The following is a 142,112-nucleotide window of genomic DNA, read 5'->3' on the forward strand; positions in this document are numbered from 1 at the left end:
CCCCCATTTCCTTAGCACCAACTGTTGCCAATAAAATGGGCAATGATTATTCTGAATGGGATGCTGCCACGCGACCCTGTTCCGGTGATTCTACGGGAACTGTAAGAAACCAAGGCAAAGAGATACTTAAAGGTACCTGAAGACCTGGGCCTTCAAGGTAGAGCATGTGAAGACCTCTCCTATGAACCAGGAGGTAGAATCCATTTTTTATTTTGCCAATTCTTCTCTACATACTGGTTTATGATTGAAAGAACTCAAAAATGTTCAAACAATTACTATTAAGTGCTGAAGTAAATGATGTGATAAGAATAAAATGCTGAATGCAAAATACATAGTTTCTGCCTTCCATCACTTATTCTGAGAAGGGCCCAGGAAGGAGGGCATCATCATCCTTTCCTGGGCTGTGTAGATAAATGACAAGAGGAATAGTTCCCTGTGCCCCCATCCCTGCCCTGCAATGCTCAAAAAAGCCAAAGGAAATAATGGAAGCAACTATAAGCTCCCCCCCACCTCTTACCACAGTTCAGTAACAGAAAAACGTACGAAGAAGCTGGCTTTCTGCTTTTATTTTCCAATGCCATGATTTACCCCAGAAAACTACCATATTTCCCCATCTCTACATGGCAGCCAATCAATACAACTACTAATAGAAGTCAGATGTCCCCCCCGATGCATTAGTGTCAAGGCCTGGTCAGCACTAAGTTGCCCCCCTGGGATCCATAGCAGGAGGGTGGGCCGGCTCCTTCTCACTCATTCTTGATTCTCCTTTTAATGATCCTTCATGATTTCACCTAGTGAAACCTTCTATTTTTCACCTTCAAGTAGTACACGAAATACTTAATTTTTAAAACATTTTCTCATTATACTACCAAAAATCATTTTATTTTTTTAAAGATTTTATTTGAGAGAGAGAGAGAGAGAGAGAGCGCAGGAACATGGGGGGCGGGGGGGCAGGAGAGAGAGAATCTCAAGCAGACTCCCCACTGAGCGCAGAGCCGGAAGCAGAGCTTGATTTCAAAATCCTGAGATCATGGGGCGCCTGGGTGGCTCAGTTGTTAAGCATCTGCCTTCGGCTCAGGTCATGATCCCAGGGTCCTGGGATCGAGCCCCGCATCGGGCTCCCTGCTCAGCGGGAAGCCTGCTTCTCCCTCTCCCACTCCCCCTGCCTGTGTTCCCTCTCTCGCTGTGTCTGTCTGTCAAATAAATAAATAAAAATCTTTAAAAAAAGAAAGAAAGAAAGAAAGAAAAAGATCCTGAGATCATGACATGAGCCAAAATCAAGTCAGACGCTTAACCAACTGATGGACTCAGGTGCCCCACCAAAAATCATTTTATTTTATTTTTTTTAAGATTTTATTTATTCATTCATGAGAGACAGAGAGATAGAGGCAGAGGGAGAAGCAGGCTCCCAAGGAGCAGGGGATCCCAGGACCCTGGGATCATGACCTGAGCCGAAGGCAGACGCTTAACCATCTGAGCCACCCAGGCGCCCCCAAAATCATTTTAAATACCCCCAATAGTTCACACATACCACATGTGGTAAACTGTAAAATGCCCCCTCCGCCTAAAATGTCCATAGCCTAATCCCCAGAACCCATGAAAAAGTTACTTTATGCGGTAAAGGAGATTTTGCAGATGTGATTGAGGATTTTGAGATGGGGAAATTATCCTGGATTATCCAGATGCCCCCACTGTTATCACAGTCTTTATAAGAGGGAAGCAGGAGGGTGGGAGAGAAAAATGTCATAACAGAAGGAGAGGATGAGAGAAAGAGTTTGAAAGATGCTCGGCTGCTGGCTTTGAAAATGGGAGGACGGGGCTACAAGCCAAGGAATGCAAGCAACCTCTAGAAGCTAAGAACAGGTAAGGAAACAGATGCTCTCTTAGAACCTCCAGGACGAACACAGTACTGCAACTTTGTTGGCTTCATGAAAAATGACCTACTGGGCAGCCCATCACTCTTTCTCCTTCTCTATAACACTTTGCATTCATGTTTTATGCCTTAAAGCAATGATTCTCAAAGTAGAACCAGTGGCATCAGCAGCACCTAGAATTTGTTATAAATGCAATTAATTCTCAGGTCCTACTTCAGACCTACTGAATCAGAAACTCTGGGGATGAGGCCCAGCAGTGTTTTAATTAGCACTCTTGATGAGGCAGAGAACCACTGATTTAGAGCTGCACATTACTTAATGAAAATTAATGCCATCTAAAATCGTCTCACAAGAAAATGGATTGTTTTTACCTCAATTTTTTTAAAAGAATGTATAGAGCCTATAAATACCACAAGGGATTATTTGTAGCTTTTGGAGAAAGGACAGACAGTGCTAAAGAAAATGCAGTAGCTTTGTCTAACTGAGGCCCTCTCTCATCTGTCAAAGCCTCTTCTACCTACCTGGCATGCAAGAGAGACTTTCTTTCACCCACCCAAAAGGACACTCTCCAGAGGCACCATACTTATTTCTAAAGAATCACTTGTGAGAGAATTTGTTACCCTCCCCATCTTAACATAGGATCTACTACACAACTAAAAAAAAAAAAAAAAAGCATTATTCTCTTAAAGGAACTCTCAATCTCCCTCACAAACAGGTGTTAGGTGAGAAAAAATGGATAATTTTGTTAATCCTCTCTATGACACCTTGACTTCTGTTTCTTTAAATACTGCTTATTATTTCTTCCTTTCCCGAGTTTACCCACTTCATTTATATTCAGACTTTCCTATTTTCCTTTATAAACTGCCTTAGCTATATCCTGAAAGTCTTAATGTTTTATCATTCAGGTTTTTTTTAAAGATTTATTTATTTGAGAGAGTGAGAATGAGAGAGAGAGAGAGTACATGAGAGGGGGGAGGGTCAGAGGGAGAAGCAGGCTCCTTGCTGAGCAGGGAGCCCGATGCGGGACTCCATCCAGGGACTCCAGGATCATGACCTGAGCCAAAGGCAGTCGCTCAACCAACTGAGCCACCCAGGCGCCCCTTATCATTCAGTTCTAAACATTTTCTGCTTGCCATTATATTTTCTTTAGTCCATGAATTAGAGATTTTTTTTTAACAACTGATTTCTAACACAGTGATGAGAAACATGATTTGTATCAAGGATTAGCAAACATTTTCCATAAAGAGCCAGTTAGTAAATATTTTAGGCTTTGCTTGCTTAATGGTCTCCACTCTAAGTACTAATCTCTGCCTTCATTGCCCTAAAGCAACCAAAGACAATTTATAAATAAATGATAGTGACTATTCCAACAAAACTTTACTTAAAAAGGCAGGCAACGGGCCTGATCCAGCCAAGAGTCATAGTTTCCAACCCCTGGTCTATATAGTACAGATTCTTTGGTCATTGTTAAGACTTGCTGTTACCTAATACTGCTTTGTAATGTTCAGTGCATGCCGGAAACCCAACAATCATCTTATCCTCCGCCTGCTACTCTTTAAGGTTCAGGCCTGGTCCACGTAAGCACTTGCTTTTGTTAAATTATCATAGTGCTTCAGATACTAGGTTTTTGGAATGAGAGAGGCCCCAGTTGCCAGCTTTGCTACTTGCCATTGGGTTGTTTGGGGCAAATTACTTAACATCTCTAATCCTCTGGTTCCTCACTTACAAAATAGAGAAAATAATAGTACCTACCTCGTGGGGTTGGCATAAGGAAGGATTTAATGAGATAATCCATCTACAGCACATAGCAGAATGCCAGGCAGATTTCAATCATTATTAGTAACATTAACATCATCATGCCATTGAACCACTACTCTGTGAGGCAGGTACCATTCAACCCATTTTACAAAGAAATTACGGCTCAGAGATGTTTAGAGAACTTGCCCAAAATCTGATGGCCAGTGACAAAGCACCGATTCCCACCCAGAATTTCTATTTCCAAATCCAAAGTGTCCAGACTCAGACTCTGATTAGTATGTGAGGAATTTACTGTATGCCATCCCTAGGCCAGGCTGCATTTTCAGACACGCGGAGAAAGGAGTTGCGAAATGCACAGGAATTAATTCTTCACGGTTGAAGTTTAGTTCTTACGGGAAAAGAGAGAGTGCCGTGAGCTCAATGGGCCGAAAGGGCCTGGGCGGTGCCAGCACAGGTGGCGAACCATCAGAGTCCTGGAACCAGGGTGCGGAGGCTTATAACCAGGACAAACTCTTTCCTGGGCGCGGTCCGCTTGGGAGGTGGTGTCCCCCAGCGGCGCAGCCGTGGTGGCGCTCCGCGGCCTCGATGACCTTGCTGCCCACGGCCGCGCTGCCCTTTCTGGCTCCCGGGCGCCACGTGCCCGGAGCGCCTGGCGCCTAAAAATATCACCCTGGTTGAACCTCCCGGAACAAGCCTCCGCTTTTTATAAAAACCAGGCGCCGTCATCACCTCGAGACACATAAATCACAGCCCCGACCTGCTGTGGATTCAGCGGGTGACGTGCGGCTCAAAGTGGCGACGAATTCAGCCCCTTTCGATGAGCTGCATCTGTCGGGCTTTTCCCCCTCTACTCCGTGCACAGGGTGTATCGCGAGGACAGCAGGGCCCCCCGAAGACCGTGCTGGTCGCTGGAAAAACAGCCCAGGAACCTCCATTTCTCCCAGCCCGGGCTCAGCCTCGGTCTCCCCAAAGCCATATCCTGTGACAATCACAGGGGTTTTCTCCGCCCCGTCGGTGACGGAAAACTCGTGACTCGGACCTGAGCGCGGGGCGGGCGCAAAGAAGCCAGGGGGCGGAGCTGCGAGTCCGGCTCGCGAGGAAGCCCCCGACGGGCGGCGCGTGCGCAGTCTCTCTCCACGGGACCTCCTTCCCGCCGCTGAGACTAGGAAGCGGGACGCGAAATCTGTCCCCGCGCAGCCGCCGCTCAGGGCGCGGAGCGGGGCTGCCGCCCTCCCCGAGGCGCGCCTGTGCACGTTCCCACGCACGCTCCGGCGTACGGCGGCGGCCAGGGGTCGCGAGCCGGTGGAGGACCCGCGAGCGGAGGACCGGGGAGTCAGCGCTTCTTCCCTCCCTCCCCCACTCCCCTCCCCGCTCCCTCCCCCCTTCCCCAAGAATGTTCCGCTACGAGGTGAGCTCTTGCGACCGGAAGTGACCCCTCCCTCCCTCCCGCGCCCCCTTTCCTCTCTCACCCCCCGCGCGTCCGTCCCGCGCCCCTGGGGAAGGAGGGGCTGGCAGCGGGACCCCGGGGACCGAGTAGAACGCGTGGGGCCTGGGGTCGCGGGTTTAATCCGAAGGCGGTGAGCCGGCTCCAGTCCCGACAGGGGCGGGACTGTCCTATCAGTTACCGCTGGGGAGAGTTGGCCTCTGTTTTGAGGTGGGGAGCGTCCGTTAAGTGCTGTAACAAGACCATCCCCCACCCCCACCCCGGGAGGAGCAGTGAAGGGGAGAGCGTTGCACCCACCCCCTGGCTCTTGAGGGAGAGTCTCCCAGGAAAGCCTAGAGACAACGTTTCCCGCCCTGGACCCGGAACCAGCTCCCCTCCGATTACACACACACCCGTCCGCACGGGCACCCAGCGGGTTGGGCGGGGGGGGCGGGGGGGGGCTGGACTTGCCCTTTACTGGGGCCTGAGACTGTTTACCAAAGAGGGCTCAGAGTTGGGAGGGGGCGTGTCCCGCGGAAGTTCTGGGCGAGTGGAGAGAGACGTGGGTTTGGTGACCATCCCGGGAATGTAGCAATAGTCCAGAGTCCTGACCCTGCCACTAACTCACTGTATGACCTTGAGCTACTCTTAGTCTCCTGATATAAAGTTTCTACATTTGTAGACTGAAACGGCTGCTCTGGGTGATCCCTAAGAGTCTTTATAATTTAAAAAAGCAGTGATTTGGCTAAGTAGATCTTTGTGATTTGGAAAGGAGTGCAGCTGGAAGTTGCCTCTGCTGTGGAGACAGTTGTATGCCTGCTTTGTGGAAGTTTGGAAGGGCTTAAGACGGGTAGAATGGCCTTTCGGCCTAACCTTGCTTTTGGGAAAGCCTATTTAAAGGAAGTTGCCTGGCAAGGTGTATCACAGACCTGCCTGTTGATACGTGGTATTGTGATTCTGAGTCTTTGAAAACTTGGGACACATGTACTTGATAGGAACGGTTCAAGACCAAACTGACTTGATGTAAACATGGAGATGATGAGGTGCAGTAGGCAGAGTAGCCAAAAGAAAAGAGAACTTGGAAAATAAGAAATTAGTTGAAAACTGAAGTGGAGCGGAGTAATATTTAAAATAGAATAGACCTAAATTATTGTGGTGATAACTAGCATTGTTTAGCAATCTATAATCTTTGCCAAACCTTTGCCTCATTTAATCCTCACAACTCTCAAAGGTATTGTCCCTTTGTTACCACTCAGAGCCTAACACAGAGCTGGAGACACAGTAGGTACTTAAGAGGTATTTAATGAGTTAACCAGAATATGACTTAATCAAGTTTGCACCACTTGTAAGAATGGGGCCAAAACTTGAACTCACCATATCACAGCTTTTCCAGAGTTCACTTAATTGGGGTTGAAAATTTAGCTTTCTGTTTCATCACCAGAGTTTGGGCCTACAGAAAATGGGGGGGGGGGGGATGAAGAGAAAGCTTTAAAAGGACATAATAGTTGAAATTTTGACATGAAAATGAGGAACACGATACTTTTGTTGAAAAATATACATAAAACTCAAAATAATGATAAAGTGTGCATTTTGAGTTGTCATTACTATTCTAACCAGTGATGTCAAGAAAGTTGGGGGCCTAATTCCTTGGTTGCATGAAGAAATACTATTATTAGGGGCGCCTGGGTGGCTCAGTTGTTAAGCGTTGAGCGTCTGCCTTCGGCTCAGGTCATGATCCCAGGGTCCTGGGATCGAGCCCCGCATCAGGCTCCCTGCTCCATGGGAAGCCTGCTTCTCCCTCTCCCACTCCCCCTGCTTGTGTTCCCTCTCTCGCTGTGTCTCTCTTCTGTCAAATAAATAGAATCTTAAAAAAAAAAAAAAAAAGAAAAATACTGTTATTAGATTCTTGATAGAGAAATGGAGTGTTTGGGAAAAGAAACTGAAAGAAGATACTGCCATTTTCCAATGTCAGTGAAATTGGGGGTAGAAAAAATGCTGTCTTTATAAGAGGTCATAAGCTATTCTGATGATTGGGAAGATAAAATGAACATTTTTTAAATGAAGGTGTGAACTTCATGAAAAGCTAATCTCTTTTCTCTTTTTTTAGTCTTTAGAGGATTGTCCTCTGGATGAAGATGAAGATGCATTTCAGGGCTTGGGAGAAGAAGATGAAGAGATTGATCAATTCAATGATGATACATTTGGGTCAGGTGCCGTTGGTAAGTGACATCTTTCTCTTATAATGTCATCTTGGTCTCTTGCTCTTCAAATCTTCTTTTTTGTAAGCGCTTTGTCTTAGTAGGAGTAACTACATTCACAAATTGAGCAAACTGTTCTATTCTTGGTCTCAGAATAGTTCAGTCTTCACTGGAAGCATCTATCTCAATCCCCTGGGCCCCTTTTTTGCCTCATTTATATATAAAACCAGATGTTCTCTGAGCCCTGTGCCTTCCAGCTATATTATCTATGGCTCTAGGTTGATGCTATAAGGCATGCAAATGGTTAGACAAGTAGACATCTTATAAAGATTTTAAAATAATCCTAGAAGAAGGAAATTTTTTTTTGTGGAACATGTAACTTTTGGAAAACTAGTAGACTAAAAGAAAACTTGGACTTGGGTGTGTATGTTTTAAAACTCAGTTAACCATTGGTGTATTGCATGACCCCACTGTTGCCTTACATAGTATCATCAATAAAATAAAAAGAATTTTATTCTAAGAATTGTGGTATAGGAAGTCTTCTTAAGTTAGAAAAGTGTTGTGCACAGATGAAATTTTCCCATCCCAAGATGTAGATAAATATTTTAGGAGTTGTTAAAGGGTAAAAAAATTAAAGAGCCAGACTAAACTTAACATGGCTCAGAGTTGTAGTACTCTAAAATGGGAAACTTAGGCAACAATTTTATATGATAAAGTTGGAGAATTAGACCTCCTAGAGCAAATATACTAATAAAATGTATTTTCAAAAAAAGTAGGTAAGAGTTAATGCAAATATTTTTGCTTTAACCATTGGTGTTGAAAAGTGGCAATAACTGTTTCTGTTGGAATGTGTAAATATATGTGATTTCTTTGGAATCAGCATTTCTGTCTATGCAGCAAATATTCAAAGTTAAGTAGCAAGAGGAAATTTCACAATAGTGACTGATCTTAAGATGTTGAATATCAAAAGCAAATAAAAGGTCTTAAAGGTGTGATAATGGTTACTCATTTTGCAATGATGTGAATAGTTTGAATTTATTAAAACTTAGACTGAGCTGAATTAACTGGAAAAAATGATAAAGCATAGTATTGTTAGTCAAGGTTTACAAAATTCAGTAGAGATTAAAACTGCCACTATTCAGGAGCAGCAAGAGAAGCACTTAAGGTAGAAGCGAGACTGACTACAGAAGGAAACCAAAGACCTTTTGGATCATAGCCATAGTTTAGGAGATGAGAGCCTCCAAGAGGATGACATGATCTAAGATGCTGTTCTCTCTCCGTGGAGATCACTGGGAAAGAGATGTAGAATAGAATTGCAAATGCAAGGAACTGATGCGAATTGCAAATTGTTTTTGGAAGTTAGTTTAGTAATAACCTATAGGATACAATAGAAGTTACAAACATTGCTTGTTTCTAGAACTCCTTTTCTTTTAAAAGGAATCTGAATATTATTTGAATAATACTGAATATTATTTTTTTAGCACATTCCTCAGGATTAAATAAAGTTGATGGAATTGATCTATAGATACTATATTAAAATGAGATGGCATACTAAGATGTCCTCAGTTTTGAACCTGGACAGAAGAGAAATAGTCTCATCTCTTCTCATTGACTTCCAACATGCTATGGACAATCTTTTTCTGCTTCTGTGTTCCTCACAAGTTGGGGAAAATATTGCCTTAAAAGGACATTAGAGTGTACAAAACCGTATGCGATATGGTGGGAAAAAGAAAAGTTCACACACGTTGAAAAAGCCCCTAGGGTTACACGGTACAAGAACAGGTAGTAAAAAGTAAAGGCAGTGAAGTAGCATATGGTTAGTCCACTTTGTACCCTAGGGCGTAAGTGATTAAGGAAGACTTTTCTTGGTCAACAAAGTTTATAATGGAGAAAAAATTTCCAAATATGAATCCTTATATATGAATTATAAAGTTAAAATCTTTCTTAGGGGGAGAGAGAGAGAGTGAGCGTATGCACATGAGTGGGGCGGGTAAAGGGAGAGAGAGAATCTTAAGCAGGCTCCATGCTCAGTGCGGAGCCCAGTGCGGGGCTCGCTCTCAGGACCCTGAGCCAAAATCAAGAGTTGGACACTTAACTGACTGAGCCACCCAAGTGCCCCTAAAGTTAAAATCTTAATTCTTCAGGGGCGCCTGGGTGGCTCAGTCGGTTGAGTGTCTGACTCCGGCACAGGTCGTGATCTCCGGGTCCTGGAACCAAGTCCCATGGCTGGCTCCCTGCTCAGTGGAGAGTCTGCTTGGTCTGCTTGTCCCTCTTCCTCTACCCTCCCCCAACTCCACACCCACACCCCACACCCCCCCCGCACTCATGCTCTCATGCACTTGTGCATGTGCGTGAGCTCGCTCGCTCTCTCAAATAAGTAAAATCTTTTTTAAAAAAAACAATTCTTCATAATATCTGGATATAAATATTGTACATATTTATTTACTAAAAAAAAATTGCTAAGTCAGCCTGTGATTTCTTTAATGCACCATACAGGTAGATAGACAGCTGGTGTAAAGAATTTATTTTTTTTTTTAAAGATTTATTTATTTGAGGGCGCCTGGGTGGCTCAGTTGGTTAAGCGACTGCCTTCGGCTCAGGTCATGATCCTGGAGTCCCAGGATCGAGTCCTGCACCGGGCTCCCTGCTCGGCGGGGAGTCTGCTTCTCCCTCTGACCCTATCCCCTCTGATGTGCTCTCTCTCTCTCATTCTTATTTATTTGAGAGAGCGAGAATGAGAGAGAGAGAGCACATCAGAGGGGATAGGGTCAGAGGGAGAAGCAGACTCCCCGCCGAGCAGGGAGCCCGGTGCGGGACTCGATCCTGGGACTCCAGGATCATGACCTGAGCCGAAGGCAGTCGCTTAACCAACTGAGCCACCCAGGCGCCCCTGGTGTAAAGAATTTAAACCAGGAGGTAAAATGTCAGACCTTTGACATATGTTATGGTTTGATAGTTTTTAACTCAAAGAGTGGGTGTTTTGAATGATACTTGTTAGTAGTTATTTTAAGTCACTGGCTACTAATGCTCTGATGTCAATCTTTCCTTAAGAAACTAGTCCTTGGCGTGGATGGAACTGGAGGGTGTTACGCTGAGTGAAATAAGTCAATCAGAGAAAGACATGTATCATATGACCTCACTGATATGAGGAGTTCTTAATCTCAGGAAACAAACTGAGGGTTGCTGGAGTGGTGGGGGGTGGGAGGAATGGGGTGGCTGGGTGATAGACATTGGGGAGGGTGTGTGCTGTGGCGAGTGCTGTGAATTGTGCAAGACTGTTGAATCACAGATCTGTACCTCTGAAACAAATAATGCAATATATGTTAAGAAAAAAAAAAGAAGAAAGGAGGGGAAGAATGAAGGGGGGAAATCGGAGGGGGAGACGAACCATGAGAGACGATGGACTCTGAAAAACAAACTGAGGGTTCTAGAGGGGAGGGGGGTGGGGGGATGGGTTAGCCTGGTGATGGGTATTAAAGAGGGCACGCTCTGCGTGGAGCACTGGATGTTATACACAAACGATGAATCATGGAACACTACATCAAAAACTAATGATGTAATGTATGGTGATTAACATAACAATAAAAAATTTTTTAAAAATTGTCCTTGGGTGCCTGGGTGGCTCAGTTGGTTAAGCGACTGCCTTTGGCTCAGGTCATGATCCTGGAGTCCCAGGATCGAGTCCCGCGTCGGGCTCCCTGCTCAGCAGGGAGTCTGCTTCTCTCTCTGACCCTCCCCACTCTCATGTGCTCTCTCTCTCTCATTCTCTCTGAAATAAATAAATAAAATCTTTAAAAAAAAACAAAAAAGAAACTAGTCCGTGTCTTCTCCATGGAAAAATGTTTACATCTTAGAGCAGTAAATGGCCACGGTAATCTCAACTCATTCTCTAAAAATAAAAGTTTACACTTACAGAGTGCTTATTATCTGCCAGGCACCATTCTAAATGTTTTATATTTATTATTAATCCTCACAAGAACCCAGTGAGGTAGGTACTATTACTATCTTCATTTTAACAAATGTGGAAGGAAAGTATGAGAGAGGTGAAGTAACTATAAATACAATCAGGGTAAACTACCTTGAGGAATCAGTCCTCAAAACAGTCCTTGAGGAATCTCTGGGATCTCCTGCCTCTGCTTGGAAGGGCTCCCCATTCTTTCCACTTCCCTTTTATTGATAGCTGCTATAATCTTTAGGGAGTTAGGTTGCCTTAAAATTAAATCACCTGTACTTCCTTTTCATGTTGTGTGTATTCAGAAATATTCCTGAGATAGACAGCAGCTGGTGGGGGTGTGTGTGTGGGTGGATTCAGTAACCTGTCACATCAGGGTATAGATTAATTAGTTGAAGGAAAACAAATACTTCTTTTTCTTCATTTCTCTGGTATTCCTTTGCCTACCCTTTATCATTCTGACCATTGTGGACTGAGGTCAAGCGTTGGCATATCTAAGTAACTTTATTTTTAGGTCATTTGAGAAAGATACAAATGAAATATCCTCTAATAGTAAGCACGTGTGATCTCTTGGCATATTGCTTCACATGAGTTTTCACAAGAGCAAGGAAAACCTAAAATGGTAATGATGGGATTCTGTGGCATAGAATCCTTTGCTTACATTTTTGAAACAGAGCCATTCTCACAGAATATGGCTATTTAACCAGTGTTTTTAAATTAAGGACAAACTATTCATTTTTGGTAGGATCTGATAAACTTAGTAAGCATGAGTATGGGACGTGGTGAATGAAGACAACGCAAGTTTAAGAACTCTTCTGCCTTAGAGCAAACCACTAACAAATTAACTTCTTAAATTGGGGAAATAAATGTAAAAAAAAAAATCCCCTCATTCAGGATTATAGAGTCCCCATTTTTTTTGGCATCACTGAGTTAGTAAAATTGCAACAAACAATCTGTCCTGTAAAAACGTGCTCAGCTTACTCTTCCTTAGCAAAGATGACACAAATGTTAATGTCACGATTTATTTTTTTAATTTAAATTCAACTAGCTGACATATAGTACATCATTAGTTTTTGATGTAGTGTTCAGTGATTCATTAGTTGCATATAACACCCAGTACAATTGATTTTTAATAACACTAATCTTTAAGAATATTTTTCCAGATAACTGATAAATTAATACTGTAATTTTCATCTAAAGTGAGTTTTTTTCTTTACCACAAATAGTACATTCAAATATACCGCAGTGCCCAAAGACTAGACAGTGGTTCTCATCATACCAAATTATACATTTGGAAGTCTCATGGGGTTTTTGTGAATTTGAAAGTCTTGCATGTTTAGATGAGGTGAAGATGGCATTAAAATGAAAAGATTATTTAGGGAAAGCTTCCATGAGGAGGGAAAGATATCTGAATTTGAATGCCAAAAGGAGCAAAATAGTGCGTAGAGCTTTTCCAGTGGAAGCAGAATGGAGCGGTGAGATGAAGGAGCACTGGAATGACAGAGTGATGGAAATAAGGTCTAGTTCTAGAGAAGCTGATGGAGGGTTGTGAAGATTTTTACCTATGCTGTAGCAGGACTCAAAAATAAAGCTGCATTGGCATACAAAGTGAGAAAACAAGCGAGTGCCAGTGCTACAGACTGTATAGGAGTGTACAGGGATAGCCAGAGTGTTGTTAACATGGAAGAGGACCAGACACAGGTCCAGGTCACCATCACCTTTGCCCCGGCGTTGCTACAGTAGCCACCTGGCAGGCCTCCATGCTTCCAGTGTTTCTGCTCCTTTCCCCGCTCACCGCCCACATCCCGAATCTGTTCTCAATAAAGCAGCCAGACTGTTTCTTTCAAAAAGTCAAGCCATATCAAAACCTCCAGTAGCCCCCCATTTCAGTCAGAGTGACCCAAAAGACCCAGAAGGAGCTCCTTCCTACTACCTACTTGGCCTCATTTTTTTCCTGCTCTTCCTCCTTGATCATTCCAATCCAGACGCAGTCCTTGCTGTCTCTCAAAATCATCACTCATCTTTAAGTCCTTTCTACAGACTGTCACTCTGTGTGGAACACTTTTCTCGCAGATAATCCACATGGCTAACTATCTTACCCTTGAATCTTTGCTCAGATGTCACCCTCACGATGAGGTGTACCTCTGACCCATCCCATTTAAAGTTTTCAACCTGCTTTTCCTCCATATGCCTATAGCATTTCATTTCCTGATAGAGTATCTAATTTATTTATTTGTTACATTTATTGTCTATTATCCGTCTCTTCCCTGCTTGAAGGAAAGTTGCAAGAGGCCAGGGATCTTTATGTCTTTTGTACACTGATCTATCCCATGTCCCTAAAATGTTAACACATAATAGGTGCTCAACACATATTAATTGAATGAATGAAATGGATTTGAGAGCTTGTAAAGAAGATGGAGGTATAATCTAAAAGAACGTGTATGCTAATGCAGTGAGTTTTAACTTTTTTGCCTGATATGTCATAGACTCTCAAAATCAGGGATGCCTGGGTGACTCATCAGTTAAGCGTCTGCCTTCGGCTCAGGTCATGATCCCAGGATCCTGGGATTGAGTCCCTCATCAGGCTCCTTGCTCAGTGGGGAGCCTGCTTCCTCTGCCTGCCGCTCCCCCTGCTTGTGCGCTCGCACACACTCTCTTTCTCTCTCTCACAAATAAATAAAATCCTCAAAAAAAAAAAAAGTATCTCAAAACCAACAGGTTGTTGTGTACATACCTATCACCAGTTTAGAAATTGTTTTCAGAATACAGTTTGGATACCACTGATAACATATTAAGCTTTATCACTCTAAGTGCTTGAGTTATATTCCTGGTGTGATGTTATTAGTCCTTAATAGTGAAAAGCCCACTTTCCTATGCCCCTTAGTTTAAATCTTATTTCATGTCTCTAAGTGGAAATTTACTATCTTCTAAAGTTAGAATCATTCATTTGGTTAACAAAAGAATTTCATAAAACTTCTAGTCTCAGTATGAACTATATTTCTTATGATTTCCTTACAGATGATGATTGGCAGGAAGCACATGAGCGCCTGGCTGAATTGGAAGAGAAGCTGCCAGTGGCAGTTAATGAACAAACAGGCAATGGAGAAAGGGATGAGATGGACTTGTTGGGTGACCATGAGGAGAATCTGGCAGAAAGGCTCAGTAAGATGGTGATTGAAAATGAGCTAGAAGATCCAGCTATCATGAGGGCAGTGCAGACCAGGCCAGTTCTGCAAGTGAGTAAGTTACTCTGATTTGAGAACTATCGCAGACTAGTAATTAAGGTGAAGTATTGAGCTGTGCCATTTTGTTTCATCTGCTACCCTGAGAAACTTGCATATACCATAGAAAACTGTTAATATAATTCCTGATCACAGCAGTTGAAGGTGGGGAATAATATATATTCTGGAACACTATAATTTCGTCTTCTCAAGCAGTTGAGACTCTTTCGGAGCCTTGTTCACCGAAAGCAGGTAAATCGTCCAGAAAGCTCTCACTGTTCCAGACTTTGTGTATGTGTTTTCCTGTTTTGTTAGCCCCAACCAGGAAGTCTCAATTCCAGCATCTGGGATGGATCTGAAGTTCTGAGACGAATCCGAGGGCCACTGCTTGCTCAGGTATTAAACATTTTCTCTTTATACAAATTCCTAGTATCCAAAAACTCCTGTCTTGATCCTTTCCTTACTGAAACAACGTGGAGATGTATGTCATTTGCTGTTACTGTGTTGATCACTTAACCTCCTGCTCATAGCTGTACGTGGTTTGTACAGAGATGTACAAACATCAACAATGGTTGACTGTACACTTGCTCAGCCTCCAGGCAATGCTCACTTGACTGTGCTTTATTTTGAAAGGTTGAAACGGAGCCATTAGAATTCAAATTTGTTAGCTTATAATTCAAATTTCTTAAGTCATTTCTAGGCGAAACCATAGGAATGGAGACCAGATCAGTATCTACCAATGGTTGGAGGTGGTGGGAGGGCTTGACTGCTAAGGGACACTACAATACGAGTTTGGGGAGTAACCAAACTGCTCTGTTCTTGATTGTGGCAGTAGATCCATGAATCTGTGTATTTATCAAAATTCAGAGGACTGTACACCAAAGAGAGGGAATGTTACTGGATGTGAAATAAAATTAAAATTTTAAAATAATCTCTCAAGATGATTTTGGAATCTGTACAGATTATTAAAACATTTTAAGGTGGCTGTGGGCTAATTTTCTCTCTCTCTCTCTTTTTTTTTTTTTTAACTATTTCCTCAATTAGGAAATGCCTACGGTGTCTGTATTAGAATATGCCCTGCCTCAGAGGCCCCCACAGGGTCCAGAAGATGATCGAGACCTTTCTGAGCGCGCATTACCACGGCGGTCAACTTCACCTATCATTGGGAGTCCTCCTGTTAGAGCCGTCCCCATAGGCACCCCACCTAAGCAGATGGCTGTACCCAGCTTCAACCAACAGGTACCTCTCATTAACAGGCACTCAGCCCAGGATATTGGGAATCTGGGCAAAACTATTTGGGAAGTTGGCAATGCTGGGAGGAGGGTGGAAGTTTTGGGTAGGCATTAGATGAGAAAGAGAAATAGCCAATTAGAGGAGAAGGTAGTACAAATAAGAGACACATTCCCTAATGCCCTTTGCTGGTGCTGCTCCTGTTGCTGCTGCCTTTTAATTGGGTGAGAAAAAGGGTAGTTAGCCACATGTAGTGTATATATCCTTTTCCAAGTGTTTTGCTGGCTGCCCACAACATTGGCAGAGAGGTAACTGACAGCCGGGGGGAGTGGGGACACACAGCATTGTCCACATCCCTTTTTACCTTTAAGATATCCCTGCTTTCCCTAGAGCCTGTGCAGTCCTGTTCCATAGACTTTCCTCCACCTGAAACCAGCAGCTGAAAAGGAAGGCCAATTTGGAAGGTATGGGGGGAGGGTGGTGTTGGTATGGCCTAGTTAGGCTCAGTATTCTATGAAATGGTGGAGTCACAATGTATCACAAAGGAGCTGAGCATGGCGGCCATATCACAGGGGCTTCAGAATAGGACTTAGTTAATCCTCCAGCTTTCTTATCATTCCTTCTCCCTCACTGCTACCAAAATAATATCCTCTTGCAGAGAATTTGCAAATCAGAATATCTGTTGGTACCTCCCTCAGATAGCATGGAAGGGTGGGGATAACTGGAGAATTAGCTAAATCTTCCTCAGTTACAAGTGGCACGGTGCTTGGTGTTTACGAGAAGTGACCAAAGGTTCTTTTGTGAACCCATAGCCGTAGCAATTTGCTTAGAAGTAGGGCTTTGCATTGAGTTCTGTGTCTCTACCAGTACTTGAGGGGAGGGAGTGTAGGTGGAGGAAAAACTGACTTCATTGAGTGTAGTTGTGTATATATTTGTCCTGATAGATCCTGTGTCCGAAGCCTGTTCATGTCCGACCCCCGATGCCACCACGTTATCCTGCTCCCTATGGTGACAGAGTATCTCCGAACCAGCTCTGCAGTGTCCCGGTACGTCCCTTCACAACCTAATGAAAACGTGCAGCATATGGTTCCTGATCGCTACTAGTGTATAGACATCTCCTAAATTAGTTGTGCTTTTTATAGTCTCCATACTTGAATTTCTGGATCTTAGGGTCCCCAGGTCAGAAGGCATCGTTCATCATGTTCAGTTGTTTCATACCTGAGTTGTTTTTTTTTTTTAATCTTTAAAAATTCACACCCAGCATGGTCATCTGGTTTCCTGCTATTTCATTCCCTCATCCTACCGCCTCCTTCTTCAGTTTACATGATCATAGTGCTTCCTGATTTATAGCATTGCTCTTTTTCATATTACTTTCATAGACAGCTTGACGATACAGTTTGGGCATTTTTATATCCAAGTTTATTCTGCATTCCTACTAAATTCCTTTATTATATCGATTTACCTATTTCACAGATTGTATATAATTTTTTGTCTTTTTTTTTTTTTCTTAGAATTCTTCCCTACTCGGTCACCCTTTCCCTCCTAGTGTTCCTCCTGTTCTCAGCCCCCTCCAGAGAGCACAGCTTCTTGGAGGAGCACAGGTAAGCCTGTGATGAGCCGAATGCATGAAGAGCTCTCTTACTTTCCTGACATTCATAGGTGACATCTCTCTTTGCTGTTAATCAGGCTCTACTGCCTCTTATTTTTTCCTTCACTTTTTCAAACAAAGTTACTGATGGAAACAGTATTCACTTTTCTGTGGATAAAAGCAAGAGGCCTTGCTGATTCACTAAATCTGAGATCTTGTCCCTCTTTCTAGCTACCACCTGGACGGATGTCTCCCAGCCAGTTTGCACGGGTCCCTGGATTTGTTGGTAGTCCGCTTGCTGCCATGAATCCCAAGTTGCTGCAAGGGCGAGTAGGGCAGGTGCTTCCCCCAGCACCTGGCTTCCGTGCCTTCTTTAGTGCTGCGCCCCCTGCCGCTCCGCCGCCTCCGCCCCAGCACTCCCCTGGCCCAGGGCCGCACCTGCAAAACCTAAGGTGTGCAAACTAATGCCACTGTTGACCCATCAGTCGCCCAAGGCTCTTTGTCAGTGAGGCCTCCATGTCTGCAAGGGGTGTGTTTTGAAATGTTACTCGATCATCTACTCATCAAACACAAAAATGTTTTGACAGTCTTCAGGCATTCTTATGAATTAACATTTCACTAAAGTCACGTGCTTCCTGTGTAATTTGCATATTGCTAGTTAATTACATCTTTTATTTCTTCTGACATTTCTTAGGTCTCACTTTATATCCATTTTACAAACACACAGGTGCACAAAGTGCTTATTATTTAACAAGAATTACCATATGCTAAGGACCAGAGATGTAGATGCTAAGTAGTCAGCTCATCTCGGTGCTAGCTAAGTTGCACACTTCTCATCTGGTTTTATAATGGGTTCGGGTTCCTGCTTCTAGTGAAATTGTATTTTATTACGTGTTATATCTTATCAGGATTCCTCAGAGAGAGAGAACCAATGAAATACATGTGTACACACACATATATGTATATATGCACATACATAAAACTTTAACGAAAAGATTTAAGGAATGAATAAAGCAGGCCAACAAAGTGGAAATTCAGATAAGAGTTGGATTTGCAGTCTTGAGTCTGAAATTTGTAGGGCAGGCTGGCAGGTTAGAAACTCAGGCAGCACGTCTGTGTTTAGGCTTGAGGCAGAATTCCTTCTTGTCTGGGAAATACCTGTTTTTGTTCTTACTGCCTCGCACTGGTTGGGTGAAAACCACCCACATTTTCAAAGGTCCTCTTTTTTCTTAATGACATCTACAAAATACCTTCACAGCAACATCTAGACTAGTGTTTGACCAAACAACTGGGCACCATAGCCTATGGCCAAGTTGACATAAATTGACCATCACACATACATTTTCAATGTGATTCCCAAATAGTTGAAACTAAACTACATTAAATCTTAAATCTTAAAACTTAACTACATTAAATCTTTTAAGAGACTTCTGTTTACAGTTAGGAGGAAGAAGAAAATAGTTCTGCTTCACTGCTAATTCACTCAAATTTTATGATCCTCTTCTTAGGAGTTGAGAATTAATTAGTCTTTGTAGAGGACATGTAGAAATGTAACAGTCTTTTCCTTCTGAAAGATGATCTGAGAATAGACTTGAACATTCCCTTGAGTGCACTTGTGTGAAGTTATCCTATACTGACAACATTCTCTAAAACTTCAGATCACAGAACAGAATTAAAAATCTTTCCCTTTTTTCTCAGATCTCAGGCTCCAATGTTTAGACCAGACACAACTCACCTCCATCCACAGCATCGTCGGCTCTTGCATCAGAGACAGCAACAGAACAGAAAGTAAGTACTTGGGGCACCTGGGTGGCTCAGTTGTTAAGTGTCTGCCTTCAGCTCAGGTCATGATCCCAGGGTCCTGGGATCGAGCCCCACATCGGGCTCCCTGCTCCGTGGGAGGCCTGCTTCTCCTTCTCCCACTCCCCCTGCTTGTGTTCCCTTGCTGTTGCTCTCTCTGTCAAAGAAATAAAATCTTTAAAAAAAATTAAGTACTCATCCAGCTCCTTGGTGGTTTCTTAATTCGACTTTTAATTTTGACAGTGTAACAAGGTGCTACTAATTTAGTTTACTTTTTAAGTAAATTTAATTAGTATTAAGTTTGTTATTGGTAAAGAAGATCATATATGCTGTCATTTTATGTTTTTGATGCACTAGCTTTTAATTTTTTTTTCATTTTTTGAGAGAGAGTGGGATGTGGGGGAGGGGAGAGAATCTTAAGCAGCCTCCACAGGACAGAGCCCGACATGGGGCTTAATCTCACAACCCTGAGATCGTGACTTGCACCGAAATCCAGAGTCAGACGCTTAACCAGCTGAGCCACCCAGGTGACCTGATACACTAGATTTAAATGACAAGATTTTTATCAACTAATTTCTAAGATTCTATAAATCTGTTTGTCATACATCAGAAATATAATTTAGGTCTGATTTTTTTTTAAGTCATTTTATACTCCTTACCAAGTTCTTAACCATACTCTTAACTACCTTTGTTTATGATCTCAGCTCAGAGGTAACTTTGAAATATAATGGCTAGTCTTATGTTTCAGTCTTAATATACAGCCAACAGCCACTCTGTTTTTGCCTGTAATCTAATCTTTTTTCAACAAATATAAATAGGTATTTATATGTGCAGCCCTGGCTGTATATCAGGCACTGTGGTAGGTTTTGGGGACTGAAAGAAGAATATGTCAAAGTCCTGCCTTCATGGGGTTGGCATTCTATAATCATTCATATACAGAAAATAAGAAAATTAAACATAACTTTGAGGTTTCTTTAACCTTCAATTTTATGGTTCTATGTGTGTAATTCCTTCTTACTTTCGAAGAAGCTCTAGAATATTTTTCGGAGGGGGAAAAATATAGGCTCTTAAAATAAGACAAAAAGTGCAAACCATAAAGGAAAAGATTAATATATTTGACTGTGTTAAAATATGGAACTTCTAGTGCCTGAAGTTAACAATATGGTTTTATGTATTTGAGAATTTATAAAGAGGATGGTTCTCATTCATGTAAAGTGTTATTGCCACCAAAAAAATCAATGGGAGATACAGAAACTCTAGTGAGTGTTGAATATATCTATTATCTTATGTGTGGTAATGGTGTAACAAGTATTTGCATGTCCAAACGTCTAAAATTGTACACATTAAATATGCATAGTTCTTTGTATGTCAGTTATACCTCAGTAAAGCTGATAAGAGTTTGCTCATATGTGGAATTTAAGAAACAAAACAAAAGAACAAAGGAAAAAGAGACAAAAACTCTGAACTATAGAAAACAAACAGATGGTGACCAGAGGGGAGGAGAGTGGGGGATGGGTGAAATAGGTGATGGGGATTAAGAGTACAGTAATTAAAACCATTGAACCATTATATTGTACATCTAAAACTCAAAAAAAAAAAAGATTTCAAGCTTGCTTATAGTCAGGAAAATACAGATTAAGATTAGATAACCATTTTACATCATCAGACAAGTAAAATTTGAAATGTCTCAACACTGTCGTCATTGGCAAGAATATCGGTTAGCCTCAGCCTCTCTCAGCCTCTTGTGAGAGAATTTGGCAGTAAATAATAAGGTTGAAAATGTGGATACACCACATGCCAGCAGTTCTTTTGGGTATATACTTGGGTATGCTATCAACACAGATAAATGTGAAAAGCACAACATTGAGTAAGAAGCAAGGAGCAGACTTACATCTGTGGTACCATTTATGTAAAAGTTAAAGGCACACAGAATAATACTGTATAATATTTAAAGATGGATACGTGAGTCATGAGTCTTAAAAACATTGCTGGGAGGGGCGCCTGAGAGGCTCAGTCGGTTAAGCATCTGCCTCTTGGTTTCAGCTCAGGTCATGGTCTCCCAGTTGTGAGATCAAGCCCCACATCAGGCTCCGTGCTCAGTGTGGAGCTTCTCTCTCTCTCCCTGTGCCCCTCCGGCCGCATGCACATGTGTGCAGGAGCACTCTCTCAAATAAAATCTTTAAAAAAAAAAAAAAACATTTCAGGGGGGAGTGCATACAAACTCAGGATAGTGGTTCCTCTGAGAAAGAAGGGAGGCAGGAAACCAGGATCCAGACAACATGCAAGAGAGCCTTAACTAAATGCAACAGTATGTTGCTTTAATACTACTGTTTAAAACTCTGAGGCAAATTGGGGTAAATAAAAAAAATTTTTTTTTCCACTAAGTCTGGGTGGTGGATAAATGAATGTTTAATGTGGGCTTTTCTCTATATTTGAAGTATTTCGTGATTTTTCAGCAAGTTAAAGTGTATAGACGGTGAGTCAAATTGGCCTGTGTTCACACCTCTTTGGCCTCGGTTTGTTGTCTTCAGTGGAGAATATAAAGCCACCTACCTCTTAGGGTTATTGTGGGGCTTAAACAGAAGTGCGTGGGTGACAGTGCTCAGCACGTGATGAGGCACTCACATCTCAGTTTTGTTTCTTTCAGTGTGTATTGCACAGCTCTTTCTTCTCTAACGCCGCCTTTAGATTCAATTCTTTTCCCTCCTTTGCTAGCAAAAACAAAGTGGAGTCTTTTTTAACTGGCCTGGCTTGTTCCTGAATTGGTACAAGGCCTAACGAGTGCCCTGAAATGGAGCGAATGTGCCCCCTGTGTTTGTGTGTGTTTTCAGTCAGCATCGCAGTCTCAATGGTGCCGGAGACAGAGGGAGTCACCGGAGCAGTCAGGACCATCTCCGCAAGGACCCCTATGCCAACCTCATGCTGCAGCGAGAGAAGGATTGGGTCTCTAAAATCCAGATGATGCAGCTGCAGAGCACTGATCCCTACCTGGACGATTTTTATTACCAGGTAGGTAGTCATCCAGTCCTTTACTCTGGTGAGGCACTCAGGGAAATATCGGTCAACTTAAATACTGACAGAATCTTCTTTTGAGGTGGTATTCAATTGGGTCAGAATTGACTAAGCAAATTCTGTCCTCTTCCGAAGTTGGAGAGCCTCTCACTATTGACTAGAAGGTTTCTCTACATGCCTTTTATTCCTTACACACAGAGGCTCCTGGGCCAATGTTTTGAAATCTCTTTGGCATCAATAATCTGGTTCTCTCAGTTAAAAATATCGGCAGTCTAACTTTAAAGATATTTCCGTTGAGGTTGGGCTTTTCTGTAGGGATTTTTTGAGAAGTAAATATCTGGCAGTCTAGCAAAAATTAAAGATCGATGCCATTTGCAACGACGTGGATGGAACTAGAGGGTGTTATGCTGAGTGAAATAAGTCAATCAGAGAAAGACATGTATGATATGACCTCACTGGTATGAGGAATTCTTAATCTCGGGAAACAAACTGAGGGTTGCTGGAGTGGTGGGGGGTGGGAGGGATGGGGTGGCTGGGTGATGGACATTGGGGAGGGTATGTGCTGTGGTGATCCCTGTGAATTATGCAAGACTGTTGAATCACAGATCTGTACCTCTGAAACAAATAATGCAAAATATGTTAAAAAAGAAAAAGAAGATAGCAGGAGGGGAAGAATGAAGGGGAATAAGCTGGAGGGGGAGACGAACCATGAGAGATGATGGACTCTGAAAAACAAACTGAGGGTTCTAGAGGGGAGGAGGGTGGGGGGATGGGTTAGCCTGGTGATGGGTATTAAAGAGGGCACATTCTGCGTGGAGCACTGGGTGTTATGCACAAACAATGAATCATGGAACACTACATCAAGAACTAATGATGTAATGTATGGTGATTAGCATAACAATAAAAAATTAAAAAAAATTAAAGATCGATACATTTATAGAGTCCCAAGTTGTTGCTGCCACCAGTCTAACCATGTATGATAAGAGCAGCCATACTCTGGGCTTGTGTTGCAACTGAAATCATCTTCACGTGGTAGAATTACTTTGAAAAACTGGAGAAACTGTCAGCTGCTGAAGAAGTACAAGGCGAAGGCCCGAAAAAGGAGCGCACCAAGCTCATTACCCCTCAGGTGGCCAAACTGGAGCACGCCTATAAGCCAGGTAAGGTCCTTATCCCTGGGCCCACAATAAAAGAAATTCAGCAAGCTGCCAATATGATAAATAGAACTGTATAGATGACTGGATATAGAGATGTTCAAAGCTCATTTGTAAGGACTGTTGTCCTTAAATGCAGAGGCTTGCCTTTATTCCATGGAATGAGTGGTTTAGCAGATAGACTTTTAGATCCTTTATTGCTTGAGATTCCTTAACTTTTTGAAATCTGATCTCTAGTATCCCTATAGTAAAGGGGAAATACTTCAGATTTTTATTATCATTGCAGCCACAAAATGGGAAAAGATAGATTTGGGTAAGAGATCACATTAGATACATAGATTTTTATACTGAACTGTTAGGCTGTAAAATGGTGGAGACTATAAAGGTCTTTGAAACTGCCTTGCCTGCGTTGCTGAGTTATTTGTTGGAAATGTTTTGTCCTTGCAGTGCAGTTCGAGGGCTCTTTGGGAAAGCTTACTGTCTCTAGTGTGAATAACCCCCGAAAAATGATCGATGCTGTGGTGACATCGCGGAGTGAGGATGATGTAAGTATCAACAGAATTGTGTGTTTAAGAAACTCTGGGTCATCACTGCTGCCTGGGGGTCATTGTGGGAGGGAATCAGAGACAACGGAGTTGTGTGTTGTCGAACTCGGAGCTCCCCCCTGGCGTGTCCTGGTGTTCTGGTTTCCTGCAGGTGGGCTGAGGTGCTAACACCTTCCTCTCCAAGGCAGCCAGGCTAGATCTGGGGTGGCAAGAGTCTTTAAACTGGGTAATTGGCTGCAAACAGCATTGGTTGTTTATTCCAGTTTCAAAAATTACCGTTTTTCTATGTGTTTTAAGATTTTCCAGTGATTATCTGCATCTTTACTGCATTCTATAACTACCTTTTGCCTGTCTGTAAATATTCAGTTCAGTAGTCTGTGTGGGTTAGTTCAGTCTGTTCTATGACCTTTGTCCAGTTAGTGGTGTTTTAGATTATTAACTTTTTTTTTTAAGATTTTATTTCTTTATTTGAGAGAGAATGAAAGAGAGAGCATGAGAGGGGGGAGGGTCAGAGGGAGAAGCAGATTCCCTGCTGAGCAGGGAGCCCGATGCGGGACTCGATCCCCGGACTCCAGGATCATGACCTGAGCCGAAGGCAGTCGCTTAACCAGCTGAGCCACGCAGGTGCCCAAGATTATTAACTTTCAAAGAGTTAAGATTCTTTTACAATATTGTCACAAATGGAACTACATATGCACACTTAGAAAATTATTTTTAACAGAGGCAAAGAATTCACACTGAATAGTCTTTTCTTATTTTTAGGAGACAAAAGAAAAGCAGGTTCGGGACAAGAGACGAAAAACCCTTGTCATCATTGAAAAAGTAAGTGTTAGAATTTGTTGCTGTAGTTAGTTGCAAATAAGGAACTGCTGTCACATGTATGTGTATGCAAGAAGTGGAAAAGTAAGCAGTGTTCTGTGATTTTAATTAATGAATATATTCTTCCTACATGCCTGTTGTATATCAGAGCACACTAGAAAAGAATGTGCTGTGCCTCACCTATGACCCCGTGGAAAGAACACTGCAGTTACAGTGTCCTGGGTCTTTGTCCAAGCTTGTTCAGTTAACTGCTAAGTGTTTGGGAGCAGGTTACCTTTCTAAGAAACCGAGAATAAAAATTACATTGTTCCACCTGTGAATTAATTGAGTTAATTAAGTCAGTTCACAGGTATTTACTGGATAGCCCCTTGGATGCTAGGCACTCTGCTGGGTGCTAAGAAAAATTTGGTACTCTGTAGTCGATTGATTTGTAAAGTGTAAATACTGTGTAGCAAGGCCACAGGCATAGCAAGGAAGAGTGCGAAGTGTGGAACCAGGCTGCAAATGACGTCCTCTCCATTTCTAAGTCCGCGACTTGAGGCAAGCTACTTAACCTTTCTGTGCTGTCCTCGTCTTATCTGCAACAGTGGAGATGATAATATAGTCTCTTTCTGACTGGGTTGTGGGCGTGTCTGGTGAATGAGTACATGCAAAGTGCCTAGAACAGTGCCTGGTGCCCAGGAGTAAAATTATTGCTGTGTTTATAAATAGAATGCATCACTTGAAGCAGTGACACAGATCATTTATGTTACAATGCTATTCTTGCTGCTGGAAAGTTTACAAAGGGTGTAATCATTCACTGTCATCTCCTGGGTTAGTGGTCAAGAGGGAAAACAAACAGGGACGAATTCTTTTTTTCACTGTGTTTTTCTGGATTCAGAAGAGCACCTTTTTCCTCTCAGTCCTACTCTACAATTCGTTTTCACTCTTTTGTCTTTACCTGGTGGTCTTAAACTGTGAAATTGTTTATCAAATACTCTGATCCTGACCCAGCATGCTGTGGCCTGCTTTGTGTCTCACTTAGACCTATAGTTTACTCCTGGATGTGGAGGATTATGAAAGGCGGTATCTCCTAAGTCTAGAAGAAGAGCGACCTGCCCTGGCGGATGAAAGAAAGCACAAAATTTGTAGCATGTATGACAACTTAAGGGGGAAATTGCCTGGACAAGAGAGGTAAGAATTGTACACTTGGAGGGACACGTGAGACCAGCTGGACTCCTTACTCGGCTGACCTGAGCTTTCCACATTTCTGTCTTTGGGATATCATCCTTACCATCCAAGGAAGCTCAGAGTCTATCCTTCCGGCCTAACTCAAATGCCGCATCATATAAAGCATTTCATAATCCTTCCCAGCCAGGAAGAAAATCTCTTTATTCTGGATTCATTTATTCGACACCTACCTATTCACTGCTAGGAACTACGCTGGGCACTGGAGACGGGGGAACATGATTTGGTTTCTGTGTTTCAGCCTATAGATTATACTTGTTTTATGCTTTATTCTAGCATGTTCAACCTTGGAATCTTCATGTAGTCTTTTCTACTGAGAGGGAAAGCATAGATATTTACACTTTCTTGGGATTTTCATAGAATACTCATACGCTATGGCAGCCAGTCTTCCAGTGAGGACTAAGCTCCTTAATGTGTCTTTTTATCTATATCTGTCATCTCTCCCACCCGGGATCTTGCTAACAGTAAACGTTCTATAAACCCCAAGTGTTGGGACGCCTGGGTGGCTCAGTCACTAAACGTCTGCCTTCAGCTCAGGTCACGATCCCAGGGTCCTGGGATCAAGCCCCGCATTGGGCTCCCTGCTCAGCAGGAAGCCTGCTTCTCCCTCTCCCACTCCCCCTGCTAGTGTTCCCTCTCTCACTGTCTGTCTCTTTCTGTCAAATAAAACAAATTTTAAAAATCTTTTAAAAAATAAAGTAAAATAAACCTCAAGTGTTTATTTGATGAATGCAAGAGGACTCTGTCCTGAAAAGTCCCTTTCCTTTGCCCATTCAAGAGAATTGGTGATTCTTTTTTTTTAAGATTTTTTATTTTTTAACAGAGAGAGAGATAGCGAGAGAGGGAACACAAGCAGGGAGAGTGGGAGAGGGAGAGCAGGCTTCCCACCAAGCAGGGAGCCCGATGTGGGACTTGATCCTAGGACCCTGGGATCATGACCTGAGCGGAAGGCAGATGCTTAACAACTGAGCCACCCAGGCGCCTGAATTGGTGATTCTTCTAAGCCAGGATACACAGAAACCAGAACATAAAAATAAACCCCTTCTTTTCAACACACCTTTTCTGGAGTCAGGTTGACAGGCAACCAGTTGAATAAATGTGGGCTTGTCCATAGTTGGGAATGTTATGGGGCCATCAAATCAACGTAGTTGAAGTGTGTCTATTGAGGTGGAAAATTGTCACAAGAAGTTGTTGGGTGAAGAAAGCCAAGTAACAAAGCCGTATGGATTCTCTGGACTTTTTTTTTTATTTTTATTTTCTTCAGTGAAAAAATATATAGCACAAAGGTTCTTAAAAATGGTAGCAGTAGGGGTGCCTGGGTGGCTCAGTTGGTTAAGCGTCTGCCTTCGGCTCAGGTCATGGTCCCAGGGTCCTGGGATCGAGTCCCGCATCAGACTCCCTGCTCTGCGGGGAGCCTGCTTCTCCCTCTCCCTCTGCCGCTCCCCCTGCTGTGCTCTCTAGCTCGCTCTCTCTGTCAAATTTAAAAAAAAAAAAAAAGTTAATTCTGAAATGATTGTTTTTATATCCTTTTTACTTATGTGTGTTTTCAGATTTTGCTGTATCAACCATGTTATTTGTCTAGTTACATAAAACTGAAAGGAAATGAACACCTGTAGTTTGAACAAGTCTATTTAACATACGTTTGTGAAAGGACGATTTTCTACATTTACGAAACTTGAAAAATGACTTATTATCTGGTTGAGGGTTGGAGAAGTAATTCCCACTGTTTTGTAGCACAGGTCATCGTAGGGTGAAAATGAGCACAGCATGTTCGTTCAGTAACATGTAAGAGGAAGAAAAAGGATGTGTTAAATTGTTCTTGCTGACCTAAGTGAGCATTTCCTTCCCCTGCAGGCCAAGTGATGACCACTTTGTACAGATCATGTGTATCCGAAAAGGGAAGAGAATGGTTGCCCGTATTCTTCCTTTCCTCTCCACAGAGCAAGCAGCTGACATTCTCATGACAACAGCCAGGAATCTCCCTTTTCTTATCAAGAAGGATGCACAAGATGAGGTGATCCCCCATGTGGGACTTCTTTCCTTTGGGTCTTCATAGTTGATAAGGTTTCTAGAATCCAAATTTCATTTCTTCCCCTCTTCCTATTTCTGTTGTTTTGTCTAACCTTCAGTAGTAGGATTTGATTATTTAAAGCAAAACTCTACTCCAGGACTATACTTTTAATCCTATTTTTGCTCCAACAGACTAAGTTCCTAAACTGAGGAATGCAGTGATTGCATCGTATTTGACATAGTGGTGAAGCTGTGCTGTGTATCAGAATTTATTGGGAAGCAGATAATTCAGCCCTACCCCAAACATGAATCAGAATTTACAGAGGAAAGGCCAGGGCTTCTGTATCTCTAACAGAATCCCCAGCTGAATCTGATGCTCACAAAAATTTACAAACATGGTCTTGGTTACTTAGCTGGATATAAAGTATCATGCACTGGGCTGTTGTCAGGAGCTTAACATTCAGCTGCAGACTCCATTGATTGGTGTCACAGAGGAGTCAAGGCTGTGCCCACTGTGCTCGTAAATAACGTTTATCATGATCTGGACTTTGCAATGTGATTTTCAAGTTTATAAGTAAACTTTTGGTAAGACCTGCTCTCTACTTACCCTAACACGTGAAAAATTAGCACTATTTAGAATCATTTTAGAAGTTCAGAGCAAGAAATTGTTAAGGGTAGGGCAGTTATTACTAAGTGTGAGGTTCAGAATGTTAGAACTTACGAGAGTGAGCCTCTCACATTAGATGATGCTTGATCAGTAACCAGCTGGTGACGATCCACAGAAAACATGATGCCAGGATACCTTGTGAGTGGTATGGCATGAAAGATTTGAAAATTAACTCCTTCTGAAATCATAATGAGTTGAAAAAGTCCTTGAAATTGTAGCACGTGTAGAAGAAATTAATGCAAAGTTGAGGCGTCATCATCAGGAAAAGTGAAGTGGGATAAGACAAATAAGTTTTTTAAAGATTTTAAGAAGGAAAAATGGGTTGGAGGAGAGTTTAAGGATTTGAGGTTTATCCTAGAAAATGGAAGCCAGACAAAAAGCAGCAACTCCCTTACAGCATATAGATTATTGTAGGCCATGGGGTGGACACTCACAGTCCTAGAGGAACTCATCAGTGGAAACAAGTTTGGGAGAGCTTTATTCATTCGGTGAATATTTATTTATTCAGTAAATATTTATTAAATATTTATTACACATCTATGTACCAGGCACTACCTTAGGTCTTAGAAATATATCGCGTAGAGCTAGGAACTAGGAATTCAGAGATGCTTGCCTTAGTGGAGGTGTCTGCTAGTGAGGAAAATTTGGTTAATTATAGGGGCAGAGTTTTTACCTCTATGTGTTAAAGATTAATAGACCACATCTCTGAATACCATTTCTTGAAGCAATAACTAGTTGCAGGTCTGAGGCATAAAATATACAAGGTAATCGTGGACTGTCTTGTGCCAGAAAGTAAGGAAGCTAAAAGATTACTAGGGTCCCACGTGAAAGATGCACAGACAAAGCTGAAGGGGCTCCTGCTGGCCAAAAATGGAATAATTTGCATCAGAAAGAAAAATTACAGAAGTGGATTGAAATATATCAAATATTTTTAATTTAATGAGTTCACAGCGATACCAAAAAATATATTAATCACCTTCCGAGATTGCTAGGCCATCAACTCACTATTCTAAAATGGGTAAATAAGGAAAAGACTCAAACATTTATCCTGGCTTTTCATTACAACCAAATATTGTGGTGACCAGGAAGTTGATAATAGAAAGTTCTTTCCTAGAAGAATTTCAGCTAAGGGGCGCCTGGGTGGCTCAGTCGTTAAGCGTCTGCCTTCAGCTCAGGTCCTGATCCCACAGTCCTGGGATCAAGCCCCACATCAAGGCTCCCTGCTCGGTGGGAGATCTGCTGCTCCCTCTCCCACTCCCCCTGCTTGTGTTCCCTCTCTCGCTGTGTCTCTCTCTGTCAAATAAATAAATAAAACCTTTAAAAAAATTTTTTTCAGCTAATAAATGAAAAAGAAATGATAAATTAGAAAATCTCCAGTTTACAGTCCCTAATGGAAAAGCAGTCAGTCAGTCTGGACAGCAGTCCTTACTGGTGCAAAAAGCATCGGGTAAAAGGTGGATGGGGAAATTTATGGTGGTTGGGGCAGCAGACAAGTGATCACTGCCTGAGAGGGGGACAACCAGACACTGTGTGCTTCTTGACACAATGCAGGAAAAAGCACACAGCTCTATCCATGAAGTTTTCTTACCCTTGCCTTCCCCCAGTGAACTTAAATCTTATCAGACCTCTAATTCTAACCATCAGTTTTTATTGGAAAGACAGGAGATAGTAGAACCTGTTAAATGACAGCACAGAGGTGCAGTTAGCCAAATCCAGACCGTGGGATATCGTCAGCAACTAAATAGCATGAGAAGAGAAGATGAGCAGTGGGCAAGGACTGGTTCACAGATTTTCAAAGCCCTACCAGCCAGAGGCAGTGTGTGGGTCCTGTTGGAATCATGATTAGAGTAAGTCAGTTGCTAAAAGATGTTTTTGAGACAACTAGAGAAATATGAATTTGGAGGAGATATCAGGTGAGATTGAGAAATGGCTGTTAATTTTGTTAGGTGCAAGAATACTGTGAGAGATGCAAGCTGAAGTATTTATGGATGAAAAGATAGGATATATAGGAGGGGCATAGATACAATTTTAATATAATTGGTAGAATGATGATTTAATTATTTGAGTGATGGGTACACAGACTTCATTATACTCTTTATACCTTTCTGTATGATTAAAATGCTTTTGTTGTTAAAGCTTTGTTTATTTAGAGTAGTAGATCACTAAAAGTCTACTTTCCATCTTTGAACGCCATCTGAAGTAAAATCAGCTATCATTTTTTATACCATGGGCACTGAGTGCTGGCAGCACCCTTGATTTCCTTTCCTGTGTTAAAATCTAGTTATGTTAGTAGCACTGTATTTTAACTTTCCAGTCTGGGCCTCATGGCTAAAAGGACTGAATGACTCGCAGGCCAGAATTCAACAGCCTTGGATTCTGGTTCTCACTAGTAGCTATGGAACTATGAATACTGAGCTTCTGCTCGCTTAGCTTGTCTAATAATCTGTAAAATATCATTTCTCAGCTTCCTCATTGAGCTTGTCTAAAGATCAGACAAGATCCAGTTAAGTCTAGGGGCGCCTGGCTGGCTCAGTCGTTAGGCGTCTGCCTTCAGCTCAGGTTGTGGTCCCAGGGTCCTGGGATTGAGCCCCACATTGGGCTCCCTGCTCAGCAGGAAGCCTGCTTCTCTCTCTCCCCAACTCCCCCTGTTTGTGTTCCCTCTCTTGCTATGTCTCTGTCAAATAAATAAAATCTTTAAAAAAAGAAAGATCTAGTTAGGTCTAAAAATACTTCTGGGTAGTTCTGCAGTGCTCAGGATTTACCTGTCACAGAGTCCTTCTCATGGTATATTGAAATTGCCAGTTTACTCATGATTCCCCACTCAACTTTAGATTCCTGCAGGTCTGATCTGTTTACCATTTCATTGTAGCCCACAGTGCCTGACACACTGTAGGCATTGAAATATTTGTGGGATAAATTCAGAAATGATACTTTATCGTGACTCTTGCTTCCTATTTGAGAAGTGATTTTACACCCTTGGTTCACACAAGTCATGTTTCCTGTGCAAATTGAGCTTTAAAAGTTCTCAGTAGACACCTCAGAACCAACCCATTGTTGAGACTCTAGTAGTACCTGCTGGACTTGTCAGCCCTTTGTGTTAAATCTCTCCTGAGGCCATTTGAGTGTGCAGCTGAGCACCCTCCTGTCCATGCCCACTGACGCAGGCTGACTGAAGTCACACTTGCCAGGATGTAATGCTTTTCTTTATTTTTTGTAGGTGCTGCCATGCTTACTGAGCCCCTTCTCTCTGCTCCTCTATCACCTTCCGTCAGTGACTGTCACCAGCCTTCTGCAACAGCTCATGAACCTACCTCAGAGCACAGCCGCACCAGCACCCTCCAACCCTCACCTCGCTGCTGTGCTCCAGAACAAGGTGCTCGCACCCTCTTAGGTCCCTGAACTTGGCCAGCTGTCTAGATTTGAGTTACAGATATAAACATTGGCTGATGTGGCAACTTTCATGGGCGCCCGGGGGGCTCAGTGGGTGAAGCGTCTAACTCTTGATTTCGGCTCAGGTCGTGATCTCAGGGTCATGAGATCGAGCCCCGCATCCGGCTCTGTGCTCAGTGCAGGGTCTGCTTAAGTTTCTCTCTCCCTCGGCTCCTCCCTCCCCCATGTGCGCGTGTGCCCATGTGAGGCCTCTCTCTCTGTCTCTAAAATAAAAAAATATTTTGTTAAAAAGGCATCTTTCAGCCAGGAGTTATGTTAAGCTCCTAGTGTCAGAGGCTAGAAATAAGTGGTTTCAACAAAAGAGGATTTTCTGTATCTCACATGGAATAGTTCTGGCATCCTGTCCACATCATCGCCAGGGATGTAGGCTCCTCCGGCTTGCCTTCTCTGCAGCCTTAGCAGTGGCTGCCACGCTCATGGCCTCTCAGCCTCCACTCCATCAGGAAGAGAGGTGCTTGCAGAGCGGCCAAAAGGTGCGGATTTGCTGTCTGCCTTGTTGGGACCTTTTCCAACAGTTGTAACCAACAACTTCTACTTAATCTCAGTGGCCAGGTTTTCCTCACATGCCACATGTAACTGCTAAGAAGGCTGGAAAACATCTTTGAGTTCACACCATTGTAATCTGAGCTAAAATCCAAGTTCTGACATGAGGAAGAAAACAGGTAGTCCGCGCTCTTGCTCGTAAGACTGTAAGTAGGAGAACATCCCATTCCATGTTTCATCTACATCAGGTTGATGATCCAGAGACTCGCAGGGGACGTGTAACATAGAGAACATGAGCTTTCAGAGCAGCTTTCCATTCCTTGCCTGCCAGTCTCTAGGTTTGTGACGGTGAACACATTATTTCACTTTGTTGAGCCCACTTGCCTGACCTCGGGGGAGGTGACGGGCGATTTCAAGCTGTCCCGTTACTCAGATGAGCCCACCACTGTGACAGTTCAGTGTAATGCCCTTCCTCAGTGGGCACATGTGCGAGCACAGTGAAAAAGTCAAGGCCCCTTCCCCCCTGGCACCTGAAAACCTGCCAAAGCAGAACTCAAGGGCGGTTGAGAGGTGACAGAGATGGGGTTCCGGAGTGACAGGCTGTGGGCCTTCTGTGTTACTTGGGCTCTGAGTTTAGTGTTGATAAAGGCAATACAAAACCACGAGGTCCGATGAGAGATTGTATGTGTAGCCCAGTGTTGTTTTTTCTGACAGTGACACGAGGGTTCTCCTCTGTGAGGTGAACTCAGAAACATGGATTCCCTTCATATCCACTGTGGCTGTGATTCATATATTTCATCTCGTGCTGCTTGTCCCTATTTGTATTCTGTTTTGTGCCCCTTTAGACCACGTGTTTCCTGCTGGTACTGCCCACTGAATAAAACAAATCTTTAATCTCTAAAGCAGGTTGCTTAAATTTTAATAGTCTTAGTAAGACTATTAAATCTGTGTATCCCTTCTCTGCTTTGAACATCTTATCTCAACCTTTATATGTCCACTAGGGGTGTGTCCTTTGTTAAGGAAACTTTTTCAGGAGATTCAAGGAAGTCTCTTCATATGCTGATCATTTCAGTGACCTTTCTTTGTACGTTTTCCCACCCGTCTTCACATCTTTGTTCTTAATTCAAAATATCAATCTATTTAATGTTTTTTCTTACTTTTTCTGTGAACTTTAATTTTCTGATCAAAGTTTGTCTTTGACTTTTTTCTTTATCCATTTCTGTTTTAGTAAATACAAGAAAAACTAAACCCCACCTTATCTGTGACAGGGAAGAAATTATCTTTTCGTCTCACTTTGGGGTGGGGGAGCAGAGAGGACGCTTGGCCCTGGGTTTCCCCTTTTCGTTGGTGATGTCGTTGCTGCCTGCCTGAGCAAAGCCAGGAGAAAGGCCCAGCCCCCAGCTCATGGTCGCCTGATGTTTGCCAACGGCAGAACAAAGCGGCGGGCTCATTGTGATCTAGTGCTGGGATCCCCTCAGCGGTGCTGGAGGAGTGGGTACAGAGGTGAGTTGGAGTCCCTCTGTCTCCTCTTGTAGTTTGGCCTGTCACTGCTCCTCGTCGTCCTGAGCCGTGGGGAAGACCTACAGAGTTCAGACCCTGCTACAGAATCAACACAGAACAACCAGTGGTCAGTCGGGCTGTGTTTCTTCTTTCACGTTCTTTTAGATCATTGTTTATTTTTTTTCTCATATTGTTCTTACGTGTTGTTAACGGTTTTTCTTTCAGGACGGAGGTGATGTTCATGGCGACCCGAGAACTTCTGCGGATTCCCCAAGCAGCCCTGGCCAAGCCAATCTCTATACCCACAAACCTGGTGTCCCTCTTTTCTCGCTATGTTGACCGACAGAAACTGAACTTGCTGGAGACAAAGCTGCAGTAAGTCTGAAACAGGAGAGTTCCACGTCTTACTAAAGTTGGCACTTTAGACGTTACAATGAGGAGATCAGGGGCATAAAACTGAATTTAGTGGAAGACATTAAGGACTTGTCTCAAATACGTGAGTATTTACTAGATAGAAGATGCTGAGCGGGCTACAGAAGCACCCTGAGTTCAGTAAGGAAGGGTAGAGATATTTTAGGTGTTTTGTTGAGAGAATTCTAACAAGGGTGTAACTTTAATGCAAAAGATTGCCTTTTGTTTTAACTCATTTACACAAGTTTCCTTTCTCTCTTTATACCCATAGGCTAGTTCAGGGGATCCGATAAAAGATCTCCAAATGTGTCCTGTACCTCCTTTTGGCTGCCACCTGCATTGCCGCCATCACAATGGAGTGTTTTTAATGAGGGAGGGAAGGTAGCTTATTCCCCAGAGCATCTTGTGGGACCGATTCCTGTCACAGGGGTTGGCTCTCAATGCCAGGTGTTTCCCCACTGCTCTGTGCAATTTGGCTGGGTGATATTTCTGCTGGTTCCTTCTTACCTTCTGTGTTACAGTTCTGCATGTCCTGCTTTTCCTCGATTCTTCTCAATTTTGCATTTCTTTGCCCTAGAGACACAAATGTAATCTCTCCCCTTACCCACCCCCACTACTCCAGTTCACAGTAGATTGTAGCCTGCCAAAGGATTCCTTCCCTCATCCTATTCAAGTCTTCTTTCATTGCCCCATATTAACACGACTATAGGAGAACCAATTAAGTAGAAACCAATATACATATATATATATGCACACACACCCCTCTACATACGTTCATGTGATCTCCAGAGGATCCTTAAAGAACGAGTTTTAGATTGAGAAATATGTAGTTGACACGTCCCTCCTCTAAAAACAAACCACTGATGTATTTTTAATGTTTCTAGTCCATCTTGTAATTAATTTGGTGGGTTCTACTTGTTTTAATATAAATACAGGGTATGCAGCACGTTAATAACATGAGGACTCTTAATTGGCTGACACCCAGCTCTCGGCTGAGAAGTGCTGTTTCTCCTCCCCGCTGCATTTCCTTTGTATCTGTCCACCTCGGTGAAACGGCACACGGTTAAGCCCTTATCCTGCTACAGCTACAGTGTACTTGAGCCTGTCCCCTCCAGGGCGTGCAAGGTTGCCCCCAGGTGAACCGGACTTAGAGCCTGCTTCCACAGCATAGCATTTGCACACCCGCTCTGTCTTCCTGAGACAACTTCAATAAAGCCATGCTTTTACTTCCCTCTTCCCCATTTTTATTTGCTATAATGGGTTGCAACCTCCAGAGGTAACCGCGGAAGCTCAGTTCGGCTTGCTTTGCTCTGCAGGCTCCTCCACACCACGGGCAGAAGTGCTGTCCTTCCCCTTCGTCTCCAGGACCCTCTCCCAGGCAGCCAGGGACCTGGCTCTCGGTCCCGGCAGGGACAGCCCACCATGGTCCTTTCCACCCGTCCCCCTCCCGGGCAGCAGCCAAGCAAGATGAGGGGTTTGATTGCTAGAGATCACAGCCCTCCGGAAAATTAAATCAGAGTCCATTTCACATGACTGTCCTGATACACTTTTTGCTATTCTCACCTTTTCGAATGTTAGTGAGGGGACAGGTTGTGATATTTAAAGAGAATCAACATTTTGCACATACACGTCTTGTACAACAGTAAAGCCCTCCATTGTAACTAGTTGTCCTTGCTCTCCGTCTCTGTTTCTCCCCATTCCGGAGCCCCGGCCCCGCAAGCTGCTCCCGGTGACGTGACCTAGCTTCCCTCCGCCCTTACCTACTGACTCTTCCCACCCTGCGCCTTTCCTCCCTTCCCCTCACAGCTGATCAAGTGAATACTTGACTATTATTTCTTCCTTTCTGTGCTTTTATCTTTTTTGTTTGGTTCTAATTAATAAAAAATTAAAGTTTCTAAATTTACATTTTTATAGGGTATTGTAAATAAAAAATTGTATACTTGAAAAATTGCATGCCTGCGTTTCTACTTCTTGTTACTTGTCTGAACACGATTGCAGGTGTGTTTCTAGCCTGTTTCAATGGACTGGCAGATGTCTTGGTGTTGGGGCTCGGTGAAGATTTTAACTTTTGTACTGTTGTGATAAGGGAAACAGATTAAAGACCTTATGTTCACACATAACTTTCCTTGAAAAACCTAGGTGCTTTCAGTCCTCCCCCACCCTCCCTTCAACTACAAAACAAGATTGTAAATTGTGGTGGACACACGGTGCAGTTCATCTGCTTCCATTCCACCTCCAGGCACATGGGGTTTTAAGAGACTTCATAGCGCCCGGTTTGGCCTAAGCTGCTGCCATGGCCAGCTCTGCCTCACATCGCACACTTCTTCCCCTCACAGGAGATGGGGAAGCTCTGATAATTCTTCATAGTAACTTTGTGTTATTTCAGACGTGGGTGTTATTTTTACTCTAACGTGCTTTAGATAAGAGACTGAGCTCTCTCCCCGCACTCTGCCATCGTAATGTGTACGCTTGACTATTCCTCTCAGGGTCTTCTCATGAGACTTTCAGGATCAATCAATTTCTGGCCAAAAAAAACCAGAATCGTCCCATTCCTCAGTGGGTTCAAATGGAAACTAATACTAAAAGCTCTTTTCCAGGGGCACCTGGGTGGTGCAGTTGGTTGGGCATCCAACTTTTGGTTTCAGCTCAGGTTGTGATCTCCCAGTTGTGAGATTGAGCCCCATGGCAGGCTCCATGCTTAGCATGGAGCCTGCTTCAGATTTTCTCTCTCTCCCTCTCCCACTGCCCCTCCCCCTGCTCACTCGCTCTTTCTCTTTCTCGTAAACATTTAAAAAAAATTCAGCAAATATAATCCTCTTAGAAAAAGAAGACCCTATTAAGTAGTAGGTAACAGACTTGTAAATAATAATTTTTATAAAGGAAAGTGCAAGTGAATAATACTAAGAATTTCACCCTCATATTAGAGAAATAACAAGATACTTTTTCAACCTATCAAATTAACAAAATCTTTAAAAATAATGCCAGTGAGAATTTGATTCATTCATACTGGTAGGAGAAATTACAGTTCTGGAGGTGCTTTGGCGATGTGAAGACCTATAGAAGTATCCACAGCCTCTGACTAATAATTGGGTTTTAGAAATCTAAGGAAAGATTCCACAGGCATGATACTTATACAATGAAAAAAAGACATCGGGAGGGAGGGTATGTTCCCGATGGAAACTGATGTCTGTCTCCAGGTGGTAGGAATATGGGAAACTAATTTTTGCTTTTCAGTGTTTCCCAAATTTTCCATAGAGAAAATGCATTGTTTGGGAGAAGTATTTTAGAGGAAAAATTGCTTTTGAAGGGTTCAGTTAATGTGGGAAAATACTAAGAATACAATGTTAAGTGTAGGATAGGTTCTATATATGTATGCATGTGACTTAATCTTTTGGAGGGGAAAAAAATGGGAAAAAGGTGACAAAGTAGCAGTGGTGGCCTTTAAGGAGAAGGTGGCAGGGGATAGTGTGTGGGGGTGATTGTTGCTTTTTCTGTATTTTCCAGTGTCTTCAGTGACCCTGTATTGCTATTATAACCAAAAGGGCAATTCCTCCAAGAACTAAAAATAGGAGGAGCCTTCTATTTCTAGTGAGAAAATAAGTTACAGCAGGGCAAATGCGTCTGATCTAGTTGTGCTTGACTTCAGAGCCAAAGCATTTGACTTTGCAGCAGGTGAACGTGCTAGGGAGTCTGAGAAAGTCATGTGAGAGCAAGGCAGTTATCCTGAGAACCGTGGTCCAGTGTTCGTAACTCCGTAACTGAGATGGCCAACCGACTGGGGGGGGTCGAAGAACCTCTTCGGTAAGTCCAAGCTGTAGCTCCCAGCAAGCTTCCTCTTTCCTCTAAGTTGCATTTTTTCCCAAACTGACTTGAATCAGGAAGGATCCCCACTCCATCTCCAGAAAGATCAGGTGTCAGCCAGCTGGCTTGCACCAAAGTTGCCCTGTCCGTCATTAGGAAAGCCAAACATGACTTTCTGAATTTGATACAGAGAACTGGATGCCACCTACCATCTGTTTTTGGAGGGCAGGGAAGCCCACACTTCTGCTTTTCCTCTGCCCGGCCATGTTTTACGTATATTAACGTTGTGACCTTTGAGAAACTACTGTGAGGGTGTTTAGGAAGCAAGTCTTTAATCTGAGGAATCAGCATCTTAAAATCACCTAATAGCATTGTTTTGACCTTTTTTCCTTCTTGCTGCAGAAGCCCAGCTGTGAATCATTTGCAGGTCTCATAACAGAACAGCCTCGGCACTTTGCTTTTTGTTCTGTGAATGTTGCACGTAAGGCTGTCCGGAGGAGCTTGTCTTTATTATTCTGCGACTGTGACTCTGCAAACTCCCACCTTAGCCAAGTTCGTTCTCTGAAGCAGTATTACCCTCACTCAGACCTGAGGGCTGGGAAACTTCTAGAAGGGAGCTAGGGAGTCAGTGATGTGTGTACTTAGCTGGTTGTGAATACACTGTCTTAAATTACTTAGATGTTAAGTCAGTCTAAAGCAGAGAGAAATCCGCATGTAACTGACAGGGAAAGTGCCAGATTTCACCCCCCACTCCGAAAACATACCGCTAACAATTTAGTATATCGTCCTCCAAGTGATTTCTCTATGCATATACATATGTAGTTAGAACTATAGATATTCTTACCTTTTTTTCCCATAATGCATCATGGACATCTTTCTATGTTACTATATAAGAGCTCCCCTGTTTTGTTTTCTTAAAGATTTTAGTTTTTGAGTAATCTTTACACCCAACATGGGGCTCAGACTCACAACCCCGAGGTCAAGAGTCCCATGCTCCGTCGACTGGGCCAGCCAGGTGCCCCGAGCCTCCCTATCTTTTTAACAGTTGTGTAGTGTTCCACAGCATGCCATTGTACATAATTTATTTAACTGCTCCCCTATTAATAGGATTCGATCTTCAGATACTTTTCGTCATTGTTCATCCAACAGTGCACAAAGGTAAACCCACAAGATCACCTTACAGCTCTTCATTGTAGTGTGCAAAGAACACTCAACCCACATCTTCTCGTCAGTCCTCTCCAACCTTTTGGAGCAGGATGGGCCACTCTAAGGGCACACTGCCAAAACTGTAGCTCAGAAGACAGTCCAGCTGGTGAGGGCTGATACTGGGATTTAAACCTTACATTTTAGGGCGCCTGGGTGGCTCAGTCGGTTAAGCATCTGCCTTCAGCTCAGGTCATGATCCCAGGGTTCTGGGATTGACCCTGGGATCGAGTCCCCCATCGGGCTCCCTGCTTGGCGGGGAGTCTGCTTCTCCCTCTGCCTTTCCCCTTGGCTTGTGCACTCGCTTGCTCGCTCTCTCAAATAAAATTAAATAACCCTTACGTTTTAGGCTGCATGCCTAGTGTCAAATAAATAAATAACCAACCTTACGTTTTAGGCTGCATGCCTAGTGTCCTGGCCTCTAGAAGGCTCCTGTGCCTGCTCCATGCTTTATACAGGAGCAGCTGAAAAGCTCCAGGCATTTAAGGACACATCTGCAAAGTCTTCTGATGGGATTTTAACGCCTTCATTCTCAGTAGGCAAATCAAGCAGTTGTCTCTCAGTAACGTCAAAAAAGGGGGTGATTGAGGTGGTCATTATCGGTACCAACTGCATTATATAAAGATCAGAGTTACAGCTGTCTGGCATCTGTATGGTCCTTTAGTGTAATAAATTGGTCTGTGCGATGCCAGTGTCACTACATTGTCACTTGCTTTATCACAACAGCCCTGAGGTCAGGAACAACTTGGTCATATACATCAGGCCAGCACTTGGCAATGCAGGCCCAGTGGTGACAAAGACAAACGGAGGCCCTGTGCCTGTGCAGCCTGAGGTCTCAGGAGGATACTTAACAGGTAGAGGCGGGTGTTCAGAGAACAAAGGGTAAGGGAGCTGAGAGATGGGAGGAGGGGTACTTGAGACGGTCAGGAAAGGCTTTGATGAGCAGGAGCCCTGTGAGTAGGTGCATGAATAATGACAAGAGGACAGCCGTGCAAAGGGCTCAAAAGAGCATCCCAAGGCAAAAGGAAGATCGCCAAGACCCTGAGAGGAGAGTGAGGAGCTCAAGGACCACAGAAGGCTGATGTTGCTGGAATGAAGTGGGGATAGAATGACCCCACAGGGCCCTGACAGGGTTTGCTCTCACTGCAGTGGGAAGACTTTGCAGAGTGTTCAAGGAAAAAGCACAAAACAAAATATCTGATTTATGCTTTTGAGAAATCACTGCAGTGTGGAGATGGAAACGGGCCTTCTCCACACCGCGTGGAAGGGACCACTTAAGAGAGGGCCTCACAACACTGTTCCTGGCCTGCAGAAGACTGAGCCATTAGAAGGCAAGGTGACTGAGAGAATCATTTTTTAGAATTAGATTTAGGACGGTGCTTACCTTTGGGAGTGTTTAGGGGAATGGGATTCAGATAAAGATGTAGGAAACTGGCTGTTTTGGGTGGTAGTTTGGTGGGCCTTACTATTGTGCTTAACAGCTTTTGTGTATTACATGCATTCTGTGTCTGTTAGGGGCCAGATTGTGTCCCTCAAAACTCACATGTTGGAATCCTACCCCCCAGGACCTCCGAATGTGGCTGTATTTGGAGATGGTGTCTTCAAAGTAAAGAGGTTAAGTGAAAATGAGGTCATTAGGGTGCGTTAGAACCCAATATGAATGTCCTTTTAAGAAGACATTAGGACACGGGCACAGAGAAAAGGGCCATCTAAAAGTGAAGGGGAGATTTCAGAAGCCAATCCTGTCCACACCTGCGATTTGATCTCAAACTTCTAGCCTCCAGAATTGTAAGAAAATAAATTTCCATTGTTTAAGCCCCCCAATCTGTGGTCCTTTGTTACAGTAGCCCTGGAAAACTGGTAAGTAGAGGCGTCAAATATTTCATCTTTAAAAAAATGTAATTGTTTAGAAAATCCCGTACGGTAGTGGAAGAATATCAAAATGTTAACAGTCATCTCTGAAAGGTGTGATTATGGGGGATTTTCATTTCCTGTATTTACATTTCTGAACCTTTAGTATCTTTCATAATGAATATAATAGGTTTGTATTTGAAGGAAAAGAGACTATGGACATGACTTGTCCAAGATTGCAGTGAGTTGAGTAGCAGAGAAAGAAAACCTGAATTACATGTACAATCACCCCCCAGTGCTTCGCCATTAACAGAGAAGTAAGCAGGCATGTTGTGTGGGATATCCAAAAATTGCTCCTTGGAAGGGAACCCTTTTTTCCCTCCTTCCCTCTTCTTGCTGCCTAGGATGCAGTTGTGATGGCTGGAGCTCCAGCAGCCATCTTGAGGGAAAAAGTAATCTCAACATCAAAAACTGCACAGCAGAAGAGAAAGAAGTGTGTGTCTCTGAAGACTTCAGGGAGCTACTCTACCAGCCCTGAGCTGCCTACCTCAGGATTTCTTTTATACGTGAGAATAAACTCTTATGTGTTTAAACCAACATAAGTGGAGTCTCTGTCACTTGCACATTTTTTTCAGTCATTTCGTATTAGAGTTAAGTGTTACTGGGGGGGGAAGCAGTTTTGAATAATCTTAAAAATTTATTATAAATTTGAGGAATGGCAAAATGGTAGTTTTCCCAGGAGTAACAGCAGCAGGGGCAGACTGGTGATACTTTTTAAAAATAAGAGAAATTATGTTTATTTTCTGTTAATCGAAATCAAACCAAATGTCATGTCATTGTGTTGATGACACCGGCTGTAACTGAGTTGTTTATGTTATTGAGAAGAGATTTTATGGTACCTCTGGTACAAAGGACAGCCTGCCTTAGGTGTGGGGCTATTCAGGGCTTTACCCTTACAAGTTACCTACTTGTTTTAAGTCAGTTTCCCCATCTGTAAGAGGGGGAGTAAAACAACCAGGACCGTGACAAAGAATAAATGCAATTATATTTGTGAGTGTGCTTAACAATCAGTAAAAGCTGTGGGGCGCCCGGGTGGCTCAGTCGTTAAGTGTCTGCCTTCGGCTCAGGTCATGATCTCAGGGTCCTGGGGTCAAGTCCTGAGTCAAGTCTTGAGTCGGTCTCCCTGCCCAGCAGGGGGTCTGCTTCTCCCTCTCCCTCTGCCCCTCTCCACCCCTGCTTGTGCCCTCTCTCCCTCTCTCAAATAAATAAAATCTTAAAAAAACGACAGTAAAAGCTGATTCACTTTAATAAAGCTTCACTTTACGAACACACTCCTACATCATAGAAAGTCCCAATATTTCGAGGCTTCTCTATAGCACGTCTAATACTCCCAAGGAAGTCTTGGGTCCCACTTGGGTTAGCTCTGCTGTGCTTCAAAGACAGCCTTGCATAATTAATAATTACAGTTAGCATATACTGATCATTTACTATATGACAGGCAGATTTCATTCGTGCATTTTCATTGAATCCTTCCCTCGAAACATTGAGAAATAGATGCTATTCACATGGTCATAAAGAAACTGGTGAGAGGTTAAGTAAATCACACAAGATCGTATTCCCTTCACACAAGCAGAACACGGACCCCAATGATCAGGGTCCTGAGGCAGAATAACTCATCACTGGGCTATAAAGCCTCAGTGAGCCAATGGTGCCTCCTGCTAGGGTCTTAGAGATTTCCCCAGGTAGTAGGCAGGTCCTGTTTTTTAAGTACACAATTATTCCCTGTGGGAGTGTCTACAAAATAGATACAGAATGTGGTGCTCTGGAAATGCCCTCTTCAGGAGCAGGTGCTCAAACCCAGCTGCTGACAATGTCAGTGGCTCCGGGCTCACGGCTGAGCCTGTCTCCCTCGGGGAATTGCCCTCACCCCAAGGAAGTGCCTTGGGCTGGGCCGCCTCCTTGGATGCAGCCTGCAGCAATGATGGACCAGTGCCGTGGAGCGAGTGCCCCCAGCCACCTTGTCTCAAGAGCGGAAGCCTGGGATGGGGCACCCAGCTCCAGCTCTCATCGCAGCCGAGTGCGTCTCGGGTCCGCTTCTCCCTCTGACCCGGTTTCCTGCACCTATTCAGTGAGCCTCTGGAATGGGTCCACCTGCCACCACATTCAATCCAGCCTCCAGCATCTCTTCGAGAAAGCTGCAAGCGCTCCCCTACTGCTGGCTTTCCCCCCTTCTTGTGACTCCACAGTGACCATTTTTAACAAAAATTGGGATCACTTTAATCCCTAATCGCTTCCATTGCACTTGGAATAGAACCCACTGTACATTCACTACCCTGTTCCCAACACTTGGCTCAAGACTAGAGATGTTCCAGTAGATGCTCAATAAATATTTGTCACATGGGTGAATAGGCTAGGCTGTGTGATGCGGGAGCTGAAGATGACAGATACAGATCTACAGATCACATGCTGGAGGAACTCGACCTGTAGTAGCTGTCATATGTCAGGAACACAAATGACTTAGGGCGAAACAACAATTGTCACAGCAAATTCTGTATCCTGAGGGGGGAGCATTACTTCTAGGCAGGGTATCAGAGGAGATGCTGTGTGGGGAGAATATTACGCATGGAAAGAAGGGGGAGTGGGGCAACTTGGTGGCACAGTCATTAAGCGTCTGCCTTCGGCTCAGGTCATGATCCCAGGGTCCTGGGATCAAGACCCGCATCGGGCTCTCTGCTCAGCAGGAAGCCTGCTTCTCCCTCTCCCACTCCCCCTGCTTGTGTTCCCTCTCTTGTTGTGTCTCTCTCTGTCAAATAAATAAATAAAATCTTTAAAAAAAAAAAAAAGGAAAGAAGGGGGAGCATACGCAAAGGCACCCACATGGGAAAGTGCCGGGCAAACGTGGAAACAGACGTGTGGACCAATTTAATTGGAGCATAGAATACATCAAGACATTAGAGTAAGAGACTGCCTGGGAAAGAAGTGACACCAGATTGTCAAGGACCTGATTTGCCAGGTAAGAAATCTGGGCTGTATTCTGGAGGCAGTGGTGGCCGACGATGATGCAACCCAGCCTTTGAAAACATTAAGACAAATTTTCTTTTCAGATATACAATAAAAGTAGAAATATTAGTACAATAAATCCCCATATACTTCTCACCAACATCCAACAATTAACAATTAACATTGGGCTCTATTGCTTTATATAGAGATATACAGATGATACATAGATATAAATGTGTGTGTGCGTGCATTTCAAAGTCTGTATTACTTTTTCTTGGCTCACTCTTTCTTTTTCTTTTAATCTCCCTTTCCTTTCTTTCTTTTTCCATTTCAAAGGGAGTTACAGACATTATGACTCTTCACTCCCAATCACTTCTCCAAATATTAAAGGTGTTTTTCCTTCATAGCCTCATACCAATATCACACTGAACAAACGTAGTAACTGCCTAACATCATCTAATACCAATCCATTTTCAAATTTCCCCAGTTATCCCCAAAATGTCTAAAAAGCTGTTTTTTGTTTTGTTTTGTTTTGTTTTGTTTTTCAGAACCAGAATCTAGTAAGCACGTGGTTGTGTCTTTCAAGTTTTTTAAATTTAGGACCATCACCCCCTGGTGATGGTACCTTTTTTATGACATCAATTTCCCTTAATCTTTAGGTCTTGTCTTCTAGAAAACCAGTTGTCTTAGAGAATGCCTCACATTCTTGATTTATCTGATGGTCTTCCTTGGGAGTGTTGTTTAACCAGTTCCTCCAGCTCCTATAAACCAAAGGTTAGATTTGAAGCCTTGATTGCATTCAGGATTCAGCATTTAGGGCAAGAAAACTTCATTAGGCAATGCTGTATACTTCATGCTGCAACACACCAGGGACCTCCTAAAAATACTGATTGTCCCAGGGTGAGCGATGCTAAGTTGGATAGCTGGGTTAAAGTGGGGACAGCCAGATTTCCCTACTGTAGAAGTATCTAATTCTCCCTTGTGGTTGGCAAGTAATCTGGGGGATGTGCTTGGCAACCCAAGTCACATTTTTGTAGCTGTTTAGTTTTAGCAAACATGTTCAAGTGCATTTAATCACAACAGCATCCGGTAAGGTTTTATTCCCATTTAACAGAAGTAAGAACTGAGGCTCAGAGTGCTTGGATGACTTTCCCAAAGTCACAGAACCAGTAAGTAGCAAAGGCAGGACACAAGCATAAAGGGATTCACTTTGATTCAATTTTTTTTTTTAATCACAATTAGGGTGCCTGGGTGCCTCAGTCGTTAAGCGTCTGCCTTCGACTCACGTCATGATCCCAGGGTCCTGGGATCAAGCCCTGCATCGGGCTCCCTGCTCAGTGGGGAACCCGCTTCTCCCTCTCCCCCTACCCCTGGTAGTGCTCTCTCTCTGTCAAATAAATAAATGAAATCTTAAAAAAAAATTAAAAATCACAAATAGCCTACATCTAACTGGGGATTTCCAAAGTGTATCCTCTCTCCAGAATTCAATAAACACTCCTCTCTTTTATATCAACATTTTCTGAAAAAGAGTATTCTTTACTTTCTTGATACCAGAGAGCTCAATGCCAAGGAAAAGCAATTTGTTTTACGCTTTCTGTTGCGGGTTTAAACTAGCAAAATGTAACAGGTGCTGCATTCCCCAAAGCTCTGTAACAATAGTTCACAACATCTCCATATTCAATGAGCTCCTGAATCTGTGACTTTCACAAACATGTGAACCAAGTCAACGATGCTAAAGCCAACAAGGGCAGGGCCCTTAGGTCTGGAAGAGACCCCCACCTGTAGAAGCACACATAAAGGCAGGGCCTCTCGAGTCAATTTTCTCCTCACAGCGGGGTCAGCAACTTGTGGGACAGAGTGAGGAGTGTTGCCCAGTGGACTGGGGAGACCTAGGCATGAGGCCTCCCCGAGCCCAACCCAAGGATGTCCCTGGAGGCTCTTGGTCTCATCACAAGAAAGAATTCAAGGACAGACCAGATACAGCAGGTGAGCGGTGCAGGCAGGAAAGTTCATCACAGTTCAAGAACGCTCAGCAGATGTGACTGCAGGCTGGCTCGAGCACGCTGGGGTTTGGGTTTCTACCTTTTACTGACAACCGTTAGCTATGGGGAGGAAGGTTACTGGAGGCAGAGATTTCGTGGAAGCAGGATTTTGTACCCTTTCTTCCTTATTTGGCCAGGGGTTTCCGGCCTTCTTTGTCAGCCCGTTTGGTTTGATCTGGTTTCTTGTGGGTTTGGGAATGCTGCCAGGACCGGCCTCTGACTCTCTGATAACAGAACTGGCCACCGCTTCCCCTTTTCTGGTCTCCAGGTATTCTTTTAGAACCTAACTAGCTGCCTCCTCTAACATTTCTCCCCTCAAGGACTCTGGGCCCTTAAAATCTTTGAAGGGAAAATGGGTGATGGTGCATCATAATGGTCTGGGATGTTGACTCTGCCTGAGGGTTCCAGAAGTCCTTGCTCTCTAAATTTTAGGACACCTTGATGGACAGTGGGGAGTAGAAGGAAATCACGGGCTTGGTGTTGATAGGTTTCATCTTCACAGGGGATGGGTTGGAATCCCTGGTGCACCATCATTTGTAAATGAAATTGTGGGGAGTCTGGAAGAGACAAATTTGACAAGAAAATTAAACAAACAAGGTACAGAAAGCAAAAGTTCCAATATAGCCGCTAGTGCTCCTAAAAAGGGCAAGAACCAGGTTACAGATGGAAAGGTCTTACATACAGCATCCCAAATATTATTAGCAGGATCAGCCCCTTTGGCCATTGGATGTAGCCATTAGGCTGGTGCATAGAATTCTGGGATATTCTCTTCCCCCTGTCCAGTGGTGTTGATGTAGGTGCAACATGTTCTGTTAATGACAGCACATACCTTGTTCAGCCAATAAATAATCTAAAGCCAGCCTGTTGTCTATAACCACATTGGCCAAAGACAGATGGGACTTGGCAGAGATCTGAGAAACGAGAGGAAAAGCTAGTTCATCTAATGCTGCTATCAGATTTCGCAGGGTGGTATCATGATATGCAAATCCCCAAGGAGCTAATGCATTTCCTCAGGTTCTGGTGTCGGAGTGGGCAGAATTATAGATGTGGACTCCAGGGTGCAATTGCCCCAGTGTTTGAGGTTATCAGCGCATTGAAATCCTAGGGCCAATATGGGCTGAGTAAACATGGGGCCCCTGTAGATTGTGAGAAGGATGTACACAGATAAGGAGATATTTGGGAGAGGCACATAAGGTTATGGGAGAACTTGCTGTTCCTAGCTCCTGGAGCTGTTGGGCCCACAGGGAAGAGTTATTGTGTGTGCATTTGGGGAATCGGGTCCTGCCTTCCTGTATCCTAGGGAACTAGAAAGTGTGGTTGTGAAGGGAGAAATTGAACAGTAATGCTGACTAAAGCTAGTGTCTAGCTAGGCCATGATCCAAAACATGGATGTATTGGGGTTTTACTTGAAAGGGTGGAATTGGCACATACCCAGTGGGTGGCACTGCAATCTGTGTCATTTATATTTTCTATGCGGACATGCCGCATTCCATGCCTGGAATACTGAATTGAGACATTGGAAATTCGTCTGATGGTCCAAGGGTCGTTGGCAAAGTGAGGTCCAGAGACTGCCCCCAGAGGTGATGCTATCTGGCCAGCTGACCTATCTTTTAGGTCTGTTTTTATGGGTTGAATTATTGGAGTTATCTGCAAGTGGAGCTTAGGAATAAGCGGGGTTCACCACCTGAAATATCGTGGGAGGGGATAGGTCAACACAGATCCAATTAGGGCCGATGAGAGTCCCTTCTACGGAAGGGAAACTTGCCTGGTAGTTTTTCTGATGGAGACTTATATTAGGAGAATAAGCAGGATAAAAGAGGAGGTAAGAAAGGCCTTTTGGGGGGATGTAAATGACAAATCCAGCAGGTGGAAAACTTATTTCCTGGGAGATGATGTTGGAACTCTTCTGTGGATCTGCCTAGGTTAGAGCAGTAATAAGAATGAGAAAAAATAAGACTTTTAGGGCCATGTCTGAGGGTGAGACCCAATAGGAAAGATGTTTTTTGTTTTGTTTTGTTTGAAGGAGGGGAGTGGCTTGAGGAGAGCAAGAAAAACAACTCAGAGATGCAAGTAGACAGAGGTTTGCAAGGAGAAGCAGTATAAAGAAAATCCAGGACTCCTGATGTTACAGCTTTTTTTTTTTTTAAAGATTTTATTTATTTATTTGAGAGAGAGAGAGAGAAACAGCATGAGAGGGAAGAGGGTCAGAGGGAGAAGCAGGCTCCCCGCTGAGCTGGGAGCCCGATGTGGGACTCGATCCCAGGACCCTGGGATCATGACCTGAGCTGAAGGCAGTCGCTTAACCAACTGAGCCACCCAAGCGCCCGATGTTACAGCTTTTACACAACCATAAAGCTGAAACAAATGTATATGTTAAATACAAGGAAAAAAACTACAAAACCAATAAAATTCAAACGAACAACACTTAAAAAAAAAATCCAGGCAATAGCTAAAAGTACAAAGCAAATATTCATAGTAGGATGTCAATCACTTATCTTTTTGAAGATGTAGCGTAGATTTTCCACTGGCTCACAGGATTAGATGGAATGTCTCAGTCTTCAACTCTGGGTAGTCTGGAGCCACTAGTTTTATTCTAGACAAATGAACCCAGCTAGTTATACCTTAGAGCTTAGCTGCTGTTGGGGTGCCAAGAAGAACCTGGTAGGGTCTCTACCATTTGGGGTCTAATTGATCTGAAGGTAAACCCTCCTTCCAGGTCTTTAATGAAACCATATCCCTTAGCTTGATCCGGGCAGGTACAGGCTCTTTCTTGGGCACAGGTAAATTTTTATTACCATAATCCATGATAGCCTGCTGTACCTGTCTTAGACTGATTAAATGTTTTATAATCGTGAGCTTCTGAATCAAACAGCAGATCTGCTGTTAAGAAAGGCTTCTTATATAGCATTTCAAAGGGACTGAGTTGGAGGTTCCTTTTTGGGGCCATTCTCATTCTCAGGAGGTCTATAGGCATGAGTTTTATCCAGGATTCTGAGGTTACCTGACAAAGTTTGGCCAAGATTTGATTAGCGCTCTTGACCTTTCCGAAGGATTGGGGTCTCCAGGCAGCGTGAAGGTGGTAATGAATTCCCAGGCAGAAGACACTTGTTCAGTCACCCTTGCAATAAAGGATGGGCTGTTATCACTTTGCCGAGACTTTGGAAGCCCAAAGCACGGGATAATTTCCTTTAGTAGAGCTTTTGCTACCTCTTGAGCTTTTTCCGTTCTAGCAGGATGAGCCTCTATCCAACCAGTGAAAGTGTCCCCAAAGACCAGGAGGTATTTAGGTCCCTGAGATGGGGGCATCTGAGTGAAGTCTTATCTGCCAGTCCTTTCCAGGGTATGTGCCTTGTCTTTGGATGGGCTGGAGAAGTGGAGGTGGTTTAAACCCTCCCCCAGTGGTGTTCTTGTGACATAGGTCACAGGCCCTGGTGATTTCCTTGATAACCCATGACAGGATAATTCCTGAAAAGACTCTATTAACTAAGGAGGTTAATACATCTCTTCCCAAATGAGAAAAGTCATGTAGTCCCTTGATGATTTTCCACTGGGATGCCTAGGGAAGCATCACCTTTTGGTCTTGCGTCCACCATCCCTCAGGATGGAGTTGATAGTCTTTCTGCTGAGTCCAGTTTATTTCCTTCTTTGTATATTGGGACCTTTGTTGGAGGATTGGCCCATGAAGGAGTAAAGTTGCCTGTATTGGGAGTTTGGGGCCCTAAAGCCATCTTTTGGAGCTTTCTATGAATATCTGGACCTGCCTCATTTATAAAATGAGCTCCCAGGACCAACCTTCCCTCTGGGGTATCTGGATCTACACTGGTGAACTTTTGTGGCCCTTCTACTGGATGGGACTGAAAAAGAGCAGGATTGTCATTGGGTCCTTGGGTGATCTACCTCACCTTATCATAGTTTATTAGTTTGATGATACACCTCTTCATGCTCTCCAGGAGGCATAGTACCATGTGGGCTAGTCCCTGCTGCCCAGGCTGATAATTCCAATTAGGGTCTATCTGAGGTACGAAGGTCATTCCAACCAGGATATCTGTTAGGCTGGGTAGCATGAAGTTTTCCTCTTCTGCCCAGATGAGGAATGGTTCCTCCGGATGGCAGCAATGGGACAGAATGACCAGAAGGTCCTTCCAGGTTAGAGCAAAAGACTGGAGTCAGTCTCCTGAATTTCTCAGTAGATTTGCTGGGATCCTCAGAAAACTGGCTTAACACTCATGGCACTGCCTGAGATCTGACATCAAAAAGGGGACAGAGAGTCTTTGTGGTCCCCTGAGGTCCACCCACCACCTCCTGGAGGGGGCAGAGGAACTTTTTCTTTGGGCCCGAGTCTGGTCAAGGAGGGTAGATTGGCTGCTAGGGTGGGGGAGTGGTTGCTTAGGCTGGAGCCAACGGTGTTGGGGTGTTTCCGAGGGGAGTTACTGCAAGAATTCCTTTCTTGGGGCCAAGATCTAAATGACCCCCTCCCACTGTGCATGTTTTATATGTGTCAGGGGCATCCCTGAGGGCCATAAAGGCCTGGAAAGAAGGGATCTCTACCCACTTTTCTTGTATCATATGGAAGACATCGACTTGCAATATGGTTTTATAGTTAAGACTATCATTTTCTGACAAGACCTCCCCTCTAGCTTATATGGTGGCCAAGCAATGTTACAAAAGAAAATAAGCATTTTCTTATTTAGGCTTTCTAATAGGAGCTGATCCCATTGTCTCAAAATACATCCCAGAGGGGAGTCTTTGGGGATGGAGGTGGAATATCCCATTGTCTTCAGGGAGATAGTTGACTCCTGTAAAGAGAAAAGGAGCAACTAAACCAGGGTTCCCATTACCAGAAGCCTGGAGTCCTATTTCCCTGAGGAGAGTTAGCTCTCTCTCCGAAACCTGATAGGATCTCAAGTGGGTACTCTTCTAGAGAGTTCCAGTGGTGAGTGGACTGTGGGTGTCCCGAGCCTGCTGTCCATTCACCCCTGAAATCATGGCTGTGGCCAGCATGCCAAGTGATGACCCAGCGGCCCTGGCATCCCAAGGCCCAAGCGTTTTTCTGGCACCTGCTGTCCCAGGAGTGACAGCCTTCCTGAAGACCCGATAGAAACAATGCCCAATAATTAACCCTGATGTCCTAGGATGGATCCCTTGGGAACGGGCATCATCATGATTCAAGATCTCTGAATATCCCACCTCCCTTGTTCTGTTAGGCCTCTTAACAGTTGGTGGCAAACAACAGCCACCAGGGACAGGGTCCCTTTGACCGTCTAAATGTTTCTCGTATGACCTGTTTGATCTCCCCCCACTTTGTGGTCAGTTCTGGTGAAACTAACCTCTATTTTCCAGTTCTCTTTGCATCCCTGAATTATTTGGGTTGAGTCACATCTAATTAAGTGGTGGATAAGGCATACCCACAGGGAGAGACCTCGAGGGGTGGGGTCCTTTGCCAGGGAGTAGAATGGTTTATAGCTACTTTATGGTGATCACAGTCTGAGTTGGCAGTTGTGCCGGACCTCTGCCACAGGGGACAGGACATCTCGCAGGTCTCCGTGCCCCACCACCAACAGAGGAGAGTGCAGAAGTAGGTAGGAGAGGAAGCAGTTGAAGGCAGACAAGGTGGGTCAGTGTCCCATGACCAAGAGGCAGATTCCTGCAGACAGAGTCAGCCTGGGAATCTCAGACAGTCACCTCGGGACCAGTGGAGAGGATCTCTGTGTGCTGCTGTGTCACTTGCACGAGTGACCATGGATCACTCTCTCACATGTCTCGGTTTCTTGCACCAGAAATCTAAGACAACCAGAGGAGCTCGGAGCACTGGAAGCTCAGTCCTATGTGTGCATATCCAGATGAGCCAAAGTTTTAATTACCAGGGAGATGCAAAGCCCCATGGGACTGCTGTGCGGCCTGAGAAATAATTTCCGACACTTCCGTAAAACTCTCAGTCACCTAAGAGTGCCTTTCGGCTGGAAGGAGCAAGTGTCCCTTTATTCTTTGGAGCTGAAAATTAGTCTCTCATAAATGCTACCAGACATCCGGTTCCCAGGTAGACCAGAGAGAGTAGAGCAAAGGAGGAATGGTGACTTGACTAAGCAACTCTCCAGCACAAAGACAGGCGAGAGTTGGAGACTCACCAGTGGTGGAGAGGGTCGCTCAACGGCTGTTACCTCCTTCTGGCTGGCTCGCCAAAAAGGTGCTGCCCGTGGACTGGGGAAACCCGGGCCCTGTGGCCTCTGCTCAGTCCATTCCAAGGATGTCCCTGGACGCTCTTGGTCTCATCGAAAGAAAGAATTCAAAGACAGACCAGACACAGTGGATGAGCGGTGCAAGCAGGAAAGTTTATTAAAGTGCAAGTACGCTCCGCAGATGTGAGAGCAGGCCGGCTCGAGGGATAGCTGCACACGGGGGGCTTGGGTTTCTACCTTTTAGTGACAGTTGTTAACTAGGGGGTGGAATATTTATTACCCGAGGCGGGGATTTCTTGAAAGCAGGGTTTCCCGCCTTTTCTTCCTGATTCTGTCGGGCGTTTCCAGCCTTCTTTGTCAGCCGGCTTGGGCCGGTCTGGTTTGATCCGGTTTCCCGTGGCTTTGTTTTGGTAGTTCTGCCCGGACAGGCCTCTGACTTTCTTACAACTACGCTGGCCGCGATTTACCCGTTTCTGGACTCCAGGTATTCTGTTAAAACCTAACTAGCTGCCTACTCTAACAAGAGCATACAGTCTGGAATCAAGAGTTAAGGGGTGTGGTGCGATGAATGAGCAAACCGGGGAAGGGAATTAGGAGGATCTTGGACCCAGGAAGGAACTGGGGAAGCTATTTGTGGACTCCGCAGCAATCCGGGCCTCCAGCTCAGAGCCAGCCGCTAGGAGGAGGCCCTAAAAGGGGGCTTTTCACAGGCAGTGGCAACCTGCTGAGAGTCACTCTTCCCAACAGGAAACTATACGGATGTTTTTAACTCAGGAAGAGTGACTCCCAACGCTTTTGTGAAAAAACGCTTTTGGGGAAAAGACTCTTCGCCTATCCCGAAAGGGTGGAAGCAAGCAGGCAAGCCCCCACTGCGGGCTTCCCGGATTTTATTGGTTGCCTCCGGTCAGCCCCTCTCTCATTACGTCTCTGTTATTGGTCAGCACTGCCAAGCGTCAGCTGTCACAGACACCATCCGGAACCAATCATCTCTAATCCCCACTCCGTCTCTCCTCCAACATGTGAATGACATGCACGCGAACCAATAAGATAGGAAAGTGAGGATGTGAAAACGAGACTCCTTCCCTTGTTCCTCATCTCGTTTAGCAAATGGTAGAAAAGGCTGAGCAGCTGACACCAACCACCAATCCGTAAGGGCGGAACTGGGACGAGAGAAGAGTGATGGGAGGGGGTGACGTGGCAGTGACGGGGTCATAAACTGAAATGAGTGGCGGAAACCCTGGCCAATCGGTGATCGAATTGGCCGGGCACTCTGCATTCTCGAGTCCTCCCTGAGCGCCGGAGACTTCGGGAAAGCACCAATGGGCTTGTACATGAGTCTGATTGGCCTTCACCTGAGCCAGTCAGCGGCGTGCCTGCAGGACGCGTCCCACCCCGGGCTCTCACTGGGCGGTGTGGGATGACAGGCCCGAGAGAAATGCCAATGTCCTAGGGGTCCTCCGCAAGTGACGCTCAGCGGCACCAATCGACTGCCTCCTTCCCGGCGGCCGAGCCCTCCCTCCCGCAGCGGGCCTGGCGGGGCGGGGACGCTGCGCGGCTGCGGCTGATGCGCTAGCCGTGTGGGGCGCTCCGGGCGGCGAGGGCGGCTCTCGTAGGCGGTTCCGGTCCTGTATTTCGGGGCGGCGGCGGCTCATGGCGGCGACGGAGCTGAGAGGGGTGGTGGGGCCGGGCCCGGCGGCCATCGCAGCTCCGGGCGGCGGCGGCACGGGTCCCCCCGTGGTGGGAGGCGGCGGCGGCCGCGGAGACTCGGGGCCAGGCTCCGGGGCCGCGCTTGGCACGGTGGCCTCGGCGGCGGCGGGCGGCCCGGGCCCCGGCGCCGGGGGAGTGGCGGCTGCGGGCCCGGCCCCTGCGCCGCCGGCGGGGGGCTCCGGCGGCACGGGCGCCGGGGGTTCGGGCTCGGCTCGAGAGGGCTGGCTCTTCAAATGGACCAATTATATCAAAGGCTACCAGCGGCGGTGGTTCGTGCTGAGCAACGGGCTCCTGAGCTACTACAGGTAACTGCTTCCGGGGCGCCGTCCCCCACCGCAGCCCACAGTCCTCGCGGCGTCACCCTCTCGAGCCGGCACCGCAGCTGAGGTCGCCCCAGGCCCCTTTTCGTCACCTGCGCGCCTTGACAGCCCGCGACGCGAGCCCACCATCACAAAAGTGAACGCCCCGGGTCTAACCCCTCCACCTGGGTTACCCGCCCTTGGTGCAATACCTTCCCCTCCGTTCCTGGCCTTTCCATTTGTTTGGAGAGCATCTACTCTTCCAATGTGTTTCCACCAGCACAGAGGTGCAATGATGAATTCTGCAAGGAAGGCGCTGTTGTAGGTGCTAAGGGGCACATGTGGAAGAGCAAAGCCCAGGCATGGCTCTCAAGGAACTTACTGTGAAAGTCCCAAGTCTTAGCTGTCTGCCCTCGATCTCCAGAGTTCAAGGTTATTAGCAGCCCTTGATGTACCTGCCGTTGTTCTCTCCATGTTCAGGCACAAGGACACCAGGCACAGGGTGGCCTCCGTATCTAAGCCCCTGTCTTCCTTATCTCTCCCAGACTTGACATAGGCTTTCACCTTCTGGACAGCCCAGAATGGAGATGTGCGCTCCAGTGCTGCTTTTATGTATGCTGAGCCCACCTACCCCCATGGGCATGATTTAAGCGGTCTATCCAGTATTTCTGGGGTCTCTTTGGTTGGTTAGGTTTAAGTTTTATTAAAAGAAGAGTCCATGTCTTTGGTATGATTACTTCTTGTTTGTTTTGGAATGTTTAATCTATATTTATGGTGACTGACAGTCTTGCCATCACCGTAGCATGCTTTTGGCTAGTCGAGTTACTGGAGATAATGATACTGGTTTTGGGGACAGGACATAAACATTTCCTGAGGCCTGGACAGTTTGGGTACTTTCACTGACTCCCAGCAATAACCCTGGAGTTAGGAGATATTCCTATCTTACTGATGAGGAAACTGAGACCTAGCTGGGCAACTCTTCCACGGTCTTAAGGAGTCAGGATTTGAAATTAGTTCTCCTCACACCAACATAACCTAAAACGCAGGGTAGTGTTACATGAATCAGTCAGATAATAGAGATTATTGCTTGCCTATATAGCAAGTTCATAGATCATAGTTACTGTGTGTACTTTATACAAAATGTATAAGTCTCCTTTAAGGGAGACTTTTCTTAATATAATGGCATTTCTACTTGAAATCTTTTTATAAAGACCATCCTGAGACCCCAAACGCTGTTAAGAACAGCTCACTCTATTTCTCTTCCTTTGCAGGTAGTCATTCTGCCACCAGGAGAGTTAGGGGGAATGAATCTCTTCCATCAACCCCATTGTATCAGCTCTTAGAGAATTTTGAGGGGAAATTGAAGGTGGGAGTTGGAGGTTGTTGAAGTAAGAACACATTCTTATCTAGTCTCTAACATTGGAAAGTGCCTTAGCACATCCTTACTGCTTCAGCCACGTTGTGAACAGTTGTATCATTTGCATTATTATATTCAGAATTGATTTTAATTTTAACCCTTTCTAAGTACTCATCCAGGACGATCAGTTTTAAGGTTAGATCACAAATCTAACATTTTAGTGTGTTCCAAAATTTTTCCCCTACTCAAGTTCTATTTTCCTGTTTCACTGACCATCATTCTAATGTTCAATTGACTCGTATCCTAACTTGGCTTGTAAGTCACTATTAATATTGATTGCTCATCTTCAGAAGTTGTGTGTCAGCTGAGGGCCTTACTGTGTGGCCATTTTTCCTCATCCAAGTTCTTACCAGATTCACTTTCCAGACCAGTTGATTCTTTAATCAGTACCAGTCTTAATCAGTGTTGATCTTGGCTGGACATTAAGAACTTTTATGTTGCTGTCTCTTCAGGTATTTGTAACCACTTTTAACTTCTCTTTTACAAGAGCTAATGACTACAGATCAGACTCCTTCCAAAGCATAACAAACCACATATTGGGAAATGTGCATAGGCCTGTCTTTGCCAGCTAAGATGGTCCCACCCACCAACCAACCAAGCAACAGGAACCAGGGTTATCAAATCTGTGCACTACCTTCAAAATCACTTTGAAGTATTTCCTACCGACTACACTGGTAATTTATTCTTCTTAACAGGGTTCTTCGGGTCCCCATCTCCCTGGAGTTATTTAGCTAAATTGTCATTCCTCCCATTTTTCATGCCTCCATAACCTGTCATCTCCTCTATATGCCTTTTACAAAATGCTGTTTTCTTTTTAACTGAGATCATATATTTCTTTGACCCAGGCTGTGATGAACTGTCCTAACGGGCTTTGGCGGGCCACTTCCCTCTTTTTACCCATTCTGTTCTTCCTTACATACACAGTTACACGGATGTCCCATTACTTAGAGCCATATGTAGAACCTCAGCTTTCCCAGACACACAGCATTCGTTTTCCTGACTAGTTTCCAGAGATTGAATTACTGTTTCGGCTGGCCTTTTCAGGGAACTTTCTAGACAGAAAGTACCACCTAATTGTTGCTGTAGTACTGGAAGAACTTACCTTGCACTCTGAACTGCACTAATCATTTATAAACATGGGTGTATCTGCCTGAACCCAAGAGCTCCTGAGTCAAGCCTGCCTTACTCTTTGGGTTCCTTGGTATTTCTAAAACTGCTATGGACTTTATGTGATTTGAGAAACTCCTTTAGTTCATGAAGATGACGCAGGCAGAAGAGATTCCTAGGAAGTGACAGGTGAAAAGTACCAACAGATTGTGAGGAATGTGGTAAAAGTCCAAGTAGCACCTTTGGAGTGGAAAGCAAGGGTGAGCTGGCCTGTCAGCTGTGGATCTGAAATTCGGCCTGCATTATTCATAACGTAACTGAAGCTTGGGGGTGGGGGGAGGGGAGGTAAGAATAGAAAAAACAGGGATTCACATTACAGTGTGGCAGGTGCAGGGGATGGAAAATGGCCCAGGCCATTGAGACCCCCTTGGCCCTCCCATACTGCTCATTTGTGCATTTGAGGAGGAAAAACCAGTTTCATGTGACACACTGAACAATAGCAAATCTGTCTTCCTAAGCACAGTAAACAGACTTTCTCAAATATACCAAGTCTTAGTTTCTGGAGATGGGGTGTGTGTCATTTCTGGCACGCAGGAATGTGCCAGGTGTATGGGGCTGTGCCAGGTGTATGGGGCTGCTTGACTCCAGTGAAAGGGAAATGGCTCCGCTCTGCACTGTGGCAGTTGGCAAAGGACTTTGACCTCTTTATGTTCCAACTTGGTCAGGGAAAACCGTGGTCTCAACATGCAGGTCTCTGGGCATAACCCAACGGGCGGTGGGGAAATTAGCTCAGTTTGCAAGGTATACACAATTGTGCTAGCAGCTTGGTATTTTCTGTGAAGTTAGCTTGTTGTCACCAGGTAGTGATGTAAAGTTCAAAAGTTAGTCTATTAATAGAACTGTCAGTAGAGATGGGGAAAATTTTTGCACCCAATCCTCTGAGAACAGATTTGCTGAATCTTTCCTAGCTATTAATAGGATGGCTTAGGAGTTCCTACCAATAGAGGTCAGTGGATCCTTGGAAAGAGCATATTCCCAAAAGATTATATTACTTGGTGATTCTTTTATGATTATTCTTTCTTTACTCCCACAGAAAGCTAGTTATTCCTCTTTCATATATCATTTGAGCTGTAGTCAATATTTAATACCCTAAGCATCTCAGCGTGCCTTACACTGATGCAATATAATTCTAAGTGTAGTATGGCAATTCTCATTTGGGCTGAGTTGAGGTTGGGGAGGGAGGTTGTTCAGTATATGTGAAACAGAGCTATTCTTTCTCTGAGGGAGTGAGAGTGTTAAAAGAAATTTTGTTGTGTGAGTTTATAAGTCACTTATTTTATTTTTTAAAGATTTTATTTATTCATTGAGAGAGAGAGCATAAGCAGGGGGAGAGGGAGAGGGAGAAACAGACTCCCTGCTGAGCCTGGGAGCCCAACGTGGGGCTTGATCCCAGGAACTGTAGATAGTGACCTGAGCTGAAGGCAGATGCTTAACCATCTGAGCCACCCAGGCGCCCCATAAATCACTATTTTAAAATTATAACTTGCTAAATAGGTAATTCCTGACTACAAAAGGGTAATGAGGGAACTCTTTTTGGTGTGATGGACGTGTTCTACATCTTGATTGTGGAGGTGGTTACACAATTGTATACATTTGTCAAAACTCACTGCATTATACACTTAAAATTGCTGAATTCACATTGTATGTCGTTATACTTCCATGAAGCCTATTTCTAAAACAGCGGAGCAATACAGTCTGACTCAGTAATACCATTTAATGGCTGTGAAAGGAAATCCCTACTGATTGTTTCTGGAATCTTAGGGAGCTGTGTAAGGGAAATAGTAGAACTTGCTGTTTCCTAAGGCTGCCACATGTTCAAAAAGCTTAGAGCTACGAGAAGACAAGGAAGGCAGTGAAGGGTAAACCACCCATCCACTTTCTACTTAGCTGGTCTTTGTCTCATTATTGCAGGTCAAAGGCAGAAATGAGACACACTTGCCGTGGTACCATCAACCTCGCCACGGCCAACATCACCGTGGAGGACTCCTGCAACTTCATCATCTCCAATGGCGGCGCTCAGACCTACCATCTGAAGGCGAGCTCAGAAGTGGAGCGGCAGCGCTGGGTGACGGCCCTGGAGCTGGCCAAGGCGAAGGCTGTGAAGATGCTGGCAGAATCGGGTAGGGAGCAGAGAACACCACGTCTGGGGAGCTTCCTGTTTGCCCCTCCTAGGCACATACCTTATTTTATTACCTCACTGTCCGTTAATTATCACCCATCTGACTGACTCAGGCATCTCCTCCTCATGCGGTATTTCTCCCGGAGTGGCAGTTTTCATCTGGGCGCAGTTCTGCCCTGCGGGGGTCATCAGGCAGTGTCTGGAGATGTTTCTGTGGTCCCAGCTGAGGAATGCTGGTACTATGGGCATCAGTGAGGAGAGGCCGGGGAGGCTGCGCAGGACAGCCCTCACAACAAGGAGTTAACTGGGCCCAAATGTCAGTAGTACCGAGACGGAGAAACTGTCCTAGAAGCATGACGGTTGTCATTTTGGCTTTTAATGCCATTTGACTACCTTAAAATTTGGGGAAAGAAATATTTTATTGCTAGGTCTGTCTTAAGATTATTACAACGCATGGTTAGATTCTATCTTTACTTTTTTGCTTTTTCTCCTGGCATTTTCTTACTTAAGTATCTTCTGAGTTGAAACAGTCTTTATAGATTGCAAGACACATTATATGGGATACTTTCTATGGAAACTCTTCAGTTTGCTACCTTAGTTTCACTAAAAAGAGTGGTCTACACATGTTTCGATTTTTCTTCAAGGAAAATGGTGGTATTTTCCCTGCCCAACCCCTTGTTGACAGTTTAATCACACTGAGCTTGTCCACTCAGAGCCGACCAAGATGGTCACCTGCTGGCTTTTGTTCATCTCTTGTTTTTTTATCCCCTGTCATTTCCCACACTGTATTTTATCTATTAAACAGCGAAAGGAAATTTACCGCTTTGTAAGTTTTTTTGTAACAGGTTATATTTTGACTTCAGTCCTGCCTCTCGGGCTAGCAGATAGGGGAGGTCTTTCCTTATTTTCTTTTGTTTTGATTTTAGTGCTGATGTTAGCTCCCTCAAAGGAAGTGACATTGCTAGAAAAGCATTTTGAAGTTGCAGAGTGTTGGGTACAGAACTGATAGCGAGAGGTACAACATGGTACAACTATTTGACCTACTGTTGGAGGGTCATTTCAGTGCAGGGGTGGCTTTAGTGTCAGATGAGTTCATCACAAACTTCCTGAGCTCTCCTTTGGAAAAGGTAAATTAATGAGTCTTTTGGTGATGTGGATATTGCTTACAAAGAACCAGAGTGCAATTCTCAACCCATTTCATACAGGGCTCACCCATCACCCAATGGATAATCGTGGATTTATAGTAATGATCAGCTTGGACTGGATTGGAACCCTCAAGCTGGAGTTACAAGGCTCACCAATTCATTCCCAGTCCCAGGAGCTATTTAGCTTCTCCATCATCTTCCAGGGATCATTGGTTCTCAAACTTAAGTGTGCATCAGAATGGTCTGGGCAGCTTATTCAAAATTCAGGTTCTTGGGCCTTGCCTCCTACCAGCCAAATCAATTTCTGGGGTGGGGCCAGAGTGTTGGGGCCTTTAAGAAGAAGCCTAGGGGTGGGGGGGTGGGGAAATTGAATGTAGGGGGACAAAAGGTACAGACTTTCAGTTATAAGATAAATAAATACTGGGGATGTGACATACAACATGATGACTATAGTTTTTTGGGTGTTTTTTTTTTTTTTTAAGATTTTATTTATTTATTTAACAGAGAGAGAGAGTGAGCATAAGCGGGGGGAGCGGCAGGGGAAGGGAGAAGCAGACTCCGTACGGAGGAGGGAGCTTGATGCGGGACTCGATCCCCAGACCCAGGGATCATAACCTGAGCAGAAGGCAGATGCTTAACTGACTGAGCCACCCAGGAGCCCCTAAATGATGACGATAGTTAACACTATATGGTATATTTGATAATTGCTAAGAGAGTACATCCTAGAGGTTCTCATCACTAGGAAAAAAACTTTTTTTCCTTTTTTTTGTGTGTCTATATGAGATGATGGATGCTAACTAAATTTACTGTGATGGGCGCCTGGGTGGCTCAGTCATTGAGTGTCTGCCTTCGGCTCGGGTCGTGGTCCCGGGGTCCTGGGATCGAGTCCTACATCGGGCTCCCTGCTCGGCGGGAAGCCTGCTTCTCCCTCTCCCACTCCCCCTGCTTGTGTTCCTGCTCTCGCTGTCTCTCTCTGTCAGATAAATGGATAAAATCTTTAAAAAAAAAAAATAAATAAATAAATAAATAAATTTACTGTGATAATCATTTGTCAATATATGTAAGTCAAATCATGCTTATACAGTGCTATATGTCAGTGATGACTCAATAAAACTGGAAGAAAAAAGAAAAGCTTGAGCAAAATAAACGCTCATTGTCGTGTGCCCTGGCGGGGAAAAAAGGAAAAACCACGCAGGTGTTTGTGGTACAGGTGGGCTGTGGACCACATCAGAGCCCGTCTGGTAATGGCAAGCTCTCCGTTGGTCCAAATGCACAGCGCGAGGAGTGCTGGTTTCGTTGTGGACAGAGGTGGTGGGGTTCCGACTCTCAGCTCTGGAGTCACATAAGTGGAGTCCTATAACTCACCTTTTGGCTCCTACAGATGAGTCAGGAGATGAAGAGTCTGTCTCACAAACTGACAAGACGGAGCTGCAGAATACCCTGCGGACGCTGTCCAGCAAAGTGGAGGACCTGAGCACATGCAATGACCTGATAGCCAAGCACGGCACGGCACTGCAGCGCTCCCTCAGCGAGCTGGAGGCCCTGCGGCTGCCCGCCGAGAGCAACGAGAAGATCAAGCAGGTCAATGAACGGGCCACGCTCTTTAGGATAACATCCAATGCCATGATCAATGTGAGTGCAGCTGGTGCCCGTGTCGCCTTTTTATTCTTTCCCTCTTCAGAATGCAGTTCTCCCCACGTGCTGTGCTGGGGCAAATTGTAATTGATAAAGCAGGGAACAGTAGGTCCTGCTTCACTGCTCATTATTCGTTGCATGAAAGAGAACAGGCCGCGCAGATGCAGTGACTTTCATGCTCTGCTCACACAGTCCACTCCAACCTGGGACTTCGTTAGGAGGCCTCTGGCCTTGCTTCTGCAGCCGGCAGGACATCCGATGGCGATGTTAGTTGAGTCCCTTAACCTCTTTGGGTTGCGGTTTTGTTTATATGTTTTTATCTAACTTGATCTGTTGGATCTGAGTGGTCTCCATGGGTCCCTTCCACTGTTGTGTGTGAGCTTCACGTTGGGAATCTTACCATACTTTGCTAGTGCGTTCTGGCCTACAGTGTGGTAAGTGGGGCCAGGTATTAGTGAGAACTTTATACTAGTTAGTCTCATCTGTAGTCCTTGATTCCAGGGGTAATTCTGGGTGATAAGACAAAATACTCAAATTTGGGTACTTCGCTTTCAAAAAAGAAGGGACCAGTGCTTCTGTCTTACTATGACTCCAGCCTCGGGTGCCTGTGTGGAATACTTCAGCTGCTTGGGTGCAGGGCTCTAGGTAAACTCAGAGCATGGCGGGCGTTGGGATGTATTTCAGATACTGGGTGATAGGTGTGAAATGAATACATGGTTTAAACAGCACTGTTTCTCCTCTACCAGTGACTGATTCTCACCTGGTGGGTTGTTTCAGTTCACTTGCACAGAAGAACACCAGAGGATGTGTCCCAAGGCAACTGAAAAGAGTATCTGAGAAAGGACTTATGCTGGTTTTGCCCCTGTCCAATTAAATGGGATGAAATTACCTCACTAGGGCCAGATTTTCCCTTGTTCAGGGAGTGATACTAAGACATTTGTTAGAACTGGTTTAGTTCACTAGTTTAGTTCTAGAGATCAAAGGTCTTTTCTTGTGACCAGGGGAAATTTTAGTTTTTCTTACTTAAAACCCCTTTGTTACTCCATAGAAAGTTGTGATAACCTTGATTTTCATATCATTTTCTGAAATGTTGAACATCTTTTTCAGTGCTCTGATTCACACACCAAGTAGAAGAGGCTAATTATTTTTGTCCACTTAAGGACTGCAGGAAGATCAGCTATCTCCCAAGCCCATTTTGCCCATCAGCACAAATGCTTGTGGTTCTAATGTCTAATCGTATGCTCTTGTTCCAAACTCTCCCACTTCTTAGTGACTGTGTGCCTGTTTTTCAGGTCATATTTTATGGTCACGTCTTTCATGTGATCACATATTTCAGGTCATATTTTATGATCAGGAAAACCTCATAAATCATACGGGTCAATTCACCAATAGTAAATAAATATACTTCTTAAATGGAACAGGACACAACAGTCTCCTGACAGTGAATGTGGCCTTTTATCCCTGCTCCATGGCAGGTTTTTTTCTCCTCTGATGTGAAAAATTAAATTACACACCTCTTGGTTAAAAAATTTTCTCATAAAACTGAAACTTAGTTTGGATTTTTCTATCGAAAGAAATGCCCATCTTTGTTCCTTGGGGCAGTTCTTCTTCCCCAAGTTGTATATGTTCAGAGTTTGTGTCAAAGGGAATGATCCTTTGGCAATCAGGTAAGTTCTGTTTTTTCATTCTTTTCTCCCCAGTGTACCTCCTATGCCTCCTTCGTAGCTCGTTGTTGCTTGAAATCGGTTTTTTATCCTTGCATTTTTTCCTTAGTATCTTTTAGGTGATAGTGGCAAGGCCTTAAAATTAACATGCTGACTTTACATCTCAAAACAGCAAAGTTTTATCAAAGGAAGAATACATTTCACTCAATTTCTTGATTGCTTAGGACATAGCTCTTCTTTCTACCAAAGTGCATTAAACCTGGGAAATCCATTTGATACCATTAGTGTATCCATTTGCTTATTCAGGAAACATCTGTTGAGCACCATCTGTGTTCTAGGCACTGTGCTAGGGGATATAAAACAAATGTGGATATGGACCCTGCCCTCAGGGAGACTATTCTCTAGTGAGGGGACAGAGAAGTAAACGGATCATTATAGAGTGTGCCAAGTGTCATGATAGAAAGGAACACAGGCTGCTATGGTATATATAGGATACTGGAGGTGTTTAGCTCAGTCCAGGAAGATTAGAGAAGGTGACTCCTCAACTAAGTTCTGAAAGACCAGAAAGACTCTTCCTGTGAAAAAAGGCAATAGACAGCTTGGGGGCCTGAAGTCCAACTGCCTCAGCTATCTACATAACCTGCTTCCTCTGTGAACTCAATTCCTTTTCTGTAAATGGTGATGATAGTAGCTGCTTCCATTAGATAATTAATGTCAAGGGTTCAGCGAAGTGCCTGACATATAATTGCCTTTCACTAAACTTTAGTTATGACCAGTATTCTTAAAAGAAGTGAGGGAGAAGAACTGATCTAAGTACAGATGTGGCTTATGGGGATCCCTTCCCTCTCTCCCAAAGTCTGGAAACTACTAATTGACTGTTAGAACAAGGAAGTAGCTAGAGATAAGGCTGGCCAGGGATTAAGTGTGGGGGAGGGGAGGGGTGCAGATCCTACTAAACGGGCTTGGTAGAGTGGATTAGAAGAGGATAAGACCGATTTTGATGCAGGCTTAACTCTCATAGCTAACACCTTATTGAATGCTTACTGTGAGCCTCAGATTTCTAAATGCTTTATATGTAAAGTGACAACTCTTTGACTTATTGCTGTGGTGGTTCTTTGTTTGCACGAGGCACAGATAGGTTAAATGACTTGCCCCAAATTGCATAGCTAGATAGTGGGATGGAGCTGCGATTAGAGTCCCAGCAATGGAACGCCTCTGAGTATGGAGGATGGAAAGATGTGTACACAGATCCCAGAAATATTAAAGAAGAATCAATAGGACTTGATAATCAGAAGTGGGGAGGGAAGAAAAATTAAGAATCAAGGGTGCCTCCTAGTTTCCTGGCTTGGGCAGGGGGAAGGGCCCTGGTACTGTTCTTGGCGTGGAGAAGCAGAGTCAGAACGGGAATGTGGTGAGTTCACTCTGGGACCCGATGATTTTGAGATTACTCTGAACCATTGGATAGACAATTGGATATCCTGTCTCCATGAATACAGAGCTGGAATTACTGATTTCATGGGCATTAGCTTATAGGCAAAGGTTGAAACCATGGGAGTAGCTACTCTGTTTACCATTTAGTTTCTCCATAACAGGGCATAGACTTTTAAGCGTACATTGCTTCCTTCCTTCGTTATTTATTAAGCAAACTTTATCAGGCTCCTACAGTGTACAAAGCAACTAAGTTAGGACCTGGAGATATGTATATAGATAAGGTATAAATGATGTCTTCAAGTTGCTCATAGTCCACCTGGAGAGACAGAAAATCAGTCACAGTACCACTGTGAATGGTATAAAACAGAAGTGTGTGCATAGTGCTATGGAAATGCAGAGGAGAGATTGGCTGCTTACGAAATCATCACAGAAGTGACATTTGCCACAGATCTTAACGAAGAGGAGGGATGGAGGGTACAAGGCAGGTGGTGGCCACACCTGAAGGGCCCTTGATGGTCAACCCAATAGTTAGGTTCCTAGCGGGGAGCCAGTGAAGGGGCTAATATGATCAGGTCTGTGTTTTGTCTCTAGATCCCTTCTTTCATGCCCATGTAGGCTTCTAGTTTTTAAGGTCAGTTGTTTCTCTTCGTGACCAAAATAAAAACCAGTTACTTTTCCCCATTTTGATCTAATTCAGGACAGATTCCCTTTTCTCAGCATCTGAATCCCTCAGCTTTAGGTGACCTGAGTGGGGTCAGGAATGTATTGAAAGCAGTTATCCTCTGCTTGTCCTCATCTTTCTTTTAGTCAATAGATTGCTTCTTTTGGTTCAGTTCACATAGTTGCCCTTGGCGATGTTGCCACAAATACCTTGCCTAGGTTTATTGCTCACTTGGCATTTGTTTAGTCCTCATGACCAGGAATATATAAAGGAACCGTAACAACCATGTTCAGTTTTTTTTCTGGGGTTGACCTTGATTGCATCGTGGAGCTGGCTTCCCTGATACTGTGGAATAAAAAGGAGTCTTTTGCTGTAATTTGCTAAAGTTCCTAGAATATGGTTACTTAATGGGCTTCCAGAGGCCTGAGGGAAAGCTCTGACTAGTTGAGTTGAGCATAACTCCTTCTCCGTCCAGGCCTGCAGAGATTTCCTCATGTTAGCCCAGACCCATAGTAAAAAGTGGCAGAAGTCCCTTCAGTATGAGAGAGACCAGCGTATCCGGCTGGAGGAGACCCTGGAGCAGCTGGCGAAGCAACATAATCACCTGGAGAGGGCCTTCCGGGGGGCCACAGTGCTGCCGGCCAACACTCCAGGCACTGCTGGTTCTGGAAAAGGTAAGTCGCTTGGCTCTTGGGTGGCCTGTTCAGATATGAGCCAGGTGGTTTTCTGCCATTGATAGCAGACCTGCAGACTCTCCAGGATCAGTGACTCCTGGGCGAGGGAATTGGAGCTGTTTACTTGGCTCTTCTGCTGCTCTCTATCACGTGTTGCTGTGTTGGTAGTTAGTGTGGTCAAGACCCTGCTGGGCCGGGTTTTGGTCAGTTGAGCCAAAGTAAACGAATGGCCTTCTCCTCGCAGACCAGTGCTGCTCTGGCAAAGGAGACATGAGTGATGAGGATGATGAGAATGAGTTTTTTGATGCTCCTGAGATCATCACCATGCCCGAGAATTTGGGCCACAAGTAAGTTGTCCTTGACTCCCCCCCGAAATGAACACATCTGACCTTCAAAGTTGAGAAACGTTTCAGTGAGACTATCGAACTTGCCGATGTTAACTCAGATCTGGACTCTTTTCCTTAAATGAGTGGAAAAACCTCAACTTTTTTCTCTGAATGAGTTCTCCAGAGATGTTTAAATTCATGCATATTCTAATCTAAGTGTTGTCCTTCGGTCACCCGTTACTAAGTTTGTGCGGTGTGCTTTGCATTCCGCCTTGTAGCGACCTGGTGCGGACCAGACTCTGGTTGTTGACCCTTGTTCTGATTCTCACATGTTTCCCACCTGTGTAGACGGACTGGCAGCAACATCAGCGGAGCCAGCAGTGACATCAGCCTGGACGAACAGGTAACACTCATTTGGGAGCCATCGGGCGAGGGATGTGGGCGTGATTCCCAAGGATTTGCTCGTAAAGCCCTATGAGAAACAGAAAATACTGCTTCTTTTTTAATATAGGGGAAGGGAAGCTTATAAATACCGGGTTTTCTGTTCTTTGTGGGTGATTGAATGGCTTTGTTTTTGCCCTTAGTACAAGCATCAGCTGGAAGAGACCAAGAAGGAAAAGAGAACTAGAATACCGTACAAGCCAAACTACAGCCTCAATTTATGGAGCATCATGAAGAACTGCATTGGAAAAGAACTCTCAAAGATCCCCATGCCGGTGAGGCTCTTGCACACCTGGGCTCTGCCAGAGGGCCTCTCAGGCCGCAGCGGGAAGTGTGCTGCTGGGACAGCCCCACGCGCTCAGAGAGGCACTTCGCGGCATGATCTTTGTTACCCTTATAGTCATAAACTGTCTGTTAAAAAATTAGCTGCTTTAATGTAGTCTGTAGATCTGGTGTGTTTCCAGATCACTTCGAATCAGATGCATTTGTTTAGTGACGTTTATGAGCAGATTCCTACCTGCCACGTGCTGGGGCCATGCACAGATAAATACAGCAGAGTTTCTGTTTTCAAAAAGCATGTAGTTTAAAAGAGACAGACAGGAAAACGGGTAGAAAATTTTACTCTACATGGTAGTGTTATGGGAAGTACTAGCCATACACATCTGGGAAGATGAGGACCCTCTCCATGGTGAAGTTGGTGTTTGGGCTGATCTCCGTGCCTCCCGTCCTTCCCTCCTTCAGTCTGTCCACACTGTTGCCAGAATGACCTTTGTAAAATTACAGACGTAGTCCTGTCTCTCCTTAGCCTAAAATCCTTAACTAGATCCTCTTTTGCTTTGAGGGTAGTCCAGATTCCTTAGTGGGCCCGATTCTTCCTCCCTGGGCCAGGCTCCACCCACACTGGTGAGCCAGTCCTTCAGAGTTACCTTCAGGTATGCAGAGGCATCTTGGTTTCTCCCCCTCGGGGCATTTGCACACACTGCTCTTTCTACCCCAACTTTCATCAGCTCCCCACGCACCCATGCTACTTTTCTTTTCCCGTGGCTAATCGCCTTGAGGATTCAGCTTTAGCATTATGTCTGGTAGCAAGCTTTCACCCATGCATCGGGTCGGTGAGATGGCTCTCCCTTGTGTTCCAACAGGTTCCATTGCTCAGCCATTACACAAGCATTTACTGAGTGCCTCCTGTCTGCCTGCTGTTGCACCAGTGTATCAGTGACGAAACAAATCCAAAATCTGTTTGTCTAAACCCAGGGTCAGCAAACTGTGGGCCTCAAGGCCACATCTGGCTGCCGTCTATGCAGCCTACAAGCTAAGAATAGTTTTTATGTTTTTAAATATTTCAAAGGAATAAAAAAGAGGACAATATTTCGTGACGTGAAAATTACATAAAATTTAGATGTTAGCGTCCCGTAAGTTTTATTGGACCGCAGTGATGCTGGTTCATGCGTGTGTTGTCCGTGGCCGCTTTCAACCTACAGCGGCAGCGTCGAGCAGGTGTGACAGAGACCATATGGCAGTGTCGTATGCGATAGGAAATATTCAGGCTTTGAGGGCCATATAAATATTTACTGTCTAACCTTGTACAGAAAAAGCTGGCCAACCCCTACCTTAATATTAGCTTAACTCATTCTCCTGTTAAAGTCCGGAGCTAGGGGACCCAGGGCTGGTACAATACTCCACGCTGTCGGGACCACGCTGCTTTCTGTCCTGTTGCTGTACTACCTGTGGCCTCAGTCCTGAGGCCTGAAGTGGCCCCTCCGGCTGGGGCCATCAGGGCCTCATTCCAGTCAGCAGGAAGAAGGAAAGACAAGGCCATGCCCTGCCTGTTAAGAGTGCTTCCTAGAAATTGCATGAACTAGTTTCACTTCAGTCTCTTTGGCCAGAACTTAGTTATATGGCCACAGCTGGCAAGGAAGTCTCCTACTTTCAGTGGTGTGGCCTAGTTAAACATTGGGGGGTTCTATGTCTTGCAGAAGAAGGGAAGAATGGAGAGTGGGGGGTAGCATACAGAAATACCCAGGAGAAAGTATTCTCCCCTCTTGGGTCTCAGGAAGCAGCGTGTGGCTTCTGCTTCTCCACAGACCGTGTTCCTTATGGGTAGAGACTGTGTCTTACTGGCCTTCAGATCTTGGATGCTTAGCCAGTGCCTGGCACATGTCTACCAGTTAGTAATTGTTGAAGTAATTAACTGGGTCTTAGAAAACAAATTGATTTATATGTAAGTGTGTAGGATTTTTGTTAGAAAAGTGTTGACCTCCGGACAAGAAAAGGCCACAAGTTAGCACCCTGGAGACACACAAAATAGTTGGCTTACTGGGGGGTCTGAAAAGAAGCCCCACTTTTCTGGTGCCTCACAGAAAGTAGTGGGAAGGATGGCTGGAAAGGCAGGTCATTGCAGCCTCAGAAATGCAGTTCCTGCTTAGAAACAACTTCTGAGTCTAGGTGACCTCTCCGTCTCCTTTACCATTAGTTCCTTGTTGACATTGCCGCTAGGGGTGTTCAGTCCTGTTGCTGTTTGCCCAGAGCTCTAGTCCTCGCCCTCTGCCTGCGCCGTGGGGCGTCACAGGAGAGCTGGGTCCTCCAGGCTGTTTCTCAGGTTCTATGCCTTGGCGGAAGGCTGCGCTTCACCAGTGCGAGGCACCAGTAGGAGTTGGTGGGGGGGGGGGGGGTTGAAGAAGGGAGGGACGCCGGCTGTACATTCTCCTGGGCAGTGCTTTAACGGTGGCTGTGTGGTTCTGGTTTCCACTGGACGGGGCCCATGAGGCTTCAGCTTCTGCTGGGAGCCTCTGGCCCCTGGGCCATGGTTCCACCGCTGCTTCTCTTTGTTCCTCCAGCCCCGTGCTCACGGCCTCCTGCCGTTGTGATCTCCAGGTTGTCTTTTTCGGCTGCCTAAGTCTCCATCAGCCGTGTAATGAATTCCCTTCCTTCCTTCTGCTTTAAATGCGCAGGTTCATTTGTTTCCCTGTTGGGCCTCTGGCTGATAAAATGACCAATATGAAAAGCTTGGCGCCTTAAAGAAACTCTGGTTCCTGGAACAGTGGTTGGGGGCCAGGGCTGCGTGTGTGTGAAGAACAGCGAGGGCTTAAGGATGCCTAAGGCAGTGCCCGTATGTCTTGTAGCCACCAGCGGAGCGCACTGCTCGTCCGGTGTTCCTCAACATGCGTGGAAGCGTTACTTTGTGTTGCCTGAAATTCTGCCAGTGAGATTTTATTGGCATAGTTTCTAAGTACCTTCTGTAAAAAAGACTCTTGAGGATTTGAGCTCTGTTAGTCCATTACCCCTCAGTGTGCATTTTTTCTTCTACTGTTTTTCTCTAAGTGTCTCTCAGTGTCAAGAAGATGGTTTTGGAGTGTGGTGCCCTGTTTTAGTTGAGGCAGGTTAGATCCTACTTCCCAAAAGAGGAGTGTTCTTTTTTTTTTTTTTTTTTTTTTAGATTTTAATTTATAATTTATTTGAGAGAGAGAGCACAGAGGGGAGAGTGAGAGGGAGAAGCTGACTCCCCACTGAGTGGAGAGCCTAATGCGGGGCTGGATCCCAGGACCCTGAGATTATGACCGGAGCTGAAGGCAGACGCTTAACCGACTGAGCCACCCAGGCGCCCCCCAAAAGGGGAATGTTCTATTGTTGGTCCGGTGGCTCTGTGTTCACTGGGAAATTTTCACAGAGAAATGCTGGATATATTTCTCAGAGAAAAAGCAGGCTGTAGCCTATTTTTCATTTTTTAAATGCATAGAAATAAACATGAAAATATAATGGTTATCTTTGGGTGATGGCATCTCAGGTAAATTTTTTCCTTTTTAAAGTTTGTTATAGTAGAAATTACAAGACACTTCACAATTGGGAGGGCAATAAATATTAGGGTACTATGTGGCTCAGAGGTTGGTGGGTAGGTAGGAGGTTGGACAAAAATGCGGAAAAAGAGGTGGGACCGCAGGAAAGAGAAGTGTTTTTGTTTGTTTTAACTGAAATATTGCTCCAGGCCAGCGCTAGTCAATAGAAAGGGAATTGTTTTCCTCCTTCCTCTGTTCTCTGGATTCAGAACTTAGGCTAATGATATACAGGCTTGTTCAGCGAGAGTGCTGTATTGTAAAGCTAAAGTGAGTTTTGTGGGCTAGCCTGGGAACCTGAGGTGTTTTTATAGTGATTTTTTTAAGTAGTAAAGTCATTTTAAATTCCAAACAGTCAATTTAGAAATTAACTCTTTTTGGGGGGGATGGAGAGATAATGTCTCTTTTGTTCACATCTCTCTATACCCAGTGAGTAGTACAGGGTCTGGCACACATGAGGGCTCAATAAATATTTGTGGAATGCGTAAGGGAATAAATGAATGAATGAACATCTCCCCTACAGAAGCACACACACACTTTCTTTCTTTTTTTTTTTTTTAAAGGTTTTATTTATTTATTTGGCAGAGAGATACAGAGAGAGAACAAGTAGGCAAAGAGGCAGGGAGAGGGAGATGCAGGCTCCCCGCCGAGCAGGGAGCCCGATGCGGGGCTTGATCCCAGGACCCTGGGATTATGACCTGAGCCGAAGGCAGCCGCTTAACCGACTGAGCCACCCAGGCGCCCCCACACACTTTCTTCATCCTGTGGTTGAGAGCCCTAAGTTGGCTCTGAAACTTGAAAGGCAGAAACACTCGAAGCCCCCAGTGAGCCCCCATCATGAGCACTCCTGTTCAGAACACAACTGTCCAGCCTCAGAGAAGAAATCAGGATCCTGGCCTGATGTAGAACTGAATCGATAATTTAGCAATTGAGGGGCGCCTGGGTAGCTTAGTCAGTTAAGTGTCTGCCTTCCGCTCAGGATATGACACCAGGGTCCTGGAATTGAGACCCACATCGGGCTTCTTGCTCAGCGGGAGTCTGCTTCTCCCTCTCCCTCTGCCCCTCCCCCCGCTCAGCTCACTCTCTCTCATAAAAAAAAATAATAAAATCTTAAAAAAAGAAAAAATTAGCAATTGTCTCGTCCAGGAGTAGAAGCTAACTTTTGTAATGTTTTCTTTTCACCAGTCGGGACAAGCCTGTACTTATAAGTTACTACCCTTTCTTTTCTTCCTCAAGAATTTTAAATACCTCACTTCCTCTCTGGGTATACTTGTGCTAAAATACATTTTTTTTATTCATTCTTTCTATACCTATTTGATGATGGTTTCCTATGGATGAGGCATCAGTGGCTCTCGGATATGCAGGGATGAACGAAGAGGCATGGTTCCCATCTCAAAGAGCTTACAGTTAGTGAAATAAATGAAAACAGTGATTTATACCGCTCATTGACAAGGACAGTTGAGCAGGGAGAGTGCATCTCTTGTAGGTTAGATCTTAGAGCTGGTCTCCTAAGCAGAGGTCTCTTTTCTTCCCAGTGATTTGCTTTATCCTCTCGACATCTCGATATGTCTCTCTACCTGCAGAAACATTCAACTGTCTCTTATAGATGTGTGGGCAAAGTTTTTAAATCTGTTCTTTTCCTGACAGGTGAACTTTAATGAACCCTTATCCATGCTTCAGCGCCTTACTGAAGATCTGGAATACCACGAGCTGTTAGACCGAGCTGCAAAATGTGAGAACTCTCTAGAACAGCTCTGTTACGTTGCAGCTTTCACCGTGTCCTCCTACTCCACTACTGTTTTCCGTACCAGCAAGCCATTCAACCCACTCCTTGGGGAGACTTTCGAGCTGGACCGATTAGAGGAGAATGGGTACCGATCCCTCTGTGAGCAGGTAAAGGAGCCTCAGGACTGTGACACATTTACTTTGAAGAAAGGGATGGTTTTGGTTGATACCTCTGGGTGTTACATTTGCAGAAATTCCAGTCCTGTCATCCCAGACTGCCTTCTTTTTCTTTAGGGCTTCAACACTGGAGGCCCTGGTGTTCACCTACTGTTGTGGGTATAAAAATATCATGCGTGCATTTTTGGGTGTTTTATCACCAATTCATAGGCAGTATCTTTTCCTTCTCCTTTCCTCCGTCTTAATTTGAACCACTGATTTCTTCAAGGTGAGTCATCATCCCCCTGCTGCTGCACACCATGCCGAGTCCAAAAATGGCTGGACATTGCGTCAGGAAATCAAAATCACCAGCAAATTCCGAGGCAAATACCTCTCCATCATGCCCCTCGGTAAGGCTGCCATCTGTGTAAAAAAGAGATTTTCTGGCATGGAAGAAGTGGTCGCTGGTTTAATAGTGAGGAGACTAGAAATCTGATTTGGGTACTGAACCTTAACCCGTCAACTTTGGGCAGGTCGTTTCACTTCTCAGCGATCAAATGAGTGAGGAGGCATGAGATTCTTTAAGGATCCATCCAGTCATAAATGCCTCTTCTTAGTTATATCTAATAAATCTTTTAAGTATTATTTTAGAATTAAAATCTAGCATGCTTAAAACTCTTTCTTAACCGGTGTTGTTGCTCCCACTACTCTAGCAGTCAGCTTAGCTTCACTCCAGAAATCACAGTTCCTGTGACTGCAAGGTTAGGTTTCTCAGGCGGTCCCTCCCCTTTTCCTCGTCTTGCTCTCCTCTCTCTTCCACCACTGGAAGGGTGAGGTATCATTTATGTAATGGCTGAACTCCAGGTAAGATGAAACTTTATGTTTTTTAAAGATTTTATTTATTTATTTGACAGAGAGAGACACAGCGAGAGAGGGAACACAAGCAGGGGGAGTGGGAGAGGGAGAAGCAGGCCTCCCGCGGAGCAGGGAGCCCGATGCAGGGCTCTATCCCAGGACCTTGGGATCATGACCTGAGCCGAAGGCAGCCGCTTAACGACTGAGCCACCCAGTCGCCCCCAAAACTTTATTTTAAAAGATCTTACTGGATTACAAGTTAATTGTGCACCAAAATGAAAAAGATCAGGCCTGGGAATAGGACTCCTAATATGCAGTATTGGAGAGTCTATACTTTAGGGAAAATGAGATTATTCACAAAGTGTAGCAGAGATTCTCGAGGTTGTCTTGAACAAGAGCAGCCACATTTGGCCGTGTGTGTCCAGAAGAGTCAATGCTGAAAAAGAAACACAGAGCAGACAGAGAGAAACCAAGTAGCTCCCTAGAGACAGAGCCGACAGTGTAACTGCCTAAGCTCCTGGTGGCCTTCCATTTCCCAGTTCTAGTCTGTCATGAGGCGTAGCCTTAGTGCTGGGCTAGAGTTGTCCTCTTTAGTAAATTCCCCTTTCTCTCAGAAGTACAAAATGTAGCAGGTATAGAAATTAGAAAGTTTCTAGAAAAAAAAGTTAGCCAGAAAACAAACGCAGGAATGTTTGTGATATATTAAAAGGAGAAAAGAAACGGGAGTGTTAGCTCTAGGGCTCGTGGTTGATATGCAAAAGACTCTTAGATCAAAGGTGACTGAGGGATTTTGGTCTTGACGGTCACTGGAAGACCTTAGAAAAGGTTCAAATTGCTTAACTGTCTTAGATGCTAACAGTTTCAGAAGTATTAGGTTAAGAGTAGTAAAGCCTGGGGTGTTCTAACCTAATTTGCAGAACTAGGATGTTAATGGTCATGTTACAATAGGACTTTCACCCATGGAGAAGTTTGAGGCCCCCTGAGGATCTCCAAAGGGATGGATTTTAATTCTAAGGAGCCGCCTTTTCTTTCTTTTTTTTTTTTTTTTAAAGATTTTTAAAATTTATTTGTCAGAGGGAGAGAGAGAACAAGTAAGGGGAGCTTGTTTAAAAGTAGCAATAAATCTCATAAATAGCAATAAAATAGCAGTAAATCTACCAGTGATATATTTTCTCTATGATTTGACTAATATAGAGTTCCCTGAGGGGTAATAACTATATGAACATGGTATATGTGGTGGATATAACTTTTTAGAGTTAAAAAATTATCTTTGATAGGATTCCATTCCTATGGTTATTTAAGGATTCAGGTCACCAGGTTGTGTTGTCTTAAGTCCCTCCACCCATTAAATACTGAGTACCTGCCATATACCGGTAAGGCAGGAAGTATAAGTGAGCAAAGCAAAGATCCCAGCTTTCATAGGGAGACTGAACAAAGAATTGACATAGTGACAGGAAACTCAAATACAGAGAGTGGGATTTCTGGACAGTGGCCCTGGGGATGGCTGTATTTAATCTTTTGGATCAGTGACTTGGAAAGAGAATCCTTCAGTGAAATTTTCACATTTGCAATGGCATTCGACTCTCCTAGGGTAAATTGTTAAACCAATAGATGTCACTGAAGAACAATTTTTGGACAGGATTGTGCGTGAGTAGGCAAACAGATGGTTTTTGGAGGTGGTGGCAGGGAGTCTGAGTCTCCTTGTAAAATAGATTAGAAAACTTAGAACTCCTGCAATCTAGAAAGAAGAATGCTTCTAGAAAACATAATGGAAGTGTGCAAAATGAAGACAGTGGCAGAGGATACATGTGAACTTGCTCACCAAGTTCCAGGGTATTGGAACCAGGTGGTAGCCTTAAAGTTGAAAGAGACATGTTTGGGACACCTGAGTGACTCAGTTGGTTAAGTATCCTACTCTTGATTTCAGATCATGATCTCAGGGTCGTAAGATCAAGTCCCACATTGAGCTCCACACTGAGCATGGAGCCTGCTTAGGATTATCTCTCCCTCCCCCTCACCCACATGCCCACATTCTCTCTCTCTCTAAAAGAAAAGAAAGAAATGGGGCACCTGGGTGGCTCAGTTGGTTAAGCATCTGCCTTCAGCTCAGGTCATGATCCCACGGTCCTGGGATCAAGCCCTGCATCGGGCTCCCTGCTCAGCGGGGAGCTTCCTTCTCCCTCTCCCTCTGTAGCTCCCCCGCTTGTTCTTTCTCTCTCTGACAAATAAATAAATTTAAAAAAATCTTTAAAAAGAAAGAAAGAAAAGTAGGCGCCTAAGTGGCTCAGTTGTTAAGCATCTGCCTTCGGCTCAGGTCATGATCCCGGGGTCCTGGGATCAAGCCCCGCATTGGGCTCCCTGCTCAGCGGGAAGCCTGCTTCTCCTTCTCCCACTGCTCCTGCTTGTGTTCTCTCTCTCGCTGTCTCTCTCTGTCAAATAAATAAATAAAATCTTTAAAAATAAATAAAAAAAAGAAAGACATATTTATGTATATAGGTATTTGTTTTAAGATTTTTAAGTAATAATTTAATAGGTAATTTTCTTTACACCCAGTGTGGAGCTCAAACTCACAACCCTGAGATCAAGAGCTGCATGCTCTACCAACTGAGCCATTCAGGGGCCCCTAAAAAGACACATTTAAATGTGTGTTATTTTATAGTGTTGGAGCTCTCTAACCCAAGGAGAATCACAATTAGGGAATATGAAATGAAACAACCAGTCAGCCTGAATCTCTGCGTCAGTGACACCGTGGGTCTCCGTGGACCTTGAATTTTGCTCCCGAATGGCATTTTAGTACAAAAATTCCCCTTACGTATTTTAAACATTCTTGCAATTTCTACTTTTTGATTAGAATGATTACTTATAATTAATTACTGATTAGGTAGGATTTATATCTGCCATTTTTGTTTTTTGGGTTTTTTGTTTGTTAGTTTTTGTTTTCTGTATATCTTGTCTTTTTTGTTCTCTCTTCCTCTGTAAGTTCCTTCTTTTATGTTAAATACTTGCCTAGTTCACCATTTTAATTCCGTTGTTATTTCTTTTACTGTATTTTTTTTTTAAAGATTTTATTTATTTATTAAAGAGAGAATGAGAGACAGAGAGCACAAGAGGGAAGAGGGTCAGAGGGAGAAGCAGACTCCCTGCTGAGCAGGGAGCCCGATGTGGGACTCGATCCCGGGACTCCAGGATCATGACCTGAGCCAAAGGCAGTGGCTTAACCAACCGAGCCACCCAGGCGCCCATCTTTTACTGTATTTTTAAAGGCATTTTTATAGCGGTTATCCTGGGTGGTACAATTAACATCTAAGCATGTTGTTCAGATTAATACTAATTTAATTCCAATAGTACACCAAAACTTTGCAACTATATAGATCCAGTACCTTTTTCTTCCTTTGTGTTTTTATTTTCATGTAAATTGTTTTCATACGTTGTAATCTCATCAGCATAGTTTTATAACTTGCTTTATAGGCATGTCTTTTAAATCATATAGCATAAAAAAAGTTGCAAACCAAAAATATATAGTTATTTTTTAATAGTTTAATTATAGTTACCTTTATTGGTCTCTTTTTTTAAAAGATTTTACTAATTTATTTGAGAGAGAAAAAGAGAGAGAGAGAGTTAGCATGGGGAGGGGGAGGGTCAGAAGGAGAAGCAGACTCCATGCTGAACAGGGAGCCCGATGCGGGGCTCCCCCAGACCTGGGGATCATGACCTGAGCTGAAGGCAGATGCTTAACTAAGCCACTCAGGTGGCCCTTACTAGTCTCTTCTTAATGGAGATTTAAGTTGCTGTCCAATGTCCTTTCATTTCTTCCTGAAAGACTTCCTTTAGTATATTTATTGAAGATCGGCTAGCTATGAATATTCTTTAAGTTTTTGTTTGTCTGAAAATGTCTTAAGTTCTGTGTTTATGAAGGATAGTTTTGCTGGCTATAGAATTCTTGGTTTGCTAAATTTTTTTCTTTCAGCATTATTGGGTTATGTCATCCCACTGCCTTCTGGCCTCTGAAGTTTCTGATAATCTTATTGAGGATCATGTATATGTGATGCGTCACTTCTCTCTTAGTGCTTTCAGGAGTCTCTCTTTGTCTCTCAGTAGTTTGATTATGATGGGTTCTGGCATGGTGCTCTCTGAGTTTATCCTGTTGGAGTTCATCGTGCCTCTTGGATATGTAGATTAATGCTTTTCATCAAATTTGGAATTTGGGGCCGTTATTTATTTAACTGCTCCAATTGTGGGGTTTTGTTTTTTTGTTTGTTTTGTTTTGTTTTAGAGAGAGAGCAACCAGGGAAGGGGCAGAGGGAGAGGGGAGAAAGAGGGTCCCAAGCAAACTCCATCCTCAGTGCAGAGCCCAGTGCAGGGCTCAATGTCACGACCCTGAGATCATGACCTGAGCCCAAACCAAAAGTCGGATGCCACCCAGGGGCCCCCTTAACTGCTCCAGTTGTGAACACCACCTCAGGCAGCTACTGTGTTAAACAGTTGTCACTGGTTGTTTTGTTTGTCACCCCTGGGAGAAGGCTGTTTGAGGTGAGCAGATGCTAAGTCACGTCAAATAAAGATAAGCCCTTTCGCAGGAACCACCAGACCGGTCAGATAGTGACAGTTCCTTAGAGATTGAGCTTTGGGGGAGCTTCATACTATCTGCTGCGTCCAGTGTTTGCTAGTCTGCTTGCTGGTTTTCATGTCTACCGTGATTGTGAGGCTGCTGGTTTTCAAGGCTACTGCCAAGCTGGGGAGAGGAGGATGGAAAGAGGGCAAGTTAAAATGCCACAAAGCTCATTTTTCTTTTTCCTTTCTTTTTTTTTTAAGATTTTTATTTATTTATTGAGAGAGATAGTTATAGAGAGAGAGCATGAGAGGGGGAGGGTCAGAGGGAGAAGCAGACTCCCCGCTGAGCAGGGAGCCCGATGCGGGACTCGATCCCGGGACTCCAGGATCATGACCTGAGCCGAAGGCAGTCGCTCAACCAGCTGAGCCACCCAGGCGCCCCAAAGCTCATTTTTCTTAGTAGAGTTCTGAAAAAGTTAATTCTGATTATTTTTGCCTAGTGTTCTTACTGATTTTACTGAGGAACATATATAAAGTCCTTACTTGACCATTCTGAAGTGCCTGTCTTCCTTTTCATATATTTTAAGTGCCTCAATTTTTAGATCTTTAACTTACTGTCAAGTCTCCGACACACAAATATTATATAAAGGAAGGCAGTCATGGGGCTTTCTTTGTTTTTCCACTATCCCTGGAAGCTGGAAGGGGACACTCTACAGAGCAACAGGTACATTAACAGGGTGGGACATAAGATTATGGTATTCGGCAGTGCAGACATTCTGATCTTACTTTGAACTTCATCTCTGGCCCTTACTAGCTCTGTGACCTTGGGAAAATTACCTCTCCGAGCTCAGAGTCTTTGTTGATAAAAGGGGGATGTGGTAGGCTAAATAATGCTCCCCTCCTTTCCAAATAATGTCCACATCCTAATCCCTGCAACCTGTGAATATCTAACATATCATAGTGAAAGGAACTTTGTAGGTGTGGTTAAATTAAAGATCTTGAGATGGGGAGACAATTCTGGAGTATTTCTATAGGCTCAAATACAATCACAAAGGTTTTTATGAGAGGGAGGCTGGAGAATCAGAGGCAGTGACAACAGAAGCAAGAGTGACATTGGGAAGGGACCACAGGCTGCAGAATGCAGGTGGCCTCTGGTATCTGGAAAAGGCAAGAAAATGGATCTCCCATAGAGCCTTCAGAGGGAACACAGCCCTTGTTGACACTTGATTTTAAACTTCTGGCTTCCAGAAATGTAACAGTTTAACAACCGTGTAGTTTTAAGCTGTAAAGTTTGTGGCAGTTGGTTCCAGCAGCAGTAGAAACAAGTATGGGGGATAATAGTTCCCACAGCTGAGGTGTCAGCAGGTATTTGAGGGTGCACTGTATGCCGGAAACCGTTCCCGGTGCTCTGGCTATGTAATGGTGGACAAAAGCCACTTTGCCCTCACTTGGCTTGCATTCTTTTCTTTCCTTTTTTTTTTTTTTTTTTTTGGCGGGGGAGAAAGAGAGTGTGTGAGTGGGGGGTGGGGGAGGGCAGAAGCAGGGCGAGAGAGAATCTCAAGCAGACTCCATGCCCAGCTTGGAGCCCAGTGTGGGGCTTGATCCCAAGACCCTGAGATCGTGACCTGAGCCAAAATCAAGAGCTAGTTCCTTAACCGTCTCAGCCACCCAGATGCCCCAGCTTGCATTCTTTTCTTAAGCAGACATAAAAGTAAACAGACACCTAGATAATAATTATTGTCAATAATTATTTAATTTTATATAGTGGTAATTCTGTGAAGAAATAGAGCAAGCAGAGATAGGGGTGAGTGGTGGAGAAATGAATGTGTTTTGTGGTGGTTCCTTGGACAAGGTCACCAAGGAAGTTCTCTCTGAAGAGGTTACATTTGAGCAGAGAGCTAACTAATGAAAAGCCAAACAGAAGATCTGGAAAAGAGTGTCCCAGCAGAGAGAACCCCTTAAAGATAAAGGCCCTTGAGAGGGGAGCGAGCTTAGTATGCTCGAGAAGCGCAAAGGCCACAGCAGCTCCCGAGTGCGATCCAAGGAGTCGACAGGGGCCAGATCTTGTAGGGTTTTGCACACCAGGGAAAGGAGTTAAGTTTTGTTTTCATTGCAGTGGGAAGAAACTGAGAGATTTTAGACAGTGTGGTAAGTTGACTTAAAAAGTTGACTTTTTAATTTATCTATTTGTCAGAGAGAGTGAGCAAGCACAAGCAGGGGGCGCGGCAGGCAGATGGAGAAGCAGGCTCCCCACTGAGCAGGGACCCATGCGGGGCTCAATCCCAGAACCCCGGGATCATGACCTGAGCCAAAGGCAGACGCTTAACCGACTGAGCCACCCAGATGCCCCTGATGGTGGCTTTAGACAGCAGTCGCGGTGGAAGAGGTATTGAGCAGGAAACTTAGCATATGTTTAGGTGGCAGAGATATTTGAAAGGTGGTTGTGAAGATTAAATGAGCTAATAGTTGAGAGCATAGCCCGGTGCCTGGGACACAGCACGTGCTGACAGCAGAGCCGCTGCTCTTGTCCTTGGCCTTGTTGTCATCACTGCCGCTGCCGCCAGCAGGGCTATTTTAATCTCTTGTACGAGAAAGAGAGGAAAGACACATAATTAGTCTTCTGTTCGTTAGTGGTTGCAGAGGGAGCTTAGACTTATCCTGGTACTGTAACTGACTGTATTAGTCAACATATATATAAAGATAGACATAGAGGGGCGCCTGGGTGGCTCTGTTGGTTACGCATCTGACTCTTGATTTTGGCTCAGGTCATAATCTCGGGGTCGTGGGATCGAGCCCCACATCGGGCTCCACGCTGAGCACGGAGTTTGCTTGGGATTCACTCTCCCTCTGACCCCCCCCCCCACTCGTACATGTGCGTGTGCTCTCTCTCTCTCAAATAAATAAATAAAATCTTTAAAAAATATATACATATATATGTATATATATAGTTCTTGTATATATGTATAAGTTCTTAATTATTTTGAATCTCTAGTCACTTCTGTTCACCTCACTTTTTGGCTTGGTATGCAAAATGAACTCACAGGGACAAGAGAAGCTTATTACGTCCTGAGTGCCCATTATGTTTCAAGCCTTTTACTGCACAGATAAACTGTATTTACTGCACAACAAGGTGTGCTTATCCCAAATGTGCTTATCCCAAGTCTACAGATAATAAAGCTGAGGCCTAGGGAAATTACAAAACATATGCAGGATATAGTACTCTAATGCATTTTGTTGCTAACCACCCAGATTCAGGCAGACCCCATAAGTCCAGGGCACAGGCTCCAACAAGACTGCCCTCACCACAGGTGCCAGCCACAAGTTTGCGGGTTCCCAGGCCCCCTCTGTACTTCTTCTGATCAACTGGCTTCAGTTTTGATAATTTGCTAGGATGACTCATAGAACCCAAGAAAGAACTATCCTCACTATCATAGTTATTATAAAGGGTATAAATCAGGACTGGCCAAATGGAGAGACACACAGGGCAAGGTCTGCAAGTGTCCTGAACATAGAGCTTCCATGCTTTCCCCCATGGAATCAGGGCACATGATCCTCCTTGCACATTGATGTGTTCACCAACCAGGAAGCCGCACCAAACTTCATTGTCCAGAGATTTTATTAGGGTTTCATTAGGTGGGCATGATTGAGCCATTGGCCACATGACTACAGTCAATACCCAGGTCTCCTTCCCTCCCTGGAGGGAAGGGAATACCATTCCCAGGAGATCGGGAGGTCCGGCTAATAGCAAGTGATTCAAGGCCCCAAGTCTCTTATCACATGGTTGATCTTTTTGGCCTGGCCTCATCCTGAGCATAAGCTATCCAGGGGCCCACCATGTTACCTCATTGGCATAAACTCTCAGGGCCCCCATGAATAACACAGATACTGCTATCACTTGGGAAAGTCCAAGGGTTTAGAGGTTCCCTCCCGGGAACCATGGACAAAGACCAGACAGATTCTTTATTATACAGCCCAGGTTCACACCTCTAATGAGTGTTGGAGTCAGGATTCAGTCCAGTTCTGCCTGATTCCAAAGCCCCTGCTCTGTCCACTACTCCATTACTGTTAATGCCCTTAGAAAAGTGGTTCACTTAAGGTTACACAGCTAGTTACTAACAAGAGGGCCTGGCCCTCAGGCCTGACTACCAATGTGTGCTCCTTTCTGCAGTTCAATTTTATTTTTTCATGTTGGGGCAGATTTGACCTGTTCCTGTAAAGTTTGCAACTTGTATGGCAGGCACAGTTGGTGAAAAGATTGGAGTTGTGCTTTCATTTTTATTTCTGCAATGGCAGAATATTGCTTCCTAGCTAAGCTCTATCAGTAGTCAGTGTTTGTCATCATTTAGTTATAGTTTATTAATAAATTTAAAAATGAAGTGAAAAAATTCAATCAGTGCTTCCAACATTTAAGAAGACTATAAATCCTTTTTGGTTTATTGTTTTCCTTTTAAAAGTAAGAAATATTGATAGAAGAAAATCAATCCATTGTTATTTGTAGCTAACATGGTGCTATTGTTCTAATATTTGACTTAATTTGTGTACTTTTCTCTGTTTCCAGGTAGCATCCACTGTATTTTCCATGCAACTGGGCACCATTACACTTGGAAGAAGGTTACCACAACGGTGCACAACATTATCGTGGGCAAGTTGTGGATAGATCAGGTAAGCAAAGGTGCCCAAAGTTCAGAAGAATACATTCGTAGGTACGTCTTTGCAGTATCAAGGACGTGTGAACTGGCCCCAGACTATTGTTATGGATTTACCTGTTTCTCCTAAGGAATTGCTCTCAGCCAGAAGCCCCGCCCCGACCTCTCAAGTTTCTATACCACAAATTATTTTTTGTAAATGACCAATTTATAACATTCATTCCGTGACTACTCTACCAGGGCTGTGTTGGCTACTATGAAAGTACAACAGAATAATAAACACGGCTCCTACTCTTCATCCTTTCATTATTCATCAGACATTTACTGCTAGGCAACGTGCTAGGTCTTGGGGATACAAAGCCAGATAAGACATTGTCCTTCAAAGAATTATTGTATCATTGAAGATAACATGACAAATACGTACAGATTGAAAAGTATTAACAAAATACGTTAGTGTTAAGAGCTGTACTAAGATAACATCTAATTGTCAGTCTGCTCTTAGGACAATGGTTGCAATAAAGTCAGAAAAGGGAATACTGTTTTTTTTTAAAGGTTATATTTATTTGTTTATTTTAGAGAGGCGGGGGCAAGCGAGGGGAGGGGCAGAAGGAGAGGGGAGAGAGAGAGAATCTCAAGCAGATTCCACACTTAGCACAGAGCCCAATGCAGGACTTGATCTCATGACCCTGAGATCATGACCTGAGCCGAAACCAAGAGTTGGACAGTTAACTGACTGAGCCCCCCAGGCACCCCAAGCTGAGTCTTAACGTGGTTTGGGATTTAGAAGATAGAAAGGAGGAGAAAATGAATAAAAAGTAGAAAGGCCCACCATATGTAACCTTGGAATCGTAAGTAGAGTACTTTGATTTAAGCACAGAGTTCATGAAGGGTATGAGTGGGGGGTTGGTTTGGGAAAGGTAAATTATTATGTGAATATTAACATAATGTGCTGAAAGGCAAATCATACCGCCTAACACATGACACATGATTGACAGAAAGCCAGAAGGCCGTTTGGTCTTGATCCTAACCCGGAATACCAAGGTTCCAAAGGGATTTCACAGCTTTTCGGGGTCGGCTGAGACCCTTAAGCAAGGGAGTCTGAGAGTACATGATGGAAAAGTGAAGAATTATGAGGCATGGGGTCTGGCAGATATTCAAGTCCTCCGGTCTTAATAAAATCAATCCATGATGCTTTTTATTTTATAGTCTGGTGAAATTGATATTGTGAATCACAAGACGGGAGACAAGTGCAATCTTAAATTTGTTCCTTATAGCTACTTCTCTCGTGATGTAGCAAGAAAGGTAAGAGAAGTTGGAGTTTACATGTTTTTCCCTAGTGTGTGTCCCTTAGAAATCCTACTCTTCGGGGGCTGGTGTAGATGATGGATGAAGAGATAGTCCAAACGTGTATGTATATATCTCCTAAATATGTATGTGGTGATTTGGAAAAAAAAAAAAAAGGAGAAGTAAAGGAGAAAATCAGCAGGAAGGGGGACTAGATTGCATTACGAAACCAAATCATTGTCTTTTCTGGTAAAGACATTAAGTAAAAAAGTGAAAGTCAAGAGCAAGGAGAGATTGCAAATGGGAACACACAGGAAGGACCAGTAGGATTTCAGGAAGAAGGGTGGGCGATTTGACCCCCGTGAGGTCTAAGCACAAGTCCTGCGTCACCACCACAGCGGAATTGCGTCCTGAGTTTGATGGAGAGTGAAGAAGATCTGGGGATTTAAATCTGTTTGTGGCTGTCTCTGAAGAAAGAAGGAAATACCAGAGAGAAGAGAATATCAGAGAGAGAAGAAAATGCCATAATTCTGAGGACCATTCAGATGATTTTCCTGCATATATCATTGCAACAATAATCCCTGTACAACAAAATGATGAAACCCCAACTCATGGCTCATTTATTTTAAGCAGCTCAAAAAAGTATACCAAAATAATTTGAGTGCTCTGTGGTGTTTGTTGTAGCAAAATTTCACCAGTATTGGCCGTAGGACTTCTGTTTCCAGACTAGTCCGGTAAGCTAACCCACAGTGAAGGCTGTACTCCAAAGCCCTCTCTCCGTCCTTGTAGGTGACAGGGGAAGTGACAGATCCATCAGGAAAAGTTCACTTCGCCCTTCTGGGGACGTGGGATGAGAAAATGGATTGTTTCAAAGTACAGCCAGTCGTTGGGGAAAATGGGGGTGATGCTCGGCAGAGAGGCCATGAGGCAGAGGAAAGCAGGGTCATGCTATGGAAAAGGAACCCTTTACCGTGAGTATCACTATGCATGCTGTCCAGGTAATACTTCGGCCTCAACCTTGGAGCAGTACTGATGGCATTTCTGCCTTCCTTCCCACTTAATTATGTGAGGGATCAAGCCAGGGAACTCAACCTTTGGAGAGGTTACCAGAAGGCTGTCACTGTATGATTTGAGTTGTAATGTGCCTTGTCAAGAAAATTGAAACGAATCAAGTCACATCTGCCAAAAAATATTCATAATTTAGAACAAAATGATTCAGAAGCAGCTATAGAGGAGAAAGATGCCTACCACCTGTTAACAACTTAGCCCGAGACCCAGTGGCAATATAAAAGTCCCTGAGATCACGTACTGGAATTCGGAAATAAGATGGAGGCCATTTGTCCCCTGTCATCTCATATGTTCAGTCTATAGTAAGAGCTGAGATTATCCCAGAAAGAGGTTAAAAAGAAAGCAAAGGAAATAAGAGTAAGGGATTTCCATTTAGTAGAATGTTTCATTCTTCCTAAGGAATTTCTTCCTAATCTCCGCTGAGCACAGCAGAAGCCCAGCAAACTCCCGGAGCGAGTGACGCCAGGGGAGGGGATGGGGAGCGGTCCCGTCTGGGTCTCTGCATGAGGGGAACCTGCCCTGGTCCTAGAGTCTGTCTGTCTGTAGAACGGCTTCGGGGAGGCTGTCTTTTGGCAGTGTGCTTTTAGCAAGGGGCCTCTGGCATCACCCTTTGTCTTTCTCATCCTTTACTTGTAGGAAGAATGCAGAAAACATGTACTACTTCTCAGAGCTTGCTCTGACGCTCAACGCCTGGGAAAGTGGCACCGCCCCCACAGACAGCCGATTGCGGCCTGACCAGAGACTGATGGAAAACGGGCGCTGGGATGAAGCCAATGCTGAGAAGCAGCGCCTGGAGGAAAAGCAAAGACTTTCCAGAAAGAAGAGAGAAGCAGAAGCTGTGAAAGCCACAGAGGATGGTAACGAACCTGTCTTCCACTCTCTCGATGGGTGGAGAATCACTTGGTGTGTTTCTGGCTCTCATTCTGTTTTTCTTCACCCGCTTTCCCTTTTAGGCACTCCCTATGATCCCTATAAGGCGCTGTGGTTTGAGCGGAAGAAGGACCCTGTTACCAAGGAGCTAACCCATATTTATAGGGGAGGATACTGGGAGTGTAAAGAAAAACAGGACTGGACCGCGTGCCCCGACATTTTCTGAAACAGCAGCAGCGACAAAGAGGAGGATCCAAAGGAGGGGACAGAAGACGTGCGGGAAGGCGGGCGTTTGGGACTCTGGCCGAGCGCTTTGCTCCCGGTTGTCTGTCTTAACCAATCATTTTGTCCAAATCAATCACCAGAAGCAGACACCAGTGGTGGTGATTGGCTGGTTGCCTTATAGCTGATTGAAACTGAGATCGACTCACTAGACCCCTGTGTTGGGAGGGAGGGGTTCAGTGGCCGGAACGTGGCGCTGCTCCCCTTCTGCAGAGCCCGGCGGTCGTGGCTCGTCCTCTCCCCTCTGCCCCCACTTTAAGATGATGTCATTCACCCTCCCCTGTAGGATCCTGCTCAGCCAAGGTCTGCGTGAGGTGATGATTCAGGGGCGTTTTGGTGCTGTTCAGAGCGAGGGCTGAATTTAGAAGCTCCTTGAACGAGGAGCACATCCGACTTAACGAGTGGAGGCATCGCGAATGACCGCAGGGATGCTTAGGCGTGGCGTCACGAAATGGGGCCACACGCGGGGTCAGTCTCTTGGGGCATCCATCCCAAGATAACTACAGCGTCGGGGCCTGTTCTGTAAGACCGGAATACTCAGACTGACATTTCTTAGAAGTTTCTATCTTCACTTGTGTAAAATACCCTTCTGCTGTCCTCCGTCTTTGACAGCAACCGGAGGCCACTTTGGTGGTTTGTAGGAGGGTTGCGTTATCCTCCCAAGGGAGTTTTATGGACTTCCTCAGATGGGGAACTTCTGAGAGCACAAGGCACGATGGAAAAGACTGCTAGCCACTTTGCTTTCCCAGTTCCTCCTCACTCACCCCCATTCTTCATTGCCCTTCTTGCTCCTCCCTCCCTCCTCCCCCCTTCTCTCTCTCTCTCTCTCTCTCTTTCTCTCTCAGCGCAATACCAGTTTGGGTCTGTGCCCCAGTGTGGAGCAAAGCATTACCTGTCCCATTCTGATATACTTCAGAATTTGAGAGAAGGGGTTAATTTGAAACAGAAGTTTTCACCATCTCTCAAGCCCCATGGACTGGAGCCACCTCTCAAATAATGTGTTAAATATCTGTATATTATATATATGTAGAGAAAAATCTAATTTTTTTGTTTGATTTTCCTTCTTCCCATTAAGAATCTTGTTTTTTGGTATCCTTTGTCTCCCTGGTACTCTCTCTTGGATAACTGATGTGGACGGGAGCCTCCTCTGTTTTCCATCCTTTAGGGGCAGACAGATTCAGAACCTGAGCAGGATCACCTCCGGCAGTCACCGAACAGGGACTTGGTCCCTCTGTATGATGGAGTGCCCACTGCTGTCTAAATTCTGCTCTCCTAATTACCTGAGTCTTGAAAATGAAATCCTAACTCTTTCCTGCCTTTTTTCCTTCTTTTGTTAGGAAGAGCATGGGTAGAGAGTCAGGACAGTAGTTTCCAGTTTAATTCTGCCTCTGCCCAAATCCCAGCACACACAGCTGATTCCCAAAAGACACTTCTTCCTAGGACGTGGGGCTGAAAGTGCCGTCATGTGGGGCGGGTAGAAGAACTGCTCCTGTCGGGCCCTGGCTTCCTTCATTTTGTGTTCTGTATTTGTTTTAGTTGTCTTGTTCAGAAATCTGCCCCTGTGCAGCCCACCCTTGGTTGAGGATCACAAATTGAGGTGCCTTCCTTGTATGCTTTTTGTTAGTGTTTTTCGTTTCTGTTCCTTAACTGCTGAGCCTCAGCCAGTGTGGGTCCTGGGGGAAATATCATTCCAGAGGAAGCCATCCCTGCATGGGAATTGGATTTATACTGGGTAAATTAGTACTTCTATTCCTTCCTGGTCATTCCTCCCTCCCTAGCTGTGATGCACTTGAGAGACAGGCAACCGCTGGGGAGTTTCCTCCTAAGACCCGATTCCCAACCGAAGCGCGGGATTGTGCTGGGGCTTCTTTCAAGGAGGCCCGCCAAGGCTGTGACCTAATTGGGGCTTTAGCCAGAGCAGGAATTTCTCAACCAAACTGAACGTCTCTGCTTTATCCCCCACCTTTCTTCCTCCACCATCTGCACTACATTTCCCAGCCTGATCCCCAGTCCGATTCCTGCTAATGGAGAAGCTTTGAGTCCTTCAGGTGAAATGAAGTCACATCAAAACAAAACTATATATATTTTCGTTTTTTTTGCCTTATTGCTTTTTTTCCAAGAAAACTACTAAATTAAATAATTTTTAAAAAGTCATATCGTTTGTCTGATTCACTTGACTCTTACTAGGTAAGAAGTGGTGGTGGGAGGGGCTATAGAACTGGCCGGGTGCTGCTTTGTTCTTGGGAATCAGCAGCTGATCCTTGTGAGAAATTGAAAGAAAAACGGGGCATGGGTTTCCAGATGTTTCAACTGTTCGACAACATTCTCAAGGGCCTGTGGACAGAAGAGGAGTTTTAACAGCCCCTTCCGCTTTAATGGAATGTAATCATCAGTGTCTCCCCGCTTGGTATAGGGGAATCGTTTCTAGTGTGTTTTTGATGTTGGGCCTGTTTCACCTCAAAAAATAAAAGTTTCTTGAATTCAATTTCTCTTGCCCATTTAGGTTCTCAGATTCTTAACTGTAGTAGGGATTCAAATTCCCTACTTTAAAACATGAGCAATTGAGTATTGATTTGAAGGCCTTGGAGAGAAGACCGTGAAGATGCTTGTTCAGGGTTTCACTATCAAGTTCCGGGGGGATGGGGGGGTGGGCAAAGGAATCAAAGGGGCCCAGAGAGGCTGCACACAGGTCCTGCCCTGCGGCTGAGCGTCTGCCTTTGCGTCCAGCGTGCTGAGTTAGGAATTCTGAACATTGTCCGGCTTACACTTGAACAGTTTTAAGAGGTAAATGTTAGAATCGTCATGTGAAATACAAAGACAGGCACTGGGGGGGAAAAAGCCCTAATTTAAATAAATTCACTAAGGTTACACAGCTGATCGGTTAGTCACAGTGTTGGAACTCAGAGCTGGGTTTGTTTGACCCCCGAGTCTATGACCTCTACAACCTTGTGTTCTGGGAGAAGCTGGGTTGGAAGGCAGCTGACAGTGAAGTCATTTCCTCCTGGATTAGGTCACATCAGGCTGTAACGCACATTTCCATTTCCAGAGGCTTAGTGACGTGGATAGTGCCACTTCGGAGGTCCTTGAAGGAAGGGGCATCCTTCAAGTTCAGCCTCCAGGCTCCTTGATTTCTCAGGACTCTCATGTCCACAAAATTAGCTGTGTTGCCAGAGATGGTTTTTCTAGCCTGGTTCTTAGGAAGGCCACCCATCTGTTCAAGTCATTTGCCTGAGTCACATTGCTGGGCTTGATGGTTAAGTTTCAGGACCGTCAGGTGTTTTGTTTTGTTTTTTTTTTGTTTTTCTGGCAAGCTAAAAATCATTGCAGTAGACGCCTGCTATTTGCAAGAACATCTTGAATAGCACTGTGCCATAAAACTTCCTCCAAGAAGGGCAGTCAAATGTACCTGAAACATTTTAACAATCCCTTCTTTAGTCTTTTCATGGGCTACTATGACCTGATGGGTCGTGATGTGGATTCCCAAGGGCCTACCACACTCATGATTCAAAATGATAACCCAGCAAAATTATAAATTATAACCCTTGTCAGGGACCCCTGAAGTCCCCCAAAATTGGTAAACCTTTAAATTTCAGGGCCTACTCTACTTTCGGCAAGATAAGTGAAAACCAACCCTAGAAGGAGATGTAGAAATCTGTGGAAGTTATTCACTCTAAAGTGTGTACCTTGTGAAACTCTAAGATTGTCGTCAAAATGTGGAGCTTGCTTCTAAAAGTCATAAAGCTTTTGCCCCATGATCTGCCCTGCCTTGTGGGAAGCATTCCAAGCCTCTCATGGCTTTTCCTTCCAAGCTCAGACAATAATGTGTAGTATATTTTCCTCAGGCCTTCCTCCCTACAAGCTTTTCAGTTCACACGGATCCCTCAGGGGAAGGAGGAAGGGTGGCCTCAGGAGGCATCTTTAAAGGCAAGAACTAAAGAGCTCGAATCTTCTATAAAAAGCCTGGCAGAGGTCACATTTGAGTTTAATCAGGTGATTTTAAAAGTTAGTAAAGAACCAGTTGGCCCTGAGATATGGCTTTCTCTCTCTCTCTCTCTTTTCTTCCCTCTGTCTCTCTCTCCTTTCTCTCAACATTGACTCCAGTCTGTTATGTAACATACATTAGGGATATAAATGACAAGAAAGAGCTCTGATAAGCAGGCAATTACAGCCTGGTTTGATAAATGGCGTGAAAGCACTGGAGGGGGCCACCAGCCTATGGGGAGTGGGGAGGGACAGGAAAGAGGCATGTCAGAGAAGGCTTCTAGAACTAGGAGAACATATCTGAGTTGAGAGTTGCAGGCTTAATAGGGGTTAAGGAAGGGCAGAGTAGAGAAAGCAGCATGGACAAAGATGAAGAGCAAAGTCTAGGAAAGCATCCTGAGTTTGGATGGCTGTATGAATTGCTAGATAGAATTCAGAGTCAAGGAAAGAACACTGATACCGTGCTGGAGAGAGCAAGGACCCAATTTATGGAAGTCTATATACCATATAAAGATAGAAGTCTTGGGTTTGGAAACATGGTGGACGACGAGGACCTGCAGCAAACTACCAACACCATAGAAGAGCTGCTGGATCTCATCAGGCTCAGCCTGGACGAGCGAGTTTTTTTTTTAAGATTTTATTTATTTATTTGACAGAGAGAGACAGCGAGAGAGGGAACACGAGCAGGGTGAGTGGGAGAGGGAGAAGAAGCCTTCCCACTGAGCAGGGAGCCCGATGTGGGGCTCGATCCCAGGACCCTGGGATTGAGCCCGATGTGGGGCTCGATGTGGGGCTCGATGTGGGGCTCGATTCCAGGACCCTGGGATCATGACCTGAGCCGAAGGCAGACGCTTAACGACTGAGCCACCCAGGCGCCCCTGGATGAGCAAATTTAAGTGAAAATGAGAAATGGACAGAAAGCTTTGAGGCAGATTGCATGCTCATCATCAGCATTTAAATATGATATTGGGAGATGTGGAAGAAACTGTGACTAGTATTGACTAGTATAGAAATTGATGAGGAAACATATGAACAGATATATAAATCCACAAAATGGAATATTCCGATACCTTTTGTCTGGGGAGATGGTGTTGTACTAGTTGCCCCTCCATTGAGACTTGACTGAAACAAAGAATTTATCGTGTAGGGAATATAGGAGATTTTGTATGATTGCCTCTTTAAATGTAGAAGACATTCAAAAGAGAAACCTGCATAAATTTTGATATTAAGAAATGACCATAAAAAAAAAAAAGAAATGACCATGGATGCTTCCACTCCTGAAATGAGTTGATTTGCAGGTAATTCAAAAATTCCCCCACCTTTTTTTTTTTTAAGATTTTATTCATTCGTCAGAGAGAGAGAGAGAGAGAGAGCACAAACGGGGGGGAGCGGTGGGCAGAGGAGAAGCAGGCTCCCCGCTGAGCAAGGAGCCCGATACAGGACTTAATCCCTGGACCCTGGGATCATGACCCCAACTCAATCCCTGGACCCTGGGATCATGACCGAAGCTGAGGGCAGACACTTAACTGACTGAGCCCCCACCCTGGCATTGCAGATAACTCAAAAATTCTTAAGCTAAAGGGCATTTAATTTTTTCCCCCAACCCTTTCAATAAATATAATCACCAAAATGAAGAACTTTTTTCAGGAATTGATTTGTTCTGTTGTTTTCTCAGACAATTTCTGATTTTTTTCCTTTAAATTAAATTTGATGTTTCCTTTTTTGATTAAAAAAAAAAAGATAGAAGTCTTGGTTTTTGCTCTCAAGTAGGGAGCCCGTGAAGGATTTTTAAGCAGGGTGATGGGTTCCAGTGTGGATTTACAGGTAGGAAGATCAGTGAAGAGGTTGGGGAAGAATGTAAGAATGAAGAAAAGTGGAGGGATTCCAGAAATACTGAACTGGAATGAACAGCACTTGGGTCTGATTATAGGTGGAGGGCAGAAGGAGGGAGGGAGGAAACTGTTTTTCTGCCTTGGGAAACTTAGATGGAAGGTGGTAGTAAGTTTAGAGGGAAAGACAGGTTCATTTTTGAACATTCTGAGCTGGCCATTCCCGTGAAGAGGTTGAGTAAGCAATTTAAAACATGGGTCTCTTGGTGATAGCTACATTTTTGTGAGACTCAGGAATGGAATGCTGAGAGTGGCTGTACATTATATTCACCTGGTCAGTTTACAAAATACACAATCCTGACCCCCATCTGCAGAGATTCTGATTAAATTAGGGCTGGGGCTAGTTCAATTGTATACGTGTGAATGCAGGAGATGCAAAATAATGAAATAGGAGGAGGAGGTCCTATTAAGGGGATATTATTAAAGCAGAGCTTGCTTCTCAGACTTTGGGAGAGATCTCAGTCAATTCCACTTTTTGACAGTGTCTATTTGAAAGTTTAAAAATGCCAAGGTGGGGTTACAAAAATTGAGGTATGTTTCAAAGATTGAGGTTTAGCAGAACAGTGCTTTTAACATACAGATACAGGGGCTCCATGCACAGCACACCTCCTGGAGGTAAGATTGCAAAGTCTTTTGACTTTGACATGTGAAGCCTTTTACAAATGGCCTTCCTGTTCAGTTCCATACATTTCCATACATTCCATACATACATTTCTTGCGTCCAAACAACTGAGAAAAGTAAAATTATTTGTCATTTTTGGTTTATAAACAGGGGCTTGGCTTTATCGCCCCTGTAATATTTGCTAAATGCTTACCCGCAGCTGAGCTCATCCTGACCTCTTGCTACAACCAACCAAATACTATTTCATTACGGAAATACAAAAAGCACTTTTTACAAGCTGCCGAGATAGCTCAGTTGGGAGAGCGTTAGACTGAAGATCTAAAGGTCCCTGGTTCGATCCCGGGTTTCGGCAGTGGTTTTAGATAGCGCCGAAGAATTCTAGCTTGGCACGGTCGCGTGCTTGGGGTGTTCGCGAAAGCACCGATCTCCTCACTTTTACCTCTCCGTGAGGGAGGACACTGAAAACAGAAAAAGGGATTTATGTCTTTGCTTTTCAATTGCTCAGGATAAAGGCAGGCTCCCTTCCCTGACCTTGGGTCTGCCTGAGACCACGCTCTCCCTACGCACGGGGCGCCGCTCACTTGCTTCGGAATCACTCCAGCTCTCTCTCTTCTTTCCAGTTCCCCGCGACGTTCCAGGAGCTGGGAACTTTCTCCGCGGGTCGGAGGCACTAGCGCACCCGGGCTCCGCCGGGGATTTGGCAGCCATTCAGCCGCCACGTGCGGAGGGCAGGTCCGGGCGCGCAGGGGCTCGGTGGGGATCGCGGACAGCCCCGGCCCCCCTCGGCCAGAGAATCCCTCTGTTTCGGTTTGGTCCAGCTGGCTTAACAATAAGGACCTAGAACACCTTTTGGTGGTGGTGGTGGTGGTGGTGGTGGTGGTGGTGGTGATGGTGGTGAGTATGGGAAAGCCCTCTCTGGTTCATGTCTACACCGGGGTTACCAAATCAAACACAGGACGCCCAATTAAATTTGAATTTCAAAGAAACAACGAATTTTTTTTTTTTAGTATAAGTATGTCCCAAATATTGCGTGGACCATACAAAGTACACACTCGTTGTTTCTCAGAAATTTAAATTTAACTGAATTGGTATTTGCCAAATCGCAAACCACTATTGTACCTCATGTATACATACATACGCTCTGAACTCGATGCACCCCCTGCCCCACCGGCCCCAGTAAATATACTGAGAAACAACAGTCAGGGCGATCCGGGTTTCAGAACAGACTGGTAGTTTCTTATTCTCAACATCTCGCCACGTACAAATGCGTTTGCGTCCATCACCACCCAAGCCGGCGGTGGCAGAGATCCCCAGGAAACACGCCTCAGAGAATCGGCCATCCTACCTGGCCGGGGCTTCCAGAGCCGTTTACACTGGTCTGGGATGGGGGTGGGGGGAGGGAAATTTGGAGGCTCTGGGCTGGATCCTAACACTAGTAGTAGTAGTAACAATAATAATAAGTATTGTTATTATATAATATATATTATGCTATATACAACATATAATGAGTATTATAATAATAATTATAATACTTACATATTACATATATGTAACATATATATGCAATATATATTATGTAATATATATAATATAATAATATATAATAATACACTTATCATTACTTGTTAAGATGATGAATAATAATACTTATACTTATTGATGATATTACACTTGTTAAGATGATGAATAACAATAATACTTATTATTACTTATTAAGATGATGAGTCACTCTCTCAAGTCAGTGCAATGGAACAACACACACTTAGCGATGCCTTCTTTTTGGCTGGACACCAGGTTGGGACATGGGGAGAGAGAATGGAGACTCAGTCCTCACCTCCTAAAAATCCTAGGTGTGGTGAAAGGCAAAATGGAGAAGTATTGCTTTGGGACCTATTTATATACGTCCTCCCCTTTCTGTTCATCTGTGCCGATACACTAGCTGATGAGGGGCTTCGTCCCCCCGAAACTTTGGTTCTTGGGTGGAAGGATGCATTTTGATGAGGGACTCTCGAAATCTAATGATGGTCAAAAGGAAGGAAAACAAAATGATGTACTAATAAATTGAGCAGTTCAAAGTTTGCATGATGTATGTCAGCATGTGCGACAGGGAATTTTATAGGTCACCTCGGCTAGGCTGTGGTGTGGTGGCCGGTTGTTTAGTCAAACACCAGTCTAGGTGCTGCTGTGAAGGTGTTCAGATGTGATGAACATGTAGATCAGTAGACTTTGAGTAAAGCAGATTATCCTCTGTAATGTGGCTGGGCCTCATCCAATCATCTGAAGGTTTAAGAGCAAAGACTGGGGTTTCCTGATGAAGGAACTCTGTTCAAGATGGTAAACAGAAAACCTGACTAGGTCTCCAGCTTGCTGCGTCGCTGAAGTTGGACTCAAGACCGTAACACCAACACTTACCCGAATTTCCAGTCTGTTGGCCTACCCAATAGACTTTAAACTTGCCAACCCCCCCATAACTGGGCACCAATTTCTTAAAATCTCTCTCTCTCTCTCTCAATGTTGGGACTTCCCAGTTTCCAGCCTGAAGAGAAAAGGGAGAATCCCCACGGTAAGTACTTGGGATCCAAGCAAGAAATGCGAAGATAGGGTGTCTCTGCCTGAATTACCACCATTGTTGCCCACATGGCATACACCTACTCAGTTTTAATGTCTTTTTTTCTCTGCCAGGTTCTATTCTACCTGCCTTCTGGTTGTCCGTCTGCGTTACCAAAGCACTCGTATTTTCCTCTATTAAAGCATTGATTAGGAGGTTCTCAAAGATTTACTGCCTGCATGCTTGCCTTCTGGACCACAGTGCAGGGGAGGTGAAGACCAGGGATGGTGCCGGTCACCGGGAGATACCTGCATCCTTCCACCCAAGAACTCAAGAACCTTGAGTTCTCAAAGGTGCTTGGGACGGGCGAGGGGGAGAAAGGGAGGTGGTACGCCTGTTCGAGGGAACAGCATGGGTAAAGGCCCAGAAAACCGAAAGACAGCAGGGCATCTGTAATATGCAAATAGTGGCGTGTGCCGCCGAGAGGTGGGGAGAGGTGGGGAGAGGCTCCTTCGCCCGCGCAGGGCGGCGGGAGCGCGCGTGCGGCGAGGCCCGGCTAGTGGGGGCGGGGCGGGGAGCGGGGAGGGAGGGGCGGGGAGCGGGGAGGGAGGGGCGGGGAGCGGGGAGGGAGGGGCGGGGAGCGGGGAGGGAGGGGCGGGGAGCGGGGAGGGAGGGGCGGGGGCGTGCTCTCCAGGCCCAGACCCAGGTCCGAGGCGGCTGCTAGCGCTTCTGGCCGGAGCCCACGTCGTCCCTTTTAGTTAATGCGCTTCGCGCTTCTTTTGAGGTGGGCGCCTGAGATGGGGACCAAACTGCGAAGTGGTGTTTCTCGGAAGAAGGGGGCACCTGCTACTTTTAACATTGAACTGTGATCTCCGACCCCCGTGCTCTTTGCTTTTAGGGCGAAGATACGCGTGGGGGGGGGGTACGGGGGGACAATGAATAAATGGCTTCTCGGCTTGTCTCAGGCTTTTGCAGAACTCGATTCATGTTCGCCAAGGAGTTTCTAAATAAAAAGGGGTGCGTTTTATTTAAGAAATCTGCATGTAGCTGTCAAAGAATGACCTGACACCTTTCCGGCGGGGCCGGTGGGTGGGAATTGGGCTGAATCACAGTCAGAGGAGTCCCGAAGTTCCTGCAGCTTGGTGCTGTTAGCTCAGAGCCCAAACGATAACAGGGCCTTCAGCCGCCAGAGGGAGAACTTTGCTGTGAGCCCGGATAGCTCAGTCGGTAGAGCATCAGACTTTTAATCTGAGGGTCCAGGGTTCAAGTCCCTGTTCGGGCGACGCTTTCCCTTTTTCCTAATAATTTAAAAATAAGAACAAACTTTCGTAATCCGGGTTGCCTTCAGAGAAGGGAGTAAAATCCTGGGGCCTGTAGGCTACGAGTCCAGACCCTTACCTGAAAAGCCGGGCCTCCAGCGCTGACTGACACAGCGAACCTTTGTGCAAAAGCCCCTGGAGAACTTGCCGTGCACTGCTGGAGGGAATTAAATAGGCTGTTTTATTCTGCACCCACCCGCCAGGCTTCCGGGTCCGGACTACTGACTGCTGTATTCACAGGAAGAGGGAATAGATGCCTTCCAGGACGTCCCTGGGACTCCCCGGGGGAACCGCTCCCCATCGTTGTCCTGGGGCCCTCTTCGCCGGCGCTCTCTCTGGGGTTCCCTCCCGCTAGGTGCCTGTGACTATGGCATGGATCCTGCACCTACACGCCACCTTCCTATCCTTCTAGAGAATATTTCTGCACTCTGAAAAGGGAGAGACAACCATCTAGAAACCCATGTACCAAATAGAGCAGTCCCCTCTCTAAACGAAGTCTTCTCTCTACCCTGCCCCCCGCAAAGTGTGAGCCTGAACACAGGGAAGTGTTGGGGTGGAGATGGCAGCTTCTGCTATGGGAGGAATCCAGTGCGTATTGGAAAGACTTCAAGGGGCTGGAATGGGACAAGTCCTGGTGTTGGAAAAACAAAAAAAGTCAGCTGGCCCTGGCCTCAAACTAACAAGGGAAGGAGTTAGCTTCTGAAAGGTATTGAGGAAGTTGGGATCTGGACACAGAAGCTTAGGCATGGGTTCACTAAGACTAAAACTAATTTCCTTGGGAGGTAGAGGGAAGGTGCATCCTTGCTTTGATAAAGATTGAGTCTACCTTGCTTCTGCCAGGCAACAAAGAAGGGTCTATCTTGATCTCCTTAGCAGGGTGGAGGTGTAGGTTGATTGAGTCAGCTGCCCTCTTCGCTGATGGATGGTGGTACCCAGGGAGTCCTGATTAGTGGGACAGAGCCAGGATGGAGGAAGCACTCAAGAGGGAGGCTGGGCCTTCACCCTCCACACTGGAGTGCCTTACCCAGAGCCTACACAGGCCTATACAGACCCACAATTACCTCCCAGTCTCCAAAGTGCAGCTTCCTCATCAGGAGAAAGAGAATCAGCCATGGCATCCAACTTATGAACTTGTAATTAAATGAGGTAACAAGGCATGCACAGTGCTTAGTAGAGTTTTGCCCCAAGGTAAACATTTAATACACTGTAGCTATTATCATTATTATTCAATATTCAATATTGTTATTATTTTCAATCTAGGGAGGAAACAAAAGATACCTATCAAAACAGGTAAGGAACCATTCCAAAGAAACATACTCCCAATATGCTCAAGATCATAATCCAATCCATATTCGTGTGATTTGTGTTGGTTGGTATGTGCTGAAGGGACAGCAATGGTCACTGATCCAAGTAAGAGCAGAGTGCACTGGTTGGGCCAGTCAGTCTTCTTTCTTGAAGAAAGTGAATCAAGGGGCTCAGATGGAATCTCAGGGAGAGAAACAAGGTGAGGAGCTATGGCAATTTTTCTTCTCTCTGAGGGAGTGCTTTGGAACGTGATCAAGTGCACTTTTGGCAACCTTGAAAAGTGAAGTGTCTTTGCTCCACTCATTTCCTAACTGAACAAGAACAGAGCGAGCTGGGACAAGGAGAGGACAGGGGTGGAGAGCATTGAGGTCTCCTAGTTCCTTCCTCCCTTCTCACCTCAAGGTCACTCCGTCTTTCACCGAAGGGGGAAAAGTGAGAAAAAATAAAACAACAACAACACCAAAAAACAAAAAACAAAAAACCCTGGGATGCCTGAGTGGCTTGGTCGGTTAAGCGACTGCCTTCCACTCGGGTCATGGTCCCGGGGTCCTGGGATCAAGTCCTTGCATTGGGCTCCCTGCTCAGCGGGGAGTCTGCTTCTTCCTCTGCCTGCCACTCCCCCTGCTTGTGTGTGTGTGCGCTCTCTCTCTGACAAATAAATAAAAATCTAAAACAAAGACAAAAACCCTATGTCGGTCTTGACCAAGACCTTTTGGGCTTCGGAGCTGGACAGCTCTGGTTCAGTTCTGGATGATTTGAGGTGAATCAGTTATTTCATTTAGGAATATATCATATTATCAACCTCATGGTAGGGGTGAGGTGGATGGGGATTGAATGAGACCGTGTAGGTCATGTGCTGGGCACACAGTAGGCACTTAATAAGTGGCCGTCTTTACTCTTACCAGGGAGGGCCCTGTGGAGAGGTAGAGAAAGCATTAGCGAGTAAGGAAAGGGTTAAGGTATAGGCAGGGAGAGGTAGGGGGCCCCTGACTAGGCTCTGAAACTATTCCCGGCCGATCTAAGTTAAGCGCAAAGCCAGAGTGAACAAGAGATAAGGGGATAGACCAGACCACCTGGCCCCGGATGTTAGGGAGTGCTTTTCTTTGGCGGCTACAGTGTAATCACAGAAAATGACCAAACCTCAAAGAACTAAGTCATTAAGGGGGTTATCAATAGCCCTTGCTCAAACCAAGACAGCACAAGCATCTCGAGGCCACAAGCTTCCCGGTCCGCTCTCAGTAAAAGACTGCCACCAAAAGCCCGCAGTGACAACCCATTCGGGACCCCCTCACTCAAGAGAGCTTTTTCTTTCCTTTCTGCTCTCACCTTCACTTAATAAACTTTCACTTCACTTCACCGTTTTGTGTCCCCAAGATTCATTCTTCGATTCTGTGAGACAAGAACCCTGTAACATTAGGATAAGAACGCTAACTTTTCCTCACAGGACAGGAATTAGTTCTCATTCACTTGCTTTCAAAACCTCAGAGCTATAAAGAGTACAATTTAGAAAGCGAAATTAGCAACTGAAAAGGCGAAGATAAGAGAAAGGTATTCCTCCCCCCCGCCCCGCTTTCTTTTTTAAAATTCCCCCTAACAGGGTAGCGAGGGCTCTTGTCTTCGCCGAAATAGCTCAGTTGGGAGAGCGTTAGACTGAAGATCTAAAGGTCCCTGGTTCGATCCCGGGTTTCGGCAGGGTTTTTGCTGACACACCCCAGGACAGAACGAGGGCCTGCTCAGTTGAGTAGTCTCTCCCGTGGCCCCGGCGGCGCCCGCAGAGCGGCCCTGCGGCTCTCTTAGTGCGCGTGCCCACCTCCCGCGCCTGCGCAGAGGCTTGGGTGGATGGATGGGTGCGTGTCTCTCAGCGTGTATACCCTCTCCCGCGCGTGCGCAGCGGCAGTGCGGGTCTCTCAGCGCCTGTGCCCTCCTCCGCGCGTGCGCACCGGCCGTGCGGATCTCAGCGCGCGCCCCGGGAAGGCGAAGGTGCTTTCGTTCACCACGTGGAGGGTACTGCGGGGTTGGGTGTCGTCGCCAAGACCCGAGGGGTGGAGAGCCCCTCACCCGGTCTAAGACCGCGCACTAAGCTCCTTAGTGTTTGTTCCCAGTGCCGTCAGCTCGTAGGGCTGGCAAGTTTTTCTTGTGGGTGACAGACGTGCCGACAGCCTTAAGAACGTTTGTCTATACAGCCAGACCCGAAAACCAGGGCCCCGCCGGCGGGTCAGAAATCTGGTGAAGGATGGTTCCCAGCGGAGATGTGACTCATAAGCACGTGTCTCTATCTGAAAGAGTCCTTGGAACCTGTTTTCTCACCGCTCCTTTAATAGACGGGGCGTGAACGATTGGTTAGTGCCAAACGCTGCGCAGTTACCGCCGGGAGCATTACTGTCAGGACTGACGACGGGGGTGCGGTTTTCTTGGTTATGGGTCTCCTGACGTTCCGGATATAAAAGTAAGTTTCAAGGAAAAAAACATCCTAGGGCAAAGTAACATTCCAAGAGAAAGGTCTGAGCTTGGAAGACTCCTTATTAGGCACTTGGCGCATGCACGAAGTCCACTGTGGGTAGGGTCAGGCCTGGGTGGTAATCTCTCCCCACCCAGCGCGGAACCCAGGTGTGCTTTGCTTAACCCCCAACCTGCTCATCATGAGTGGTGTGAACACAGTCTCAAATTTGGTTTTGGAATTTAAAATAACCTCCGCCCGAACAGGGACTTGAACCCTGGACCCTCAGATTAAAAGTCTGATGCTCTACCGACTGAGCTATTCGGGCTCACGAAAGAGTCTCTTTTCTTGTCCTATCCGCAGTAAAATAGGCCACGTGGCCGCGTTCTTTTCCTATTGAATTAACATCCCGAGTCCTTTTACTGATTGCCTGGGAGGTGAAACTGCAAAATCAAGATCCAGTGGGTGTTTGGCAGAATGGAATCTTTTTTCTCCCACCAGAGATAGACAATAAAAAGAAAATATCCGCCTGCCTCACCTGCCTCGTATCCAGGCAGGAACACCCTCCCCCGCCCCTCCCCCCCATCAAGTGCTAGCATCCTAAAGGGAACATCCCCAGAAGAATTCTCCAGAGTTAGGACCTCTGGGCGTGCTTCTGGGTGAGCAGCGGCATTTTTAATTCCAGTGCTGGTCTTTGCAGAGCCCCGGAGCGTCTTGTGGGTGGCAAGTTATGAATAATTGATTAGGTTTCCAATAATCTATTCCACAGGCGTTCATCGAGGGCCTGCCGCTCTCCAGCCTTTAAGCAAACTTAGGCTGCAAAGACCCAGTCCTGGTCCTCAGTGCGGCGACAAGACACGCTACCAGAAGCACCCAATCAATCGCCTTGACGGTGGGAAACTGGCTTTTGCAGCGTTACCCTGCCGACACCAGAAGTAAGAGGCAGTAAAGTCTTCCAGGGGGGTGGTGAAGCCTGAACTGAGCTATGAAGGGTGACGGGGCCCCTGCAGACTTGGAAAGAATTCTGCCTGTCACAGTGTACCTTCAACACCTGTATAATGGGTCTATCTTTCCTCCTAGAATGTTTCTACTGTGAGGCAGGTGGTCCCTGTATTGTCCCCAGTGCCTGGCCCGTGGCTGGCACAGATCAAGTTCTCAAAAACTGCTGTGGAATGAATGAGGGCCATGGATCAGGAAAAGCTTTTAGGGAAGGTTCGGAGAGCAGAATTGGTTCTTGGGAGTTTTTGTTTGGTAGAGAGAGGAGGAGAACATTCATGTCAAGGTGCATGATTTCCACAGATGGAATAATTTTGCCCTGAAAAAGTTCTTTGCCACCCTATTGTGCCACCCCATTGTATTTATTTTATAGTGCTTATTGTCATCAGAAATTCTGTTTATTTGCTTATTTATAAACCATCTCTTCCCATCACTCTGTGATGTAAGTGCTGCTGGACAGTAATCTTGTTGGTGAGGACCTTGTCTTTTTTGTTGTCCTTATTTTTGTTTACTTTTACTTAAAAAAAAATTTGCATTCCCACAACCCCAGCGTTTAGAACAGTATTTGGCACATAGCAGGATCTTAAGAAATAACTGTTGACTATTTTAAAATGTTGAAGGTTTTTACTGCACAAGGTAGTATCGTTTTATACAGATCTTTTATTTCATTTTCCAAACCATCAATTTTGAGTTTGTTGCTATACGTTCTGTATCTGGCGAAAATATCAACACTCAGATTAAGACATCATTGCCATGTAACCATCCATCATACTGTCTGAGCCTATGATTGCAAAACACGCGGAGAGCCCTAACTGTTCATCATCTTTAAACCCTCAGTAAATTCAGAGAGCATGACTCTCTTTTGGAAAAGCAGGGAAACCTTTACCAGAAGTGGGGTTCGAACCCACGAGGATATAAATCCATTGGATCTTAAGTCCAACGCCTTAACCACTCGGCCATTCTGGTACCCTTCAAAACCACCTTTACTTTTCCGCAACTTGACCAATACAGAGCCGCTATAGTTTCAAAACAATAAAAAAATTTTATCGCCGATGTCAAAGAACAATATCGGGGAGGAAAAAAATCCCAGTAACATATCACATCATGCTAATTTCTCCACCTCCACTCACCAGAGACTCTGGGGCCCCCTGAAAGCGACTGGGAAGACTCAGATGGCGGGACTCCTACCACCTTGGCACGAGAGGACCCAACAGAGAGCTGGGATGAATTTCTTTCCTTTCCACAGCAGGGCAGGGGGATGCGGAATTTTAAATGGGTTAAGGTGTTTTGTTTTTGTTTTCCTTTTACTTCTTTCTTTTCCTTACACCAAAAGGAAAGCGACTCTGGTGGGACTCGAACCCACAACCTTTGAATGCCTCCATCTGTCTAGAAGTCCAATGCGCTATCCATTGCGCCACAGAGCCAGGCACTTGCGGCCCCTCCGCGCCGCTTACATCAAGGCAGGCACGGCGCCTGTCCCGGGACACTGGCTCCGGGCCAAGCCCGCCTTCCCTCTCGGAGATGCGGTGGAGCCCGTGTGGCCAAGGAGAAGCGTGGGTGGGAGCTGTGCCGGCAAGTCTGAGATCGCTCTGAAAGTTTCCCCCCGTAAGCGATAGCCGGGCATCAACTCCCAGTCTCCGTCCACGTTGGAAAGAAAAAGGTCTTTGTGTGCAGTTCTTCCACCCTGGAGTGTCACTGGAGTGCGCGGTTCCATAGTGTAGCGGTTAGCACGTCTGCTTTACGCGCAGAAGGTCCTGGGTTCGAGCCCCAGTGGAACCACAGTGCTGTAATTATGCCTTTTAGGGCTATTTTCAGGTTTCCCTTCGCCAGCCAGATCTTGAATTTTACTCGGGGAAGCGAGAGACGCTACGGTTCCGCCCGGGGCTCGGCGCTGCGCTCGGCCGCGTCGGCTCCAGCGCGGTAGGCGCCCGCACAGATCCGCCGCTGAGGCTGCCCTCGTGTGGCGCCTCTGGGGAGGTGCAGCCGGTCAACCCCGCGCCGGTCACAGCGCGCCTCTGCGCCTGCGCCTTCCCGACAGTCCCGCGGTCCCCTCCCAGTCCCTGCGCGGGCGTCTAGGCTCACCTGCTCCTTCCTAAACCCTGCTCGGGTCATCTTTAAAAGTTGCTGCCACCACTCAGTGCGGGGGAAAGGGAGGCTATTCGGAGGGTCACCTCCCTCCCTTGTTGATTACTCCAACTCCACTGACCTCATTATTTATTGAAATTAAAAATCTTCTTGAAAAATTATATGCACTTGTTAGACAATTCAGAGAGCCCCACATGTCTTACAGTAATACCCCCCTCTGACAAAGCTTTTCTCCTTAACCAAACGACCTGGGCTCCTCTGAGCCCTCCTCTCAACGAGGCCTGTCACCCTCGCCATGAGGACTTGAACAAACAGCAGCACTAACAGGGTTTGTAGGCATCCCCAAGGTGACCCTAGGTCCATCTGAAGTGCTGGCTGAGAAAACTGACGGCTGCCCAATTTACTGTTGGTTTCAGCCAACACCTGAACACAGGGCTCCTGTCTCCCAACCTCTGTGGGAAGGTAAGGAGTCAAACTTCCGTTAGAGTTAAGAACCACATGGGGTTTATGGGGACCAACTCCACCTTTTCCAGATTTTTTGTAATTTTCCCTTCCCTGACTCTACTGAGCTCCGATAACACCCTTCCCTGTACCTTCATTCTGCTTTAAAATGCCCAGCCACTCCGTACAAATCGAAGTTGAGTGCAGTTCACGCTGAATACTTCACTCTTGCAATAGTGTATTACTGATTAAAATCTATGCTCTCCTTTTTAACTCGTGTTCAGCTTTCTCTTCGACACCTCCCATCTTTCAACTGCTAGAAGTTTCTTTTGTGACCCTTCAGGGATAGTCTTTGCATTCTCCAGTATAGATGTGCCTTTCCTTTTTTAGCCACTTAAGACTTTTGTACAAAAGATAGCATACCATAGGTACTGTTCCCCTCACCGCAACAATATTCTGGAAACCGTTCTGTGTCATACATAAGTCTGGTCATCCTTTCGATTCCCTTGTCTGGATGTATCACAAGTGTTTAGTCTGTGACATTTGATGAACAATTACATTGTATTCCGTCTTACAGACAATGCCGGTTGTGGATTTCCTTGCTCATTGGTTTTGGGGAGGATCAACATAAAGAATAATAATAGCAAAATCTTGACTAGGTCTTTCCCATGTGGCTAGGCAGGAGTCTCAGTTGACTTAGGTAACAGTCACGATTATTGTATTATTGTCTAACCCATTTAGGAGACGCGGAAGAAGCATAGGGAGGGTAAGTGATCGCACAGGGTCACGCTGGTCAGGGACAGAATAAGGTATTCAACCTAGGCAGGCAGGGTATTGCCTTTGTGCCTTAGAAAAGGAATTGCTGGGCATATATATGCTATATTTCTATGAATGTTGCTAATTTCACCTCTAAAGAGCTTGGACAATATTATGCTCTCACCAACATGAGAGTGCTTCCTTCACTTCTGTCTCTCTCAAAAAATATTGATAGGTTTTCTGGTTTCTTTGCCTTTTGAAAGGGGAAAATGTTTTAATTTATATGTGTTTTATCAGGGGAAGGTTGACTATTTTTTCATATGCTTAAAAAACATTCTCTTTCCTCCCTAGCTTCCTTTTTCCCTCCCTCCCTTCCTTTCAAACTACTATCTGTTCAATCCTTTTGTCCAAATTTCTATGATATTGGTAATGTTTTCTTATTGATTTTTAGGTGTTTTTATAAATATAGATTTAGATATGTTTTGCAAATGTATTTCCCAGACTTACCGTTTGCCTCTTAATTTTACTTTTGATAGTTTTTGCTATGCAGAAATTTAAAACTTTTAATGTAGTCAAATTCATTATCCTTTTGTTTATTTATTTTTGAGAGGTAGCTTTAAAATTTCTTTCCTAGAAAATGCTTCCCCATTCTGAGATTAAGTTCCAAAAATGATGCTATATTTTCTCCAGATTATTATTTACTTAAAATTTATTTGTTACATCTTTGGTCCTTTTGAGATCTCTATAAGTGGGTGCTATGGTCTGAATGTTTGTGAGCCCCCCAAAACACATATGTTGAAAGCGAATCCTCAATGTGTTGGTGTTGGGCAGGGGTTGGAAGGTCTTAATGAGGATAAAACCCTCATCAGTGGGATTAGTGCCCCTTTAAGAGAAAGTTCCCTCATCCCCTCTGCCATTTAGGACAGCAAGAAGACAGTGATCTGTGAACCAGGACGTGGTGTTTTCATCAGACCAAATTGGCTAGTGCCTTGACCTTGGACTTCCCAGCCTCCAAAACTGTGAGATAGATTTCTGCTGCTTATACGCCACCCAGTCTGTGGTATTTTTGTTACATCAGCCTGAACGGACTACGGCACTGGGTAAGCCATGAGATAGAACAATAGACCCCTGTAGAGGGATTTTATAAAGCACTCTGGAGGATTGGGATGTGTAAATCAGTCAACTTGGTAAAATCACATTTATTCCAAAACTCAAACTGGTCCTGCCAGTTACATGGTCTCTAGCTTCAAGTTCCTTAATATCCTTTCCTTAGAACTTTCTAGAAGCTCTGCTGATGTAGGCTTCCTCTCTGGTACTACTTTGGCTCATCAAACTACCTTCCTTCTGCTTTTCTGTGTCTCAGAGGCTGGGTTCATTCCCTTCTCACTAGGAGCATAGCTTTAGGTAGTGTGGCAGACTATAGAAGTTCAGCCTGTAGACTCCAGATCCAAACTGTGGGTTCAATCCTGGTTCTGTCTCTCTTGTTTGTGTGACCGTGGCACAGGACATAACCTGTCTGTGCTGTGTGACATTGGGTTAGTTGCTTAACTGTTCTGTGCCAGGGTTTCCTCCTCTGTAAAATGCGGATCAAGCTCAGCTTAAGATTCTGGAGAGGATTTAGTAAATTACTGTATGTAAAGCATTTCAATGAAATGCACGTAGCAAACACTTAGCAAATGTCATCTATCATCGTGATTATTATTACTAATTTGGCAGATAAGTCTGGTAAGTTTAGGTAGAACAATATGGTTTTCTCATAGGGACATTTTTAGAAAATACTAAGTGCTAAGAACATCAGCTCTGCATTTACTGGCCTCTCTTCTAGGCTTGCAGGGTGATATAGGAAAGACATTAGGATTCGAAGCCAACAGCCAAGAGTTCTTGAGATGTCTTTGGTGCAAAAAGGCGGTTTTATTAAAGCCCGGGGACAGGACCCGTGGGCAGGAAGCACTGCACTGGGGTCCTGAGGAGCGGCACATTATATACTTTCAAGTTGGGAGGGGTTTAGGGAGAGTGTAAGCCTCCCAGGTATTTTGGAAACAAGGTTTCCAGGATCCTGAGGGGGCTTGCTATTGTTAGGAAAGATCATTTGTTACTGTTTAGTAAAAACGCAGTCATGAGACCCTTCAGCTGTATATTGGTGGGTCATATGCTTGGGGGATGATTGCCAACATGTATCTGGGATGGTGGGGGGTAGAGTTAAAGGCAGTTTCCAAAGAAAATTTTATATGTTAAAGTAGACTTACAGGGTACTGGGGGTTGGGCTAAGATTGCCTTTTGCCCTTGGTAAAGTATCAACATCGAGGCAGTTGGGTTCCTAGACGAATGTCATTGCCTGTTTCAAGGACCTGTCAGTGGGCTCTAGGGATTAAGGAGATGTAATACTTTTTCTTCTGCTTTTGTTTCTCACATTACAGGGGACAGCCTTCTCCCTCAGCCTCTTCGCGTTGTCTGTCCTCCATCTGCATCCTTGGGTCCAAGTTTCCCCTTTCCATGGGGGCACGGTTGTATTGGACGAGGGCCCATCCTAATGGCTTCACGTTCATGTGATTATCTCTATCAAAACACTGTCTCCAAATAAGGTCATGTTCTGAGGTCCTGGGGGTTAGGACTCCACCAGATGAATTTGTGGGTGGGGGGACACCAGCCATGGCATAACTTGTCCAAAACAGAACATGCAATGTTGTCCTGTATTTCCCTTCTTGGTGAGCCATCTACTCTTCCCCACACCCCACCCCAGCCAGAGGCCCAGCATTTTCCCCATTTCCTCTTCCCTCTCCATCCACCCAGTACCAGAGCTGGCAGACTCTTTTCTCTGTACCCGTTTCTCCCCCGCTCCACTGAGCTCAGGTCTCACTCATCCACTCCTTGGACTGCTGGGCGGCAACCCAGTCTCTAGTCCTGTGCTTCTCCAAGGGACCAGAGCAACTTCACTAAAATGCAAATGGCATATCCCCCTGCCCCTCTCCCCCACAAACCCTCTGAGACGTGGTCTCCCTCTCCAGCCTACCCCTCACCTCATTTCCTCCCTTCCCTGGTGCCTGGGGTGCCTTTCCTGGCGCTTCTCCCCACTCCTCACTATCATCTTTGCAGAGCAGCTACTCCCTGTCCTTGACGGTTTGGAGACACTTCTGTCTCCTTTCCTGACTTCAGCCTGGGCATCCGTGCAGTTGGGAGCCCCTTCCAGTCCCCATTCTGTTCTGGGCATTAAAGCCCATGAGGTCAGGGCCTCTTGTTCATTCTTCTCTCTTCCCCTCCCCCCAGCCCCCGGTACTGTTAAAGGAAAAATTATTCTGACATTTAAAACAATAAGAAAGACTTTATTCAGGACCGTTGCCAGAGGTGTCAAGACTGTTGCCATAGGGGACAGAGACTGGGCTCAACTCTGAATACAGTAAAGTCAGCTGGAGACTTACAGCCACGGGGCAGCGTTGGGGGATGGAAAATTACTAAGTGGAGACATCAAGGTTAAGGGGATTCTCAGTAAACCGACATCACAGGATTCCTGGTGAAGGTAGGCCAGGGGTAATCCAATGTCAAAAGCAAGGAATGAGGAATTTGGTGTGATATTGATCAAAGGTGATCAGATGCCAAGAGTGGGGAGATTCTTGTTAAACTGACTCTGCAGTATTGTTGGGAACACCGGGCTGAAGACCGGATGGAGGCCAGGTCCAGGCATAGAAAAGAGGAGAGGGCTCCCGGGAGCCTGGCTCAAAGTCTGGCCAAAAGAGAGTCTTTGCCACCACCCCACCCAGTTCCCAGTCTGTAATAGGCACACGATTCATGCCCATTGATTTTATTTAATGTATTTCTGAGTAAAGGGCCTTTAGAATAGTGGTGTTTTAAAATTTTGCTCTTCTTGTGAGTTAAATTTAATTCGGTTTCTTTTGTAACTTTTCCATCAAAGAGGAAACTCAGTGTTTTTGGAGTTTGTCTTTCAAGGTTTTCAAACAGAGTACTGACTTTGTAGAGGAATGTCTTGTCAGAAATCACTGTATTTCAAGCTTCAAAAAGACAGGGTTTAATTATAGGCCTGAAACTATCAGGTATTTTTTTCTAGAAGATATAGGAGAAACCCTTTGTGACTACTGTTTAGACAAAAAATTTCTTAAATAGGACTCAAAAAGTGTAAAATAAACAATAAATTTAACTTCATCAAAATGTAAAAAAACAAAAACAAAAACAAAAAAAAACCTTCTACTTCTCTAAAAATACTCTTAAAGGAAAAAACATGTTACAGATTGGGAGAAAAATGTTTGCCAAAGGCTTATCTGATGAGTCTTGTGTTCAGAATTTATTAAAAAGACCTCTTATGATGCAGTAATAAGAAAACAAACAACCTAATACAAAAATGGTCACAGATCTGAGTAGACATTTCACCAAAGACTACATACAAATGGCAGTCACGTGCATAAAAAGATGCTCAACATTATTAGTCATTTGGAAAATGCACAGTAAAATTGCACTACACACTTGTTAGAATACATAAAACACAAAAACTTAATGCTAACAATACTTAATGCTAACAATACCAAGTGCTGACAAAGATGAGGAGTAACTAGAATTTCTGAATGTTGCTGGTGGGAATGCAAATGGTAGCGCCACTTAGGAAAAGAATTTAGAAATTTCTGTAAAAGTAAACACACTTATTTTACCAGCAGTTCTACTTCTAGGTATTTATCCAAGGGATATGAAGGCATACGTTTACACAAAGATCTATGTGTAAATGTTTATAGCAACTTTAGTCATAATCTCCAAAAACTGGAACCAAACGAGATGTCCTTGACTGGTGAACAGGTAAGCAGATGGTGATACAGCCACGCCCTGGAAAACCATCAGCAAGAGAAAGGAATGAGCCTCTGATGCACACAGGAACATGGATCTGTTTCAGAAGTGTTCTGTTGAGTGAGAGAAACCATATAGAAAAGACTAGATGATATAGGATTGTGTGTTTATAACATTCTGGAAAAGGGAAAACTACAGGCACAGAAAACAGATCAGAGATAGCATTCTGGAAGCCTGTGCAGGACTTGACATGATGGCCCAAGATCTCACGTAGCTGAGGACGTTTTGCCTGTGGAGGAAGAGGGCAGTGTGGGTGCCAAGTGGCACGAGGGAGCTTTCTGAGGTGATGGAAACACTTAATATCTTGATTATAATGGCAGTTATATGACTTTATATCTTAGTCAAATCTCATAGAACTATACACCTCAAAATGGTGAATATCACTGTATATAAATTACACTTCGATGAACAAAAAAGGTTGGGTTTATAGCACAGTGCAGGCTCTCAATAATGAAAACAGAATCAACAAACACATAGAAAAGTACTTGTTGGAGGAATGATGGAATGAAGTGGAAACTGGATTTCAGATTGAGATCGATGACAGGTTTTTTTTTTTTTTTTTTTAGATTTTATTTATTTGACAGAGAGAGACACAGCGAGAGAGGGAACACAAGCAGGGGGAGTGGGAGAGGGAGAAGCAGGCTTCCCGCGGAGCAGGGAGCCCGATGCGGGGCTCAATCCCAGGACCCTGGGATCATGACCTGAGCCGAAGGCAGATACTTAACCAACTGAGCCACCCAGGTCCTCCAAGACTGATAACAATTGTATGATTAATATGAATTGATAACTTTGTGGATAATTTTTGTGATCTTTTTCCATTTCTTGGGGGATAGTTGGAAAATAGAAACTGGGTGACAAAAGAAGGCTAAATCACAGGTGTACCAAACCTCCAGATACAGAAGAAGTCTCTATGCAACTGTGTTTAAAGCACAGAAGAAACGATTTTGGTGTGTGTGGGGGGTAATTTTTAAGAAGAAAAAATAACTTTGTGGGGGATAAGGAGAAGGAATATGGGTTCAAGGCATCAGAAGCTCTGCATCATTTTTCAGACTATCCATGGGAAACGAGAAGTGAGACAGACCAATCCAGTCAGAATTGTACAGCAACTTAGTGGCTGCCCAGTGTAACTTGAGCCCCAACAAATCCCCCCTCATCCTGAGAGTCAGGGGTGAGTAGGGTGGCGCAGGCAGGGTGGAAAGTGTAGAAAAAAACCAGACACAAAGAAAAGATGTCGGGGAGCGAAGGGAGAGAGACAGTGGGAGCCTAGAGAGAAGGAAAAGAAGATGGAGGAAGGCAGGAGGAAGAGAAAGAAGAGAAAAAGGAGAAGAAAAGAGATGTCACCATGAAGGGAGGTGTCCAGTGTCCTTCGTAGTTACTTCCGGTGTCCCTCCTCAGTACCACTTTTTAACCAACTTGCCTCTGAGCTTTTCGTCTTCAGGGCTGACCTCTCCTTGATAAGTTGTATATTAAACAGAATGTAAACAATAACTGCTTTAAAATGGTTTGGTGCCAGTTTTCATTTCTTTAGCCAAGGTGTGTGTTGCCTTTGACTTCGGTTCTTTCTCAAAGGCACATAGTTTTACAAAGTGATTTTTCAGTGCCACGCAGTTGTTCAACACACAGGGCTGAAGAGGATGTGAAGGCCCTTGGTCCTTTGGGAGCCCCGCCTTCCCCAATTTTCGTGGACTTTCCGCCTGCTGGAATCTCCTGGTTTATTCAGACAGGCCCATGGACCCTCGGATTCAGAACATGGCTCCTTGTAGTGTGGCTGCTTCCCGTTCCCTGAGTGCTGACTTTGCGCAGGGGTAGTAAAGGGATCAGATCAGGGTCTGAGGATTTGGTAATCAGAACTGGTGGTGGCTTGGAGGCTTCACAAAGTCCAACCAGAGAATATGTCCCTGCCCAGTGCTTTCCAGGCTCTTTTCACTGAAGCACGTGCTAATATCTATGTTTTATTTCCATCAAGACCACTATACTCAAGTACATATCCAAAATAAAGGTTTGAGGAAACAGTGCTTTTTTATTATTTAAAGAATTCTGTGCTTTTTTTATTCTCCCCAAGACTATTCAATTTCATTAGCAACAGCAACAAAAAATGCGTGTGCAGACCTTCTAATGACAGCACACCCCTTAGAGTTTCTGCAGTGTGAAAAACACTGACCTGGAGCACAGCACTCAAAGTGTGGTGAAACACAGGCCGCTCACACCAGGACCACCTGGAGGTGGGTGTGGGCTCCTGGTATCCAATGACAACTCTTGAATCTCCTGGAGATGGTGCCTGGGACTTTGCAATTTAACTAGATGGCTAGGTGATTCTATGCCCACTGAGGTTTGGGAACCACTGGCCCCGAAGCACGTAGGCTGCTCCTAGCAGAGGTTTCCAACTCTGATCTGTGGAGCCCTGAGGACTAGAGTGGATGCACCTCTGGGAGACATCTACAGACTGCTCCTCTTGATCTGTGTAAGAATTCATGAGCAAAGTCATTTCTGCTTCTCAAAGAAAGATCTGAAATTTGGGGGAAAGAAAATGCATGTGATAAGCGTTTTGAGGCTTTGTCTCTCGAAATAAAAATCTCAGTTAAGTTCTGTCTGCCAAAGGGAGAATCACGGAAAGGGAGTGGCTCCCTTTAGTGGTAAGGAAACATTACAGAACATTTTGCTTCATAGACACTGGTCCTAATTCAAGAGGAGCCTCTTTAGAAATACAGCTTCCCAATGTGGGAGATATTGAACAGTTTAGCAAAAACTTAAGTATCTTGTATTAGAATCCATATGTTGAAAGATTGTTGTCAAACAAGGCATGCTTATCACCTTGAAGGAGAAGAAACTTATTTTCTTGGAAATGGATTTTAATGTATACCACTTGTCTCTAAAGTACCATAGTTTTTTAAAAAAGATTTTATTTATTTATTTGGAGAGAGAGTGCGAGCTGGGGGAGGGGCAGGGGGCAAGAGAGAATCTCAAGCAGACTCCATGCTCAGTGTGGAGCCGAACATGGGGCTTGATCTCAAGATCCTGAGATCATGACCTGAGCCGAAATCAAGAGTTGAACACTTAACCAACTGAGCCACCCAGGTGCCCCTGAAGTAGCATAGTCGTGGGGTGCCTGGCTGGCTCAGTTGGAAGAGTATGCAACACTTGATCTCCGGGTTGTAAGTGCGAGTCCCAAGTTGGGTGTAGAAATTATTTAAATAAATAAATCAATAAATCTTAAAAAAATAATAAAGTACCATAGCCTTTTGAACACTATAATTATTTGTCTCTTGTGTGTGTGTGTGTGTGTGTGTGTGTGTGTGTGTTTTAAAATGAACTACATGTTATATGTTTTTTCCTTGTACTAAGCAGTCTATATGTAGGCACACATATGTGTATATAAGGACACACATACACATAAACATATTTTTTTGTCTTGTGAATCCTCAATTCATTATTTGCCTCTAGAAAGTAAAGACTAAATGCTAAAAAAATGTATAAGGAAGGGAAGTTTAATTTTTAAGAAAAGCATGACTTTTTTGTAATAAAAAATGATTTGTAAGTGGGGGTAGGAGGGTGAGCAAAACAGGTGAAGGGGATTAAGAGTTACAAACTTCCAGTTATAGAATGAATAAGTCACTGAAATGAAAAGTACAGTGTACGGGCGTCTGGGTGGCTCAGATGGTTAAGCGTCTGCCTTCGGCTCAGGTCATGATCCCAGAGTCCTGGGATCGAGTCCTGCATCAGGCTCCCTGCTCCTTGGGAGCCTGCTTCTCCCTCTGCCTCTCTCTCTCTCTCGGTCTCTCATGAATAAATAAATAAAAAGTTTAAAAAAAAAACAAGTACAGTGTAAGGAGTACAGTCAATAATGTTGTAATAACTTCACATGGTGACAGGTGGTGAGTACACCTATTGTGGTGTACAGAATAGTGGAATCACTATGCGGTGCACCTGAAACTAATATAACATTGTATATCAAACATACTTAAATAATAAAAATTTTAAAAAATGATTTACAAGGATGAAAATATCTATTACTGTTGACAAAAGAGCATACTGGTTAGGGCAGAATGTGATTCTGTATTCTGGTTGAAAGAGAAGTTTGAATTGTTCTTGCTGTTTTTGATACCTGAGTAATTAGATATAAAAGTCGAGGCTGAAGTCAAAAGTGAGGTGAATGATTTTAATTCTAGGCAGGAAGTCATAACCACCCCCAAAGAAGCAAATGCAGATTTTCAAAAGATCTTCCAACTTTAGTAAAGCACCCACGAGTCCAGGATCTGGCATAAGCAAATGTGAATTTTGCTAATAATGTCTGCCTTGCTTTGCCATACTGATATGTTCCATCCTTCCGTACCTGGGTCTCTCGGGCTACCTTCGACAGCTTGGGCTTGGACTCATCCCTCACATCCACCCACCGCAGCTTTCCTGTTCTATATCTCCTCTACTCTAGGAGGACACTTGGTGCCTTTGACTAATCCAATAAACCATCTGAAATTAATCCCCAGAGAGGTACCACTAAGAATAGACTCAGAGATGTCCCATCTCCGCCATCACCACCAGCAGATTATTATGGCCATACAGAGATGTATCTAACTTCTGAAGTGGTGGCATTCTGTCTAACTTGTCCCTTCTGAACTGTGTCTAACTTATGAAATATTCCAAGAGTAGGGATTTGGGGCCAGCACCAGGGGAGGAACACTAGGCCCTGATAGAGATGCTTGGGATTGGCTATATTTTGAAGCAGATTTCCCTTGCTTGTGTTTTTCTCAGAATTAGGCTATGTACATGGCTCTTTACTTCCCTTCACACATCCGTCAGAGATTGCATGGGAGATAAGAATGGGATCCAAATGCAATCCAAATTTTAGCTGACTACCAATTTCATCTATTTGCTTGACAAATAAATAGGTTGCCAGGAGACCAACTCAGATATGATATTGTTTTCTATTCTCTTAAAGAGGAGGCCTAGGTGATGAAAAGTCATTGATTCTTCAGCCTTTGCTTCTTGTGGATTTGAGTCAGGCACATTCTAGCAATGCACACAGGACAAGATTCCTTTCTCTGGAAGGCTGCCTGGGAATGAATGGCTGGAAAATGATGCTGAAATTCTCAGAGGGGACTGAAACCTAAGGTATCTGCTCCTTGGTCAGATGAAGACATGCAAGCACCTTTCATAATACTACAATAAAGGAGAAATGTTTATGGATGAGCTTGTCTCAGACCCTAGGAAATCCAGTATGAGGCAGCAGGAGTAGTAAAACATGCACTTAGCTGAGGCTCATACCTCAGATCTAGCCTTGCCTCTGTCATTCATTAGCTAAGGAAACTTTGATAAAGCATGAAACTTACCTCAGTTTCTGCAAGGGAAACCCAGAGGCTTCCATAGAAAGATGCAACCCAGATCCTCCAAGGTTGGCAATGGAAACTGATTTCCACAAAGGAGGGTGGCTGGACTTTCCAGCCTTGACTCCTGGTCCCTGGACATCATTTTACTAATTACTGGTTGGCCAACAACAGCCACAACTCAAGACCTGAGAGGAAACTTTCAGACCTTATTTCCTCACCTATGAAGCTCACCTGAGGTGTTTGGGCAACATAATCTTTGGAGTCTCATTAAGAGCTGACAATTTATGGGTCTGAGATTCTGTGTTGTCAACAATCTCACCAAGAGAAAACCTTTCAGAGAAGATCATTTGAGGCCACCCTTATTAGAAGACGCTATTGAGGGACAAAGGGAGAACTTTGGTCTCAAGATGGCCTATCGATTGGGGTCTTCTACTGTGTTGGGAGAAAATACTTTTCAGTTCTGACTTTCAATCCGGATTTCATAGCATCTGTTCTTTTTCAGAAGGTCCAAGTCTTCTCCTCAGTCTCCTCATGGATGACTTCATCTCCTGGTTCCTCAAGGTGTAGATCATGGGGTTCAGGACAGGGATGATGACTGTGAAGGTGATGGAGACAGCTCTGTCCATGGGGAGGGCAGTGAAGGGCCGGGCATAGACATAGATGCAGGGCACAAAGTGCAGAGTCACCACAGTGATGTGGGCTGTGCAGGTGGAGATGGCTTTCCTCCTGCCCTCTCCAGCGTGAGACCTCAGCATCATCAAGATGACTGTGTAGGACACAAGGAGGAAGACAAACCATAGTGTAGAGATTAAACCATTGTTGGAAATCATTAAGATCTCAAGAGCAAATGTGTTGGTGCAGGCGAGTTTGAGGACCTGGGGGACATCGCAGTAGAAGCCAGCAACAACATTGGGCCCACAGAAGGGGAGGGGCAGCAACAGGGAAATCTGCACGATGGAGTGAACAAAGCCCCCCACCCAGGAGGCCACAATGAGGGCAGTGCATCGCCCCCTACTCATGATGGTCACGTAGTGCAGGGGCTTGGAGATGGCCATGTAGCGATCAAAGGCCATGACAGAGAGAGAAAAAATATCTGCCCCACCAAGAAGGTGGAAGAAGAACATCTGAGTGATGCAACCGTTGAAGGAGATGGTCTTTGTCCTTGACAGAAGGTCCACGAGGACCTTGGGAGCAGTGATGGAGGAGAAGCAGATGTCCAAGACTGAGAGATTGCGGAGCAGGAAGTACATGGGGTTGTGAAGGCGGGACTCACAGGTCACAGTGACCATGATGAGGAGGTTTCCCATCACAGTTGATGTGTAGACCAAAAATAACAAAGCAAATAAGACCAAGCTCAGCTCTCGGGACTGGGTCAGTCCTTGAAAAATAAATTCTTTCACTCTGGTGTAATTTCCCTGCTCCATTGTATCATGTTTTTTCTTCTTCAACTACCTGGGGAGAAAATAGGAAAGAGAAGGTATTCATTAAAAACAAAAGGAATGTAAGATATAGGACTGGAATGCCTCGGGGGTTATTTTTACAATTATTTTCCTTTTGATCAGGGATGCCTACAATTTGGTAAGTTATCCCCAGTAGATGGAGTTTTTTTGAGTGCTTTCAGAGCAAACCAAAGAGTGGGTTTCCAATGGAGGTAATTAATTGAAGCACCAAAATCAGCATGCTATTAAGTTCTTATTAAATTTTTTTACAGTTGCACAATTTTACATATTCTACATCCCTCTTGAAAAGCCACTAGGTGGTCTGAGAATTGAGGAGAATAGTTTTGTTTTGCAATGAATACTCCTGTATCTAATTGTTAGGAAGTGGGAAACACACAGGGGAGAAGTATAAAACACAGTCTCATGGAAGCTTAGAGAGTCCTCTCTCATCACCTTCCACAGTAGACAATCTGTTTGGCATAGTCTGTGCAAAATTTCCTGGTACTTGATGATCAGCACTGAATTAAGGCAAGGAAAACAATTTCCAGTTTGCTTTCCCCCTAGGACAAACAGGTTTGCCGTAGCTAACACAATTCGAGCACATGCTGCTTTTGTTTTCAGTTTTTCTTCCCTTTGGTGTCTTGTTCTCTTTTGTCCCTGGGACTTGGGAAGTCATAGCTACAGTCCCTGCTCTACATAATGTTCTTGGCAAAGACTTTATCGCCCGGCCACCGGACAAATGGCTTTTTCTTGGGCTCCCTCCTTCATCACCTACATTTGGACGGCACTTCCTCTCACCTCACTATTCGTAAAAGCTTCAGTTTTGTGCAAAAAAGCACAGATTTTAGAACCAGTAGACCTAAATTTGAATACAGATTCTCTATTAATTGAGTAGGTGGCTCAGTGCATAGGTGACTCTGAGCTTCCGTTTATCATCAGTAAAAGTGGGTATAATCACGTTTGTGTCATAGGGTTGTGAAGTTTGAATGGATTTATTTCATTCTTTAACCTGAGTTCCCACAGACACAGGTCCCCTCATATAGCAGCTGCTGACATTTTGCAGGGCCAGTCTTCTCTACAACAGTATTTGGAAGATGTTGTTACGCTTTTCCTATAAAAGATAGTTTTTTGAAATAATTGCAACGATGATCAAATGTAGCATTTAAAAAGCAGTTATGTTCCATACAATGGAATATTATTCAGTTATAAAAAGAAATGAGCTATCGAGGCCATGGGAACAAAGAGGAACCATAAATGCATATTGCTAAGTGAAAGAAGGTCATCTGAAAAGGTACACACAGTATGACTCCAACTATATGACGTTCTGGAAAAGGCAAACTGTAGTGGAAAGATTAGTGGTTGCCAAAGGCTGTGGTGTGCAGGTGGGGAGGGATGAGTAGGTGAAGCAAAGGGGATATTTAGGGATTTTTATTTTTAATCATGGATACATGGCATTATGCATTTGTCAAATCCACAAGAATGAATCCTAATGCAAACTAAGGACTTTAGTAAATAAATGTATCCATATTGGTTCCTCCGTTGTTAATGAATGTAGCACACATTAAGGCAAGATGTTAATAATGGGGAAACTGCTGGGGACAGAGAATGTGTGGAGCTCTCTGGATTTCCTGTGTAATTTTTCTGTAAGCCTAAACTGCTCTAAGAACTAAAATTTATTAATTTTTTAAAAAGCAGATATATCAAAGGATAAAACAATTTAGAACATTTACATTTTGTAAGAAACATGTTTTTTAAAAAATTTTATTACCAAGCTTCATTTTCTGTAAATCCTAATTCAGTGCTTTCTGCCTGCTTCCCAGCCTGTTGTAATGTAAAGAGAACATTTACAATAAGTATTGCTTTGGGTGGTGACCATCATCTGCCTTTTGTGGTTTGGTCAACTGCTTACGATAAAATCGCCCTTTGCTGCTCTCTCTCTTTTTTTTTAATTTAATTTTATTATGTTATGTTAGTCACCATGCAATACATCATTAGTTTTTGATGTGTTTGCGTATGACTCCCAGTGCTCCACACAGCTCCCTCTTAAAAAAAAAAAGTCAGCTTTGTTAAGGAGTAACTTGCATATAATAAACTGCACATATTTAAGGGGCACAGTTTGGTGCCTTTTGACAAATACATACACCTGTGAAGCCATCCCTACAATTAGGATGAGGAACATCCCCCATCCACCCCCAAAAGTCTCCTTTGGAGAACTGTGGAATTCTTGGCACATAATGACTCCGCCCAAACCTCTGCACCGAGACAGGATCCGTTTATCAGGGCCTCGGGCAGCAGAGGGCTGCGTCCTTAGGATGACCCCAGCCTCCCATCAAAACGCAGGCCTGAGAAAGCACAGAGCTGCCAGGAGCATTTACTGCCTGTTCCAGCTGACATGGGGACATAGGCCCCTGACCTCCCTTTCTCAGAGCATTTACTAAAAAGGGCTTGCAACTGTGAATGTGGATTTCTTGCAACGCAGTTTTTCTCAAGGACCTGAGAACTGTGCCTTTGAACGTGATCATCTGGAAGGACTGGCCTCTCTCTCCCTGTCTCTGTGCGAGGTCAGAATCCTGACTTCTGTAACTGTGGGCTAGCAGACGGAGCAGGACTAGTCTCAGGGACACTGACCGGCCCCTTGCCGTCTTTCCCTTCTCGGAGGCTCTCCTCTTGCTCATTCCCCGTCCAGAACGTCTGCCCAGTCACCGCTGTACAAATGAAGACGAAACTCACTTTCCCCCCACTGCAAGCACTTACTGAATGCAGTCCTTGTCACCACTTCTTCCCTCCGTATTCTGTCCACACTGAAGCCAGCCAGGTCCTGCCGCGCAGTATGGGGGTTCTCTGCTCTCACTCTACTCTCTCTCTCATTTCCTCATCAGAACGCAACTGCTCCTTCACTAACTTTCTGTTCTCTTTCCTTTGAAGCCCAAGCCACAAACACTAATTTTCTAGGCTTTCTGCCAATGATCTCTTGACCCATCAATAAGTCTCAAGAGAATTTCATTGCCTTCAAATCTTTTCTTTTTTAAAAGGGCCATTTTCTTCAGAGTAAAGGTTTTTTTTTAAAAATATATTAAAAATAAAATGATCAGACACATGCAGTGTTTTAGAGAATGCACGGAGGATTTTGTTTTGTTTTGTTTTGTTTTGTTTGAACTATGGCAGGGAATAATGTGGTGCAGAGAAAAGACAGGAGCTTTGGTGGAATCACGGAGCAGCGGTGGAATCCTTAAAGGCAGTGAACTCCAGGAGGGTCAGTCTGTTCATCAGTGAAACGGGAGCATTTGCTGCCCTAAGTCCTTTTGAAAGTAGGCGAGGTCTGCACAGCACACAACAATATTAAGTGGACCCACTGATCTGGGTGATTTCTAGGCATTTGGAGTTTTAATGCTGAATAGTTTTAAATAATATTGCCTCAATTATCGTATGACTAGTCAAGACTGTGTGTTCTGCCCAGTGCCTACCAACAGTTAAATCCCAATTAACCTCAGATTGTTTCTTGATATTTAACTATAAGCTGACTGGTGGTGGCAAGAAAAATCGCTGACATCAAGAATTCCCAGGGGCAGTGGGTCGTAGCGGCCGAGAGAATGGACTTTGAAACCCACGTGCATGAGGGTCTGTGCAGACAGTCACGAGCGTGACCAAGTCAACAAAATCACCAAGAAATACCCCAAACGGTGCTCTTTTGTGCACAAAACGGATGTGCAACTAGGAACATTAAGCGTGGAGAATGGAAGGATGAAAGAGAGCCCCTGTGTGTGGATGTGAGTGTTTGGAACAAAAAAAGAAGAAAGAAAACAGACAAGTGTCGTTTATACGTTGGCTTTGGTTTTTGTTTTTGGCAAGAACAAACTCAAGGTCCCAAAGTGCTTCTTCAGAAACATGTCTGGGTAGAGCCATCTTAATAGAGGCTTACTGAGTGGCACAGAATCCCCAGCCTGAGGGAACCCCCAGCCCCACTGTCCAGCACACCTTGCCACCCTGTCTCTTTACAACTGATTTCCCTGTATGCTCTTCAAGTCACCTTCCTCATAATGAAGAATGAGGAAGAGTTTCTTTTCTTTTTTTTTAAGAAGAGATACATTTTATTGTATATATATATATATATGTGTGTGTATATATATATATATATATATATATATATATATATATACAGATTTTATTTATTTGTCAGAGAGAGAGAGAGCACAAGCTGGGGGAACTGCAGGCAGAGGGAGAAGCAGGCTCCCTGCTGAGCAAGGAGCCGGACTCAGGACTCGATCCCAGGACCCTGGGATCATGACCCGAGCCAAAGGCAGACACCCAACTGACTGAGCCACCCAGGTGTCCCATCACTACAGTTTCTAGCTTTAATATACATAACAGAATATACAGGAGCATTATTAATATTCAAAACACTTCCATAATTCACAGTGATATTTCAAAATTGGCTGTGCATGGGCCCATATGCACAGACATACAGTCAGACACACGAGCACACACCAAAGAGCCCTCATAATGAAATGACCTCATTAAAGGTCCCAAACTCGAATCCCTACCTGTTAGACGTAGAGCTGACCTTAGGAGACACTAATTGTCAAGGAATATTCTCCTTTAAGGCAGACATGCATCTGAGGATTGGTTGGGTCAGGATCTTCTTTCCTCCTGTCAGAGGCAAAGGGCAGCTCCAGGAATCGCCTCTGCATGGTCCTACCACAGTCCTAGCACGCTGCCCTGTGGTGCCCCTGACATGAGTACCGGTCTCTCAGCCCCAGACTCGACAGAAGCTCACACGGGGAATTATTTTTGGATGTGACTACTAACTCGAGTAGCCAGACTTTTCTTTTGGGAGGAAGCTCCCTTGAGTGTTATTAAGAAGTCATGCAGTGAAGGACACAACATTGTTGCAGTTTTCCTAATGTAGGGGAGGAGATGAGTCCTCTTAGACCTTGGGCTTAGAGCCCAAATATCTTTGCCTGAAGGAAGAGCTCACAGGGGACAAACAGGAGTCTGCTTCCTTAAGAGGTAGGAACTCAGGGAAAATGAACAGAACTCCCAGTGGAGTGTGTGTCAGACCATTCCTTTTTTTTTCTTTCTTTCTAGCAGATGGTTTGCTTGTTATCCTATTGATATACATAATCAGAAGCATCATAAAGATTGGGAAATGGATTTTCTCCTTGTTTCCCGCCAAACTTCTCATATGAAGAGGAAATATAAGCAGATAGAAGATATGTTGGTACTGTTCATTCACCAAATATCTAATTGCAAAATACTTACTGAGCGTCTACCATGTTCCAGGCCCTATGATTCCAGAGGTCCTAAAAGCAGAGTTGCATGTTGCTTCTCATGTCATTCCCTCTATCATTTTTGAAACCTTGTCTCTCACCATAGATCTACGGATGGTCTCACTTGGATATTGTATAGCTCCAACTGAAGACATCTATAGTAGGGTTGCCTGGCTGGTTGAGTTGGTAGAGCATGTGACTCTTGATCTTGGGGTTGTGAGTTCAAGGCCCATGTTGGGTGTAGAGATTACTTAAAAACAAAATCTTTTTAAAAAGTTGATCTGAGGGGTGCCTGGCTGGCTCAGTTAGAGAAGTATGTGACTCTTGATTTTGGGGTCAGTGAGTTTGAGCCTTGTATTGGGTGTAGAGATTACTTAAATAAACAAACAAAACTTAAAAAAATTAAAAAGTTGATCTGATCTGATCATTTGATCTGATCATTGTTAATATAATTGATCTGATCATTGTTATTAGTAAATAAGTTCTTCTCTTGCTGTAGCTGGCACTATTCTGCTTGTCACAAGGGCTCAGTAGCTCTGAATCACCTCTGACATTCCTCACTACCATTTTTTTTTGTCTTTTGTAACCTTGTCTGAGTAAATTAATTTTAGGTTTCTTTCATAATTTGCAATAGTTTTTCATAATTTACTTCTAGAACTTGTCAGTCTTGGCTCTGATTTCATACTCTTGTGCAATCCCCTCTTATGTGTGGACTGAATTCAGTCACTTGCTTCTAATGAATAGAGTACAGCAAAAGTGATGTCACTTCCAAGATTAGGCTATAAAAGACTGACTTCTATCTTGCTGCTCACTCTTTTGCCTTGATTGCTCACTCTGAAGTAAGTTGCCATGTTGGAGAGGTCCACATGGCAAGGACCTGAGGATGACCTCCAGCCAACAGCCAGTAGGGAACTGAAGCCCTCATTCCAATAGCTCATGGTTCTGGCCAGCAATCACGTGAGCGAGCTTGGAAGCAGATCCTTCCCCACTTGAACCTCAAGATGAGACAACAGCTCCCAGCTGACACATGGACTGTCACCTTGTGAGAGACCCTGAAGCAGAAGATTTAGCTAAGACATGCCTGGTTCCCAACACACACAAACTGTGTTGTTTTAAGCCACTAAATTTTGGGGTAATATGTTAGGGAGTAAGAGATTACTAACACAGTGCTGAACTGATAGTCTTCTTTATTGAATAAGAGGTATGTTAACAACTCTTTCAAACTTGGGAGCATTTGAGTTTCTCAAAGAAGTCCAGAATGGCAGGATCACTCTTAAGCCAGCTGGTTTGCATATATAGATATGTTTACTTGCTTAAAAAATACTGTGGGAATTTAAAATCAACTTTCCTTATATAGAAAAAAAGTCACAGGTGGTAGGACCAAGCATATGTGACCTGTGTAGGATAAGCTAGAATCAGTTTATATGTAATAGTTACCTAAGGACATGTCTCTACCTGGAGAAAAATATAGATTAATCCAAGTAATTATGTGATGTCATATTGCAAGAGAAGTAAATTTAATGGTGTTTTCATGAATTCAATTGCTTTTCCTCACTGTGTTTGATTGGGTTGTTTTGCATGTGTAAACAGTCCAAGGGGAACTTCATGGGCACCTTTTGCTGGGTTGCTGTCATTTGTAGGGTCTTGTACTGGGGAACATAAACTGATTGTACACATCTTTGGTTACTTAAAATTCCACCTAGTCACAAAGGTTTTGCTCAAGGTAAAGTCAACATAGAGATAGGATAAAAAAAAAAAAAAGAGGTGTCGTTGTGAAAAGTACATAAGATCTGGAGAACGATGATACCAGAGCAAAGATGGAACCAGGTAGTAAATGGTCATCTGGTCTGCAGATGGATCTAGCCTAAGATAAACTTATGTCTTTATTGGAATTTTAATGCTTGGGGAAGCATGTCTAATACTAGAAAATGATTCAGAACATTTTTGAATGGTGGGAATAGAACAGAACATAGGAAAGGACAATCAATAAAGAAAAAGACACTCATCTCTGTAGGAGTTTCTAAATGCATTAATAAATGTTTGTTTACAATTAGCCAATGGTAACTATGGGGATAAGTGAGGGTTGTCTTCTCTAAGGGTATCTACCAGGCCAGTCTTCTTTGAGCACTTAACTCTAGTGTTTTAGCTTTTGGGACCTGACCTAGTTTACTGTCACTCTAATTCCCAGGATTACCTTTACCTTGATCACCTTCCCCTTCCTTTAAATTAAATTTCCTTTCCCCAGATTTCCTCCATTTCAATTTGGTTCCCTGTGTGTTCCAAGGGTCCAGCAGTACTTCCAGCACATCTACACATTAAGAGAATCCTTTTAGAGGCAAAGTCCTAGTCTTTGTAATCTAATCCAACCGTGATTTCTTAGCAATGAATCGTAGGTGTGGAAGAGATCATTTTTTTTTTAAAGATTTTATTTATTTTTTGACAGAGAGAGAAACAGCAAGAGAGGGAACACAAGCAGGGGGAGTGGGAGAGGGAGAAGCAGGCTTCCTGCGGAGCAGGGAGCCCGATGCGGGGCTCGATCCCAGGACCCTGGGATCATGACCTGAGCCGAAGGCAGACACTTAAAGACTGAGCCACCCAGGTGCCCCTAGAGTTCATCATTTTTCATGTTCTCCTTTTCTTTCTGGGAATAGAGCTGGATTACATTCTCCAGATTCCCTTGCAGTGAATTGGGATTATATGACCAAGGGCTGGTCAATGGAATATGATCAGAAGTGGAACATACCACTCTCAGGACTGGCCAGTAATGACCCTTCCCCTCTCCCCATAATTCTTCACATTTTTAAAGAAGATTGATTTATTTATTTGAGAGAGAGAGAGAGAAAGCGTGTGTGCATGTGCACCCGTGAGTTGGGGGGTGGGCAGAGGGAGAAGGAAAGGGGAAGCAGACTCCCTGCTGAGCATGGAGCCCCACCCGGGGCTCAATCCCATGACCTTGAGATCACAACCCCTGTTGTGACACCCAATCAACTGAGCCACCCAGGTGTCCCCTGCCCCCCATGATTCTTAATCCTCTCTCCCTTTCTCCATTTGCTGGATGAATGGAGAGACTCTAAGGACCTTGAGAAATGTGGAGCCCAAGGTGGAAGAAGCCTATCTCTCTAAATGATGCACGGAACAGCTCTTTCTAAAGAGCAGCGTTGGCCTGTGCCATGAGCAGGAAATAAATTTTTACTCCAGTTATTAAGTACTTTGGTTTTGGGTGTTTTTGTCACAGCATTTGATCTACTCTGATTAACAGACGAGTGCCAGTTTCTGTGGCTTGAGCTTTATCAGGAAGAGAGACATAGTCTAGTAAAATCAATAGATCCCAGCAAAACATCAGTTGGATTGTTAGGTAAGCCTTCTCCCAGTATCCTTCTCATCCCTTTCATTACAAAGACTAGCAAATTCCCAGATTCAATGATTAAGCCTTCATGCTTTTTATGACCTTTCATGCTTTCTTTACCTTTTAATGGATTGAGTGGAAAGTGTTAAAAAGTTGTGGGGTCCCTATGTGCAGAAACAATAAGGAATTTGGGCCTGACTCATCTGTGATTGGGATAATCCTACTATACAATGAGGAGTCAGTTTCTTCACCAGGGGAGTGCTTAGCATCTCTATTTGCTTAAGCCTTGCACAGATCCAGGTGAGCTGTCCACAGCCTTTACCCAACACTGTTATTTCTTGATGAATGCTCCCACTCACAGCATTACCTCCTTCTGTCTAGGAGGAAACCATGGCTTTGAAGTGATCTGAGGATCCTCTCCAAATCATGGATTTGCATTGCTTAAGGGACCACAAATGGAGTTCTGCTTTCCTGACTTTCCTTGTAAATGTCAACTAGTGGTATTTACTCCATGAGCGCGCTACTTCATGGCTACATTGAGCTCACTGTTGCACAAACGTGGCCTATTCTTACACCAGTCTCTCCATTTGTAATACTGATTTCTTTTCCTGGGTTGTGTTTCTCTGTCTCTTCCCCTTGAAAAGGTCTACTCACTGTAAAATGCCTTTTGAACTCTCAGGTAAAGTGCCTACAATATTTCCACAGCACTTTGCTCATATCTTCATTAGAGCATTTTGGAGTGTGGCTCTAGGAAAGTGACTATATTTAATCTTTTTGCAGCAGTCTGAATCCTAGCACTGTCAAGCACATACTGTGTGTTCTGTAAAATATTTGCCGAATGAATAATTAAAAGTGAGTAATGGAAGTGATGAATGAGCTTCACCTTAAAGCAGTGTCACCTAGAGGTCCTTAGCACATACTATACTACAGAACCAACTCCTTTGAGGACTCCATGATGTCCATAGATGCCCCTTTGTTTTTGGCATTAAAGTGATGTCTTCCCATTTTGAGAAAGTGAAGTTTAATGTCTATATTTACCTTTGGGAGCTATCTCATTCTTACAGAATTTAAATCCTTTCTGAATGCCCTAGTCGTTTCTTTAGTCTCCTCATGGCTGCCTTCATTTCCTGATTCCTCAGGGTATAAATCATTGGATTGAGCAAAGGGGAAATGACAGTGAAGGTGACAGAAATGGCTTTATCTGTGGGGAGGGCAGTGAATGGCCGGGCATAGACATAGATACAGGGCACAAAGTGCAGGGTCACCACAGTGATATGGGAGGTGCAGGTGGAGATGGCTTTCCTCCTGCCCTCCCCAGCATGAGACCTCAGCATCGCCAGGATGACTGTATAAGATATGAGGAGAAAGAAGAAAATAAACCAACTGACCAATCCATTATTGGAAATCATCAGGAGCTCCAGGGTGAAGGTGTCAGTGCAGGCAAGTTTGAGGACCTGCGGGACATCACAGTAGAAAGTGTCAAGAACATTTGGTCCACAGAAGGGGAGGGGCAGCAACAGGGAAACCTGCACGATAGAGTGGACAAAGCCCCCCACCCAGGAAGCCAGCACCAGGCTAGTACATCGTCCCTTACTCATGATAGTCATATAGTGAAGGGGTCTTGAGATAGCTACATAGCGATCAAAGGCCATCACAGAGAGAGAAAAAACATCTGCTCCTCCAAGAAGGTGGAAGAAGAACATTTGAGTGACACAGCCATTGAAGGAGATGGTTTTTCTCTTTGATAGAAGATCCACCAGGACCTTGGGAGCAGTGATGGAAGAAAAGCAGATGTCCAAGATAGAGAGATTGCGGAGCAGGAAGTACATGGGGGTATGAAGGTGAGCCTCACAGGTCACAGTGACCATGATGAGGAGGTTTCCCAGCAGAGTTGTCATATACACTATAAACAAGAGGACAAACAAGACCCATCTTAGCTCTTGAGACTGGCTAACACCCAGGAAAATAAATTCTTTCACTCTGGTATAATTTCCCTGATCCATTGGGTCACAGATCCTTTTCAAGTATATGTTTGGAAGAAATAACAAAGCAGTTAAAGAATGTGTCATAAAATCTTCTGTTGTCTTTTCTGTCTCTTGACTCTTGGTGTTTGCCTTGGGAGGAAGCTCTTTTTCTATGCATGTGCTGTGCCTGCAATTCGGCATGCCACCAGTAGGTGGAAGATTATCCGGGCTTTTGACTCAGTCATCCAAGCAGATAGGTTCTATCACTGCGGTCACTGAAATACAGGTGACAGGTCTGTGAAGTTATTCAATTGTACTTTTACTATGCAATCTGACACTTAAAATAATAAATAATAAGCATAAATTCAACTACATGAAGAATTTTGTTCACAAACTACATCATCACAAGAATTAAAAGATAACCCACAAATGGGTTGAGGTATTTACAATATGTATATCTGAAAAAATATTCATGTCTTGAATATATAAAAAAGTCTACAAATCAGGAACAAAAAAGATGACAACTGGATCAGAAAATGGCAAAGATATGAACCAAAACTGCACAAACGAGAATATCCAAATGCCAGTTCAACTTTGTTAGTTATCAGGGAAATGCAAATTAAAATGACAGGAAGAGACTAGTACATACACACCAACATGGCCAAATTGAAAATGATGAGAAATACCAAGTGATGGTGAAGATGTGGAACAACTGGAATGCTCATACACTGCAAAAGGGCGTGTGAAATTGGCAGAGCCTCTTTACTGTCAGGTTATATCTGCTCATGCTGTATATGTATCACGTAGGATGGAGATACATACATAAGGACATCCATTCCACTCCTAGGAAATCTGTACACATGTCACATGCACCACAAGACATATCCTACAATGTTCATAGCAGTGCTATTTGTAATTGCTTCAAATTGGAGAAAGACACAAATGCCCATCAACAGTAAGAAAGATAAATAGTGTTAAATCCACCCAATACATCAGTGGGAATGATCTACACTATGTTTAATAGTATAAATGAACCTCGTTGTGTTTATAACATGGAGCCAGATAATCCAAGCACAAAGGAGCGCACACTCTCTTATTTTGTTCATAAAAAGGACAAAAAGATACAAAACTAGAGAAAACACGAAGGAGGTTTCTGAGGTGCTGATGATGTTCTGTTTCTTGATCAGGGTGATTGTTACAAAGGCGTATCAGCGTGTGTGAAAATTCGTCAAGCCATACACTCATGGACATTTTCTGTATGTATGTATATTATACTTCCATAAAATGTAAAACATAATGAACATGTGGTGATTGTAACATTTTAATCTCATGCCTAAAGAATGAATTTCATTGAGGGGCGCCTGGGTAACTCAGTTGTTAAGCGTCTGCCTTCAGCTTGGGTCATGATCCCAGGGTCCTGGGATTGAGCCCCGCATCGCATCAGGCTCCCTGCTCAGCGGGAAGCCTGCTTCTCCCTCTCCCACTCCCCCTGCTTGTGTTCCCTCTCTCGCTGTCTCTCTCTCTGTCAAATAAATAAATAAAATCTTTTAAAAAAATGAATTTCATTGAAAGTGACACTAATGGACTACTCACTTTCCTAATGGTTACTTGTAGAGTTTTGTCATTGTAGCCTTTACCAGCTACAACCTGAGGGTTGCCTTCTTATTTTTCTCCCACTTAGGGACTTTAGGTCCTCCCAAATCCTACTATTATGCAGGCTGCCCTGTAGTTCTTTTTCTGATTCTAGTTTTAATTTCTGCATTTCTTTTTCTTTTTGCTCTTCTAATCTTAGGGGAAAAAAAATCCTTAACTGACCACGGTTCCCCACGTAGTACTCTCCTTTTTGCTCCCACAGAAACATAAGAGCTCCCTCCCCATTTCATTATCATTTGTTCCGATTCAGCTCAGTCTCCCTGTCTTGGGGGTTTAGTAACGATATGGAGTGACAAGAATAAATGTTCAGAATAATGACTGCAGGAGACTTCAGGTCTCCAGGATGCCAGAATTAAGAATTCCCCTTACTATACTCACCATGGCTAGAAGGTAAAGAAATCATTTCAGAAGGAGTCTGTCTGATCAGTCTGGACTGCAGAAACATATTTTAATGCATGACAGCAATCCACTCTAGAATCTTTCTTTTGGATACTGGAATGATAAGTTAATAGGTTTCAAATCTTTTGCTCTGGACACCACTGCAATAAACCTAAGAGCTTTCTGTGCCCCCTGTCCTCTCCCTCCCTCCCTTCTTTCTCCTGTTTTTCTTTACCATATCCATTTTCTTTATTTTCTTCTTTACATACTATTTCCATGACTGTATTAGGATTCTCCTAATCTATACATATATACATATAATATGTACAGTTGGTTAAGCGTCTGCCTTTGGCTCAGGTCATGATCCTAGGGTCCTGGGATCGAGTCCCACACCAGGCTCCCTGCTCAGCGGGGAGTCTGCTTCTCCCTCTCCCCTCTGCCTTTTGCTCCCCTGGCTTGTGCTCTCTCTCTCCTTCTCTGTAAAATAAATAAAATCTTTAAAAAATTAAAAAAATATATAATATGTACATCTAATGCACCTATATGTGCCTACATATATATACATAAAAGGAGAATTATTATGAGGAATTGGCTCACACTATTATGGAGGCTGAGAAGTCCCACGACCTGCTGTCTGTAAACTGCAGACCCAGGAAAGCTATTGGTATGATTCAGTCCTAGTCTGATGGCCTGAAAACCAGGGAAGCATTGGTATAAATGATGAGATGAGATGTTCTGACTCAGGCAGTGAGGCAGGAGAAAGGGGGTGAATTTCTCCTTTCTCCACCTTTTGTCAAACTATTCAGGTCCCCAAAGATTGGAGGACATAGACCTTAAATGGGAAGGGCAATTCATCTGCTCTACCAAGTCCACTGATTGAAAAACTAATCTCATCTGGAAACACTCTCACAGATACACCCAGAAATAATGTTTAATCTGGGCACCCTGTGGCCAGTCAAGCTGACATATAAAATTAACCATTATGATGACAGTCAGGTGATTTTTTTTTGAAAGAGAGAGAGTGCACACACCAGTGATGGGGGAGGGGCAGAGGGAGAGGAAGAAGGAGAATCTTAAGCAGGCTCCATGACCAGTGGGGAGCCTGACTTGGGGCTCGATCTCATGACTCTGAGATCATGACCTGAGCCGAAATCAAGAGTCAGATGCTTAATCGACTGAGTCACCCAGGCACCCCTGAGATGATCTTTTTGAGGGAAAGCTGACTCAAATATCTGTCCTTTCTTTAAGAAGTTTACAGTGAAAACAGTAAGAGTATTGTAGCTTGTGCAATCAGTGGAAAGAAAAGTGAGGAGGTACAAAATCTTGGGGGATGTACATAAAAACCAGTCCCATTTGGACACACAATGTTTGTAAACCCTGTCTATGAGCCCAGATGAACAGTATTGCCCCACACGTGCATTTGGGATACACATGGGTGGATCATCTGGAACACTTATGCAATTTCGGTTTTACCACTTCTTAGCTGGTATGACCTTTGGCAAGTTACTTACTAACAGTACCAAACTCATGATAAATACATCAGATTCATAGGGCATGGGTTAGAGTTATTTCTTAGCCTGCACCATTATAATTTATCTGCAACACGACGATAATAAGACCTACCTCATACGCAGGATCCTTCTAAGGAGGAGGTGAGATTATATGTCTGTTTTGGAAGCAGCTGAGGAAGCTGATTCTGCCAGCCGGCTACTCTGTGTCACGAGCCTCAGGTGAGAGCTTCTTCCTTACACAAGCCAGGTCCATCTGTGGGGGCTTCTCTGAGAGTGGCTCACCTTGCTATTGGTTCAAAGCCTTCTTCCCAACATTTCGGGGTAAATTTAAAATGCAATCTCTCCTTTAGTAATATTTTTCTTTTTTGCTTAGGGATTTGAGCTAAGACTATGTTCAAAAAAATTCAGAATATTGTATTACATATCTGCTTAAAAACACCAATACATTTATTTTTGTATGCAGTTGTAAATATAGGTATTCATATAAAAACCAACCCTCAGTTGGAAAGGTAGTCATCTGGGCATCAGGCTCTGTGGGCAGGGAAGGGTGGTGGGGGTACATGCAACTTTCAAGATGTCAGCATTATGGAAATGTGAGCAGAATAATGGAGCTCTACTCCGCTTATTTTTTGCTTGCTTTTTTAAATAAAGATTTTATTTATTTATTTGACAGAGAGTGAGTACAAGCAGGGAGAGAGGAAGAGGCAGAGGGAGAGGGAGAAGCAGGCTTCCCGCTGAGCAGGGAGCCCGATGCAGGATTCTATCCGAGGACCCTGGGATCATGACCTGAGCCAAAGGCAGATGCTTAACCGACTGAGCCACCCAGGCACCCCTATTTTTTGCTTGCTTTCAGTGAACATTTATAGAGTGATTCTTAGGTGCTATACCCACTGCTTCATTTTATCTCTTCCCAAACCTATTGTACCCACGTGAAATAGATATTATCTTGATTTCGCAAATGAGGACACCCGAGGCACAGAAAGATTAAGTAACTTGCTCAATGTCTCGCAACTGGTAGAGCCATGTCTCAAACTAAGATCCATCTTATTGCAGACTGACACTCTTAACTACTGCAACTATACTTCTTCCCAGTGGTGATCAGCCCTTCCCAGAAAATGCTGCAAAGAAGAAAATAATCTTTCCAAATCAGGTGAAAGTAGTATGTGGGTGTTAGGAGACTACACCTCTCCTTTGAGAGGATATCAGAGTGACTGGGAGGAAAAAAAGCAGAGTTTGGAAGAGCAGACTTTGCAGTCTTCAGAGGTACCTTCACCAAGAGCCTGCATCAACGGCATGCAGAGCTCCTGTGCAAGGTGCAGAAATGAGATCTGAGTAGCATCACCTTAAATATAAACTCCTCTTGGAAATAATGGATCTGGTGGGTTCCGATGGATGCTGTCTTTTTACAAAGAGTGGGAAGGATACTTTGAGAGTATTAGATTATGCATATTGCATTGAAACACATGCATAATACAGAGTGGGGGGGATGGACAAAGAAATACAATCTTACGTGTCTTTGCAAGGTCAAGATACAGAGCACAAGAATTTCTTAGGAATCCACTCAAAGGAGACCATCCTTAGGAAACAAGCTTATCAAACATGTTGGACAGAGCCTGCAGCCAGAGGGTTACCCTCATACCCCAGCTTCCCACTAAGCAAATGCCGCCCCATTCTCTACATGGAGTTAAATCATGTCACAATTTTCTTTTTCCCAATATTGAAAAACCTCTACTCTTAATTGAATCCCTAAAAGTTTCAGGAGCATGATTCATATTCATTAGCACATGAGGGCATAGATAAGCTAGCTATCAAAACACTTTATTCAAAGCCCCCAAACTTCCATTCCCAGCCAAGAAACATACTGAATTCAGGAATTGTTGTTTTGGTGCTGTTTTTCTGCGGCAGTCACCCTCCTGAGAACTGGGATATTAGCACCTTTTCAACTACCTTCAACACTTTGAACCTCAACATCCTGCCAAGTAGAATATATCACATCCCTGAAGCCAACTCACCTTCTTGTATTCTGTAAGCCCCACTTCCCCTTTTCCTAAGACTGAAGAAACACCACTTTTATTTGCTTCATTAGAATTTTGGTTTCAACAGGAACATCCTATACACTTGTAGTGTTTCTGAAAAATCAACACTGACAGCTTTTCAGTTTCAGAAGTTCATGCATACCAACACTAACTAACTTCAGTCTCCAAGTGGGAAATTGATCCTCTTATGATGCTCCAACTGCACCTTAGAAGAAGTAGGTTCTGGGGAATTTCTATGTTTAATGGAAAGCCTACCTCAAGGTTAGTGATTTTGTTATTTTCTTCCTTCAGATGGGAAAAGGCAGCCTCAGGGAATCACATCCTACTGACTCTTCATCTTTGCCTTACAGTTTCTCAGCCCCTTCGATTAGTCCCTCAGCCACAAGCCCAATATAGGAATGAGCAAAGGGAATATTGTTGGTTAAGAACAAGAAAGCTAAGTGGCCAATTCAGTGGAGTTCCTGTGGGAGTCATTAAAATGTCACCAAGTCCTTCCCCTCCCTCCCCCTCATCTCTTCTCTGCCCCCATCTCACACATAATGCAGAGGTCCCAGTGCACATTCAGGACATACCCTTTTCTCTGGAAGAAGCATATGAGACAGTGCATTATCCTCTTTGGCTCAAGAAGACAGCATTGTGTTCAGTCACACCAAGGACTGTGCAGTCTTCCTCCTGACAAAAATCAGCTTGCTTGTGGTCAGCTGGGAAATGAAACTTAAGTAAAAGTGTACCAATGGAAAAATTAAAGCCCTGTGGCTACTGTTAGGGCAGCTCTCAGAGATTGGACAGTGTAGATTTATCTGTGCAGTTTCTGTTTAATACAATATGTACATTGTCCCTATACAATTACTTTATTTTTTAAAAGCGGTTTTATTTTTAAGTAATCTCTACACCCAACGTGGGGCTCAAACTCACAAGGCCAAGATCAAGAGTCACATGCTCTATTAACTGAGCCAGCCAGGCACAACCCCCCCCCCCGCCCCCCACCATGCAATTACTTTAATCTACTACATGTCTGAGATCCATAGATCACTTAAACCCTAGGGAGGTAGCACAGTGACAGCTCTTGATATTCATCAGTTTAATTACTTCAGCATTATTTTATGTTATTTGGTTTGTGGTACCAGAGATGTTTATCACTAACTGTTTGATTCAGGGAACAATGCAAGAAAGGGTAATTTGAAAGCTATATGTATGCCCAGAGTCTGTTAAATTTTCTATGGTCTTAGCAGCAGAACTTAAAAAATAATAAAAATTGGAAATGGAAAAAATGCAGTTGAAGTTGTGATTTGATGTCATCCAGATAAATGATGTATGTTTGTGTAATCAGATGCTATTGCTTCCCCCTTCCTCTGAATTATTGATCAGGTTATGTTGTACATTTTGAATGGTTTGAAGAGGTGTCAGGAGCAATGGTGTGGCAGAGATTTCTGGGTTCTTGCCCTTTGGGATTATGCTTCTGCAATACAATGATTCAGACCCCCTATATCTTTGGTGCTATCCAATTCTGACATAGCGATAACAATCTGATTTAAGTGAGTGACCAGAGATAAGAAGGAAAGGAAAGGACACATTTGCAGGAAATGAACTATTAAAGTGGCTTGTGGTATGCATCTTTTATAGGTAATTTCATAAAGAAAAGCCTAAGGACTGTTGAGAGCAAAGCTACCTGAGTAATGTAGCAGGACTCTATGAATGGTGACTTGACAAGTATGAATTATTCTTAGAATTTTCATGATAGAGGGGGTAGGCTAATATTGTAAAAAGTTAGAATTGATTGATCAAAGTGACAGGAAATTGCAAACAATTGAGCCAGTTAGTTAATGAATGCTTATGGGGCCAGCCCAGATCCGATGACAGCTGTAACTAAAGTCTGTCCTCAACACTCACTGCCCTTTGGCTAACTCTCCTTGGACTCTTTTCTATCCTACTGACTCCGACTTTTCAATTTGGTCCCTTATCTTACTCTCAAAGCCAGGGTTTATCTTTGACTCATTATCTTCTTTTGCTCTGAAACTCTCCTGCATTGTAACTTATCTCTTTAAGCTGTATAAATAGCAAGCAAACCTCTTGTCATGACAGAAAGCTAGAAGTTTTAGGATGATAAATGCTTTGAATTCAATGTACATTCCTTTGCTTTTTATCCCATCAGGGTTTTTTTCCCCCCTAATAATGAGGAATATGGGACATACAAGAGAAGAGTGTAACAGGCTAATGGGGGATTGAATGTGTGTTAGGCAGAGCCGTAAGTGTGACATTGAGAATGACATTTGCCTTGCACTGAACATTTACTATCTGCTGGGCATTGTATGTTTCACACATACCATCTCCTTTTAACCTTACCAATGACTCCATGAGATGCATAGTATAAGTATCTTTGTATAGTGAACTGTAACCTGTGGAGAGACAAAATAATTTGCTCAAGATCACACAGCTAATGGATAACAGAGATGGGATTTGGATCCAGGTCACAATGTTTTACTTTTTACTTTACTTCTTTACGGAGCTTTCTCAGATAAAACTCTAGCCTGTACCACCTCTTCCCAAACATCAACAGATTGAAAAACAGACATTAGAATTTTACCTTCTTTAACACCTCCTCTCTTCCTCTCTGGTGGGAAGAATGTAAATCCTCAATGGTGAAGCTAATCTGAGACTGGAAAATCGGTTCTTCAATAATAAAAATGGGTTGCTCTTCATTTAGGATCCCTGAGGTTCTGCCTTTGTCTAAATTTATCTTGAGAATGTGAATCTGGCACGTCTGGTTCTACATGAGATAAATCCTTTTAGGACATATGGGGAAATCTTCCTAAGATTCTTCATTACTGATAGGAATTGGGGAGGACAACCATTATGTACTGTTGAGGTTCTCAAAAGGTCATGAACCCATATGGAGTTTAACTGGGCTGAGAAAATTTCTTAATCTGTGATAGGCCATATGTATCCATATATGTGTGCTACAGAAGCACTGATTGTAAGATCTTTTCTAGAACAGGATTGTAGTTTGGTATAGACAGTTCTGGCAATGTAGCACATTACATTCATATGGAGGAAGAACAATAGATTAGGTGTCTGAAGACTTATCTCTGCAATTCACTTGATATAAGATCTTGAGCAAATCACTCATATCTAGGCTTCTATTAACTTACCTCTTGAAAAAGGATTCGATCAATCTCTTTACCTGCCATAAATTGTCCTCAGATAGAAATACATCAATCAGTTCAATCCTGTAATACTAGTTACTTCATACTCACCAGAAGTTTGAGTTATTAGTAACCTATTAACTTAAATAGGAAAATAAATTGTTACCTAGTAAGTATAGTTGGTTTATTGACAATATATTCAAGTATATAAATATGACTCTATAGAAAAAATAATGGAAGGAGTTCTTGGTGATGAAGAGGTTGGAGATTCTTACACTATTCCATCACAAAAGGCATGAGTCTTCTCCTCAGTCTCCTCATGGCTGACTTCATCTCCTGGTTCCTCAGGGTGTAGATCAAAGGGTTCAACAGTGGGGATATGACAGTGAAGGTGACAGAAATGGCTTTATCTGTGGGGAGGGCAGTGAAGGGCTGGGCATAGACATAGATGCAGGGCACAAAGTGCAGGGTCACCACAGTGATGTGGGAGGTGCAGGTGGAGATGGCTTTCCTCCTGCCCTCCCCAGCGTGAGACCTCAGCATCATTAAGATGACTGTGTAGGACACAAGCAGGAAAATAAACCACAGGATAGTGACTAAGCCATTGTTGGAAATCATCAGGAGCTCAAGTGCAAAGGTGTCTGTACAGGCAAGTTTGAGGACCTGTGGGACATCGCAGTAGAAAGTGTCAAGAACATTGGGTCCACAGAAGGGGAGGGGCAGCAACAGGGAAATCTGCACGATGGAGTGAACAAAGCCCCCCACCCAGGAGGCCACAATGAGGGCAGTGCATCGCCCCCTACTCATGATGGTCACATAGTGCAGGGGCTTGGAGATGGCCATGTAGCGATCAAAGGCCATGACAGAGAGAGAAAAAATGTCTGCCCCACCGAGAAGGTGGAAGAAGAACATCTGTGTCATGCAGCTTGTATAGGAGATGGTCTTTATCTTTGACAGAAGGTCCACGAGAACCTTGGGAGTAGTGATGGAAGAGAAGCAGATGTCAAGCACAGCTAGATTGCGGAGCAGGAAGTACATGGGGGTGTGAAGGCGGGACTCACATGTCACAGTGACCATGATAAGGAGATTTCCCAGAAGAGTTATCATGTACATGAAACACAAAGAAAGAAATAAGACCAAGCTCAGGTCTTGGGACTGAGTAAGTCCCAGAAATATAAATTCTTTTACCCTTGTGCTATTTCCCAACTCCATTGAATCATGTTTCCTCTTCTTTGTGTAGCTTGGGAAAAATGAAAAATATTATTTTAGAAATTGTTCACTGTCCCTTAATATATCACACAGAGTCAGGTATTAGGTCTGAAAACTAGTGAGCTGAAAACTAGAACTAGCAGCTCACTAGTTCTCACTTTTTCACCACATAAAAAGCTGTTCTGAGGTTATTGCTAATGTGTAGAAAATGACATCTGATTAACACAAGCATGCATCTAATTATTCTTCTGTAAATTATAAATATTTTAGATGTGGCATAAAAATAATGTTCTATGAATAGAAGTTCTAAGCATTTAAGATAAACGGGTGGATGTTAAATATTCAGAAAGGGACTATTTGGGCACGAGGGATATAAAAATGGGGTCAGTTTGATGTGTGGGTAAGGCAATGTGTCTGGCTGGTTTCTTTTCCAGATTGCATGCTCCATTTAAATGGTCTAAGAACCCGTATCTGCAAAATGGTTCCCTTTGGACTGAACTCCACAGAAACACTCCTCCCTTTTTTAAATTGCAAATTTAATTCTATGAAAAATGAGAAAATTTTAAAGCCATGAAGGTCTTCTCTATTGGTCTATTCTCGCTTCACAAGACTTCTTTATTTCTACCTTTATTTACACTACTTTAAGTACCAAAACCCCCATTGAATAGCTCCTCAGCTGTGGAAATGAAAGTGTAACTCAGATCTTCTCTTCTGTTCATCGTTCTAGTTTGTTTCTTAAAAATTATTATTATTTTTTATAGAGCTATCATTGACATATAATAGACTCACATATTTGAAGTGCCTACTTTGATGTTTGGATATAACCATATATCCATGACATCACTATATTTAAGATTGTTACCATATCTGTCAACCCAAAAGTGTTCTTATGACCCTTTGTTATATGTCCCCTTTGCCCTTCTTTCTTCAGGCAACCACTGATCTGCTTTCTGTTACTATACATTAGTTGGTATTTTCTAGAATTTTCTATACATTGAATCTTATAATATAGACTTCCTTTTTGTTTTTTTTCACCCATAAAATTTATCCGTGTGTTTGTGTGCACCAATATTTTCTTCCTTTTAAATGATGGATAGACCACAGTTTGTTTATCCATTCACTTGTTGATGAACATTTGGGTTACTTTTAGGTTTTTGGCTATTACACATTAAAGCTGCTATAAATATTCATTTTCAAGTCTTTGTGTGGACATATGTTTTCACTTCTCTTGGATAAGTACCCAGGAGTAGAGGGGCTGTAACTCTTAAAATTCAATAATAAGAAAACAAACAGCCCAAACGAAACACAAAGGTATAAATGGTTTGAACAGACACCTCAACAAGAAGATATAGGGTTAGCAAATAAACATGTGAGAAGATTCTCAGCATCATTTATCACTGGGGAAATGTAAATTAAAACCACTGCACATACCTATTAGAATAGCTAACAGAAAAAAGACAGATATATCAAGAACAGGCGAAAATGGAGCGGGATTGGAACTCTGGTGGAAACAGAAAATGGCATGGCCATGTGTGAAAACAGCTTGGCAGTTTCTTACAAGGCGAAATGCATACTTCCTGTATAATCTTACTGCTTTTGAATTCCTTTCTTTTTCTTTCATGAATCCTTGAAATGGGCCTTAATTTCTTTCTTTGCAGTTAATCTTTTTCTTACCATAATTAGAAACAAAAGAAAGGTGCACTTACTTTTTTGGGTATGTTTTTCAGTTCCAGGGAAGATATTTCTTTTCACTTAGCTCAGGTTCCCATCAAGCTTTATTTCACCTGTGTGTAATTTTGTCCAAAGTCTATTTAATATGGAAAGCTGAAAAAGCTACTAAGAGGTATCATAGCATACAGAGGGTACCTGGGGGACTCTGGCATGACCTGCCTGTTCAAATCCCAGCCAAGGACTTAGTGTGAACGTGGGCAAGTTACTTCACCCCTTTGGCCTGAGTCTCTGCATCAGTATTTGGAAACAATAGCATCTCCCTCATATGATTTTTGTGAGGATTAAATGAACTAATGTCTGTAAAACCATCAATACTTAGAGCATTGTCTGATCTATAATCCATAATAAATGTGATTATGTGTGTGTTTCCTTAAAGAAAAACTCTGGGTCAGTTGCTTTCACAGACACACAGTCTTTAAATAGTCCAACAATCTCTTGGAGGGACTGCATATTTCCCAGAACATGTATTCTAAAACAGCTTCATCAGAACATACTGTTTTGAAGAAAATAGGAGATGTTTTTCTTTCAGTGGTAGTAAGAATGACCCAGAGCATGGTGACAGTGTATGGTAGCAAGAAAAGAGCTTGCCTGATTTGCCTTCTTGTCTGACATCATCTTAGCAAACCAGAGAAGTCCAGTGCATGGTCTCTGCAGTGAGAGCTTTCGGACTCAAGTCCTGGCTTTGTAATTTGGGCAAGTGAGAGACTTCACTTCTGCATCCATGGAATGGGGCTTATAATACTCATCTCACAGGGAAGCTATGAGGATTAGGCGAACTAACATATGCAAAAGTGTCAGCATATAGGCTGCTTATCTGTTAAAATTAGTACTATGTTGGGTAACCTTAATACTGGAGGATCATCGGTAAATGGGGGTGTGTTGAACTAAATGATAGCTGAGCTATCAATCCTGACTATGTAAAGAGAGAGCAAATGATCCTCAGAAAACACCAACTCAATAGTTACTGAGGAGATCCAACCTAGTTATGAAAGTCTTCCACAGGGACCTGCATGTAAATAATAGGCTATCTACACAAAAGGGGAGAAGGTACCTCAAACCCCAAGTCAGGCCTGTTTGCAGTATGTCCCATATTCACAAACTACCTTTGGTAATTTGGACAACATCCTTCAGCTTCTCCATCTTTCTCCTATTTTTATTTTTATTTTTTTAAAAAAAGATTTATTTATTTATTTGAGAGAGAGAGAGAGAGAGTGCATGTGCCTAGTGGGGGGAGGGGCAGAGGGAGAGGCTCTCAAGCAGACTCTCCACTGAGCATGCAGCCTGACACAGGGCTCGATCCCACAACCCTGAGACCATGACCTGAGCTGAAATCAGAGTCAGATGCTCAACTGACTGAGCCACCCAAGCGCCTCCATTGTTTTCCTATTTTTAATCCATCCACTTGTTTAGCAAATTTTGATGGGAAATTGGCAGATTTCTAGGTTATTTGAGAGAAAGAAATACAACCAGTGGGAAAAGAATCGAAATCGAATAGTACTATGGGAGTGATGAAGATAGATGAGCTGCATGAGAGAAAAGGATGATTTTTCACTAGAAGCTATGAGAAATCTGCATGGAGAGGGTGACATTTATGTTTGGGACACATAAGAATGGAGAAAAGGGGAGCTCTGGCTTTAGGGAACAACTAGAATATATAAAAATTGCTTGCAGGGGCGCCTGGGTGGCTCGGTGGGTGAAGCATCTGCCTTCCGCTCAGGTCATGATCTCCAGGTCCTGGGATAGAGCCCCGCAGCTGGGGCTCCCGCTCAGCATGGAATCTGCTTGAGATTCTCTCTCTCCTCCTTCTTTTCCCTCCCCGCTTGTGCGCATGCACTACCTTTCTCTCTCTCAATTAAAGAAAATCTTAAAAAAAAAAGTTGCTTGTAGGTGGGAAGATTGGCTGGAAAGAAAGGATGCCAACATGAAGGCATGGAGAGAAAATCATTGCTTGAAAATTTTCATTTTTTGGTAAACCTGAGGAACGGTATGTGTTTATTGTATAATTCTTTCAACTTTTCTGAAGGTTTAAAATATTTTATTTTTCCCCTCTACTTTTAAATTTAACAAAATAAATACCTCTATAGATTTCAGGCTGAGGATATCCATGTAGGGGAAACAGGGCCTGCAAAAAGTCTCTCTGTGCAATTTAGAGGGTCCCAGAAAACAAAAATCCCTTTTCTCTAATTCTAAACTGAACTTATTTCTCTGTCTCTCATTTCACAATGCCTTTTTTGGTCAGTATTCCTTATTTGTGCTGTTACTGAACGTGAACCTCGGAATACGGTACCTTATGTACACATCGCATTTTTAGTCAAAATGTATTTGTGAATATTAATGATTATATCTAGATTTCAGTTTTTCTCACTCTCATTTGTCACTCTTATACATAGACATCCGGACACTACAGGCACACACACTCATGTAGAGTTATACTTCTTACCTAAAGTCTCCAGCCTTCTTTCAAGGACTCCATCTGAGTTTATGTTCACGTGAACCTTGGGAACTCTTCAGCTTCGGGAAATTGTGTCACACACCCCTCTGAAGGCTGGTGATTTCAGTGGCTCCTCTTCCGTCTTTACGTGGAAAAGGGAAGCCTCAGGGAATAGTATTTTCTTGTCTCTCCCATGCTGATTCACAGTGCCCCATCCTATTTACCAATTTCTTAATCCTAAACCTGGTGCGAGAATTATCAGAGGGATTCTAGTTGGATGTGGCTATGGAAAATGTCTGCTGATGGTGAAGTTGTTTCCGAGGGAGTAATTAGGACATAATTAGGCCCACACACTTAGGAACACCCATTTTTGTCAGGGCCTAAAATTGTCTAGCAGTGAGAAAGATTCTGTCCTTGGCCAAACTCTACTCAGGCTCCCCTGAATTTTTTAAGCAGGACTCAATGTTTGGACGTCCGTGTCTGTCTCTGCATTGTCCAAGTTTAGCAGCAATCCTGCTAAGTCAGGTTAGCCAGAATCCCCCACCCTCATATCTGATCACCTCAGCAAGAATCCCATTAGGTTGGTTTAGCCAGAGCCCCCCGCACCCCCTCCCCTTTAACTCTGGTGTTTCCTCTTAGTAATTTTCCTGTTGGGAAATAAGTATCAATTCTTAGGGATTCTGAACAACTTCCTCAGGCAATGTCACCCATGCAGGGGGAGTTCTGACATGTGACACACAAGTATTAGAAGGACCGTTGGACCTGACGGGGTTGTTAGGCGGGAGTGAAGGAACTGATGGGTTGATGACCAAGCTCTCACAGGACACACAAGTAGCCAGGAAATCCACACTGGGTCTACCAGCAAATCCTACTTGCTTGACCTTTAGAATTTTTCCAACTTCTCACCAACTGCACCCTTACTACCTTAAGTCATGTCTTTATTATTTCTAATACAGCAGCCTCTTAATTGGTCTCCCTGCTTTTGTCCTTACTCCTCTTCAGTCTACTCATCATAGTGGCCCCTGTGATTCTGTTAAAACATCATTATTCTGCTTTTCAACACCCTCTATCTTACCTAATGGGGAAGTCAAAATCCTTACAATGATCTAAA

General features: G+C 44.1%; 5 protein-coding genes, 7 non-coding genes and 1 pseudogene across 12 annotated transcripts; 7 read left to right on the plus strand and 6 right to left on the minus strand.

Moving 5' to 3' along the window:
- The first annotated feature begins 4,815 nt into the window (after positions 1-4,815).
- Positions 4,816-36,271, plus strand: PATL1 (PAT1 homolog 1, processing body mRNA decay factor). Its single transcript, XM_028111203.2, has 19 exons — positions 4,816-5,040; positions 7,163-7,274; positions 14,224-14,441; positions 14,742-14,822; positions 15,471-15,665; positions 16,601-16,702; positions 17,168-17,257; positions 17,476-17,696; positions 18,943-19,032; positions 21,876-22,053; positions 23,093-23,216; positions 23,658-23,755; positions 24,518-24,577; positions 25,599-25,747; positions 27,656-27,815; positions 31,696-31,851; positions 33,947-34,038; positions 34,137-34,286; positions 34,594-36,271. Exons 1-19 carry the CDS (start codon positions 5,026-5,028, stop codon positions 34,613-34,615), a joined length of 2,313 nt encoding a protein of 770 aa, XP_027967004.1. The 5' UTR covers positions 4,816-5,025; the 3' UTR covers positions 34,616-36,271.
- A 17,605-nt stretch (positions 36,272-53,876) lies between these two features.
- On the plus strand, positions 53,877-88,502 carry OSBP (oxysterol binding protein). Its single transcript, XM_028111211.2, has 14 exons — positions 53,877-54,407; positions 58,897-59,105; positions 61,631-61,881; positions 66,116-66,314; positions 66,559-66,661; positions 66,989-67,043; positions 67,225-67,356; positions 72,559-72,804; positions 73,082-73,202; positions 82,757-82,860; positions 84,051-84,146; positions 84,918-85,099; positions 85,833-86,053; positions 86,150-88,502. The coding sequence occupies exons 1-14, from the start codon at positions 54,046-54,048 to the stop codon at positions 86,290-86,292; spliced, it is 2,424 nt and encodes an 807-aa protein (XP_027967012.2). The 5' UTR covers positions 53,877-54,045; the 3' UTR covers positions 86,293-88,502.
- Positions 88,503-90,865: 2,363 nt separating this feature from the next.
- On the plus strand, positions 90,866-91,455 carry LOC148162605 (U6 snRNA-associated Sm-like protein LSm3 pseudogene; annotated as a pseudogene).
- A 1,664-nt stretch (positions 91,456-93,119) lies between these two features.
- Positions 93,120-93,192, plus strand: TRNAF-GAA (transfer RNA phenylalanine (anticodon GAA)). Its single transcript has one exon. It is a non-coding gene; the product is annotated as a tRNA-Phe (tRNA).
- A 3,405-nt stretch (positions 93,193-96,597) lies between these two features.
- Positions 96,598-96,670, plus strand: TRNAK-UUU (transfer RNA lysine (anticodon UUU)). Its single transcript has one exon. It is a non-coding gene; the product is annotated as a tRNA-Lys (tRNA).
- Positions 96,671-99,631: 2,961 nt separating this feature from the next.
- On the plus strand, positions 99,632-99,704 carry TRNAF-GAA (transfer RNA phenylalanine (anticodon GAA)). The gene has a single exon. It is a non-coding gene; the product is annotated as a tRNA-Phe (tRNA).
- A 1,000-nt stretch (positions 99,705-100,704) lies between these two features.
- TRNAK-UUU (transfer RNA lysine (anticodon UUU)) lies at positions 100,705-100,777 on the minus strand. Its single transcript has one exon. It is a non-coding gene; the product is annotated as a tRNA-Lys (tRNA).
- A 1,551-nt stretch (positions 100,778-102,328) lies between these two features.
- On the minus strand, positions 102,329-102,411 carry TRNAL-UAA (transfer RNA leucine (anticodon UAA)). Its single transcript has one exon. It is a non-coding gene; the product is annotated as a tRNA-Leu (tRNA).
- Positions 102,412-102,783: 372 nt separating this feature from the next.
- Positions 102,784-102,869, minus strand: TRNAR-UCU (transfer RNA arginine (anticodon UCU)). Its single transcript is given in 2 exon segments — positions 102,784-102,819; positions 102,833-102,869. It is a non-coding gene; the product is annotated as a tRNA-Arg (tRNA).
- A 282-nt stretch (positions 102,870-103,151) lies between these two features.
- Positions 103,152-103,224, plus strand: TRNAV-UAC (transfer RNA valine (anticodon UAC)). Its single transcript has one exon. It is a non-coding gene; the product is annotated as a tRNA-Val (tRNA).
- Positions 103,225-115,372: 12,148 nt separating this feature from the next.
- Positions 115,373-116,317, minus strand: LOC114215238 (olfactory receptor 4D9-like). Its single transcript, XM_028111121.1, has one exon. It carries the CDS (start codon positions 116,315-116,317, stop codon positions 115,373-115,375), a length of 945 nt encoding a protein of 314 aa, XP_027966922.1.
- A 9,695-nt stretch (positions 116,318-126,012) lies between these two features.
- On the minus strand, positions 126,013-126,948 carry LOC114215354 (olfactory receptor 4D9). Its single transcript, XM_028111306.1, has one exon. It carries the CDS (start codon positions 126,946-126,948, stop codon positions 126,013-126,015), a length of 936 nt encoding a protein of 311 aa, XP_027967107.1.
- Positions 126,949-135,906: 8,958 nt separating this feature from the next.
- On the minus strand, positions 135,907-136,842 carry LOC114215355 (olfactory receptor 4D11). The gene has a single exon (XM_028111307.1). The coding sequence runs from the start codon at positions 136,840-136,842 to the stop codon at positions 135,907-135,909; it is 936 nt and encodes a 311-aa protein (XP_027967108.1).
- Between the last annotated feature and the right edge of the window lie 5,270 nt (positions 136,843-142,112).

The sequence above is a fragment of the Eumetopias jubatus genome, unplaced genomic scaffold (genome assembly GCF_037043125.1).
Source record: "Eumetopias jubatus isolate StellerSeaLion01/CBP00866 unplaced genomic scaffold, mEumJub1_p1.0 scaffold_13, whole genome shotgun sequence".
NCBI classification, from domain to species: domain Eukaryota; kingdom Metazoa; phylum Chordata; class Mammalia; order Carnivora; family Otariidae; genus Eumetopias; species Eumetopias jubatus.

Coding starts and splice junctions, on each gene's coding strand:
- LOC114215355 (XM_028111307.1), bottom strand. CDS start 136,842: ATGGAGTTGGGAAATAGCACAAGGGTAAAAGAATTTATATTTCTGGGA.
- LOC114215238 (XM_028111121.1), bottom strand. CDS start 116,317: ATGGAGCAGGGAAATTACACCAGAGTGAAAGAATTTATTTTTCAAGGA.
- OSBP (XM_028111211.2), top strand. CDS start 54,046: ATGGCGGCGACGGAGCTGAGAGGGGTGGTGGGGCCGGGCCCGGCGGCC. Junction 59,106..61,630: donor GAAGATGCTGGCAGAATCGG/GTAGGGAGCAGA, acceptor TGGCTCCTACAG/ATGAGTCAGGAGATGAAGAG. Junction 66,662..66,988: donor CCCGAGAATTTGGGCCACAA/GTAAGTTGTCCT, acceptor CCACCTGTGTAG/ACGGACTGGCAGCAACATCA.
- PATL1 (XM_028111203.2), top strand. Junction 15,666..16,600: donor TACCCAGCTTCAACCAACAG/GTACCTCTCATT, acceptor TTGTCCTGATAG/ATCCTGTGTCCGAAGCCTGT. Junction 34,039..34,136: donor TCAACACAGAACAACCAGTG/GTCAGTCGGGCT, acceptor TTTTTCTTTCAG/GACGGAGGTGATGTTCATGG.
- LOC114215354 (XM_028111306.1), bottom strand. CDS start 126,948: ATGGATCAGGGAAATTATACCAGAGTGAAAGAATTTATTTTCCTGGGT.